Raw genomic sequence first — 139,625 nt, 5'->3', positions numbered from 1 at the left:
GCGGTTCGGTGGACTGTACATGTATTAAACAGGAGCCCTACTGTAGTGGTGAAAGATAAGACCCCAGAAGAGTGTTGGAGTGGAATTAAGCCAACCGTGGATTACTTCCGCGTTTTTGGTTGCATCGGCCATGTTCACATACCAGATAACAAGAGATCAAAGCTGGACAACAAGAGTTATAAATGTGTGCTTCTCGGGTACAGTGACGAGTCTAAAGCTTACAGGCTTTTCGATCCCATTGCCAAGAAAATTGTAACCAGCAGAGATGTGGTTTTCAAAGAAAATGAGAGCTGGAACTGGGGGAGGAGTGAAGAAGAGGTTAAGCTCGATGTACTTGATTGGGGAGATGGTGAGCATGAGTTCAGTGGCTTTGATGAGAACGAAGAAGGTACATAAGAAGAGGGTAACCAAGATGAATCACCTGCCCAGACCGACTCGAATGAAGGTAGCGGACAAAGTTCATCTGAAGATAGTTTTTCTAGTTCACCTGAAGAGAGAGAGCTAGAAAAACTCTCGTATGGATGCAAGATTACGTGAGCGGGGAAGGTCTCTCTGAAGAGGAAGATATGCAGAATCTTGCTTTGTTTGTTTCACAAGAAGATCCAACCTGCTATGAAGAGGCTGCAAAGAGTGAGAAGTGGAGGAATGCGATGGATTTGGAGATAGAAGCCATTATGAAAAATGAAACTTGGGAGTTGGTGAATCTGCCGGTTGGAGCAAAGAAGATTGGGGTTAAGTGGGTGTATAAAACTAAGCTAAATGAAAGTGGGGAGATCGATAAATGCAAAGCTTGCTTGGTAGCGAAAGGTTATGCTTAGAAACATGGGATAGACTATAACGAGGTGTTTGCTCCAGTGGCATGGTGGGATACGATTCGAATGGTCTTGGCTTTGGATGCTCAAAAGGGTTGGTTGGTGTTTCAGCTGGATGTTAAAAGTGCTTTCTTGCACGGGGAGTTAAAGGAAGTTGTGTTCATTGAACAACCACAAGGTTATGAGCAAAAAGGTGAAGAAGAGAAGGTGTACAAACTCAAGAAGGCTTTATATGGCCTAAAGCAGGCACCGAGGGCCTGGTGTGTTCTATGAAAGAGAAGGTGCAATTGAATTGGTTGCATATACGGACAACGATTATGCCGGTGATCGTGATGATAGCAAAAGCACCTCAGGCTATGTATTTGTGCTGAGTGGAGGCGTTGTGGCTTGGTCTTCAAAGAAGTAGCAGATTGTAACTCTTTCTACAACGGAGGTAGAATATGTTGCTGCAGCGGCATGTGCTTGTCAGAGTATTTGGATGAAGAGAGTGCTCAATCAGTTCAGTCCTTTTCAAAGTAAGTGTATTACTGTGTTTTGCGATAACTCATCTACTATTAAGTTGTCAAAAAATCCAGTTTTCCATGGGAGAAACAAACATATAGATGTGAGGTTTCACTTCCTACGTGATCTCACGAAGGATGGTGTTGTTGAATTGAAATATTGTGGTACGAGTGAGCAGCTTGCAGACATTATGACAAAACCTTTGAAGTTGGAGAGCTTTGTAAAACTTCTAAGGCTGCTAGGAATGAAGTTTTTGGATGAGGTAAACTGATTGCTTTTGGCAATTCCAGTTTAGGGGAGGAAATGTTGGAGACGTTTGAAAGTTTTGAATGTCTGGTTGTTAGAGTTTGTGGTTTGGTAGGTTTCTTCCATTCCAAGTCAGTCAATAATTCCTATTGTTTAGGAGCACATTTTGTTTCTGTTAGTACTTGACTATTTACTTAGCTAATTACCACGATCTTAGACCTTGTAAAAGACGTGAGCTGCATTTTCGTGTTTCTGTTATTTGTAATGGCTTTTTAAGCCAAGTCACTTTTGCTATTGAATAACAAGGGGATTTTGAGAAAGTTTGTGAAGCGCTTTTGCTTAGAGTCTAGTTGTTCTTACACAAACAGCCTGGGAAGAGGTCCACAATCTATGCACACGAACATCTTGAGTTTGCCCTTGGAATCATGCTCTTGTTGAAGTCCAATCACATGAGCAATCCGAACGTGAGCATCCAGACAGTTCACTTCGAACACATAGTTGCAATTTGGACACTTCTTCATCTGATCATGAAGAATTTGAATTAGTGCTACATGCATTTGAGTTAATTCTGTGATAAATTTCATCTTAGAATAGGCGAAGATCACATCATTGAATCAAAGATAAATTCAATTCAAAAAATAGCCGTACGGATTCCTTAATTATAAAATTATGAAGAAACGATTCGCAAAACCGAAGAAGTGATTCGAAGAACCGAATAACTAATTCGCACAGAGAGAGAGAGAACCGAAGAACTGATTCGGAGAGACAAAGAGAGGTGCTCTCACCTTGTCGGTGTTGCTCGGTGGTTTTCTCTTCTTCTTCGCCATTTGGATGAGAGCTCTTTTTCTGTGACTGGAAAAGGCTTAGAGAGAGAGAGAGTAGGTAGAGAGCTAGATTTTGAAAATTTTGAAATCAAGAGTGAGAGAGGGGCTCTCGTTTAAATAGTAAGGTCGGATCGCGGTGTTACTGTGGATGCCGGATTCCTGCGCCAAGGAAACGAAGAATGTAAAGTTTCAATTTTGTTACGCCACGTGGCATGGAGACTGTCGTTTTTTCCTTTTGCTCTTTTGGTTGGAAACTGCATGTCGTTTTAGTCTTCTTTTTCATATTCACACATACCAGGGCTCTCAGCCTCTCACTGTAAAAGGGGGTGATAGGAGAGAGAAAGACTTTGAAAGAGAGGGAGGGAGAGGAGAGGAGAGAGAAAGAGAGATAGAGAGAGAGAGAGAGAGACGGTGAGAGATGTTTGGTGTCTCATAATCGTTTGAGTGTTTAACTTCGATACATTTCATAACACTCGTCATTACGTTTTCATTTGCATTTCATTTCGTGTTATTCATCCTGAAAATTCTTTTGCTTAAATAGTAAAATCTAAGTGTAAGCGTGTCCGTGCACTGTAATATCAATTATGTAATATGAGCTAAATCTGCAAATACACACACACACACACACACACACACACACACACAATGTTTGAAAATCTTGAGCTTTTGTTTTGGATGAAAGTAAATAAAGACTTAGAGTAGTGAAAAAAAAAAATTAACATGATTTCAAACTTTATTCCTAGCCATTTTGTTGACTCCATGAGATTCTAACCAAGATTGATGGACGTTTCTTCCAGAGCTTGAGCTTTAGCAAGAGTGAAAATGATTCAAACATTGGTAACCAAAGATTTGAACATTATTCAAGAGAGTCCGAACAATATATACAATGTTTGAAAATCTTGAGCTTTTGTTTTGGATGAAAGTAAATAAAGACTTAGTAGTGAAAAAAAAACAATTAACATGATTTCAAACTTTATACCTAGCCATTTTGTTGACTCCATGAGATTCTAACCGAGATTGATGGGCGTTTCTTCCAAAGCTTGAGCTCTAGCATGAGTGAAAATGATTCAAACATTGATAACCGAATATTTGAACATTGTTCAAAAGAGTCCGAACAATTTACAATTGTTTATGTCCCAAACTTACATTAGCATTGTATGATTCACTAAATCAACCTAATTAACTCCATCTTCTAACTCAATTACCTCAATTAACCTAAAAAACTTCAATCAACCAAAACGGCACCGCTCCGCACCAAACAACTACCGCTTTCAAGTAAATTCAAGCTCCACGTAAACACAAAGCACTTACAAAAAGACAAATAAATCCCTGAGCCACTCTGCCGCGCTTTCTAACCACCAGGGGCACAGAAGTAATTCCACATTTCCTCGTAGAGATGACGCAAATTATAGTCTGTACATCACCACCTCCGGAGAGAACTCTGATCAGAGAGCGACTAGTCTCAGATCAGTTTTTAGGGTTTCTGAAATTCAAGCTCCTCCGGCGACCAATCTAGGGTCTCCGATTCCCTCATACTCCGATTCCGATCACCAAATCCACTCCGATCAACCTCGAAAAACTCAATTTCACCCAAATTGAAATCCCGGAATTGAAAAAATCCGAAGCTAATGGATGTAGACGGAGGCGGAAGCAAGCGGATCTTCACGAGATTGGGCGGGCCGCAATCCGACCCGAACAAGAATCAGAAGGTATGCTACCATTGGAGAGCGGGCAAGTGCAATCGCCACCCTTGCCCTTATCTCCACCGAGAGCTACCGGCGCCGCCTGGCGGGCTCAACGGAACGGCGTCGTCTAAGCGGCAACACGGCTTCGCAGCCGCCACCGACGGCCCGTCGTCGGGGCCACGTGGCCGGGGTCCGAATAACTTCAACGGCGGAGCTTCGAACACGTGGGGGCGGACCGGAGGGGGTAATAGGGTTTTCGTTAGGAAGATGGATAAGGTGTGTAATTATTGGGTTCAGGGGAACTGTAGCTATGGCGATAGGTGTAAGTTCTTGCATTCTTGGAGCATGGGGGACTGTGTTAGCTTGTTGACGACGCTTGAGGGGCATCAGAATGTGAGTTATGGACCCTTGGATTGTCATTGTTTCTGTGCATTTGTGAAAATTTGATGGTTGATGTTTTTGTTTTTTTTTTGTGAACAGGTTGTTAGTGGGATTGCATTGCCTTCTGGGTCTGATAAGCTTTATACTGGAAGTAAGGATGAGACTGTGAGAGTATGGGATTGCCAGTCTGGTCAGGTAACGGTTCGCTTTTGGTTTCGGTTAGTTTTTCCTTGTTATTTGATAGGTGAAAGTGTAGTGTTTAATTAGTGGATAAAAAGTTGAATTCGAAGCACGAGAATAGGGGTTTCGTATCGATTATAGTTATAAGGTCACTGCCTAATAGGAGGGTTTTTTTTTTTTTTAATGTCCTCAAATAATTCTGTCGAGAAACTTAAATGATCACAGTCTGTTGTAAGCTTAATATACTAAGTGGATGTGGTCTGTATAATGTAGTTTCCATTGAATTTTGACTGAATGTAGCTGCATGATCTTTTAATTATATAGTTAGACTGATGGAAGTTGTAATGAGAGAGTCTGTGAACTTATAAGTTGCAAAATTCGTGGAAAGGAAAATTGGCTTGTAATGTTGGTTGCATAAAGATCTGGAGGAGGGATTTTATCAGAGTTGTTGCCATGGGAGACTGGAGAGTTTCTAGAGAAATGTTCTCATATATTTCATTCTCGTGTCTTTTCATTTCACCATTCACAGGATCATGTTCTTAATCAAGATTGTTGGATAGTATTTTCCACTTGTACTTTTCAGTCCAGTGGATGAGACAAATAATCCATGTTCTTATATGTCTGTATTTTACAGTGCCTGGGAGTAATTAATCTTGGTGGTGAAGTGGGTTGTATGATCAGTGAAGGTCCTTGGGTTTTTGTTGGTATACCAAATGCTGTAAAGGTAGAACAAGAATCTCTTTTAACGTGAGCTCATTGCTGCAAAATTTTATATTATACCACCTCATTCATTCATGGATATGGTTTTCTAGGCGTGGAACACCCAAGCTAACTCCGAAATGAGTCTTAGTGGGCCTGTTGGACAAGTTTATGCCATGGTTGTGGGCAATGATTTGCTCTTTGCTGGTACGCAGGTAATTCCTGGACTACATTTATTGTTTAATTTTGTCTGGTCCCCATTCTTGTTAAGCTTTCTTGTTGGGGATTTCAGCAGTGAATATTGTTGTATGGACAGCTGCATCATCCAATTGTAAACTATATTCTGAGGGAGGACAGTTTACATCTCATTGACGGGACACCCTTGCATCTACTTCCTCCATCCCTCACTCTCCATTTTCTTCTGTGCATGCGTGTCATCAGCATATTCTTGTAATGTTGTGGAAAAAGTTATGTTTCGTCTGATGCAGGATGGTTCTATCTTGGCTTGGAAGTTTAATACAGTCACTAAGTGCTTCGAACCGGCTTATTCACTTAAAGGTCACACCCTTGCAGTTGTATCATTAGTAGTTGGAGCAAACAGGCTTTATTCTGGTTCAATGGATCATTCTATAAGGGTAAGTCCAGTTCAGTATAATATTAACCGTATATAAGCACCAACTCTTTCCTGTGGAAGTCATTTGAGGTCTTTAATTGCTCAAGAGTAGTTCAGACATTTGACTTGTTCCCTTCATCTCTTGCTATGTATTCTTTCAGGTCTGGAGCCTAGAGAACTTGCAATGTATACAAACACTAACAGAGCATACGTCAGTTGTGATGTCCGTTCTTTGCTGGGATCAGTTTCTCTTATCATCTTCTTTGGATCAAAAATTAAAGGTTCGTCTCACTTTCCTTAATTATAAATTATAAGGCTGTTTGTGGGTGTATGTGTTTATGGTAACTGATTCACTTTTTTGCATTAGGACTGTAAGCATATCTCGTTACAATTCTTTGTTTGTGCAGATCTGGGCTGCTACTCAAAGTGGAAACTTGGAAGTAACATATACTCACGAAGAAGACCATGTATGTTCATTTTTGAATGTCTTGATTCTAAAGTTATATCTCTGTTCCTGCATGGACTAAGAACAAGCTGGGTTATTTTTAGGATTTCACCAGAAAATGCTTGAGGCTGAAACTCCATAGCCTAATAATTTAGAAACTCTAATGCAAGTAATATCTGTCAGCATTCTAGGTTTACTTAGCTTGTTAAGCAAGTATAATTGCAACATCATAATGTAACCATAAATTTTGATTCCCATAATGACTGAATGGTACCTACTGATATGGCTTGTTTTAATTTCCGTGACCTGCTACTGTCATGTATCATCATTAAATTACTAGTTAAGATGTGATGTCAAGTCTGATTATGTTATGACCTTGCTGCAGCCTTTGCTTACGCTTTGCGGGATGCATGATTCAGAAGCCAAGCCAGTCTTACTCTGTGCATGCAATGACAACACTGTCCGCCTCTATGATTTGCCATCGTGAGCCTTTAAACAATAAACACTAGTCTTTACTCTCATTGTTTCCTGATCACTCTGCTGTAATTGCTCATTTCATTCTATTATAACAGGTTTTCCGAGAGGGGCAAAATTTTCTCAAAACAGGAGATACGAGCAATCCAGGTTGGCCCTGGTGGCCTGTTTTTCACTGGCGATGGAACTGGACAAGTGAGAGTATGGAAGTGGTTGGCCGAACCAGTTGCAACTGCCTGAGAGAGGATATTATTTATTTGGGCCGTATTGTATTTTAACATTTTATTCTGGGTTCTTCAGTAAGCGTAGTCTGAGGGAGAGACACCTAGTTTTTGTGTCCAGTCCGAGTGGAATTATGAGATATAGAGGTAGGATCCGGGAGCATCATCTTCGTCCGCTCCTTCGTACTGTGTGCCATGGACATAAAGAAGCTTCGTGGCCCATGCAAAGTTGTAACTGCAGAACAGATCTCCGTAAAGAGTGAGCGTTTACGTACATGCTGTTTGCAACAGAGTTGTGATTGTTGTTGGATCATATTGCTCTTTATGAGTGATCATTGGCAGCAGACCTGGGCAAGCGCATTAGAGTCGATCACTTGTCTGTTTTTAGAAAACAATAAAGGGTAACTGATTGAGAAATTTATTCCATTCTGGGTTTCAGGTTCTTAATAATTTTTGATTGAGAAATATCCCATGTACTATATTTTGTATATTATCACTCTGGACAATATACCATTTCAATGCAGCTCTGAAGTTAATGTCATGTTTTTCTTTCCTCTTCCCGTTGGAGTAGAAAGAATTTTGTGGCTTGGTGCTATGTTTCTTGGTAGCTTTGCCATAATCCTGAGTTTGTATTCTTTCTCATTTTTTTGAAGTTCATCATCCTTTCTTGAACCAAAGAACAATCAATATAAAATCTAAACCAAGAAAATATACTACAAATTCTCCAAACTTTAGTAACATAGCAAGTCTGTACTCATATTAGCTTGAAGTAGAGAGGTCATTTTGTAGCTGACCTTACAGATACAACTTGAACGAGAAGATATTTATTCACTCATACTGTTGGTAATCTTCTCTATTCTTTACAGCGTTAGATCTGATACATAAAGCCGCAGCTGCTTTTACAGATTAAACATGACCTTAATGGCATTGCCTCCACGAGCACTGGTTGCGAAGGCGTCTTCCACCTCCTTTTGAGAAAACCCAAACCGATGAGTTATGAGGGGCTTCACATCGATCTTACCACTTCTCAAAAACTCAAGGCATAGAGGCCATGTGTTCTTGTATCGGAAAATTCCAATCACATCTACCTCCCTAAGTCAAAGAGGAAACAACAATTGTCAAGTAAACCCATGTTTGCAAATTCACACCTGATCCACAATACTTAACAAAGTTGTAATCCTCACGTAGCTATTGTTCATTTTGCTTCACGTGATTTGTTCATTATTAGTGTGTGTAGCTAGCTGAATAACTGGAATCAGTGTATACCTGGCAGAAGCTGAAGTAAGTGGGAGAGTCATCGCATCGTGACCCATTCCCACAAGGCAAACTCTGCCACCAGGACGAGTAGCACGCAGACCTGTTGACATGGTTTTATCAAAGCCTACACAATCAAAGGTCACGTCCACTCCAGCTCCCATAGCTTTACCTATCTGAACCACTTCTTCAGCTACATCCTGTAAAACAGTTCCATAATCAATTCAAAGAAACCAAGGTCTAATAAGGGGAGCATAAGATATGGACTGAAAAAGAAGGGCTTGACATCTGTTGTCCTCCAAATTTCTTTTCTCTTTTGAAAGCAACGAGCTTAACTTGAAGGCCATATAATGGAGGTTGACAGATCCTTGGAAATGGCTTATTACAAAAGAATGAAAAGACAAGAAGGAAGAAGCACACCCACTCGTTAAAAAGTACACTTTTCGAAGCCAATTAGAGAACTTTCAGGATACCAGTGAACAATTACATTTTAAGATGAGTGAGACAATAGGAATCAGAAATATATAGGAATTCTTAGGCACGGTGAAATCAATATAACAAAGTGACAATCAAGATTGCAAACCAGTCAGGATGATGGTAGTGAATTTAGCACATATTAGATAGCAACCTGGATGTTTGTTGAAACTTTTACGATCTCATCTGCACCAAGAGTCTTTGCAACTGATAAACGGTGGTCATCCACGTCCACAATGACAATTCTGGGTGCCCCAAAAGCGCGAGCAGCTAGCAGTGTAACAAGCCCTATAGGTCCTGCTCCCATGACCAAAACATTTGTTTCTGGGCCAACATTAGCTCGTCGACAAGCATGAACACCAACACTCAAGGGCTCACACATTGCCCCTTCCTCCAAACTCACATTCTCTGGCAGTTTAAAACACAGGTCTGCAGGATGGACAACCTGTCAAAACAAAAAATTACCTTGAATTCAAATTGCCCCATCCAAAAACCCCTTGAACTATAGTATGCACAAATCAAGTCTGACATAAAGTCGGCATGACAACTTTGATAAGTTAACAATTGCCATATAGAATCTGAAATGCTGCAAGTATGTTTAGCTACCTGGTTTGCCAGTGAACCATGAACTGGTGGAGTGGCGAAAAACTTCATATCCGGGCATAGATTGTAGCGACCTCCTTTGCAGGACTCACATCGCCAGCAACTGATACCGGGCTCTAGTGCCACGCGGTCACCAGGTGCCAGATGCTTGACTTCAGCCCCAACTTCCTCTATGATCCCAGCACACTCATGCCCAATTACCATTGGCTCTTTAACTATAAAATCTGCACACCTCATGGCCTAGAAGTGACAAACAACAATCAAAACAGCGAGTAAAGAACATAAAACATAATTTGGAGATTCAACTATTTCTATCTGATTATATACTCTTTCAGCAATCAAACACTTGCACCTTAAATCATCATAAACTAAAGGAATTAAATTCATAAACCAAAACACATCAAACAAACTAGAACCTTGAGGTAGTGAACATCACTCCCACATATCCCAACAGCCTTCATCCGAATCCTAACATCATGAGGTCCTACAGTTTAAAGGGTCCCAAATGATTCAGTCAAGGAAAACAATCAAAGGTTTCATCTCAAAAACAGTGATCAAAAGCTTCAAGTGAAAGAAAGAAACTGATACCAAGATCAGGGAGCTTGAAAGGTTGAATCTTGAGGGTGTTGATACCAACAAGCCAAGCAGCCATGTTCTCCTCCATGTTCCCTCCCTTACCCATTTTTGCTATCAGTGTTTATCAGACACTGGATACTCTTGAGTGAACAGAGTGTGTTTATAATCTGGTCAAGCTCTGGTGTGGTGGTCACAGCAAAATGAGAACCCAATGTTGAGAATATATAAATCCATAGGAAGGGCCCATTTTTCCAATGTGAGATGTATATATTCTCAAAATAGGACCTTGACTATGGATGTATATATTCTCAACACCCAACATTCAGATAAATCCAACAATAGTGTAGTTCAGTGTCTGCTGGTGATTTGTTCTCATCTCATGAGTCACAAAGTTCTAAGCTAAAAAATTCAATCTCTATCCAGAGTTGGCTACACATCAGCTTTAGATCCCTCACCCATGGTTACATGGCCGCTCGCTGTTACCCGCCTTTGTTTTCTGCCACGCCTCAACAAAAGCGAGTTCTATACTTCTATGTCACAAAAATTGGATCATAAAATGATAAAAAAAGGTTATTGGACCGATTAGATTTTTTTTTTAATAGGGATTCGTTATTCTCATGAAAAATAACTGATGTGAAATTGGTCCACTAACCTATTTGTCCAATTTTTGTGACGTGAAAATTGATTACTAACTTGATCGAAAATTTTCTAATCTGTGAGCGACTCTTACGATCTAAGTTGAAATTGGAGGAAATGGAAGCCATTCTCTATTTTGTATGAGCATAATCAATTCGAAATTTAAAACCTAAACAAACTATTAGTCTCCCTCCAAATGATGCCACAGCTTCTGAAATTTTTTTCTATGTTCAATTTTTGGTATTCTTTCATGTATACATCTATCTCTGTATGTCACCAAGGTTTCTTCGACATCGCAGCTAAGCTACCCGACATCATAAAAGCTTCCTTCACCAATTCTAAAACCAGCCCATTTTTCATAACTGATAAGAACTTCAATCCATCACAACTTGTGCGGTCAAAGGCTCGAAAACTTTGCCGGCAGTTCCTCTTGTTACAAACGTCAGGGGTAAGATTGTATTTGGTCTCTGTTTCAAGACCAGCTCGCAGTCATTGTGATGTGATCAGGTTAAGATAAGAAATCCAACTGCAAATAACCATTCATCTATGTATGTTGATGAATCGTTAATGATCCTCTATGTATTAGATGAGTAATTTGATAATGCACCATTAATTTCAATGGAGCTACTACCAAATGGCTTCTGCACGTTGCTCTCGTCCATCAATCCTCTCATTTTTGCAACGCCATCCCATCTATGTGAAAGTGCATAGTTATTTGATGAGAGAATATAGTTCCCACTGTTAGAAGGGTCCAATTCAATAAGCTTGTTTGACACAATCTCAGCCAAGGCCAAATTTCCATGAACTTGACAAGCACCCAGCAAAATTCTCCATACTACAACATCTGGAACGATAGGCATATTCTTCATGAACTCATATGCCTCCTCCACTTTACCAGAACGGCTCAAAAGATCCACAATGCACCCGTAGTGTTTCATCTCTGGCATTATTCCATGAACCTTTTCCATGCTTTCGAAATATTCCAATCCCTCATCCACTAATCCAGCATGAGCGCAAGCTAATAGAATCCCAACAAAAGTTCCATGAGTTGGTTGAATACCTTCTCTCAACATCTGTGAGAAGAATCCACGAGCAGAATCTGCAAAACCATTTACCGCAAGGCCTGAAATTATTGAAGTCCATGACACCGAGTCTTTCTTATCCATCCCTTGAAACACTGCCAATGCCTTCTCAGCCACCCCACATTTGCAATACATATCTATCAAAGCGTTCCCTACATAAACATCTTTTTTCACTCCATGCTTCCTGATGTACTCGTGCACAGCCTCTCCCACATCAAGTGAACCCACATGCGCACAAGCAGAAAGCACACTAGCCACTGTCACTTTATCCGGCCTCACATTAGCTGCCATCATTTCGCGAAAAAGACTCACCGCCTCAGCATGTTGGTTAGCTTGAGAATAACCGGTGATCATGGACGTCCAAGATATCACATCCCTATTCGGCATCCTATCAAAAAGCTTTCTTGAATCCACCAAGTTCCCCACTTTTGCATATCCATTGATCATGGCATTCCATGATACTACATTCCTCTCACGCATCCGATCAAACAATTCCCGAGCCAAATGCGGCAAACCACGCCGTCCATACATATCTATCATCGTATTCCCCAAGTAAACATCAACACCAACACGATTTTCTTCCACATACTTCACCATACAATCCGCAATTTCCCATTCACCCAACTGAATACATGCCAAAACAACCTTCACCATCGTCACCGCATCAGCCCTCACATTCTCCTTTACTTTCATCGCCTCAAAAAGACCCAAAACCTCCTCATACCTATTGCACTGACTATACCCACATATCAAAGAATTCCACGAAACCAAATCTCTCTCACGCATTTCATCAAACACGTTCCGGGCGCAACCCAAATCACCACAACTCGAATACATATGAACCAAAGCATTAGAAACATAAAGATACGATTCGAACCCAAGTTTCACTACACAAGCTTGAGCCTTTTGGCCACATACAACATCCGAAACACGAGCACAGGCCTTGAAAATGAATATAAAGCTCAAATTATTCCCAACCAATCCTTCTCGCCTCATTCGGCTATACATATGAATTGCTTCGCTGGGTTTTTCACTCTGTGAAAGTCCGCGGATCATGAGGTTCCAAACCATCAATGTGGGTCTCTCGATTTGATTGAAGACGAAACGGGCTTTGTTCAAGTATGGTGGAGATAGTGCGTAGTATCTGAGAACGTCGGAGATTGAAGATGGGTCTTTGTGGAGGTGGGTTCTGATGAGGTGTGCGTGAAGCTCTTTGGCTGAGGCCAAGGTGGAGATCGGTGGTTTTGGCGGCGCCGCGGTGGTGCTCAGGTGGCGCGAAATGGGTTTTGCGCGGTTCATGAGTAACAGAAAAATTGTGGAGGCAAAAAATTTGAACTTGCCCTGGTGATTATGGGTTGGGTTTAGTTTATGAATGGTTCATTTGTACATGAACTTTTCAATTTTTTTTCTTTTCTTTTAACAAGTATGGAACATTCGCTGGATGACATTTCCTTATTTTTTAATTTAACAATTAAGAGAATGATTATAAATTTTATCGAGAAAAACTAACTATTTGTTTATGCCATAAACTTGAATTCTCCCGGCCTCTCCAGTTAATCAAAAAAAGAAAAATGAATGTGCGGTAGAGTAATAGCTACTTCGTTACTTGTCACATTAATCTCTTTGCTATTCACATGTACGTTGCTATCAACTTGAGATTCTGAACTACGTTTCCATCTATTACTATCTTCCAAGAACTTCATTTGGTAAACCCACCATTCAAAATGGGGAAAAACTTTTCAAGGGTGTAATTTTAATCAATTATCGAGTCACTCTTTAATTTCGTCATCCATAGAGATAGTAATTATTCCCTGATTGGAAATTTGTATTATATTGTCGGTTAGAATCTTGTAATTAACCGGCCATTATCAAAATGCATGTCACTTCAAAAAGTCTAAAGTGCTAAAATGTGGTGGAAATATGTTTCAAACTTTCAACATAATTGATATTGCGACTGTGGCCACTGGCCGCCAAATGAAGATAAGTGATAAAGTGAATATGAATACACCTTAAATGTGTTATATTTGCCTCCCATCATTTCATTGCAATACTATATAATATACCCATCACTCCGTTGCCATACTATGTTTTCATACATAATTAAGATATTATTATTGGTTAATGGTGGATGGTGATGCCAATTATGGGGAATATTGTGACACCAATCCATAACCATTCTTTGTATCAGAAATGTGCTAATCCTTTTGTGGCTAGCATCTAGTATACTTGGTCAGCACTAAACATAACCTTATCTGCACCACTAGTACTCCAACAATCCACATGTTGCCCTAATTAAAATCTGTACGTTCTTGATAAAACTAATTCCGACTTGCCCTTTATATATAGCTCTGACTTTAGCTCAAATCGCCATGGAATTAGGTTTGTTGTACTTGCTAAGTTCAGAGGGACTTGGTCTAAAGGTTTGGTGGGTGATAGATTTGGATGGCTAGCTAAACTCATAAATATGATATAAGTAGAAGGTTGGTGAGGGAGGAAATCGAGTGTGTGTGTAGTACTATACTTTTATGTTAAGAGGAATTCATAATTATGCATACCAAACCCTTGGAATGGTACTGCTCGACTCCTAGATTGCGCATCTATTAGCTGGAAAAATTAAGCTTATGAAAGAGGTTTATCGATATTAATTGAACGATGCTGATTGGTCATCGAATTTGATTAACTAGGAGGTAATGGGGCAATACCACTTTTAATTTGCCAAACTAACTATTGTTTAAGCATCTCATTACCAGACGCCTGGCTTTCCTAACTAGTTAATTTGCTAGGGTTTATAAATTTTGGTTCGGGAATTATATTCAAATTTTGCATGGATAATATGATGATTTTTACGACATTAATTTTATCTATAGATAAAGATTTTGTGTCTAATTTCATACACATGGATACAAGATAACCATCTTTATTTGTAACATCACAGTGATCGTCGGAAAAATCTTATCCCAACCTTTTTATTTTTATTTTTATCTAACATGATCATCAACGTATGATTGACAAAAACCCTAATGCAAAGTATTGTATTCTATCGATCGACAAAAACCCCAGTAGACTATTTCCTACATTTATGATCAACAAAACCCTAAAATGGACTTTTTCTAACATTGATGATCGACAGAACCCATCAAAAATGTCAAACCTGTCATCTAACTTAATTGCTACGCACATTGGTTGCAGATGGGGATATGGGAATGAATGATACGTACATAGCTTTGGTCCAACCCATAAAGAAAGGAACTAATTAGAGGACAATGAGAAAAAATTGAAAGCCTCACTCTTAGGAGTTAGGATGATGATCTAGCTTTCGGTCCCTGCAGTTGCCAATATGTATGACTTGGTCATCTATAGTCCAATACGCAGGTAATAAAGCTATTGCATCTTGTGCACGCCAGGAAGCAAAAATCCAAAACGTCCCAAAACCCCATTTGGTAAACAAGAATGTCAAAGGCTATTACATACTGTACGTGCTTTCTACTAGTTAATTTATGATCGAAGATTTTGATCTCTGCTGGCCGGTAGGGTTTGGTTAGTTGTTGCCTTAGGGTTCTTTATGCAGACCGATGATGACGCATAATATCTGATAGTTACAGGTTTCTTATAGGTGGTGAGTGAGTGGGGAAAGTCCACAATCTCCTCACGCAATTCGCCACTTTCTCCACGCTCAAATTGCCACCCCCACATTTTCTTCTCCCCACTACGTACCTATCTTCAATCTTTTCTATCCTCTCCAACTGCTATATAATTTTATAAATTATTTCTTAGTTCCATTGCCTTAAAAAATGGATTAGTTTTGGACTTTTATAGTGTCGTAAGCTGTAACCGTTCTACTTCTACTAGAAGAAGTCGAAGAAGGGTTATCTATCTATATATGTTAGACAAACTTATTTAGTGCAGGCATCTCTTGTCTATTAGACAAATCAACATGCTATTACTGAATGGAAAAGAGAGGATGGCGTGATCATTTTATTAGCAAACTGAGGGTTTTTGGATAAGAACGGAAGCAAAATACTAAAATGAAGGAAGGGTCGGATAAAAAATAAAATTAAAATGACTGAATCGTACCTTCATATAAATGAAATGATATAGTTATTTTTTTTCATAGATGTATTTATCGAACATAAATGATAAGGGAAAAACAAAATCCATTCCGAATCGCCTTTAATCCTAAAACCAAAAACCCTTTGATAATAGTATTGTCCTTTTCAGTAATTCAATCGGCAAAGCATCCAATAGGAAGGCCATTAAACGATTCACTTTCAAATTCGAGACCCCCAATGTCCACGTTGAACCCAACCTTCTCTCTACGCAAACGACCAAAAAGCCTTTCTCCCTCCCTCACATAAATTCCCCTTTCCCTCCATATCTCTATATATACCTCTTCACGCATACACATAAACTCAGACTTCTTCTGTTCATTCATTAAAACCAACACTTATATGGCTCTGAAAACCATAAAAGCTTCATCCATGGCGGACGCAGCTTCATGGTACTGCGCTACAATTCTACTAGCCCTAATCCTTCTGGCTTCTATAAGAGAGAGCTCGAATTCCACGACAGACGATGATTCCGTCCGAGGGAAACAGTTCTTGCGGACGAACCGTCCCTGCGACGAAATCTATGTCGTCGGAGAAGGTGAGACCCTCCACACCATCAGTGACAAGTGCGGTGACCCGTTCATCGTGGAGCGCAACCCGCATATCCATGACCCGGATGATGTTTTCCCCGGACTCGTCATCAAGATCACTCCTAGTTCCAAACACTCCAATTAGTTTCAAGCTTTTGTAAATTTGAATTAGTGGTATAATCGTAGTTTTGAGAGACTAGTCTAGCTGGTCATCTTCTCCATAGCCATAGCAAGCTTTTTAAGTTGTAAAATATACACAGAACTGAATCATGAACTTCTTTTCCTGCAGCTAGAAATCCAATTTTACCTTGCACTACTTTTTTTTTTTTTCCTCCTTATTTCAATATTTCTATAAGCTTTGATTATATCGTTCAAATATATGATGAGTCATGCACTCATGCATACTATATATGGCTACTGTTAAATGCAGACTGTGACTTTTCCATGGCCTTTTTCGGTTTTACTTTTAGTCCTCTACCAATACTTTTGACTCATTCAATTCGAAATAGGATCTTATTGCAAAACAAAAATAGTGAATTTAATTTATTAGGTAAAGGATAATTATTAATGACTTTTAATTTGTTTCCATCTTGTTCTCCTTTTCGGTTTCTCTTTCTCTTTGGCTATTTGTTCTTGGGAGGAGTTATGTTGACTGTGAGTTTTCTTTTCTGGAGAAGAACGTACACACCAAATTTATCAATAATTTTTGAAGTAAAAAAAAAAAAAAAAAATATATATATATATATATATATATATATTAATTCCTCGTTCAAACAGTTAAATTAAGAATTAGGTAGCCAAAAGGTATGGGCATGCGGCTGGAACTTGGAAATTAGAGAAAGCAGCCTCATCGATCAGCAGCCAACAACTAATTAAAGAATTCAACAGTTTTGACCGTTTGACGTTTTACCAAGTTCAACATTTTTACGTGTTTGCAGTTACATCATACATGTTTGTCGTACTGGGTATTTCATAAGCAGGCTTAAAATTTTACGCAGAAATCTATTTTGGTAAGTTCTATGTGCATGAAAGAAGAGACCGACCGCATGATAACTTATGGTACTTGACATGTCCGTTAAACTTGATTGGACCATTTTGTTTCTCTATTCAGATAGGGTTTGATTTTATTTTCTTACATCAAAATTTGATTTTTTTAATTCATATATTAAAATCTAATTCTAATTCAATTCTCATGTATTTGAATGAAGCTCGACTTGAACATTATTGACGATCTCTAGTATAATTAGCCTCACCCTGAAGTTATTGCAAAACTGCTAACATTTTGACACCAAGACCTTGATGGATCATCGAGAAATGGCCGGAGGGCTAGCATATAGGTATCACGATGTGATAAACGTGGAAGGATTATGGACGATACGTCGAATATTTCGTTGTTATTTGCGTGGACTGTAATCCGTTATCCACTTTAGGTTGGTGAACATGTTACATGTTACATGTTTCATGTTGATGCCTTCCTTCAGAAAACAACCAGAGACGTGTTATATGTTGCTTCAAGCTTCTACCTACACCACTATGCATGGATAAAGCCGACTCTCTCGCCCGAAAGGACAAAGTTGAGCCGTATCAGAAAAATGGAAAGCGTTGAGCTTTGGGTATTGGGCCCCTACAAAAGACTAATATTGGAGCCCAATATATAAAATTTCTTCCTTTCTAGCCTAATTAATAAATTGAGAAAGCCGAATTTTTTTTTTTTTTTGGGTGAATAAACCGAAATTGAAAAAACCCTAGAGTACTTAAGCGCTAGTATGATGGATACAGAGATATTGTGTTTTTGTAGGACTAGCAAGAGCTTTTAACACAAAGCCGGTCGTATTGAAGGAAATGTTAAAATTTACTTTCATTCAATTCTGTTCAATAATTAGAAAGACATTTACAACATACTTCAATCGCAACCCATTTTAATGTTCTAATGTACTCGTAATCGTTTGGTATGAATATTTGTTTGAGAACATAAAATCGTTACGGGTTGTGTCAAAGATTGTGTACTTGTGATCATAATATCAAATTACTCCGCATCTAAAATTCTGTAGACTGCAGTCAATGAGTTTAATTTGAATCATAAAAACTTGATTAAGACCATATAGTGGGGACGTTTATGACTCAATTATCCAATTAACCTTCTATCAATATTTATCCATTTCTTTCTTATCCCTCAGAGAGAGAGCTTCCTAGGAATTAAGGCAAAAGTTAATACATGTATCAGCAAAACAAGTGGTCGGTGCACTTGTAATTACGTTCTTCTCCAGTTTTCCTGATCGACAAGAATGAAGCTATTAATTAATAAGAGATGGCATGGATTGATTGGATTCCCTAGGTCAGCCTAAACCATACCATTATCATCATCATGACTAATTCTTAGGTGCGGCTACCCGCACCACGTGTACGGTGCGGCTGCCCAATCAAGTCTCAGAATTTTTTGTCTTTGTTTCGGAATTATCCCTGATTTTTAATGTGAAATATCCAAAATATCTCCCTGCTTAGGCACTGATTGGACAGCCGCATCAGTCGCACCACGTGGCGGTGCGGCTGTCCCACGCAAGAACCTCTCTATTACCATATATTATTTTGCTTAATAATCCTGAAAAAAAAACAATATTTAATGATTTTGTTCATCGTGGGAATGAACTAATTAATTAAGGTCTACATGATTGGTGTTACAGATGGTGCCAGTATTATTAATTATATTAATCAAAGACATTGTATCTTTACATGAGCAGGTAAAAATTAATGTTGTTCAACTAGAAAAGTGTGGGAAAAAGGCAAAAACGTCGGCTTTGCTTTGTGCACAAAGAACGTTCGGTCCCTATGCTTTAGGGTTTAGGTTATTTAAAGAAGAGACCAGTCTAGTTTTGAAGAGATTGCATTGTACGTACTAGCTAGCTAGCTCTGCAGAGATCCATATTGAGAAGAATGGATTTCAGATGGTGGAGAAGATCATTCGCTGGAGCTTTTGTTTCTTGGGTTTTCTTCTTTCTTCGTTTTTCTTGCTCAGACAAAGGTATGGATTTGTATGTATATTGTATAATACTATAATGTTAACCTGACCCAAGATCAAAGAAAACAAAATGCTTTTTCTTTACTTTATTTGTGTGTGCAGCTCCAGACTTCACATTTGTGAAAGAAGCAACGTCGGCTCCGCCAGTGATTTCCTACGACTACATAATTATCGGCGGCGGTACTGCTGGGTGTCCTTTAGCTGCTACTCTCTCTCACGGCGGCGCAACCGTCTTAGTCCTGGAACGTGGTGGCTCACCCTACACCAATCCTAACATCACCAACATTGACAACTTCGCTTCTGTTCTTCTGGACAGGTCTCCCACTTCTCCGGCACAGCCCTTCACCTCCGAGGATGGTGTCTACAATGCAAGGGCACGCATCCTCGGGGGCGGCTCGGCCATCAACGCCGGGTTTTACTCGCGTGCCAGCACGCACTACATCAAGGAAATGGGCTGGAACCAAAAAATTGTCGAACAGGCTTATGAATGGGTTGAGAAAGTTGTGGCATTTCAACCTCCCTTGATGGAGTGGCAGACTGCTCTCAGAGATGGTTTGCTTGAAGTCGGAGTGTTGCCGAATAACGGCTTTACCTACAACCATTTGTACGGTACTAAAGTCGGAGGTACCATTTTCGACAAAGAAGGTCATAGACACACCGCCGCGGATTTGCTTGAGTATGCAAACCCCAGCAGTATCACTGTCTATTTGCATGCCATTGTGCACAAGATCTTGTTTAGACACATTCCCGGTAAGGGTTTAGTACCGCTTTCACCAAATGATGTGACAGTAAACATGTCGGTTACGATCTTTATATTGACGTGGGTTTGATTTGTTTAATGCAGGAAGGGCAAGGCCGCAAGCTTATGGTGTGATTTATAAAGATGCAAATGGAGTGAGGCACCAAGCTTACCTAAAGAATAACTCCAAGAACGAGATTATATTAACAGCTGGAGCTATTGGGAGCCCTCAGCTTCTGATGCTGAGTGGCATTGGGCCGGGTTACCATCTTCGGACCCACGGTATTCAGGTGGTGGTGGATCAGCCCTTGGTGGGGCAGGGAATGGCTGATAACCCAATGAACGTCCTCCTCATTCCGTCACCTCTGCCGGTTGAGGTGTCTCTGGTTCAAGTTGTGGGCATAACCAAGTTTGATACCTACATTGAAGGAGCTAGCGGACTCAGCTTGGCTTATCCTTTGGCTCGAAGGCTTGCTAAAAGCTTTAGGCTCATCTTGAATCAGGTTAGTTCATAAACTTTTCTCGTTCTTTAGAAATTGGTGCCTAAAAATTACTAAAAGTTATTGGGTGACATTGAAATTGGGGGTGAAAAGATAATTTAAGGGTGTCTATAGAAATACTCTAGGAAAATATGATTCAAATGGGCTAGTCCCATAATACCGTTTTCCACCCCAATTATTTTGAAGTGCAACTTTTAGCATCTAGTGCCTAAAAGTCTGGTTGACTGGTTTGAATGATTGTTTTGTACTATAACATCGTGGTCTTTGGATTTATAAACCCTGATTATGATTGAAGTAAGCAAAAAATAAGTGAAGCAGAGCCCATTTCTATAAATAGAAACCTGACCGAGCATTTGCTTGATTGGGATTTGTAGGGTGATTATGAGCCTTTCAAAGTTCCACCAGAAGCCATGGCGATAGCTGTAGACACTGTAAACGCAGTTGTGAATCGGACCCTCAGAGCTGGAGTCATACTCGAAAAAATCACAGGTCCACTCTCCACAGGTCATCTAGAGCTCAGGAACCTAGACCCTGATGACACTCCGTCTGTCACATTTAACTACTTCAAAGAGCCAGAGGACTTGAGGAGGTGCATTGAGGGTATGATGACCATTATCAGTGTGGTCAATTCCAAATCCTTTTCGAAATTCCGTTATAAAAGCATGCCAATCGAAGCTCTCATTAACCTAATGCTGACTTTGCCGATAAACAATAGGCGAAGACATGCAAATGCTGCATTTTCCTTGGAACAATTTTGCATAGACACAGTGATGACCATATGGCATTATCATGGAGGTTGTCAAGTTGGTAGGGTTGTGGACAAAGAATACAGGGTGCTTGGTGTTGATTCACTTAGGGTTGTTGATGGATCGACATTTCATTCGACTCCAGGAACTAATCCCCAAGCTACTGTCATGATGCTTGGCAGGCAAGTATATACGATCAAGCATCTATCCATGTAACTGTATACTAATTAGTTGCTAATTAATTGATCAGTTTCTTTCCTGTGGTGTAGGTATGTGGGAGAAAGGATTGTTCATGAGAGATACCTATCCCGAAGATCAGAACAGAAGAATTGAGAGTAATAATGTCAATGGCTATTGATCAAGTGCATATCTCCAAGACATTTGAATATTCTGTAGATTTGAATTTATAGATCGAGTTAGATCTTATTTGAGTGTTCTACGACTGTGGGTGGATCATCCTAGTGAATAAAGCTGATGGTGTAGAAATATGAGCAATGCTAGATAGACCTCTTTTATTAAATTCAAGTAAGGGGCATGCCTCTTATTTGCTTCAGCTAAAAAAAAAAAAAAAGGTTCCCTTATTACGTTGTAAGCCATCTCTATTGATATTTAATTGCCAGTTTGCTCCTGTCGTGTTCATAAGTAAGGTAAGACACTAAAACTAAGACGTGTCTACCTTTCTTATTTTATTTTATAATTTTTTTTTTTACTTTATCAGTTAAAAGCCTGATTAATTACATCAAATAATGTAGTCGGGATGCGACGATGAACGTACAACTGAATTGAATCTCTAATGTTTCCCAACACTAATTCATACTTCCACTCTCCGTTGCCACTTGAACAACCTGAAGGACTTTTCTAAAATTGATCAATGGGCGTAGCTTTAATACATCACAAATTTCCTCTGCTAGCTAGGCTTTAATTTTCTTCAGTTGTGATCAGTTTGCTTACATGATCTGTAAAAGAAAGATTGAGAAATAATTAAATCTTGCAATTGCATAATCGATCATAGCATGGTTAGATAGAGTGGAGTAAAGTTAAAGATATTGACAGCAAAACTCAGTCGAACTCCAGCAAACTAAAGTGAAAATATAACTTGGAGAGTCATATAGTGATGTTTCATAATAGAGAAATTGAGTGATATCGCCTTCTTTTCTTAATTACCAAAGAAAATAAAAATCCCCCATTGAAAAAAAAAGAAGAGAAATCCTAAGAAGAGGATATGCTGTTTATAAGGCTATTCGATAAGTTCTTTATACTCTTTATAATAAGGGGAGGCATCTCCTTTCTTCTGCCTTTTTTCTCCTTAATTTCAACTTCAATGCATGGACAATAAGAGTGGAAGAATCTCTTATGCGAAGAAAGAGCGTTTTCAAGGCACTGAAAAATACAACTAGCGGCAGAATTTGAATGTCCCCGGCCCCAATAAAACCCCGAAAAGCAGTCATTGAAGAATGTTTACAGCATAATCCTTCGGATATCCTATTTTCTAGCAGTCACCTGGTTTATTCCATCTCCGGCCATCTCTTGGAGCCTCGACTCCAAATGGAGCGCTTATATATATAGCTTGCGCCAGACCACCATTGGAACCAGAGGAGTACTACTACAAGTCTACAAGCAACTAGCTTGAAGAAGAGAAGTTGTCAATTAATAAGCAAACCAGTCATAGGCCTCCTCTCTATTGGCAGGCACTAGTGATTGGTGTAACATATTGAGGTTTACAATCACTTTCATTCATAATCTGCCAAGGAAGAGTTGCCCTGCGATTGCTTTAGCTTAATAATAACCTTGCAACCACAATTCAGTCCAGCCCTGACTCCCACATCGACTAAAGAGATCTTGGTACTCCAATAAGCATAGATCAATAATGCTTTAGCTACTGAAGTTTCCTTATTTACTTGATATTGCACTTCTTTATGACTAAACTTGCAAACTAGCTTACCATGGGGTTTCAAACAAGGACATATGAAGAGAAATGGTGTCATGACCTGATATATAGGAAGAACAGATTCCTAGTTTTTAAGAGTTTGAGAGGATGCACTTGTTATCATGTCATATATGTGTTCGCTAATGCTAAGTTGCTAACCCCTTGTATTGTTTACAGAATTTCTTAATGAAATATAATTAGTGACTGATATCAGGTTTATTAACACGTACCACATTTGCGTCCCCTAGTGAAGATGAGCAATCAACCAGCAATTTGGATTTTGCTGTAAAATTAAAATTTCTTGTGTAAGTTTGGTCCTATAAATTATGTCTTTATCAGTTACTGATTAAATTCATAAGCTATTTGTTTTTTTTTTTCCTGAAATTGTTGATAACAGTCCTAAAATCAATCTTCTTTATTTTTCTCAAAGGTAAGAAAATAAGACAATAGATTATGTAATTGCGGACGTAATAGAGAGCCAAAGGACTTGCAGAAGTGAACTAAGTGTAGAGCTTAATGCTTTCCTGATCTGCTGAAGAAAAGTACATTATAATCTAGTTAACTATCTCTTTGATAAGTTTGGCTAGTTAGGTTAATCTTGTACCCTATAGGGTTAAGTTGTTGTTGTACGTAAAATCAAGTAACTAGTTACGAAAATATCAAGCTGAAACTAAGCCGTTTTTTCATCTGTTCTTCAAGCTTCATTGCTAATGCAATTCAATCTAAACAAATCAACTACTGCAATTCAATCTAAACAAATCAAGTTGTGTTTATGATTGTGGTGTGTTACCAATACATATCAGAAGCCCAAATTCTAACACCGAGGGCATCGAGAGTATGCTAGTTTTTCGGAAATGGTGAAAAATTGAGGAAAATGAAAAACAAGCTTATGAATAAATTCTGAAGCAAAACAAACTGATCTACTTTCTCTGTTTGTTATGTTTGGTAATTGTACAGCCTTCTGATTACCACAAATGAGGAAAATCCCCCTTTTATACTACTCACTATTAAGCTAAGACTAACTGATTTCACTAACTACTCCTATAACAAGTTAGCAACAGAAAGCGTGTCAACCATCCTGGAGAAGATGAGCTGTAGGATTAGCCTCAACTAGCTTCGTCTTCTTTATTCCTTGTCTCTGCGGTCAAATCTCACCTGTAAAATTGGATCTACAACTCACACTGCTACTGAAGTGAGCATACAATTCTTGATGGAAAAAGTTGCATCCGCAGAATTTGCACTGGACGAGTCGTTGCTCAGATCTGCAACACTCACTGATAGATAAGTGAGAATTCAAATTTTTTTTATTGCTAAAGCAGAACTGGCAACTTTTGCAGCGGAAGGGTTCCTGCTGCTGCTCCTCCTGCTCAACAAACATACATACTCATCAGGCAACCGGCGAATAAAACCAAAGGCAATAGCACTAAGGTTAGTCAAAGAGGCGCAATGCAAGCTGCATCTGATAGTGTTGATAACTGTATTGACCACCACAAAAGGGTACGTATTGCTTATTCCTAAGATAGAAGAGGCGGAACAAACCACAGAAAGAAACACAGAGTCATATTGAAATCTATAGACAATTTCAAAGAGAAAGGATTAGCTCACAGTAACAGAAGAAAGAAATGATGATTTATTACTATGTTTGAAACTTTAAATTGACATTTCTTCAATCCTAACCTCTGACTCCCCAGAGTGAAGCACACTCAACCCCCAACAAACATAGTTTATGCTGATTTATCTAACAACAAAGACCCCATACCTAGACTTCCTTCAATCAATATTCAGTGGCAGTTCAAAAAGCTTAACTTACTTGATTACCCAACATACCCAACCTATAAGCATAAAATGAAATAATGAAGAGAAACCACTTAAAATTGAACATTTAGATGCAATGAAATGATGCGCATGGTTTGATAGAGTTTCACTCTACATAGTTACTCATCAAGGACAGAACAATATATACCTAATGTAACACTTGATTAAGACATTAGGTACCTGAACAAAACGTAATACAAATGATCATGACACATGGAATGCGCATCATCAAGTAAACTAGAGAACTTACACGGTGACGGTGATGGAGTGGAAGCACAGCTAAACCGCACACTTCTGTAGATATGGGAGAAGCTTCCTCAGACCAGTAGTGGTATTCAAAGGGGCGCCAACCCAGTGTTTTGGCAGAAAAGGATCTACCATTCGAGTTGGAGGGGTAAAACACACGGAAATATGGATCATCACCACAACTGCTGGTATGAGTGTCAGGACTAGCAGCAGATTTCGAAAAGGAATATTCGAATGTGAAGAAAACCCCACGCATCTTATCAAAAATCCACCAATCCAAGAACACAAAGCATACTTTTTGACCTCCAAGATGGATGAAGCTGACTGAGCGCTCATCAAATTTAATATCCACCTCTATGGTTGCTATAAGCTCGAGAGCGAGATCATTGGACAGGTTCATGTGGAAGACTAGTATATCGTTCCCACAGGAGGAAAATAATATCTTATTATTTTCCTCCTCCAAGTCCAAAACCAAAACCCGCAGAAAGGGAAGGGCTCTGGGGTCAATATAATTGTACAGTTTATGGCGGTCATGACGAACCCAGAGTTCATTCCATGGTCGGGTAGGCTCCGCCACGTCAAAGCTGTAGACCGGAGTATCGCAGTCAGAGATCAAGAATTTGGTGCCCACAACTGCACAAGAGAGGGGACCACGACGTTGGATAATCGGGGGAGGATGATCCGGAAGAGCGGCCCATGATCCGGTTTGGGGGTCAAATACCTCAAAGGACGAGGAGCTGGGGAAGCCTTGAGGCCGTAAGTCGAGAGCGTACAGTTTACCCTCGATCTCCATCAGCTGGGGAAGACGTTTTGGTGATTGAAATTCCGGAATTCCATGATCACGAGCTTTGGGTTTGTTGGCTTTGCGTTTGACGAACTTGGGCTTATCTCGCAAGGTGTCCAACACGTAGACCTTGGAAGTCCGATGTCGTTGCGGAAGTTGAAGTCCGCCGGCCAAAACAATCTGAGATCCAAACACACCGAAACCCATGTCGTAGGGAACGTCGTTGCCTTGAAGAAAATCAACTTCTCGCAGGATATGGTCTTGGACTTTGGTTGGTGGAGATCCCATAGCTTTGGTTGGTGGAGATCTGGAGAAAGAGATGGTAATCGGAGTATCGGAAAAGGAGAGCAAGTCGGTCAAGTTGATGGCCTGGATACTGTAACACTGTGTAAACACTCTCTCGTCCCTATATCTCTCCATGCTACATATATACAGCGACTTGGTCGAGACCCAATCCGCCTCAGCCTCCATGGCTTTCCTTACCCTAAATCTGGATTTTCCCTGCATTTATAACCATGCAAACGTCTTGCATTGGGCCACCAGGTGTGGCCCAAACTTCACAATATCCTTATTAAAAAAGGCATTCTAATAGAAGCCTAAAACAGGCAAAAGAGGACAACAAGCTACTGTCATGATGCTTGGCAGGCATGTATATACGATCAAGCATCTATTCATGAAAATGTACGTATACTAATTAGTTGTTAACTGATCAATTTCTGTCCTGGTTGTAGGTATGTGGGAGAAAGGATTGTTCATGAGAGATAACTATCCCGAAGATCAGAACAAAAGAATTCATCGAGTACATAATGTCAGTGGCCACTACCACAAAAGTGGGCTTTGGACACCATTTCTTACCCACGTTTAGTGTAATGGTGATGGGACCCAAACTATATCTCGCCAATCTTTCTAATGGTGTCTCTATAATTGATTTTTATTTTTATTTAATCAATGAAAGCAAAAACTAAAACTGTTCAAGCCTCACCAATGCGTTTAAAGATATAAAATATTATTTTAGACTAAATCAGCAATTCTTTTATCTTCTTATAATTCTTATCTTTCTTTTTCTGCAGTGCAGAACAACATTCTCTCCTCTCTCTCTCTCTCAATGTCTGTGTGTGTGTGTGAAGAATGAAGAGAGCAGTAATCTTCCGATGACCACCTGTACCGTACAAAATCGGATTTAGTCTTTTATTTTGAGTGGTTTCTATGTGATCTACGTTTGAGCTCCATCAAAATGACGAGAAAAGCATACCCATACGGAGTCAAATCTCATATTCGCACCAAAGGTACAACAAATAGTTCTTTTGGAATTTTAGGATATTGGGTTTTTCTTTTCTTGTGCATGATTCTTTCTTGATTTTGATTTTAGGCTCTTGCATGAATTCTTTCTTGAACACAGAACTTGAATTTTTGGGGTTAATTTTTTTGGGTTGGAATGAAGCTTTTCGCACTGGTCAAAACAAAAGAAAAAGAATGGACCTTTTCATGATCTTTAGGATAATGAAAGGTGAAATAATTAGATTGATGAAAATTCTGTTTTGCTGAAATTTTATTGTTTTTGACTAGCTAAAGGTCGAGTCTTTTCATTAATTCAGTTTAGATATGTCATTCTTCATGGTGATGACATCATTTCTGAGATTGACTTGAGTTAATTTGTTCAGTTTTGATTTTTTTTTGTATTACCAATGGCTACAACATACCAACATCTATAAATTTCATGCATGTCTGATTGCTTATTGCCATTCTTCATTGTGTTGATTTTGATTTGTGAGATGTGTTTAAGTTCAAAATTCCTCTGAATTTGCTCAATTTTTGAACCTTTTTGAATTATCATTGGCTACACTATACCATATCTTGTATGGTGCAAGTCTTTTGGCATCTCCGAAATTATACTGTCCAGATTTGTGCTACTTTATTCCAATTTTCAACCAGGTTTATTTTTTGTTGTATGGAATAAGCATATTGAACTTATTTGTTTGAGATAATGTTTAATCTTTTGATGATGCAAATTTTTAACTTCGCTTTTTTTTTTTCTTGCAGAGCAATTGTTACTAAAGTCTTTAGCAGATACATTCCCAGTTTCATTCTTCTGTTATTTCTGAAAATGGTATCCTTTGTTATGTAATTCTTTTTATCCATTCAAGAATATATATCTCACAATGAAATAAAAGGAGTGCATCTTCAAAAGTACTTTGGTTCACAATGGTTGTCTTTTTTTGCTATTGTATTTACTGGATCATTTTTCTAAAACTTACATATTTTTTTATCGATACCAAGAATATTCCTGCAAAGCTTGATTTACTTTGACATTTGTCTACTTTTCATGAAATTGCAGAGTACAGAATCGACTCTGGTGTGGCTGGACTTTTGATTGTCCTTAAAAATCTAAGGTAAGTAAACCTTTTGTTCAAGTGACTGCTGTTTAGCACTGCTTATCTGGTGATTTTGTCCCTTTGTATACCCTCCTGGTAAGTTCATAATTTTGGAGAACTGTCAGACTTAATGGGGCTCTGGTGCATCTTGTAATGTCACCTTAATTTTATTCGATTGCAGCATTGGTTTCTCATAAATGCTTACTACTTTCAGCTTTTATTGAATTTACTTGTAGATCTGACATTTGTATCAGTCTTAAATGTGACTGTGTATATTCTTGCTGGGAAATTAATTTTATGAACTTATCAATCAAATGCAGTTCCTTTATAATTTTGTATTCTTTACACCAAATAGAGAATATTTTTCTAACTAGCCCATTCCAGCTTTTGAGGCCTGTTGTTAACTAACTTATATCACTGTACTAGGGATGAGGTCAATATGATTGTCAAAGTCAAAGGCTAAACTACTCCATGGGAAGCTCTTGGAAAGGAAATACAATCATGAGGATATCATCTTGTCCTTGATTCACCATCAATCTATTTGAACTTTTTAAGTAAGATTCTTAAATGACTGGTTATATGCAATTTCATTGCTAGTTTATATCTGGTTTGTAGATTTTTAAACTTAATGAGTTATGTGGCATAACAAGACTACTTTTAATGTATGTCCTATATGTTAAATTGACACGTAGCATTTATTATTTTGTAGGGGGTTGTAATATGAAATTGAAGCTGCAAGAGCTTATGAATGAGGAGACAAAAAATGTTGTTCACTCAATAAGGTACACCTAAAATCTATTCTTTTGTAAATGTGAATAATGATGTATAGTTCTAGTTCAAGAAAACATATTTATGGCCTAAGTAGTCCTTGAACATGGTTGATTTTGAAAGCATAGTCTAATAAGAATATGTTGTATTATCGACAACATGCAAGTTTAATTATGAAATAAAGGGGATAAGAATCTGTAATTAAGTATGCTCCTCCATAAAAGTGGGCTAATACCACCATTGATATATTATGGTTGTATAATTGCAAGTGCTTAAAAACTTGATGCATATATAGAATACTATTGTTCAATATAACCTACTTTTTGGCTTCAGATTTTTCCTTCTATGTGTCAACCATGCCAATAGCTGTTTAATTGGACCAGCTTTAATTTACTACATAGTCAATGTAAATGATAATTGTTCGTTTTAAGTTTGTTGCCCGAAAGAAATTTCATTGCAGGTGGATACTTTCTGGCTAACTTGTGTGTTTTCCTGCTTGCAGGAAAAGATATGGACTTGCAATGCATACATCAGAAGAGAGGAGAGCAATATCTGGTATTATGAAAGAAAGTATGTGATCCATAACATATAGGGAGCTTTTATATGAACTTATGTACCTGCCCAATTGCTGCTGCAGTTACCTGTCATCTGAGCTTCAGTCTTCGTTTGTAAATCTGTCTTATTGTTTTAGCTTTTATATTCTACCCTAGCTAGGATAGTTGTTTAGTTTATGAGCTTCAAGTTGATATTATTACATAGTCCATATTCATGATAATCGATTACATGAGCTTCAAGTTGATATTATTACATAGTCCATTTCCTTAAGCTTGTGTTTTCAGAATTTCAATTGTTCCACAACAAAAAAATTTAGTTGATATTTCATATTATGGCTTTGTAAGTGTTATATATTCTAAATATTCCTTTCATTTTATTTGATGTAGTCATCCATGGAGGAGAAGAGGAAATTGCAGATACCATGCCTAGAATTAAGGCTGCCAAGAATTGTTCTTTTCAGAGAATTGAATTTGTATATTAATTTTAATTTTTTTTTAATATGAAATCTTGCAGTCATCATTGCTAGATAGTGTTTTTCTGGTGATGGGGCCCACAGTTTGAAAGTCACTAAAAAAGTGATAGTGCCTTTTTGAGTCTTTGTCACGCCAGCAATGGCAACGGGCAACCCTTCAAATTTTGGTGTCTAAGATGGTGGCTATTGCCATTACACACCAATCATGGTTGTCTTTTACTTCAATCCACACCATTCACAATGGTGTTTATAGCTCAGTTTTGTTGTAGTGCATGGGCTATTGATCAAGTGCATGTCTCCAAGAGAGTAGAGACCAAGACATTTGAATATTCTGTAGATTTCAATATATAGAGTTAGATCTTATTTGAATGTTCTACGACTGTACGTGGATCATCCTTGTGAATCAAGCTGTTGGTGTAGAAATAAGAGCAATGCTAGAAAGACCTTTTTGTTTTCTGTTACACTTGCATTATGTGTGATTTAAGGTCCCCTTATTACATTGTAAGCCATCTTTATTGATAGTTAATTCCCAGCAGTTTGCTCCTGTCGTGTTCATGAGTAAAGTAAGACACTAAAACTAAGACGTGTCTGCCTTTCTTATTTTGTTTTATTTTTTATTTTGATAAAGTAAGGGCCTGATTAATTACATCAAATAATGTAGTCGGGTTGCGACGATGAACGTACAACTGAATTGAATCCTAATATTTCTCAACACTAATTCATACTTTCACTCTCCGCCGCCACTTGAACAAAGCTAAAGAATTTTTCTAAAATTGACCAATGGGCATGTTAAAGCTACATCACAAATTTCCTCTTGCACGAAGTACTATTAACCCTTAATTTCCTGATCCAACTAGGAAACTGCTGCAGAAGACTTTCTACATCCACTTGCATTACAGTTTTCTCCACCCAATTATCTAGATATTTTGTGTCTAAAGTACATTATAATCTAGTTAATTATCTCTTTGATTTTCGGCCACATGTTTGGCTAGCTAGTTAGGTTAATCTGGTACCCTATATAAGGGTTAAGTAGTTGTAAAATCAAGAAACTAGATATGAAAATATCAAGCTGAAACTGTTTTTTCAACTGTTCTCGTTCATGCTTCATTGCTACTGCAATTCAATCTAAACAAATCAAGCTGTGTTTATGATTGTGGTGTGTTACAACTTACAAATACATGTCAGAAGCCCAAATTCTAACAGCGAGGGCATCAAGAGTTTGCTAGATTTTCAGATATGGTGAAAAATTGAGGAGAATGAAAAACAAGCTATGAACAAATTGTGAAGCAAAACAAACTGATCTACTTTTCTCTGTTTGTTATCTTTGGTAATTGTACAGGCTTCTGATTACACAAATGTGGAAAATTGCCCCTTCTATACTACTCACTATTAAGCTAAGACTAACTGATTTCACTAACTACTCCTATAGCAATTTAGCAACTGAACGTGTCAGCCAACCTGTAGAAGATGAGCTATAGGATTAGCCTTAGCTAGCTTCATCTTCTATATATATTCCTTGTCTCTGCGGTCAAATATGACCTGTAAAATTGGATCTACAACTCACGCTGCTATTGAAGTGAGCATACAATTCTTGATGGGAAAAGTTGCATCCGCAGAATTTGCACTGGACGAGTCGTTGCTCAGATCTGCAACACTCACTGATAGATAAGTGAGAATTCAAATTTTTTTTAGCGCTAAAGCAGAATTGGCAACTTTTGCAGCGGAAGGGTCCCTGCTGCTCCTCCTCCTGCTCAACAAACATACTCATCATCAACCCACGAATAAAACCAAACACAACTAGAAAGGAATAACAGTAAGGTTAGTCAGAGAGCGCAATCTGCATCCGATAGTGTTAATAACTGTATTGACCACCACAAAAAGGGCATTGCTTTCCTAAAACAAGATAGTTTGTTTCTCTCCATAGTTTGATCATAAGCAGGAGCAGCAGCTAAATGGATAGAGAATTTCCTTTCCAATGATAAGGATCAATGAGGATAGATCAAGGTCGCTGATTCCATGGATGTCCATAATCTACCATTAAACTAGCCCAAATGCCAATACTAAATAGCAATTGGAAGAATAAATAAAGCCATCAGAGCTAGGAAGACACTTCCAACCATTTTTGCTAAAAACTGTATGCATATACGTACTTGTGTGTGTGTGTGTGTGTGAAAGTTAGCTTGATTGATTAGAATCATGTAAAATAGCTGTAGGATAGAGTTATGTCCATCTTTCCTTAGTGCTGATAGTTTTTGTAATGGGCAAATAGGCAAATGCAGAGTAGATAACAAATTCATATAATTAAAACTGTACAAGTCTTGAAAGGACTTCCTTACGCCGAGTGTTTCTTATTGCAAGGTACCCTATCTTATTTTTGCTTAATTGACTCTTGTTTTTAGGTATATTTTCATATTAATCCCATAATAACTTTTTACTCTCAACTATTACATTTCATCTAACAACAGACCCTAGACCTAGCCTTCCTTCAATCAATATTCAAAAAGCTTAACTTTGTTGATTAGCTAAAACACTCAAACTATAAGGTAATGAAATAATGAAGAGAACAACTTCTAATTGAACTTGGTTTGACAAAGTTTTACTCTGCATAGTTACCCCAGAAAAATATATACAAAGCACAGAACAATGTATACCTAATGTAACGCTTGATTAAGACATTACTTACCCTTGAACAGAAAGTAAGACAAATCATGACACATGGAATGCGCATCATCAAGTAAACCAGAGAACTTACACGGTGACCGTGATGGAGTGGGAGCACAGCTAAACCGCACACTTCTGTAAAGATGGGAGAAGCGTCCTCAGACCAGTAGTGGTATTCAAAGGTGCGCCAACCCAGGGTTTTGGCGGAGAAGGATCTACCATTCGAGTTGGAGGGGTAAAATACACGGAAATATGGATCATCACCACAACTGCTGGTACGAGTGTCAGCACTAGCAGCAGATTTCGAAAAAGAATATTCGAATGTGAAGAAAACCCACGCATCTTATCAAAAATCCACCAATGCAAGAACACAAAGCATACTTTTTGACCACCAAGATGGGTAAAACCGATTGAGGAGGGATCAAATTTAATATCCACCTCTATGGTTGCTACAAGCTCGAGAAAAAGATCATAGGACAGGCTCATGGGGAAGCCTTGTTGAGGCCGTAAGTCGAGAGCGTACAGTTTACCCTCGATCTCCATCAGCTGGGGAAAACGTTTTGGTGATTGAAATTCGGGAAAACCATGATCACGAGCTTTAGCTTTGGGTTTGTTGGCTTTGCGGTTGATGAACTTGGGCTTACCTGGCAAGGTGTCCAGCACATAGACCTTGGAAGTCCGATGTCGTTGCGGAAGTTGAAGTCCGCCGGCCAAAACAATCTGAGATCCAAACACACCGAAACCCATCTAGTGGGGAACGTCGTTGCCTTGAAGAAAATCAACTTCTCGCCGGATATGGTCTTGGACTTTGGTTGGTGGAGATCCCATAGCTTTGATTGGTGGAGATCTGGAAAAAGAGATGGTAATCGGAGTATCGGAAAAGGAGAGCAACTCGGTCAAGTTGATGGCCTGGACACTGTAACACTGTGTACGCACGCTCTTGTCCCTATATTTCTCCATGCTACATATATACAGCGACTTGGTCGAGACCCAATCCGCCTCAGCCTCCATGGCCTTCGAATTCCGACGCTCAGACCCTAAACCCCTTTCCTTACCCTGTATCGACATGCTAGTATTTATAACCATGCAAACGTTTTGTATTGGGCTGCCAGGTGTGGCCCAAACTTCACAATCATATAAAAAAAGGGATTCAAATAGAGGCCCAAAACAGGAAAAGGAGTACAACAAGGTTCAAGTATTCTCTTCCTCAACTTGGTCCTGGTCTTCACTGTAACTCTCTGCTTCTGGTTTCCAAGGCACAAGAAGTCTCCAAGTAAAACTTATATTTGCGTTTACTTATAGTAGATCTTTCAAGTTTCTACTAAGCTATTCTTCCGTATTACAATATCTTTTGTATTATTTATACGGACAATTATTAGGTTCACTCCTTGGGTGAATGAGCATATTCACCCTCTATTACGATTAACGCATAATAACTTTATAATTTTATAATCCAACCATTCATGTTGTATAACGTAATACAAAGATTAGCTCTGTAAATAATCAATCAAATTGAAGACATTTTAGTTATTCATTTCTATGAAATACATGAACGGTTTATTATAATAGTAGTAAGTGTTGTTAGAACCATCCATTTGTTTGATTCAATTGGATAACTAAACGATTTGCGATTCGGTTGATTTTTTTACAGAGATAATTTTTAAAGCCTAATTTAAGATATGGACCGTTGGATTATAAATTTATTAAGTAAAAGTATGTTAATCGACAATGGAGGTGAATATGCTCGATCACCCTAAGGGTGAACTTAAGAATTGTCCTTATTTATACCTCATCATGCTGCACTAAATTATTGGTTCGCGTTTGGTTTCCAAGAAAAAAAAAATTCCTCAAGCTGTTGTCCTGTTGCTCGGAAGGCAAGTACATATGAAAAAATATCTGTTCATGAAATCATATACTAATTAGTTGATAATCAATTTCTTTACTGTGGTCCAGGTATGTGGGGGAAAGGTATATCCTATCCCGAAGTTTTCGTGTTTTGATTTGAGAGAAAGTCTTGCGTAGGGCATGCGTAAATGACACGTGGTAGGGCTGCCCAATCAGGTTCTTAGCAGGGGGGTATTTTAGATATTTCACTTTAAAAAAACACGGGCTGTTTCGAAATACATATAAAGTTTGGTGGATTTTGATTGGACAGCCGCACGGCCACCGTACGTAAGAATTTTTCTTGATTTGAATGAGTACATGATGTCAATAGCTATTGATCAAGTGCATGTCTCTAGACATTAAAATATTCTGTAGATTTGAATTCATAGAGTTAGATCTTATTTGAATGTTCTATGACTTGTGAATCATCCTAGTGAATCAAGCTGTTGGTGTCCAAATATGAGCAATGCTAGGTAGACCTTATTCTTTTCTGTTATCGATCACATGGTATTATCTGTGATTTAAGGTCCCCTAATTACATATAAGCTTAGCTATGTTTATTGATATTTAGTAAACTAAGACACTTAAGTAAGAAGTTTCTGTCATTTAAAAAAAAAAAAAAACTTTTTCAGTTAAGAGCCTAATTAGTTGCATGCGTTGAATAGGCAAGTAGGGAGTTGAGGATGAAAGTACAACTGCAGGCATTTCTAGACCTTTTGTTAGACAGGAAATTAAGCCTCTAATCTCTTCTAATTAATACTATTTCATACTCTCCATCACCATTTGAACTAACCTCATGGATTTTTCTACAACTTGATCAATTGGCATCTAACTTTAGCATCACAAAATTCCGTGCTAGGCTTTATTTTTCTTTAGTTGTGATCATTTTTCTTACATGATCTGTAAAAGGAAGGTTGAGAAATAATTACTACTTTGAAAGAAAGCATATATATAGTACATAATCATGGCATGGTTGGAAAGAGAGGAGTAAAGTTAAAGATATTGACAGCAAAACTCAGTTGAACACATGTACAAGTACACCAGCAAATCAAAGTGAAAATATAACTTGAAGATTCATATAATGATGGTTCATAATAATAGTGAGATTTATGGCTTTTTCTTCTGAATTAAAAAAAAAAATTCCACATTGAAAGAAAAAGGAAGAGAAGGAACAAGATGAGGATATGCTGTTTATAAGGCTATTCAGCTCTTTATATAATAAGGAAAGGCATCTCCTTTCATCTGCTTTTTTTCTCCTTTCACCTTGAATGCATGGACAATAAGAGTGGAAGAATCTCTTATGCAAAGAAAGAGCGTTTTCAAGGATCAGAAAAGGAGCCGAAAAATTCATCTAGCAGCAGAATTGAATGTCCCTGGCCCCAATAAAAACCTGGAAAAGCAGCCGTTGAAGAATGTTCACAGCATAATCCTTCGGATATCCTATTTTCTAGTCACCTGGTTTATTCCATCTCCATCTCTTGAAGCCTTGACCCAAATGGAGCGCTTATATATACAGCTTGCGCCAGACCACCATTGAAACCAGAGGAGTACTATTACAAGCAAGTGAGCAACTGGCTTGAAAAATAGAAGTTGTCAATTAATAAGCAAACCAGTCATAGGGCTCCTCCCTATTGGCAGGCACTGGTGATTGGTGTAACATATAGAGGTTTACAATCACTTTCATTCATGACCTGCCAAAGGAGAGTTGCCCTGCGATTGCTTTAGCTTAATAACCTTGCAACCGCATTCAGTCCAGCACTCCTCGAGTCCTGAGTAATACCCTTCCCACATCGGTTATGTGCTAAGTAGATCCTGGTACTCCTATAAGCATAGATCAATAATGCTTTAGATATTGAAGTTTTCTTATTTTTTTTACTATTGCACTTATTTGTGATTAAAATGCAATGTAGCTTACCATGTGGTTTTGAACAATGCAGGACGTGACTAAAATGCAGTGTAGCTTACCATGTGGTTTTGAACAATGCAGGACATAAGAACAGAAATGGTGTCATGGTGTAATAGATCTAGGAAGAACAAATTCTTTTCTTCAAGAGTTTGAGTACAAGTGGATAAACTGTTATTATAAGTTATAATTGGCATTCCCTCTTATAACAAAACACTACTCATTAAGAAGCCCAGGTATGAAGCCCAACACCATGATTCTTTAATTGCAATCTTCTTCACTTTTGTGCTTGTCTTGCTGTCGAAAGTGGAAGATCAGTTTGTTGTCAGTTTCCCCATCTTAGCATGATAGTTTAATTGCAACTTGCTTCTTCTTCTCTTTGGGGGTCGCCTTGTCGTCGAAGACCAAGACCAAGTTTTGAAGATTAGTTCAATTGCAACTTGCTACCTCATCATAGCTTGCTGTCTTGCTTCCCCATCTGAACTTGCTGTCATGTCTAAACACCTTACTTGAAGATAGAAGAAGTCTCCTCTTCCTCATGGCTCAGGTAAGCTCATGCATTGCATCTCCTTCAAAAAGTCATGGGTTTTTCTTGGGTTCCCTTCTTGTGTCAGCCTTGATTAAGGAATTTAGGAGTTGGCTTCTAAAGGTTTTCCAAATTGAAATTTGGGGAATGGGTTTACATGTGCAATCTAAAATTAAGGGGATGGGGTTACCTACTCCAATTGAGCTTAAGGGGTCTTTGAGTGAACTGTCCTTCCTCTTCCTCCTATATATACATGGGTACTCTGTTCATTCTCGGCATTGAAAATACTTTTGTTTTTCAGTCCCTTTGTTTATCAAGAGTTTGTCTCTTTGGTTTTCTGCTTTTCAAAGTGTCTTGTTCCATGTTGAAAACAATTTGAAAAAGACAAAACCATTCATGCATATTCATCTCTTGCCTCCCATGAGGTCAATTGGGTATTGCAAACTTCAAAGGTAAAATCTTCAAGAAGGACTTGCTGCGTTCATAGCTTGTGTCTTAGTAAGATTTCTGAGTTGTTCACTTGTGTAAACAATTAGCAAGATTTGAGTACAAACAGTCTAGTGAGTGAGTCTAGAAAGGTTGCCGCGATCAGTGTAACCTCTGTGTTGTAATCTTGTGATTTGGTTTTGGTTTTGGTCTTTCAAGAGTAAATGTCACGCAGATGTTTTCCCTAGATAGGGTTTTACTGCGTCAACAAAACATGTGTTCTTTATTGCTTTAGTTGGTTTGGTTGATTGTTCAATACATTTTGTTCAATATCAGCACTCAGGATTGATCACCCAGTTGCAATCCATGAGAAAGTTTTTTGAACGAAAAAATTGGTTGTGAGCCTATTCACCCCCCTCTAGGCTCCTTCTAGGATCTACATAAACCTCATATGGTGTTTACAAAATTTCCTAATGACATGTAATTAGTGACTGATATCACTCTTTTTTTTTTTTTTGGACTGATATCACTTTTGTAAGATTGTCAAGTACATTTTTTGGCTTACACATTAAAAGTCATATAAGAGACCACATCATACCCTTTTTTTTTTTTTTGATGAACCTCAATAAAACGAGGATAATTAAGTATAACATTTTGATCATCTGCGGTTAGCTTCTTGACACCAAAGGCTCGAAGTCTTTGCGATAGCAATGAAGCCAATTTTTTGTTTTTCAAACTTTAAAGTATAGGGGGTATAAATCTTTGCCTCTAGTTCATAAAATTGGAACTATTTAATCAACGTGTCTTTTTAGTGAGTGATCTCTTTGTTTTGCCATTTTAAGGGATCGCTTATTAGACTAACTTTTCGATCACATATCATCATCTCGACCGTTCAATTTTTAGGTCTACATGAGTAGATCACTTCTGTAAATTTTCAGCCCAATTGATAATTGCTAAGGCATCCATAAGTTTGATTTACAATAATAAACATGAACGGCTCATATTAGACAGATTTAGTTTGTCATTTGATTTAATCTAATTCGATACCTTAATGGTCATCAATTTGGCTGAAAATTTACATAAATGATCAATTCATGGAATCCTAAGAATTGAACGGTCGAGATGCCCAGATGTGATCGAAAAATGGGTCTCATAAAGGATCCCTTATAATGACGAAAAACAAAAGATCCCTTAGTGAAAGAGCCCTTTTTAAGAAATTAAGAGAATAATTTCGACAAAATGAATGAGGTACATTATGTTGAAACGTATTTCCACCACATTTTAACATTGTAAACTTTCTAAAGTGACATGCATTCTGGTAATGACAGGTTAAATACAAGATTCTACACGACAGTATGTCACAAATTTCCAGTCAAAATATAATTACCATCTATGTGGACAACCTAATTAAAGAGTGATGTAGTTGATAAATGATTAGAATTACATCCCTTCAATTTTTTTTTGCCCATTTTGTATGGTGGCTCTTAGTCTACCCGATAAAATTCTTGGAAGATAGTAATAGATGGAAATTAAAGAATTACATAATCTTAAGGTGATACCAACCTATAGGTTAAGACTACAGATCGAGATTATATCATGACTTACGACAACGCGACAAGTAACAAAGTAACTAGTTATACTTTTCCTCACAATACTTTTTCTATTTTGATAAACAAGGGAGAATTACCCTTCTAGTTTATAGCATATTCGCATACACCTTAGCCTTAAATCCTTAATCAACAAACTTTAGTAGAATAATAGCAGGGCCCACACCCTATGTGTGTGGGGAGATATGAAGTAGTGAGAAGTGTTTTTCTCCATGGTAAAGTAGTGGGAAATTTTTTTTTTTTTTTCCTCCATGTATATAGCCATTTGATTTTTTTAGGGTGGTGCTATTCGCACACCCATTTTCTCTATTCACACACCCCTTCTATTTTTCCATTACTTTAATACAATTTTTTTTTATAAATTACCATAACTACCCTCTCTTGTAATTATGTTTTTTTTGTTTCTATTTGGCAAGTCAATCATGAATTAAACATCATTATACAATAAATTAATTTTTTCTCATGAATGTCATTGCTGATTTAGAAAAAAAAAAATGTTGGGCAAGACGAAGTGCAATCTGTCAAAAATTCTGCAATTAGTGCGGCAACATTTAGGGCTCAAATGAAAAATCACTATGTAACTGATTTTGGGGATTTAGGTATTGTCATGATTGCTATACAAAACTGAAGAAAACTATAAGCATATCACCCAAACTAAAGGAGATCCAAAATCTTTCACATCTGATTAAGCAATGTTGATTTAAGATTCCATTCCCAGTGACACAGCATTCTGCAAAGTGATGATATGACTAAAGTCAAAATGAAATCAAAGCGTCAACAATTTCAAAATTATCAATCAACTCAAGTCAAAACCATGATTAGCAAGCAAGTCATATCAAAATCAAACTAAGACGAACAGAACGCACACATTTGAAGCTCTTAATCCACCGAATCGCTAAGTAATTGATATTTTTAGCGGAGAGCGATGGATTGAAATACACCAAATAATTTTAGTAGAATCTTACCAGGAATGATGTATAGGGGCTCGAATGATCATTAAACTCATATTTTTCTTTCATGTCTCTATTACAAATTAGATGTAAAATTTTGTCCAAAGATGGGTCTAAAGTTGCTTGTTGTACCATAATTAAACTTCAAAGCATCACGTTAGAGAGATAGAATGACTATGCTAGAGAAGTTTTTGATAGAAAATAAAAGAGAAAATTGCAAAGAGCCTAGAAGTAATTTGTGTCTGGAAAATAAGGATTTAGGATTTGGGGATAATTGACTTGCCAAAAAGAAAAAAGAAAAAATAAATAAACAGAATTGCAAGGGATGGTAATTAGGGTACTTTGTAAAAAAAAATTAAATTAAAGTAATAGATAATAGAAGGGGTGTGTGAATAGAAAAAATGGGTGTGCGAATAGCAGCACCCTTTTTTTATTTATATTTATCTTCTATTTTATGTATTGATGCTATTGTCCTTGATAATTAATTTTATGTTAAATTTTATAAATATTTCAGGGCTATAATTGTAAAACAAAATTAGTTACGAAGATCAAGCTCTCTTATCTTAATAATAGTACTAGCATTATACTCGTTCGATGCCCGGAGTAATATAATATATGAACTTCTTGTTTTTTGTCTCAAAATTCAGCAGCTAAATAGAATAAAAGTTTGAAAACTGCTCTGAGCAATTTTTAGAGTGAAATATATTGCGTTTTTAACCCACATTTTTTTCTTTTCTAATTAACTTTTATTTGATTTTAGTATTTTACCATAATGACATTTTGGATCATTTTATATGTATTAAATTTATTTTATTTAAAGGGCATATATGATAATCTAAAATTTGCTGAAGCATTTGACACCAAAATTTGACTTCCATTTACAGTAGTAAAGATAAATGAAGTTCTAATCTTTTCTATTAGAATGAAAAAAGAAAAAATGCCATGTAGTGAATGAAACGCCCATATGTTTGTCACAGTGGTGGAGCCAAAATTTCATATTAAGCGGAACACTCAGAAGTTTTAGAAAAAAAAAATTTGAAATTTAAAATATATACCAACACTTTAATAAAAATAAAAAATAAGAATAAAATTGCTGTAAGATTAATATTTTTCTTAAAATTACGTATTTTATTAGTAAAATTTATAGCTTTAGATATTAGACAATTTTTATTATGTTGACATAATTTAATTTAACTTCTAAGGCTATAGAATGTTCTCAAAAAGAAAAAAGAAAAAAATTGAAAAACCAATCATCCCATCATGCTGATTCGAACCTGGAACGAGTTGAAAAATACTTGCATGCGTTGCCACTACGCAAAGTTGGCTGGCTATGAGATTGGCAAAGTCTAATAAACTTATTCGTTTTTTCATATACAGAAAATAAAAAAAAATATATAAAAGTGAGTGGGGCGACCCACTAGATCCCAGCCCGCCCAATAATCCCTTTCATACTAAACCGATGAAAAAAGCCCACATGAGGAAAAGCCCATAGAAATCACATATACCCAAGCCGAGACGGGAGTCTCTTCATTTTCTTCTTCGTCAAGATTTCTTTCAGTAGCAGAGAGTAGCTTCTAGAAGGAAAAAGACCCAGAGCTAATCTTAATTCTGAAAATGGCGGATGGGAAGAAGAAGAAGAAGAAGAAGAACAAGAAGGGCAAGAAGCTTCAGACCAAGCAACCCAAAGACTCACAGGTAATTTCAGTTCTTTTGCCCCTGTAAATTCCAATTGATATTCTTAGTTTTGTTCATCCATGGCATGACATGTGTATATCTGTTGTGAAATGTGGGTGGATCTTTGCTTTGAGTGGTCTGGGTTGACACATTTCTTTCCATCTTTAAGCATGTAAATGGCTTCAAGAGCTCTGCTACAGTGGGTTAATGGTGTGTAATTTTCATGTTTGGGTGAAATGCTAGAGTAAAATTTGAGTGTGCAGGAATTTCTTTCTATTTTTATACAAGCTGGATGGAGTATTAGTACATGTGGGTAATGGTGTGTAATTTAATGTGGGTCAATATAATAGCTCTGATACATGTGGGTTAATGGTGTGTAATTTAATGTCCTATACATGTTCGATGAATTGCTAGAGTAAAATTTGAGCATAATTTATTCATTCCTGTTAGTGAATATCTTGGTAACATAACTCTTGCTAGAGAGTAGAGCAATCTTGTAAAGTAGAGCGAGATTGACATAATAATGCTATGAACAAGAGCTCTGCTAGTGAATAAGATTGCTCTGATGGGTATTAGATAGTGACATGACTCTTGCAAAAGGTGATTAAGGTGAGCTTAATTGTCTCTTGTGTTCACATCCTTCATCCTTGTAAGTCATTGGGACATCGATCTATGCGTAAAAAAAAAAAAAAATCTTGAAGCTCCTCCATTTCATTTTCATGTGAGAGTTACTACTTGTTTGTTGGTAAGGAATGATTGCTAGCTATAGAAAGAGCAAATACTATGCCAAAACAGACTCTTGAACAATTACTAATGATGCTTTGGGCTCTTTGGTGCAACAGAATTGATAAGCTTCGATCTAATGTGTCTAAATCTTCACTGGAGATTGTGGCTCAAACAATGAGCTGGTATGATGAGTTTGTGAAAGCCAATGGGAAGGTTAAAATTCCATCTCTTTAGACAATGCGTCATTAAGTGGTAGGCCCTGCTGCCAGAAACACTTAAACTGAATGTGGATGGGGCTTTCTGTGTGCTGATACTCTAGGAGGGTCTGATGGCATTGTTCGGGATAATCTTGGTCAGTTTGTGGAGTGTTTTGCGAACATGTCACTCATGTCAACTCTGCTTCTCCAATGGAGCTTCTGGTGATTGATTGCTTAATGGCTGTACAAGTAGTACATGCTGACATAGTAGACAATTTAATAGCTCACCATGTCCTTGTGGATATTAGAACTAAGCTAGGTCAACTTCCTCAGGTCACCCTTTGCTAAGAACTAAGGCAATCTAACAAGGTTGCTCATTGTTTAGCTAGTGTGGCCTTTGAAGCCCCATTAAGCCAAGTTTGGCTTATGCTCCTGATTTCATTTAGGATGCCATAGCTTTTTATTGTAATCGCATTTGATCGAAATAAAATTCAGCTTTGTCTAGCTATTGTATTATATAAACTCTTATTGTGGATTATCCAAAAAAATATGAATTCTTATTGTGGATGTGGGAATTTGGTCCTTGTGTTCTGTAAGGGGAAGCCCTGTTCTTGCTTTTACTTGAGATTTATATGTTGATGAGGTATACTTTTTTGACAGGTTAACCAGATAGTTTGCAAGCATTGCAGACAAAGGTTCACAACAAGGGAAGAATATGACAATCATTTCGGAGAAGACAACACTTGCACGATGCTTAATGAAGCTGGGTACAACCAGTACAAGAAGAAAGCTAACATGTCACTCGAAAGGAAGATGAGGCTGGCGTCTAAGCAGTTTCAGAAGTCAAAGAAGCTTGAGAGGAACAACATCTAAGTTTGGTGATAGCAGAAATTGAAAAATGTAGTTCAGAGAAGAACATGTCTAGACTATGTTACTTTCTTCAAGGTTTCCAAAGATATGGGTGGATGACCAAGTGTATTAAGAATTTAGTCGCACTTGAGTCCCTGCTGAACTAATATGTTGATTGCATGGCTAAAGGAAATGAATGTTAATTAGGTAGTTCAGTAACAAATCTTACTTTTTTCTATTCATTGCAAAAGAGTGATTTGCTACCTTTATAAATATAGGCAGAGTGAGTATGGTAGGCAACTAAATAAGAGCTGAACAAAATGAATTTCTTTATAAACTCATACATGTCCTGCTTGATATTATCTTTTGTGTTATTACGAGAGGATGAACTGCAACTTGTTGTACATTAGCATGAAGATAGAACATGCTGATAGAAATGTAGTTAGAAATGTAAAGAAAGACATGAATGAATAGAGAGGTGACGCGCGACTCGCTGAACTAGCCCTTGGATTGGTGTTTGAGTGTTTCCTTTTCTTTGTTACAGGTAAGCAGACAGAGTTATGTCACCATCTAGTATGGCCTCTAAGGTCATAAGGAGGGGTGTTCAGTTCAAGATGAGTTGGGGAAGGAGGGACGTGAGAGTGGTGTTGGCGATGTTACTGAATTCAATTCTAGTGATCCATTTGCCCCTCAATTGTTGCAATAACCAAGGAGGAGGATGATCCTCACGGGGCTTGGATGGAGGAGCAGCCTAGAAGAAGTCCTAAGAAACAAGAGAGACTAGTTGGTGCCCCTGTGATAATTAATATGAAGCTTGATACATTAGTTTCAAGCACAAAAGATTAACGGCTTCAATTGCTCGATCAGTTTTGCTATGAATTTGTTATTGCCTGATTATTTATCCACTGTTCCATACATATTTGCCTTTTCTGACTTGTCAGTGGATCTTTAATTGCTGCAGATGAAGAAGATCGTATTATAGTTGTAGCTCATGCCACTCATGGGAACGTTGGGCGATAATTGCAAAGCTCAGAAAACATATAGGATGAAGATTGTTCACACAAGACAAGGCCGGTTGAAATACAAGAAAAATGAACCTAAATGAAGATAATCTATGACTGAGAAACCCGGTTTCCTAGTCTTTAACTATAAACAGAGGGGAAGAGGCACAAAAGATTAATTGCTTCAATTGCTCGATCAGTTTTGCTATCAGAAAACATATAGGATGAAGATTGTTCATACAAGACAAGGCCGGTTGAAATACAAGAAAAATGAACCTAAATCAAGATAATCTATGACTAAGAAACCCCGTTTAAAGACTACTATAAACAGAGGGGAGGAAGAGTCCTTGTAAATATAGGAATTGACAATCCTAGTATTTCCAGGAATATAAAGGGCCAATACAAGTCGTGAGAGGAATTGGACTGACAGCCCAAAACAAACTTAAAGCTTTTCCGAAGAAAAGAAGAAGAGTCACAAGATTAGGCCCAAATCGGAAAAGAAAGAGTCATAAAAGCTCTTTATATATAAATAGCTACATTGAGAATTTGAGATCTAAAAACCCCTGACTCCATCTGCCGGCCGTACTCAAGAGCAACCAAGACCTAGGGCAGAAACTGTTCAACTTTTCAGGTTTCAAATTATGGATCTACTTCCAGGTATGTTGTCTTAGAGACGCCTCAATATTATTTGTGAAATCCCAACTATTTCGCTTCCATGATCAAAATTATACATGTTCTTAATTCTGTGTGCCCTCCAGTAATGAAAGCTGCATCTTCTTCTTCTTGTTTTGAAGGGTAATGCCAAAAAAAATAAAATAAAGAAGGAGATTGCCACAGTGTCTAGTCAAACTAACACAATTGCTAGCTTTTTTTTCTTGTTTTTTGTTTTTTTTTTTTGTGAAATTACCATTTAACAAACAATAAACATAAGAGTCTACAAACGAGCCAAAAAAGAATATTATTGACCCAAACATGAAAGTTAGGAACCATAAGTGCATTCCTAACACAATTGCAAGTTGAATAACAGACTCTAGCTAAACCATTGTCTTTTCAGAATTCTACTTTTGTCTTTAGAATTTTTTTACTCTTTACCCCTTCTCGACTATATGATTTCTACTTACTTATGTACTTCCGATTGTTATCGGGAAGTTTACATTTATGGAGGCTATTGTGTTTTATTTTTATTCTTTGTTTTTGGCATGATATTTTGATTGTTTTCTGGTGAATTATATTCTTACACATTTAGAAGAAAAATCTGGGGATCTACCTGGTCCGTTCAAACTAGTGCTTCACCTATTCCATATATAGATAATACCCTGGTCAGTAATGTATTTAATTTTGTATGTTTTTTTTGTTTGTCTTGGCAGATTGGTCAGAGTTGCCTAATCAAATATTGGAATCAGTTTTAGAGAGACTAGATTTGCTAGCAGATTATGTGAGATTCAGTGTTGTTTGTAGATCATGGAATTTCATAGCTAAGGATAATCGAAACAAACGAGTTAAAATGCCATGTTGTCATCCCCCTCCAATGCTCTTGATTAACACCGACATTGGAGATATATGGAAGGTCTACAACGTCACGGCTGACAAGCTTCTTGATTTGCAAGTAAGAGTGCCCAATACCCGATTTTGTGGGTCTTCAAAAGGATGGTTGATATTTGTGGAGAATGATTTTACAGTAACTCTAATAAATCCGTTCTTTAGGGTTAGAGGGAGGGTAGAAAAAGAAAATTCTATCATTCATCTTCCTCCGTTGCGACTCATCAAAAACATAGATATGTCTAGAGTGGGACATGAGCGTTATGTTTACAAGGCTACCATTTCAGCAGACCCAGTATTAAATGCAAATGAGTGCATTGTTGTTGTCATCACTCAACCGGGCTTTCAGTTGGCTTTTATCAGACTTGGTAAAGATATAGCTTGGAGTTATATTGATGGAAGCTCACGTGGTCGTGGATTTGAGGAAGTCATTTTTCTGGGAGGTAAGTTTTATGGTGTTCGAAATAATGGCAGACTTTTATCTTTCGAAATTACTAGGTTCAATTTCAATCGAAAATTAGCTGCACGCTGCCTTCGACGAGATCACACCATAAAAAGTTATCTTGTGTATTCAAATAAGAAAGAATTGTTGATGGTTGAAAGATACATTAGCTTTGATAGGAAGAATGACATGCGTACAACATCAAAATTCATAATTTACAAATTGAATTTTGATGAGTGTAAGTGGACCAAGAAAAACAGTTTAGGTGGTGAAACACTCTTCCTAGGTGATAACTCTTCGTTTTCGGTGTTAGCTTCAAGTTTTCCAGGATGTCTACGGAATTGCATATACTTTAATCATGATTATGATTGTTTTAAAAGTAAATTTGGGCCTCGTGGTCCTAATGATTTTGGTGTGTATGATGTGGAAGATAAAAGCTTTCTACCGGTTGACTCCACAAATGCTTCGATGCTAGTGAAGATGAGCCTTCAACCATCAATCTGGATTTTGCCAACGTTTCAGCTGTGAACTATAAAATTTCTTTGTTTAATCCTATGCCCTTACTACTAATTTCTTTATCAACAATTGTAAACTTTTTCTTTTGAAATTGTTTATAACAGACTTTGCATTCGTTTTGTTCTTACTTATTTAGTGTTTACTACGAAAATTCAGTTCTTTTGTATATAAAGATACTAAGATATTTTGATCATATTCTTGACCCTCCGTGATAGAATTTCCCGATTACACCACTTGCTTGAAGTGGCTGCCTCACTTGGCACCCCTCAGAGGCGGTAACAACTAACAAGAGACCCCAACTCAATAAACAAAGGTAAGAGCCTCTTGAAAGAGGAAAAAAAAAAAATCCAACCCGCTTAGGAGGCAATCTACAACGATCTCTACTTTAACTGAGAGACCCCAACTCAATAGACGATAGATTTTCTAATCTTCAAAGGGCATAGAGGAGAGAAATGGTCTTATGGTCCTTTTTTTTTTTTTTTTTTTTTTTTGAGAATCTCAAAGCTTGAGCACCGAAAACACAATAGGCAAAGAGTCTGAAGACCAATTGCTATAAATAGACGGAGATGTTAGGGTATTTGCCTGACAGCCCAATATAAGACCAGGCCCAAATTAGGAAAAGAAACAGTGGCCCAACTGTGACAGTAACTGTTTTTCTATAAATAGCTAGTTGGGATCTAAATCTGACACCATCTGCCGGCGCTACTGAAAACTTGAGGAGCTAGGTAAGAGTTGCCTAATTATCTTTTTGATTCAGTTTTAGTCTGCCTAGCGTTACTGGGAGATTATTTGCGATTTAGTGTTGTCCGTGAACTATGGTATTGGGTAGCAAAGGATAATAAAAACAAACTCGCCAAGGCAGTGTTGTCATCCTCCTCCAATGCTCTTGATTAATACTGACAAAGAAGATACATGGAAGGTGTAAAACGTACGTCATGGATAATAAGCTTCTTGATTTGCAATTAAGTGTGCCAAATACTCGATTTTATGGATCTTCAAAAGGATGGTTGATATTTGTGGAGAATAACTATGCAGTAACCCTTGTAAATCCATTCTTTGATGCACAGAAGAAAATGGAGAGTGAGGGATGGAGGAAGTAGATGCAAGGGTGTTCCGTCAATGTCCCTCAGAATATAGTCTACAATTGGAAGATGCCGCTGTACATACAACAATATTCACTGCTGAGATCCCCAACAAGAAAGCTTAACAAGAATGGGGACCAGACAAAATTAAACCATAACAGTAGTCTAGCAAATGCCAGCAAAGAGCAAATCATTACCCACAACAAGGTCCAACAGGCCCACCAAGACTCATTTCGGAGTTCCACGTCTAGAAAACCATATCCAAGAATGAATGAGGCGGTATATATAGAATTTTGCAGCAATAAGCTGACGTTAAAAGAGATTCTTGTCCTACCTTTACAGCATTTGGTATACCAACAAAAACCAAGGACCTTCACTGATCATACAACCTACTCCACTTAATTACACCCAGTTTGAAATTTGAATGGTGGCTCGTTAGTTTTACCAAATGAACTTCTTGGAAGATAGTAACAGATGCAAACGTAGTTCAGAATCTTAAGTTGATGGCAAAAAGATTAATACTTACGAAGTAGTTATTATTCTACAAGTATTTATTTCTCCGCACATTAATTTTTTTCTTTTCTGGTTGACTGGAAAGGGAGAATTCAAGTTTACTACATATACAAATTGTTAATTGAGAGAAAGACCGCAGCCTTTAATCGACAAAGTTTATAATCATTCTCTTAATTCTTAAATTTAAAAAAATAAAGAAATATTACGCAGCAAATGAACAACTCGTTTATCATAAGACAAATTTGAGAAGTTCTTATAGAAATAAACCATTCATAGTTTAATACTAACCCATGTAAAGGGCCACGTATAGAAATATTATGTGTTCGAGCTGTGGTGATTTGGGTTGTGCCCGGAAGGTGTTTGATGAAATGCGTGTGAGAGATTTGGTTTCGTGGAACTCTTTGATATGTGGGTATAGTCAGTGCAGTAGGTATAAGGAGGTTTTGGGTCTTTTTAATTGTGGCGATGAAAGTAACGGAGAATGTGAGGGCTGATCCGGTGACGATGATGAAAGTTGTTTTGGCATGTATGAATGGGAAATTGCGGATTGTGTGGTGAAGTCTGTGGAAGAAAATCATTTCCGTGTTTGGTTGGATGCGTGAAAGGAATGTAGTATCATGGAATGCCATGATCAATGGATATGCAAAAGTTGGAAATTTTGTTGATGCAGGAAAGCGTTTTGATAGGATGCTGATCGAATAGGGATGTCATCTCTTGGACTTCCATGACCACCGGTTATTCTCAAGCTAACCAACATGCTGAGGTGGTGAGTCGTTTTTCGTGAAATAATGGCAGCTAATTAATGTGAAGCCGGATATGATGACGGTGTCCAGTGTGCTTTCTGATTGTGCCCATGTGGGTTCACTTGATGTGGGAGAGGCTGTGCACGAGTACATGAGGAAGCATGGAGTGAAAACAGATGTTTATATATGTAGGGAACGATTTGATATATATGCATTGCAAATATTTCGAGGTATGGGCTGCTTTAGATATGGAATTCGAATCCATTAGGAGAATTGGTAGCTCCATTAGGAAGACCGGAGAATTGGTAGCTCCATTAGGAAGTTATGTTCAAGCCTTTTGGTTTGACTCTTGTTATAAATTACCCATTAGTGGATCTTGTTTGTATCGTTCATACGGCTTGTAACATTTTCCGTATGAATGCATTCATTTTTTTTTTTGAAACGGGGTTTTGAACCCATTCTAACTGGAAGGCTCAGCCCCATGAATGCATTCATTTAATCAAAAAAAGATATGGAATTTGAGGGTGAATTTTGACTTTCTACTCCCATTATTATCACAAACCCATTTTACTTTACTTCGGGGTACTAATTTTTTGTTAGAATAAATGTGCATGGACTTTCAAAAATGTGGTTGTACTTGGGGTACTGAGAGTTTGTTCTTGGTACTCGAATATGTTTTTGTACTGTGTAAAATAGCTCTTTTTGATGACTCCTATAGGGTGGGTTATTTTTGGACTGCTTTGCTTTGCTTTGCTGAATTTCAATACAAGGTTAACCTCTTTCTTTAGCTCAGTGGTTAGAGCACCACTACCTAATGACGAAGTCATGGGTTCAAGTCACCATGGGGGTAGGAGTGATATCATTTGATCCTCTTTAAAAAAAAAGTAAAAAGAAAAAAAAAATGATATAAAAGGGGACCATAAAAGGGATGCAAATTCTAAATGTGCGATTTCTGTTGAGTCAACGAACACGATCAGTTACATGCCCATTCCTAGTGGTTACATGCATGTCTTTGGTTTGGTTAAAAATTAAAAATTGACGGGACATCATCAAATCAAATTAACTAGACAAATGTGACTTCAGAGTTCAGAAAGGGTAGTGGCATCTATCGTAATTATTGAAATGAGCAGAGGCAAGAGTAGAGTCCTATAAAAAGACGCTTCTCAGGTAGCGATTAAGGAATGTAGGGCTGGATTCGGTACTAAACCGATCCATTTTTCCCCAAACCGTTGCCGAACCGACCTCCGTCGGTATCAGAATTTTCAAACCGCCACCGATCTGACATAGTCGGTATACCGACTGTCGGCAAGCCGAATTTTCGGTTGGTATCGTTCGGTTTTGCTGCCGGAAATCAGAGGAGGCCCAATTGGTCGCGGGTGTCTGACTGACGGAGGTTGTTGCGGTAGAAGCACATCACATCAAAGCAGCCATCGAAGATTCAGATCTCATCTGGAGTTTCCCTTGGAGATGACTAGATGAGGACGAAGTGATGATACTGATAATGGAGAAAAGTAGGAGATGAAGGAAATAGAGGAAGAGGAAAATGAAAGAACTGGAAGAAAGCAAAAGCAATGGGACAAGAAACTGATGGAGATTCTGGAAAAAAAAAAACAAAAAAAACTGAAGGAGATGAAAGATGAGGATGAATAGGGAGAAGAAAGTGATGGAGATGATGAAAGATGAATGGTTTCTGATTTTTGGGATTGATGGACCCGATGAGGTCTTTTTGTTTTTTTCTTTTAATTGTATTTCAATTTCAGTTGTATCGTCCAGCTAATTGAATGTCCGAATCGAATTCCAAGTATTGATGTTATTTATTTATTTATTTTTGAGAAAAGGATTGCTAACATAGTAATGGGTTTGAATTCAATTTCAATGCCAACTTATTTGACCCTATTGGAGTGCAGATATTAGAGCTAGCAGTGTCCTACTAATCTCGTTTTTATTTCTTAACTATATTATGCATACTAAATAGATGGAGTTAGTGATAACATTATATTTTGATACTCTTCTTAACGTACATCATGTTACTTTAGCATACCAGACACGCTTTATAAGAATAAAAAAGTTTTGTCAACATTACTTTAGAATAACAGACATGTTTTTATTTCTTAACTGTGTCATGCATACTAAATAGATGGAGTTAGTTATAACATTAAATATTGATTTTCTTCTTAACATACACATACACCATGTTACTTTAGCATAACAGAGATGTATTTATTTCTTAACTGTGTCATGCATACTAAATGATGGAGACATGGAGTTAGTTATAACATTAAATATTGATTTTCTTCTTAACATACACCATGTTACTTTAGCATAACAGACACGTTTTATATAAATGAAAAGTTTAACGATGTTATAAAAGTAATGTTTTATTTAGAAATAATACAAAAATATATGAAACCTATAATGTAAATTAGTTGATAAAAGGGATGCAAATTTTAAATGTGCGATTTCTGTTGAGTAACGGACACGATCAGTTATACATAATACATGTGACTCGTGTCTTTGGTTTAGTTAAAATTGACGAGACATCATCAAACTAAACAAATCTGACTTTAGAAAGGGAAGTGACATCTATTGTAACTTGTAAGTATTGCTCACTTAAGAGTAGAGTCCTATAAAAAGACACTTTCGCAGGTAGGGATTAAGAATGTGAGGGAGGACAACAGCAAATCACATCTCGCGCGTTTGATTAAAACGACATTCAAACTGGGGGCTTTGGCTTTTCTATTACAACTTTATTAGCTCCATTAGAAAGCCACGTAACACCAGTTACAGCTAGTTGAAATTAAACACCGTGCACTTCTCAGTGGAAACCAAGAATCCCAAATATATGCCCATGCAAGCTCCCATTATATTCTTCCATTTGGTCTCATTCTTTCTACAACGTCGGCTAAGCGGCAATGTTTTTCTTTTTAAATGTAAATGTGAAAAAATGGGAACTCGATGTTGGGGTCTTGCATGCCATGGTGACACTGGTACTTATGCAGCAAGTGAGCCGTACATCATCGTAATCATACCAAACATTTTGGGAAGGGCAAACAACTAACCGTGCTGTGCGCAACAAAAAACACATACGTCGGTGAAGAAGCTAGCTATCGAATTCAAGAAAACTTGAAGCTGGACTTTTGAAACGCTACTGGACGATTTCGAAGACGACGAGGTCTTGGTGCAACTTTTCATGGGAAGCAAGTCCTGGAGTAATTAAGGATTCAAGATATGTTTGACGTATTTGATTAATCGTTTAAGGTTTAAACACTCGTGGTCATTTCCAAAAAATATTGGATGCATACGAGAATAATAGTGAGGATCGAGTAGACATATCTGTCATAATCAGAGCTCTATAACGTATACCTTCATGGCCATATTAATCTGATTTAGGAGAAGAGAAGACGGAGGAGGCCATAGTCATATAGAAATTCATACAGGATCGAGTAGATATATCTCTCTCCTAAATTAGTGTACGTATGTGACTTAAATTCACCTCGATCTATAACGTATACATTTGTTCTCAGTCTCAGGCTGATCTAGTTAAGTTGTAAATATTATTATTTTGGGGCAGCAATCCACAGATGCAGGCTAGGCTAGCTGGTTCTGCCAACAGCAGACTCTCTATATATGCATGGGGTCCAATTTCTTTACGTTTTGTTTAAAAGACGTACAAATAAATATATCCTCAGCTTTACAGGATATCATGGAAGGGTCGCTATTATTAATTCCATAACAAGTGAAGCAGAGAGTGTGAGGGAGTCGGCGCCCAGAAATTGCAGAGTTAATTTAGGAAACCATTTGAAAAGCACAAATTCAAAGACAGCAAAGCAATCTTTTCACTGTTACAAGATCAAAATGCCATAAATTAACTTTGTATTCTTGGTCTGGGGTTGCTAAACCCAGCATTAACTTTGTATACATATTATTGGTATCCAGCACTAAGAAGCTTTTGAGAGTTTGGTCGAGACTTTATTGGTCCAGCATTAAGAAACTCTGGTAAAAGCTATGTACCGGGCACAGACTGCTCTCTAATACCCAGCAACAAGGCTTAACTCTCAAAGTTGTTACCTTTGTAGCTTTTTGTTCTCTGTATCTCTTACCCAGCAACTAGAATGCTTTTCCTTTCTCAACTTTCTAGCTCTCTCTCTCTCTCGCGCTCTCGTCGGGTACCTCTTTGGCATCAGTCCTGTTCCTTTGTTTGTGACTATTCAAGACTCTCAAAGGTAAAAGATCTCATCTAATCCAGGGGCGGATCCATTCACAGACTAGGACGGGCTCCGAGATTTTGAAGCCAAAAAAAAAAATTAGATGTATGTTTTTTATTTTTATTTTTAATTGGGGTTTGTCCAGACCATTAAGCCCAGACCCCAGTCACTCTCGCGATCTCACCCTAGTCCCGACTCGGAGACGCAGTCACGCTCTCAGTCTCTCCCACTTCCTCAGTTCCTTCTCCTCTCGTCAGTCGCCGCCTGCCTCAGCCGGCTCTCCCGAGTCCCGACTCCATCTCCGATTACACCAGGTAATCAAACCGATTCGTTGCTGATTTGATTCAGTAAAATTGGGGATTTTGTTGAAATTAGGGCTCTGATTTATAGAGGAATGCTTCTTAGTTGCTTTTTAGCTCTGGCCTCTGGGCTGGGTTTAGTCTTATTTGATGATTCACCATTGTGATTTTCAGATTTTGTGGTTTCCTACTTTCCTTGCTGGACGCCTGGACCGTTTGGGTTGTGTTTATAGGATCCTTAGGCTTTTTCCTTCTTTTTAACATTTGAGTGTTGTTTTTTTCATGGGTCACATGCCCCTTGCAAATTGAAAATTGATTACATGTTTGTTGAATGGGGAATCTGGGATACTCTAGTATATAGATTAAAACTGATTTATTGTGATGATGTTCATTTATTGCTGCTCAGTATTGATAGCTTCAGGCCAGGGCTTAAAGTTTAAGCACCTATTAGTTGGTTCAGGATCTTCCCTGAAGCATTGCCACACATTAGGTTTTAAGCTTTTTCTTATTCGATGTACTTGAAGTTTTAACATTAGGGACTAACTAGTTAGCATGTAGATTAAACCAAGTTAAGAGATGGTCTTAAATTTTGCTTCAATGATTCAGTTCAGAAAAGTTCATTTATTGCTGCACACTATGGGCTCAGGTTTTTAAGTTTAAGCACCTCATTTGTTGGTTCAGGATCTTCTCCTGAAGCATTGCTTTAGGCTTCCTTGTGTTGACAATGAATCGGTGATCAAAGACTTTGAAGCTTGTGGAACTCGTAGAGTTAGATTTAGTTAGTTTAGGCTCTTGTATTGCATTGCACGTTTATTTTGTTGTTGATTTTGTTTTTTAGTTTTGTATAGATATGCATTTAAGGGGTAAGGCTCACTACATCCCCCCTGACTAGGTGTACCTTTTTTTAAAATTAATAAAATTCTCCCGCATCGTCGAGATTCTCCATAATATATATATATATATATAAAATTTTTGTTTTGTTTAAGAAATCCAGCCCGTCCAAGGTTCCAATCCTAGATCCGCCATTGATCTAATCCTTATGCTTGGATTGAGCTAATCTTGTTGGTCTGAATAGAAACTAAGAGGTAATCTGGTGTGAGAAACTGAGAAGCCTAGTATTTATCCTTATGCTTGGATTGAGCTAATCTTATTGGTCTGAATAGAAACTAAGCGCTAATCTGGTGTGAGAAACTAAAAGCTTGTCAGTTGGCTCTAAACCAAAGTGGAGTCACCACTTGAATCTCTTATTTTACTTTTAACACCAAAGAGGCTAGGGAAAATTCTTTGAAAATAACTAAATCCCCATATTAACACGCCACTGAGCATGGTTGGCTCTAACATAAGGAGTATCACCAGAAGGCACCTTGTGAATAACATGATAAAGCTCATCCTTCTTCCACTATTACCAACTGAAGAAATCAGTTTCATTCATATCTCTAATGTTGTGTGTTTGTTTTTCAGTTAAAAAACGTCGGGCAAGCAAAACAGCTTCGAGACTGAGAGACCCAACCGCGCTACACTCGATGCCCGAGTTTACTTGAGGTAAATTCTAATTAGAATTTACCTCAAGTAAATCTGTAAAGGGGGTGAAAGAATATGCACCGTTTGCTCCATTCGATGGTCAAAAAATATAAAATAGTAGTCTTTCAATTTCGAATAGGGAGTCCATAATATTATAGATATATAGTCTGTAAATCTTATTCTTAAGTACACTTTATATTGGTAGCTTCCTTTATAAACTAATTTTGTTTCGTTTTTTCCAGATCTCTCATTAATGTGGTTGTCAAGGAGTTGGAAATTAGAGGGAGTCTGACACAGAACTTTCAGCAATATCTCTTGCACGAGGCTAATCAGCGCTTGGACCAAGCATCAGACAAATACAATCGTATGGAGGCGAGACATTTTTTGGATATGTTGAGTAAAGAGCTACCCATGTAAGCTTCCAATCATTGTTCTTTATGAATATGTGCATGAATTCGATGAATGATATGAATACAATGCTTAGAACTACCAAATATACAATGAAGTCTAATATTTTGTATTGTATGTAATTCCTATTGTATTCCGATTGCTGCTGTGATTTGATAGTTGGATGTATGATGACTTCTTGCTTTTGTTTCGGTAATAGGAGATTCAATAGTCTAGGAATGTATTGTTACTTTGAGGATAGATAGTGTTGCACTGCTGTTGAAAATTGTGTTGCAGTAACACTTCATTTTCAGAGTACTTGAAGAGAATATGAGATGTGTATAGGATTGACACAAGCACTCTCTCCACTGCACTATGTTATTTGATGTAGAAACACATGGTGGGTATGGATCATGTCCTTTTAGGTATTCTCTACTTGCACCGTCAATATTTTGATATCCAAATTCACTTACATCACTGTGCAATAATCACAACCACTACTGCTGTTAGCATTGCCTTTGGTACATTTGTGCATTCAGGAATATATGCATCACTGCAGCTTACGGCTTCCATTTTCAAGTTAATTGTAAATTTTCAATAGACTCATCTAGATGAACTCTGATTAACCTGATGGGTCGTTGATCAAATTTTTAAGTCAATTGTGAATTCTTATTAGATTCTTCTAGATGAACTATGATTATGACTATAGCAAGGATCACTGCTAAAAGAAAAAAAGGAGAGGAAGTTTTCATATTAGGATCATTGCATACTTTATATTTCTGCACAAGTTAGTAATTGATTGTGAATGACAAAATTAATGTTTTTCTCTATTATGTAAAGACGTATTCTGAAAAATATGAGAAATCATCCTTGTTTACAATATGATCGGCAGAGGACATTTACAGTGTACAATTTCTGGCAATTTTCTCAACCTTAACAGAGTTGTCCCTTGAGATATTCACTTATTGCATCGAGAATGACATTGATATGGATGAGTTTTTTGAATATCCGAAAACTAGTAATGAGGTAGAGATGGAGAGGAGAATTCAGAGTGTATTAGGAATCGATGTCGAGATTGGAGGAAGTGGAGATATTAGAGGGAAGTTTGAAAGTAAAAACATGTTTGATCTGTTGCAAGAAGGGGATGAACAGAGTCAGGGAGGAGATGGGAGTAGTGGTGGTAATGGCAGCCACGAAGGGAGTGATATTTCTACTGCTGTTGAAGAAGTCAGTGACAAATTCCGCAGTAGAAAGATGTGGAAAGATCTTCCTTTCTACTGCGGAATTTGTCACTGACTTCTTCAACAGCAGTAGAAAGATCACTCCATTCGTGACTGCCATTACCACCACTACTCTCATCTCCTCCCTGACTCTGTCCATCCCCTTCTTGCAACAGATCAAACATGTTTTTGCTTTCAAACTTCCCTCTAATATCTCCACTTCCTCCAATCTCGACATCGATTCCTAATACACTCCGAATTCTCCTTTCCATCTCCACCTCATTACTAGTTTTCGGATATTTAAAAAACTCATCCATATCAATGTCATTCTCGATGCAATAAGTGAATATCTCAAGGGACAACTCTGTTAAGGTTGAGGAAATTGCCAAAAATTGTACACTGTAAATGTCCTCTGCCGATCATACTGTAAACAAGGATGGTTTCTCATATTTTTCAGAATACGTCTGCACATAATAGAGAAAAACATTAATTTTGTCATTCACAATCAATTACTAACTTGTGCAGAAATATAAAGTATGCAATGATCCTAATGTGAAAATTTCCTCTCCTTTTTTTCTTTTAGCAGTGATTCTTGCTATAGTCATAATCATAGTTCATCTAGAAGAATCTAATAAGAATTCACAATTGACTTAAAAATTTGATCAACGACCCATCAGGTTAATCAGAGTTCATCTAGATGAGTCTATTGAAAATTTACAATTGACTTGAAAATGGAAGCCGTAAGCTGCAGTAATGCATATATTCCTGAATGTACCAAAGGCAATGCTAACAGCGGTTGTGATTATTGCACAGTGATGGCAGTGAATTTGGATATCAAAATATTGACAGTGCAAGTAGAGAATACTTAAAAGGACATGATCCATACCCCCCACGTGTTTCTACATCAAATAACATAGTGCAGTTGAGAGAGTGCTTGTGTCAATCCTATACACATCTCATATTCTCTTCAAGTACTCTGAAAATGAAGTATTACTGCAACACAATTTTCAACAGCAGTGCAACACTATCTATCCTCAAGGTAACAATACATTCCTAGACTATTGAATCTCCTATTACCGAAACAAAAGCAAGAAGTCATCATACATCCAACTATCAAATCACAGCAGAAATCGGAATACAATAGGAATTACATACAATACAAAATATTAGACATCATTGTATATTTGGTAGTTCTAAGCATTGTATTCCTATCATTCATCGAATTCATGCACATATTCATAAAGAACAAGGATTTGAAGCTTACATGGGTAGCTCTTTACTCAACATATCCAAAAAATGTCTTGCTTCTATACGATTGTATTTGTCTGATGCTTGGTCCAAGCGCTGATTAGCCTCGTGCAAGAGATATTGCTGAAAGTTCTATGCCAGATTCCCTCTAATTTCCAACTCCTTGACAACCACATTAATGAGAAATCTGGAAAAAAACAAAACAAAATTAGTTTATAAAGGAAGCTACCAACATAAAGTGTACTTAAGGATAAGATTTACAGACCATATATTCATAATATTATGGACTCCCTATTCGAAATTGAAAGACTACTATTTTATATTTTTTAACCATCAAATGGAGCAAACGGTGCATATTGTATTTTGGTGAAAAACAGAGCATCTTGTCATATTATAACAGGTTATGTTGTCTCTCCTTCCCGATCAATTCATTTTCACAATGAATTTGGTTACAGGTCTTTTCAAATTATATAATTTTCCAAAAATTTTATAACCAAAACTCTCCTTCATTATTATTGTTTGAACTTTGAATATGATCTAAATTAAGATTAAAATTGGCTTCATGCTAAATTGACAGAAGTCATCAAACAACTTACCATTACTAGCATCATAAAAAAATAATGAGACTTTGATGAGGATCTTGAGCCTTTGATCCTAGGTACATACTGTATGTTTGTATCTTCATTTTTCAGAAAAAAAAAAAACAATTGTATATACGTAAATCAATGAAACTTGGTTAGTTAACGCATAGAGATATGTAATCAAGATCGGAGATTTGGATTTAAATTTCTTCTTCTATGAGAGGATGCGAAGTCTATTGAATCTCTTATATAAACTAGGTTTTATGCCTTTCTCTTGACAATATTAGATTGTTAACAACCCTATAGAGAGGATATAAAGTAAAAAAAAGGACTGAATGACTCGCTTTAAATTGAAAGCCCTGATTTCAAGTATTTTTTAGATTACAGTTATGAGTATTGCTATAATAGTAAAAACATTTTTTTTGGTCGAAGGGATGAAACAATTAAGAAGGCACATGGCCACAACAACAGTACAAGGGACACAGGCACACAGCCCAATACAGAGATCATGATTCACACAGTCAATTGCTATAATGGTATAATGAATCTAAGAATAAGGCAGAGCTATGAGCTATCAATAATCAAACACACGTTGATTGTCTAGTCTTGACAACCATGGCTCAACTACCGCCCTTCTTCTACACGATGCAGACAATTACGTTGTAATTGTTAATGTCGATAGCTAGCAACAACGGTTATTTTTTTCAATTTGAATTCTAGATTTGTGCGTTATTCTTCTTCTTTTTTTTTTTTTTTTTTTTTTTTTTTTAATGTCTTTAATTCAGAGTAATATATGGTGGCAAGAGCTTGTGATCCAATAAAAACCAACAAGTCAACAACCAACTATATTCATGAAATAGTCATAAAAATAAAATAAAATAAAAAACTATATTCATAAAAACAATCAAATGTCACACTCCTTTTCTAAGAGCAAGTCCACCCGTAGTAAAGAAAAGTCAAGGTGTCGACTAGTCAAGTAATTGTTCACTGCCACTGGACATGAGTTTCCACCCGTTTTTTTCTTGACCATTCAAGACTGTTCATTGAGTGTTTTAACAGTTCGTTTTTACTGTTCATTGAATTATTATTTTTTTACTTTTAAAATTAAAATATATTTGATGTAAATAGATTATAATAATGGAGATTTATGGATAATTAATTTCATAATTATGCAATTTACTATTAACATTACAAACATATATAATGCATGTTAATTGTTTGCCGTAGGATCGCCCATTTAATTGAAACGAATGGCTGAGAATAATGGACCGTTAGGCCCAGATTTCAAATAGGACCAACGGCTATCTTCCACATGACAAGGCCGACCCCCTCTTTGTCGCGTAAGCAACTGGGTTCAAGCTTTTATGCTTTGCGGCGCCACGCGTCGTCACGTTGTCGTCCACTTCCCTCCTTCGGCGTGTCGTCTTCTCCAGAGATGGTGCTCACGTCACCCACGTTCAGGGCTGGGCTGAGCTGGCAGACGGGCTTGGTCGGTCATGGACTTGACTATTTTCTTGGCTTCAGTCAAGAGGGGGTGGGTTTTGCCCGGTCAATAGCCCACCGTTTGGAGCTGGTTTTCTCCCACCATCGGTCACCACATCAGTTTTTCCTAGCTGGTGATCAGTCAAGTTTCTACCGGTGGAGTTGCTCTAATAAGCATAAAGAAATACTAGAGTGGTCAAAAGTCATAATACAGCACTCCCCGTTTTCTTTTTCCTTTTGCCTTGCCCTTTCTTTCTTGTCATATGTCGTTTATTGTACTAAACTGCTGTGCAAGGCTCTAGAGTTAGGCAGCTAGGTCGATCTTTATCTATATAAATCGCGATGATATTAAAGAGAAAATTATTTAATGTATCTAATACATATGTTCTTGAAGTTTAATCTTTAATATCATTAGAACCAACACAACTATACAAGGGAGGGCAATAGTTTTACAAATTTTCCTACCTAAATATTGCGATATAAGGTGATGCAATTCCAAATAGTGAGAACTGAGAAATCACTTCTATTCAGAAGCTGAGAGCTGCAGTGCTTGCCTGCAAAACACAAGGTAACTTAAAATGGAAATCCATCAAAAATTTCATAAAGATTTGGATTCATTACCAATCACCACAAGGCATCATTTCAAAGAGCACAGGGGGTGATTGGTGCTCCTCTTACTTCGCCATTGAGAGACCTCAGATTAAACCAAACAAAGATAAACAGTGCCTTTCATTCACTAATTGAAGCAATTTCAACACCAACATTCAGAAACTTGATGCTAATTTTCTTTACTAATCTTCCAAGCACACGTAGTCTGCTTTCAAGTCTGTAATGTCTACAGTCAATATATATACACACACACACACACACACACACACACATATATATATATATGTTAAAGGAAAAGCACATTATGTGTCTTCGTCAAAGTGACTGACGGAGAGGGCATCAAGGAATTAGCGATTACCATCAATCAGCAGGAATTACGGATCAAGCATTTAATGTCATCATTGTAATTGATATTTCCGTTGTAATTCTTTCCATATTTAAAGGGACTATGAAATGAAATGAGTAGACCAATTTCCAATTCTCAATTTACTTTTACAATATATATATATATATATATATATATATATATATATATATATACAGATTCTATCCAGAGCGGAGCTCCGCTTTGAAAATTAACGTGTGAAGTTCGAGTTTTGGGTCACTTTTCGGTCGCATATCCACATCTCGACCGTTCAGTTTTTAGGTACTAGTGTATAGATCGTCTCTGCAAATTTTCAGCTAAAATGATGATCGTTAAGGCATTGATAATTGCCTTAAAGCTAGTACGGTTCAGGTTGACAGATTCAGTCCGTCCATTGGTTTAAGTGAGTTAGATACCTTAACGATAATCAATTTGGCTGAAAATTTGCAGAGATGATCTATACACTAGTACCTAAAAACTGAATGGTCGAGATGTGGATATGCGACCGAAAAGTGGACCAAAACTCGAACTTCACACGTTAATTTCAAAGCGGAGCTCCGCTCTGGATTGGATCTGTATATATATATATATATATATATATATATATATAACAGATTTGCTCACCTAAGGGACAGTTTTAAGGGACTGTGAGGGACAAATGCATCTCAACCACATGTATTAAATATAAAAACAAAAATTTTAACAACTTAAAACTGTCCATTTATTTGCAGCCGTCAGATTCACTTGTCCCTCACAGTCCCTTAAAAACAGTTCTTTAGGTGAGCAGGTCTTTATATATATATATATATAGTGGTCTTCATAAAAAATATACATGGATTGAAAGATGGGCATGGAATAATTAGATTGTATTTACATGATTTGAAATACAAGATTGTAATCAGCTGTTATCCTTTTGCTTTTTTCCTCTTTTGCTTTTCTTCTCATTCCAACACATCAAGGACAGTCATGCTACTTTGTCTTTGTTGATGACTTCCTCTTTTTTCCTATAATTCTTTGTAAAAGATGCAATAAAATTCTTAAATATTCCAAATTGTAAAGAAATTAATGTATAGGTCTACTTTTTTCTACAATGATCTGTTAAAGAAGTATAACCTAAGTTCCTAATCAATGTTCACTTTCATGTCTCTAATCATTTCCTTGCTTGAAAATGAATAATGATGTTACCTAATTATTCCTAATGTTCACATTAAGCTTGTTGATCGCGTTAAACATACTTAATAGAGTAGATACTTCAATGTATATCTGTATTAAATCATTTCTGTACAGCAAGATTGATACAGAATGCACACATTGTTAAACAAAAAAGAAAAAGAAAAAAATAAAGGAAAACTGAAACCCTGCACACAATTTAGAAAAGAAAAGTAGTTGTTGCTATGAAATTATATGGGAGAATATGAATGTTGTATACTGAAGGCAAAGGCGTTTGGCATCATTAAGAAAAGAAAATTCGATTAATACAATCGGCATGCAAATTTCGATGATATCGGCGAAAATTATATATGTCTTAATAGAAATATTCAAACTTAAGGCTTAAGCAAGTTGGAAGCATTCCTAGAGATTACAGAAGCAATATTGGCCAGCACTGATAATGCCGGCCACAACATAAAGGCTCCCTTGTCTCCACTTTTGCCTGTTGCTTTCTCCATTCTCGCCTCTGCCTTTCAATAAAGCCATACATTACGATTATAGTGCTGAGCACTAAAGTTAAACACTAGAATTCCATTTTGGACAGCTCATTCTAATGTGTACATCATGATGATCTACATACTCCGAGAGATTGTATAATGTAACCCATACGCCGTTAACGTAGTAACCATTCCACTCAAATGTTGCTAAACTTGAGTTCATCATGATGTTTCCGATAGTCTCTGTAATTGATCTTTCAATGCACGCCTGGTTGACTGAATTACTGGTTCAGATCAACTGACCCTCCATGACAAGTGTCGGAAGTAAACCATGCTGCTTCATGAGAATGGGATTAACACTTTTTAACTTATAAGAAGGTTAGCTAGTAAAGTATGAAATGAATAATAGACAATGTCAACTTAGCCACCTGGTTTATTATAGCATTAGTGATCTCACTGATATGACCTGTTCCGACTAAGCATACGTACCATTCCCCACCAGGGCCCCAAAACACACAATACATGACAAAGAAAAGCGTCTACAATTTTCTAATCCTTATAAACCATGCGCTGCTAGATAATGATTGAACCAGAGCAAAGACACCCACACAAAATACTAAACAAGAATTGTTGAAAGACAAGAGAAGAGAGAAAATGCAGTCACCTTGCCTGAAAGAGGTCACAGAAGTATGCCTCAGCGGCTGCTGCTCCTCCCGCTCCTCCCCCTTATTCAAGTCCACAGACACCGCCTCAAAGTCTGGAAGCACTTCTGCAGCTTGCCGTCGTGACTTTGCAGCCAAAACTTCATCATCCATCTTCCCAAACACCCAGTTCACCAACCATGAGTCTATACCATCCTTGCAAAAGTCCTTCTCTGACTTCACCAAGGCTTATCCGAGATACTATGAGACAGCAGACGTGGACCAGATACGAGCTCAGGAGTACTACCATCTCACACAATCCAATCATACCTGCCTTGATTATATAGGCATCGGTCTCTTCTCGTCTTCCCAGCTGCACAAACAGGAATCATCAAAACAAATGGTACCATCTACATCCACTTCTCGACTGCCATCACCTCCCCGAAATTCAGATTACCCTTTCTTTAGTATATCCTACAAGACTGGGAATCTCAAGACGGAGCTTCTTCATGGCGGCCATGAATCAGAGCTGGAATCTGCAATGAGAAGAAGAATAATGAGATTTCTTAACATTTCAGAAAATGATTACAGCATGGTTTTCACCGCCAACAGAACATCAGCTTTCAAACTTGTAGCAGAATCTTACCCGTACAAAACTAGTAGAAAGCTTCTGTCAGTTTATGACTATGAGAGCGAGGCAGTGGAATCAATGATTAACAGCTCGGAAAAGAGAGGCGCCCAGGTCATGTCAGCAGAGTTTTCATGGCCAAGGCTGAGGATTCAGTCAGAAAAATTGAGGAAGATGATAGGGAGTAAGAAGAAGAAGAAAAAGAAAAGAGGGGTTTTTGTCTTCCCAGTACATTCCAGAGTTACAGGTTCTAGATATCCTTATATATGGATGACTATAGCACAGGAGAATGGGTGGCACGTCTTGGTTGATGCTTGTGCCTTAGGACCAAAGGATATGGATAGCTTCGGCCTCTCTCTTTTTCAGCCAGATTTCCTCATTTCTTCTTTCTACAAGGTTTATGGGGAAAACCCATCTGGCTTTGCATGCCTCTTTGTCAAGAAATCAGCTATTCCAGTGCTGGAAGCATCTACAAGTACAGGGATTGTAAACCTTGTCCCAGCACAGGAGTTTCTTCAAATAGGAGGGGACTCCTCTGACACGGAAGTTGAAGAGATATCTAGACTTCGTTTGCAAGAAGATATATTGGATATATCACGTTCTTTCTCTGGTCTGATATCAAATCACAGTCATCGGGGAACACCTACGAAAAGGTTAGAACAAGGAGAACTCTCTGACAGTGCAGAAGATGGTGCAAACTCAGAAGAACTGGAAATTTCAGGAGAATCTGAAAGGCTTGCCAAGAGCAGCAAAAATGGGAATCAAGAGGTTGCATGCAGGAGCTTGGATCAAGTGGATTCTCTGGGGTTAATACTGATCACTAACAGGGCAAGGTACCTGATAAATTGGTTGGTGAGTTCATTGAGAAAGCTTAAGCATCCTAACTCAGAGGGAGTTCCTTTGGTCAGAATCTACGGACCAAAGATCAAATATGACCGGGGACCAGCTCTAGCATTCAATGTATTTGATTGGAAGGGAGAAAAGGTTGAGCCTGTTCTTGTCCAGAAACTTGCCGATAGAAACAACATTTCTCTTAGCTATGGATTTTTACACCATGTCTGGTTCTCAGATAAGTATACTGAAGAGAGAGGAAGAGTCCTAGAGAGAAGAGATAGTGGAGCAAAGGGAATGGCTGCAAACAAGTTGAAGGCAAAATCTGGTCCAGGAATAAGTGTGGTTACAGCTGCACTCGGGTTCGTATCGAATTTTGAAGACATATACAGGCTTTGGGCTTTTGTTGCACAGTTCCTAGATGCAGATTTTGTGGAGAAGGAGAGATGGAGGTATACAGCTCTTAATCAGAAAACCATTGAAGTTTAAACTATATATGTTTATTCTAAATTGATCCACAGTATAGAAAACTAAACATTCTTGCACACGAGTTTTGAACATTTGGAATTTAAAGTCAAAGGAAAACAGATGTACCACCATTCATTATTTTCAAAGAAATAGATTTAGAACCTTTCAAACAGTTCATGATGTTGTTGTGAAGTCTTGTATTATGTTACTTAATTATCATTTTTGCACAAATTATGTTAATCACTTCTTTAAGATGGACTGAATTATCTTATCTTCGTATGCTCAAATAGAGGGGGGAAAACCAAGTGACAATAGGAGGAGGTTCACTTCATGCATCATACTTACAACATTTTTGTTAAAAAGAGTATTCTAAGTTGGAGTCATCCAACACCCACTCCCAATATATGACAATTGATAAAACAAAAAGGGACAAGAAAATAGAGTAGAAAAAAAACTAGATGAAACTCTAACAAAAAAATTGAAGTAGTAATAATCAAATATACTTCTTGTAAAAATGATTATTTGAATTATGAGACTACAGTTAGAATTACAATTAGAGTACTCATCCTAATCTAAAGATATTGAAAAATAAAAAATACAGGAAACGGCCTCAACTTTGAAAAGTGAAAAGTATATACTTATCTCATCAGGAATGAATGCAGAAAATCCCTTTAAGATTGGCTTGTATTAGCAAGGATGTCTAACACTACATGTATATCCTCATTCTGAGGGTGGCTAGTATCCCCAACCAAAAATTTGTGAGCCTTACCGTCCACCTCTATGACACTTGAGCCAGGGGCCTTCTGTATACCTCTCTTCTTCATCAACCTCCTTATCCTTGTCGCATCAGCCCATCTTTTATTAGCAGCAAAAATGTTTGATAGAAGCACATAAACCCCACTATCTTGCCACTCAAGTTGCAGGAGACGGTCTAATATTTCTTGAGAGAGCTCAGCATCATTTTTGGCCTTACAAGCACTTAGAAGAGCTCCCAATATCAGCACATCAGGTTGCATTGGCATAGTGTTTATCAATTTCTGAGCTTCATCGAGGAGTCCAGCCCGACAGAGCAGATCAACCATGCATCCATAGTGTTCTAATCTTGGAGAGAGATTATGAGGTGCACTTATCATCTGATGAAAGTATCCACGGCCTTCATCAATCAAACCAGAATGACAGCAAGCTGTCAAGACAGCTAGAAAAGTAACTGCATTTGGCCTGATGCCAGACCTAGTCATTTCTTCAAACTTTTTGAGTGCCTCGTGCCCCTGTCCATGCATGGCTAAACCACCTAGCAATGCATTCCAAGTAGAGACATTCCCGCAAGGCAATTCACTGAAAGTACGCAATGCCATGTTTATACAGCCACACTTGGCATACATGTCGATCATAGCTGTTCCAATATGTACATCCCATTTGATACCCTTACGATCAATATACTCATGGACCCATCTACCATAATCAAGAGCCCCAAGACTGGCACAAACTGAAAGCACACTGGAAAGTATAATCTTATCAGGCTCTATTCCCATAGTCTGCATGCTGCAAAACAAATCCAGCGACTCCCTCGGACGTTTACACTGCACGTATCCACTTATCAAGCTAGTCCAAGACACAATGTCCCTTTCGGGAAGCTCATCAAAAACCCGCTTCGCCTCACACAAACTCTCACACTTAACATACATATCCACAACAGCATTGCCCACCACCAAGTCCATCCCCAACGAATGCTTCAAAATCAATCCATGAACCCCCTTCCCCACATTCAAATACCCCATCCGCCCGCAAGCCACAACCACACTAACAAAAGTCGCCACATTCGGCTTCACATCCATCCTCAAAAACAAAGACACGGCCTCACCAAACAACCCTGCCTTCACATGCCCGGACACCAAACCAGTCCAAGACACCACATCTCTCACACGCATTTCATCAAACACCTTACTAGCACTACCACAATCACCACAAACACTATAGAAATGCACAAGCGAGTTCTGAACATACACATCCCACTGAAAACCCATCTTCACAACCACACCATGGACCTGTCTACCCTCTCCCATCCCCAAAAACTTAACACAAGATTTCAAAACCGCCGGAATAGTAAACATATCAGGCATAAACCCATCTCTAACTATCCTTCTATAAACCAAAACCGCCTCCCCTGCATTTTCACCATTAGCATAGCCAGAGATCAACATGTTAAACGGGAAAGAGTTCACACGCCAGTCAACTTGTTTCAGAAAATCACAAGCGTAATCGAAATGGGTAACAGATTTTCCCAAGAACTTAACAACATTGGTGGCAACCAAGTCATTGCAAGCCAGGCCTGAAGTTACAGTCTTTGCATGGATTTGCTTGAAGCAACTCAAGGTTTTGCATTTACCAATCAAATCCAAGAGAACCCATTTCAGAGAATGCATAGTACTGCTTGTATCGACTATAAAGATTTCATTTTGAGCGAGTTGAAGGGTTAGTGAAGCTGAGATTCTGAGAGAAACTTCAAAAGTGGACAGAAATGGTGAAATGGGAATTCCCAGAGGAACATACACATTGGTCCAATTTTGATTGAAGTTTCAAGTTCAGTTCGAAAGTAGAGAACTTTGATCAAACTCTGCTTACTCTGAATCAGCCAGTACAGCTTGGATCACTGCTTTGAATTTGAGCACCGAGTCTAAACGGCAAGTCGTATCTTTGGTTTCTTGTCTTCGGTGTTTTTGGTTGATTGAGGCCCTTTGGTTTGTGGAGTGAGGTGAAACGCAACTTCAAAAGGGTTAGGCTTTCTCGTTCTCTTCATTTTGAGGCATTGTTTCAATGTTTCCCATTTGAAATGTATAATTTTTCAAATCTTGCACTGATCGAATACAAATTGAAAAACCATACTCATTCCTAAACCTCTAATCTTTAAACAAACAAAATGGAAAATAAGTGTATCGAAAAGAGGTTTGACAAGCACAAGAGTCAAAATGCATAATGTTATGTCAAGTGTAGATACGTTACCGGCCAACAAATTGGGAGAGGATGTGAAACATCTATCGTACATTGTATTTTTCGCTTTTATCAAAATGTGCATTGTATTTGAATCTCATAATTCATAAGCATATTTAAAAAAAAAATTATTCACAAGCGTATTTAAGATTGAAAGTTTAGGATTTTCAGTACGTCGAGCTTTGAAGTTCATATACGTTTGAGCAGAGATTATACTTTGTTCATCAAATTTAAACTCGTATGATTAAGTTGTCATTGCCTGGTTTAGTAAGTTTTCTTTGAATGGGGCTGGGATCACCACGAGGCCAGCAACACCCGCATTCCCATGGCTTGGTGCTTGGTCCAACTTTCAAATGTTGACCCAATTTACACGTGCAACACAAGCTCACTCATTTGCCACTTGCTTTGCAAATCAGAAAGGTTTTTATCCAAAACTGCAAAGATGAACAAATTCAGAAGAAGCACAAACGAAGACTAAAGACAAAGTGGCCTTCCGCTTAGTACAAAACAGAACCAGTTTCTGTGCATCATTACAAAAAGGCCTAAAAGCCTACCACTAAAACCGTAGCTCATTGAGTCAAAACCTCAAGGCTTTGCATATAGCATTTGTGATCAAAACCTCAAGGCTTTGAATATAGCATTTGTGAATTTCCAGATCACCAAAACAGAGAACCCTGTGCAGCATTACAAAAAGGCCTAAAAGACTTAAACCCTACACCCTAAACCCTCCTTGACTCAAGGCTTTGAGTATTGAGCTTCTGAATTTCCACACAGACCACCCAAGAACTGAAGCTCCCTCTTGTCCAAAGTATCCAAAGAAAAGTCCCTCAGCAACTGAGTATGACTAATCGGAGCAGCTGTTGTAGCACTAGTGTCACTACTAGTAACCGCATTACTATTACTGGCTCCCAAACTAGTCGAACAGCTCCCACCACCACCACCACTACCACTCGAAATCGAACCAGAAGTGGCCTGCACATCAACATCACCACAAACTTGAACCCCAGATTGCAATGCTGTGACGGGGAAGTTCGATATAGGCCTTCCTTGCAAATCGAAAATGGTGTGGCCAGAAACTGAATCCGAAGGAATAGCCCAACCAGAGTTTGGGAACATGAAGAACGGAACATTCGCCCCAAATTGCCACATAGGCAACAAAGCTCCACCGCTACCGCCGCCGTAGCTCACCGGAGCTATCGGCGCCAAGCCACTCGAAATTGAGCTCAATTCCTCCACATCAACAAAATCACTATTGCAATGTAGCTTTCTCTTCTTTCTCGGAAGCTCAGAGACCTCTCCATTCGGGTTCGCCAGAGAACTCGTCGGAATCTTGAGCGTGCCGCCGACGGAGACGGCGATCGCCGGGACTGTGCCGGTACCGGTGGCTGCGATTATCGCCGGCTCGGCGTGCTCGAGGAGCCACCTGATGGTTTCGCCGTCGGACTTGTGGCCGAGTTCTCGGGTCAGCTGGAAAACCCGGGCCGCACAGGCGGCGGGCATTCGGACCCTCCGGCCGCGGCCCTCCACCTTTGTGTGGCGGTCCTTCGTCGACGACCGCTTCACCACCGGTATCGCCGGTGCCGGAACCGGGATAAGACCCATCGAGAGGGACCCATCTTCGAACACTTCTTTCTTCGCCACCGCCGGAAATTGTTGGCCGGAAACTGATGGGTTCGTGATCCCGTCGGTTTCCTCAAGACTCTGCCTTTGATTTGGTTCCATCAAAAATTCTGCTTTTTCTTAACGGAATTGAGAAATTTCAAGGAAGCCCAGATGGAATCGAACAAGACCAAGCTGAATAAACCAACAAATTTCACGAATTTAGAGAGCTTTGAATTTTGGGGAAAGCTGAAGAAATTGAGCAAGAATAAAGCTTGAAACTTTGGCTGAATTTTGGTCTGGGACTTTGTTCATGATTAGATTAGAGTACTCATTGAACAAATGGAGAGCAAGAATTCAAATCTATTGGGCAATTTAGAGTGAGCTATGAAACAGAGATGGGGATAGAAGAACAAACCCTAATAGAGAAGCAGAGGAGGCAGCCCCACTTATCCTCTTTCTATTTTGCGAACCCTACCAAGGGGGGACCCTCGGACGCTTTACTTATTTATTCAGAGGTAGGGAGTCTTATCGACGGTGGGAGACTGCCCTCGACAGTATGTGCCGTTGAGATGGTGCCACGTCATGTGGGATTTTTGTGGGGTAACATTCCAATTGAGGAAAAGGAGAGCTAACCTCCTACAGCTTAGTACATTTGAACGTATAGTACAAACGGTTGTACCAAAATAACAAAATCGAAAATAAGAACAAATTGACATTTTCAATCACAATCAAAGCAATAAATGGAAATTAAGCCTTAGTGTTTGATATAATCGATCCTGATCACCTGGTCAGCAACTGACCAGGGATCATTTGCTCAATCACCGTCCGATTGAAATCGGACGGTTCACAGCTAAGTGATGAGAGAGAATAAGAGAGTTGTGAACCGTCCGATTTCAATCAGTCGGTGATTGAGCAAATGATCCCTGGTCAGTTGCTGACCAGGTGATCAGGACTGTTGATATAATACCCCTCGAAGAGTTGTGTTTCAAGATTTGTCTACAAGATATTAATATATCGCATTAAGTATACAAGTTTAATATATAAGTAGATTGACTCTTTCTATTAATAAACTAACTTAACATAATCTCAAGCTAATCTATAACTATAAAGAACTAATTTACTATTATAGAAAATTAATCTACATTAATGTACCGATTTGTTAGTGTACGGTATAATTAAGATATAAAAATCCTAGCCAATGATCCCATATCTCATCCAACTGGCTAGATCTTATACGATAACTAACAAAAATGTTGTAAGTATGATGCATACCATTTCCTAATACCCCAATGGTTCTTGTCCATACTCCCTCCCACAAAATCTAAACTTCCTTAGAGGACAATCAATTAAGATTTGTTAAAATATTCTGAGTAATGCCAAGAAAAACTTACTTACAAAATGAAGTTTGTGATGAATACGTAGGAACACATGTTCAACTCCAACTTTCTTTGCATATATTATTCTCACCAGTCACCAACCGTACGCATAAACCAACCTGATAGACACAAGCCAACAGTTGTTTTAACATATTTTCACACTGTTTGCATATGAAGTTTGCTTTTCTTCGGAAAATTTCCATTTTAATCTACGCAACTAATTAAACTTTGATCCTACAAGAGTACAGGATATATAAGCTTAGGTGTATTACTTGGTTAATTTCAAAGCACACAGATCGACTAAAAGCAATTAGGTGTAGTACATACTTGGTCAAATTTTTAGTACAGATATATATACAGGTTGTTGTTCCTCCATTAAGTGACTTTGAAGTACATGAAATATGTGCTTACGTACGTATATATACTGCCCAATCGGAAGAGTCTCTCATCATTAACCTTGAGTTTGAATTTCATCTCTTTGTTTTGTGACTTCTGTCAATAGCTTCTCGATCTTTCATATCTTCTTCGTCCCGGCAAAAATGGCTGCATTTGCACCAAAAACCATCGTATTCTGCACATTTTTCCTTCTTTTAACCACGCTTTCACAATCAAGAGCAGCACTCGATGTTCACTATTATGATAAAACATGTCCACAAGTCGAGAAAATCATATTTCAGACGGTATACAATGCTTCCATGCATGACCCTAAAGTCCCAGCTCGTATCTTAAGGATGTTCTTCCACGATTGCTTTATAAGGGTATATTATTTATGCTCTACGCCTCTATATCTCATTTGCATTCTTAATCTTTGTAGAATTTGGTGCACATATGCATTAATGTTGTTCTTTGACCGTCCTCTTTCATATTATCTTGTTAATTAGGGTTGTGATGCGTCCTTGCTGCTCGACTCAACACCAGGGAACCAAGCAGAGAAAGATGGCCCTCCCAATATTTCAGTCCGATCATTCTACGTGATCGAGGAGGCCAAAGCTAAGCTAGAAGCCGCATGTCCACACACAGTTTCATGCGCCGATATAATAGGCATTGCTGCAAGAGATGTAGTAACCATGGTAGGTATTAGTATAGGTTGCGTTTTAATATCATACTATCACGGGTATCACCAATGCTAAAGTTACTAATTTAGTTGTTCGCTAAATGGTGTGTTAGTCTCGAGGCCCATATTGGAATGTGCTTAAAGGAAGAAAAGATGGAAGGGTGTCGAGGGCTAACGAGACCATCAACCTACCGGCTCCAACCTTCAATGTAAGCCAACTGATTCAAAGCTTTGCCAAGAGAGGTTTAGGAGTCACAGAATTGGTAGCTCTATCCGGTGGCCATACTCTAGGGTTTTCGCATTGTTCTTCCTTCCAAGCCCGTCTTCGCAATTTTAGTTCGGTCCACGATGTCGACCCGACTATGGACAGTGAGTTTGCTCTAAAGCTAAGAAAGCAATGCCCTAAACCAAACAGAGATCACAGTGCTGGGGAGTTGTTGGACTCGACATCCTTGTTGTAAATTATTATGGATATATCATGTAAATTATTGTATATTAGAAGATGCTTTCCTCTTTCCTAGTTTTAGGGGATCCATGTTTTAAGGAGGACTTTAAGGGTCCTTGTTTTATGGAGGATTTTAGGCTATATGTTCCTTGTCTTCCACTACATATGTAGTCCATTTCTCATACATGGAAGTAGATGAAAAACAGAAAATACTACACTTATTATCTGCATCTAAACTCTCTCTCTCTCAAGTTCTTAGAAGCAAAGCTCTCTCAATTTTCTGAAACACTTTCTATGTTCCTTTTACAACACGTTATCAGCACGACTAGCTCTAGGATTCGGATTGCCGATCGACAAGAGAAGAGGTGAATAACTCTTGGGTTGCAGAAAAGAAGAGGTTCATCATTCAATCAACATCAATCTACCAGCTCTACAACCAAGTATGTTTTTCCAAGCAAAAACAGATTTTACTGTTTCAGTTTACCTTCTGTCCTCTGTGTTCCCGTATTTATTTAAACTAGTAATTCAACTCCAAAATTCACCAAATTTTGTATGCTAGAGCCTCTGTGTGTTTACTGCATCTCTATAATTTTTCATATTTTTCTGGGTTGTTTTGGTTGGGATTTTGGTTTGTTTTTCGACTGCTATTTAGTAGAAGCTGCAATCACGATTTATGACTTTTATTGAAGCATCTAGTTTAACTTAATCATCTATGAGAGACACTTATTTCTCTTGCACTATAATTGGCATAATGGAATGAGTAAAAGGAAAATCAATAGCTTTTTAATTTAGCTATTAATTCATGTATATTGTGACAAATATCTATAAATACTTGTTTGGACTTTGTGATAATGATACATCTTTCCTTCATTATTTATTATGATAATGTTTTGTGGTGTTACCTGCTCATATTAAATTTAAATATTTTACCCGCTTAAATTCTTTGCATTAGAATATATATGTGCGGAATGCAGGTACTTAACGAACCGGAAGTTCACACACATAAACATTGAACCAAAATTTCATACATAAATATTGAACCAGAAGTTCACATATAGTATCGAACCTGTAGTTTTGACAACACTGAAATATTATGAATCTTTCTAAGTAGGCTCACCCAATTCGATGTGATGTCTAGGCAAGATACAATGAGGCTGTGTACTTAAGAGAGCCTCGCTCCACCCAAACCTCATACTCTTACCTGGTCGTATTTAATTGGAGTTACCAAAAGGGTTGAGTAATAACTTTTCATTCCTTGGCAGACCAGCTTGAGCCCAGCAGGCCCACTCTCCCTCTGCGGGACCTAGCAGCCTAGCAGGTCTCACACACCATTTGAATTACGCATGAAAGGTCGGGTCACAAGCCCGCAGACTAAGCCCGATAGGCTTCACTATGAAGCCCACTCCTTTGGTCCAGCAGAATCAAATAAAAGGAAAAATGATTTGATATTGTAAATAGATTCACCATATTTAATATGTGTAATTAATTGCCAGAAGCATTTATTCACATAATTGTGTGATAATTAATATGTTATTTTACTAGCATGCAATTAATATCTCAATTGATTTGTGATTTCCATTTATCCAATTTGTGAGATTATTTCAATTTGCTCAATTCAATATTATTGTGTTACTTGTCTAAATTTTCGCACTAGAATATATGTGTAGAAAATGCAGGTACCTAATGAACTAGAAGTTCTAAATGAACCAGTAGTTCATTCACATATCGAACCTGTAGTTTCGATAATGCCATTTAAGAAACTTGAAGTTTCCTTCATAAATTCACCACACATGATAAAACCAGTAGATTTTACATGTTTAATCCGATTTTCCATACCATGTTATAGAACCTGAAATTCCTATTAGTTGCTTATGGACGATACTACCCAAAGCACTAAGATTATTTGTTCTTTTCCTGTAAGAAATGCCAAATCTCAACAAACTTGACTTTGTTGCTTTGGAGGTTTCCAGAAGAAACTATCTAAAGTGAACTCAAGATGTGAAAATTCATCTGATTGCAAAGAAGATGAGATCAACAATCAATGCTAACAATGTCGTCATTGAGGCTTTTAATATGAGTGCCATAATCTTCAAAGGAAACATATGGAGAAAACACTCCAAGTTGAGTATCCGATGAAGAGGATACACAGATTCTTTGGGTCGCTCTAGAAGAGCACTTTCACCATCAAATGACCATTTTCTTGCTTGAAGCAAGACATGATTGGCAGAACGAAATTAGCCCATATGACCGTCTGCCACTTGGCCAAAGCCCAAGAGGCCATGTAATCAGGCTCCACGTGGCCAAGGCCCACGTGGTAGGAACCATGATGCCATAACTCAGCAAGCCCGAGTTGAAAGGAACACTGGTCCGGCCCGCTGCCACCAGAATCGATCAGCATGATCTTTGTTATCAATGTGGAGGAATTGACTGCTGGTCCCGCACCTGTTGTGCGATAGCCTAAGCAGTAGATGAGTATTACGCCAGTCGCAGAACTCGAAATACCAACTTTATTAAAGGGTCATTTTCTATCGATTCCACACTAGAGATCATGGATTTTCAGGCAGTTACTGAACATACCGAGGATTAGAACTCGAAGACATGGGTATAATTGGCCCCTTGTGCCATATCTATTTCATCTTAATGAATGAAACATCTTCGGATTTTGGTGATTTATGTTTTCAATTATTTTGGATTATAGAAATGTGGTTATGTTCGAATATATTTAATTCAATAAACTTATTCATACATGTGATCCATTGAATTAAATAAATGAATAGGCATATTCTGTGGGGAAGTTTGTTGTCCGGTTAAAAGTGCTATTACGCACACCATACTCCGAGATCGGAGATATGTTTCAAACTTATTGCCCATGCATACCTCTGTGACAACCATATCAGGCCAATCCAACCTGATAGAGGGCTATGGCAAAGCCCACTTTATGTTGTCCAATGGTACTGAATTTACCATTAATGAGGCCTTATATTCTCCACGTTCCAGAAGAACGTTATTGAGTATTAAGGATATTCGAACCAACATTTATCACGTTGAAACCCCTAAGAAAAATGAGTGTAATATCTTTGCATAACCTCTGAATGTGCGGCCAGAAGCGTATATTGGAGAAATTGAAATTTGTTAGCCAGAAGCTAACCAATTCGAGCAACTACTTGCTATGGCATGACCATTTGGGACACCCAGGTCAAAGTATGATGCACCGTATCCTCAACTTATCACACAGGCATCCCCTTCTGAATAAGGGTCCTGTGTTTAGTAACACATTACGCCAAACTTGCTCGTTAGGAATGTTAAACTCTAGACCATCATGTGCAAAGACTAGTATATACACACACCATTTTTCTGCACAGAATGCAAGGAAAATTTGTGGACCTTTCCAACCACCATGCGGACAATTTAAATATTTCATGGTTGTGGTTGATGTATCGACAAAGTGATCACATGTTACACTATTGTCCACAAGAAAATGCTGCTTTTGCTAAACTCTCGCCCAGATCATGAAATTGTGGATCACCACTCGGATTATCCCATAAAGTCCATAAGACCTGATAATGCCGGAGAGTTTACAGATTGTCACTTTGATGAGACAATCTTCCCGCCGTTAGGGGGAGATAAGAACGTTACCGTTCCTGATGAACGACGTGAATTGACGTGGAATGTCCCCACTATGTCTCATCTCGATCCCCGAACCGCACAATGCGATAGTGAAGTGCGGAGAATTCTAGATCTACAAAGTATAGCCCAAAATATGCCAGACGCTTTCTCTGATCTAGCTAAAGTGACCAGATCACATATACCTGCTGCAAATATGCCTGTAAGGATAGACGTCCCCGTATGACATGTCATCCCAGATGGACGAGGTACGACCATAGCGGCTAACCAGTCATATGTCCCTGCCCAGAAGTGAGGTAGACCATTAGGTTCAAAAGATTCTTATCCCCAGAAGAGGGTAAACTCGGCACAAATGAATCTTCTTGACATCGCAATCTCAAACTGATTCATCTCACGAGATAAATCCGGATTATGGGTCCGTCCTAGAAGAGACGACGTTGGGGGACGCTCCAACATTTGAACCCACTCCCGAGAATAGAGAAATCTCGGTAAACTTTGTGAGATTTGGAATTGGAATGAGATTATCATCGATGATGTGTTTGTATTTGCGGTGGCCACCGAAACTAAAACAAGAGATGAAATCGAACCTTGCTCCGTTGATGAATGTTAACGAAGAAATGACTGGCCAAAAAGGAAATAAGCAATCTAGGTCAAATTAGATTCCTTGACAAAGAGAAAGGTGTTTTGGACCTGTTGTTCCTACACCTCCCCATGTTAAACCTGTAGAATTTAAATGGGTATTTATAAGGAAGCGTAATGAGAAAAATGAGATTGTGATACACAAAGCTCGTCTAGTGGCGCAAGAATTTTCTCAACGCCCTGTGATTGATTACGAGGAGGCGTATTCTCCCGTAATGAACGTCATAACGTTCCACTACCTTATCAATTTGGTAGTTTCCGAAAAACTGAATATGCAGCTTATGAATGTGGTCATAACTTATCTCTAGGGGGATCATAATACAGAGATATACCTGAAAGTTCCTGAAGGACTTAAGGTACCCAATGCAAATAGTTCTAGACCACGGAACGTGTTCTCCATTAGTTTTGAGGTGTTCACTTTATGAATTAAAACAATCTAGACGGAAGTGGTATAACCGTCTAAGTGAATATTTGATCGGGATGGGATATGTGAATAATAAACTACGCCTATGCGTGTTTATTAAGGAAACAAATTCCGGGTTTGCAATTATGGCGGTCTATGTCAAAGACATGAATTTGATTGATATTCCTGAAGAGATCAAGGAAACTGCAAAGCACCTGAAGTCGGAATTTGAGATGAAAGCCCTTGGGAGAACAAATTATTGTCTCGACCTGGAGCCCAAGCAAAGTGCAGATGAAATTTTGGTCCATCAACCAAATTACATCCAGAAGATGTTAATATGCTTTAATCAGGATAAAAGCAAGCACACTCATGGTCGTCCGAAGTCTAGAGAGAACCGTATTGTTCTACTGGTGATAACGAAGAGATATTGGTGCCAGAAGTCCCATATCTAAGTGCAATAGGCCCATTATTGTACTTGGCTCAATGCCCTAGACAGGACATCCCATTCGATGTGAACTTGTTAGCTAGATATAGCTCTGCACCAACACGCCGCCACTGGAATGGTATAAAAGATATTTTTCGTTATCTTAGAGGTACGATTGATATGGGCTTATTTTATCCCTATGCATCAAGAAATGGATCAAACCCCCTTGATCCTCAGAATGATGCTCGCCTTGTTGGATATGCTGATGCAGGCTATCTATCAGACCCACACAAGGCGCGTTCCCAAACTGGTTATGTCTTTACCATTGGGAATACGGAAATTTCTTGGAGGTCTACAAAACAGACCCTTGTTGCTACCTCTTCGAATCATGCTGAGATTCTAGCTCTTCACGAAGCAGTACGTGAATGTATATGGTTGAGAGCCATCACAAAGCATGTTCAAAGCACATGTGGACTGCATTCCACCACTGATGAACCAACCACTATCCATGAGGATAATGCTGCTTGCATCGAGCAAATGAAGACAGGTTTCATTAAAGGAGACAACACCAAACATATTGCACCAAAGTTCTTCTTCAATCAGCAACAATAGGAGCATCAGAAAATTAAAGTCAAGCAGATTCGATCTGAAGACAATCGTGCAGACCTCTTCACTAAGTCACTACCAAAGTCTACATTCCAGAAGCATGTACAAGGTATTGGTCTACGTAAATTATCTGAATTACCTAACATGTAATTTTCAGGGGGAGTTGAAATCAGGGGGAGTATCCAGAAGCATACCCACTTGACCATCGTGTACTCTTTTTGTCCTTCGTCCAGGGTTATTTTGTCCCACTGGGTTTTGTTACCTGGCAAGGTTTTAACGAGGCACATCTTTAGCATGGTCGCTCCACTTATACTACATCCTGAAGATGTTTTGATTCAATATATATGCATTTGCTCATCTTTTCCCTTCGACCACGGGTTTTTCCCACTGGGTTTACCGGGCAAGGTTTTGGTGTAGCAAATCTAAATGCATCCCTCTCGTAGACATACTACCTACTTATGATGCTAATAAGAAGACTCCACTTATCTCCGAAGCTGTGATATTACTACTCCACACTCATGCGCGTTGTGCTCTTTTTCTCCTTCGACCAAGGTTGTTTTTTTCCCACAGGGTTTTTATTACTTGGCAAGGTTTTTGACGAGACAACTTAAAAGCGCACAGCCTAGGCAACACTATTGACATGAAATATCCAAGGGGGAGTGTTGTAAATTATTATGGATATATCATGTAAATTATTGTATATTAGAAGATGCTTTCCTCTTTCCTAGTTTTAGGGGATCCATGTTTTAAGGAGGACTTTAAGGGTCCTTGTTTTATGGAGGATTTTAGGCTATATGTTCCTTGTCTTCCACTACATATGTAGTCCATTTCTCATACATGGAAGTAGATGAAAAACAGAAAATACTACACTTATTATCTGCATCTAAACTCTCTCTCTCTCAAGTTCTTAGAAGCAAAGCTCTCTCAATTTTCTGAAACACTTTCTATGTTCCTTTTACAACAATCCTCGATTTTTGATAATGATTATTACAAGAGATTGATAGGAGGAAAGGGAGTGTTTGGATCGGACCAAGCATTGTTTGGTGATTACAGGACTAAATGGATTGTTGAATCGTATGCCAAAGATCAAAGTTTGTTCTTTAAAGAGTTTGCAGCTTCTATGGTGAAACTAGGTAATGTTGGGGTGATTGAGGATGGTGAAGTGAGACTGAATTGCAGAGTGGTAAACTGATCAGAGAAGAGAAAGTAATGATAACAACCCAGAGACTTTTTTTCTTACTATATATGTGTGAACTCATAATGCATGTAATTTTGATCTTGTTATGAGATTGAAAGTAAACTTGTTTTGTTTTGGTACATTCTTGCATAGTCCTAGCTTGTATGCTGTGGATAAATGTGGTCTCAACAACACATATTTTTTCGACTAGTCAACAATACATATATTACAAGCATGCATATGTAGGTAAAACATAGAAAAAGATAATAAACAATACAATCACCAATATTTGTCTTATACATCAAGCTCAAAATCAATTGACAAATAAATGTAAGGGATATAAGATTTTATTTTATTTTGCAATATTTGAATTTCCGGCTTGTTTTATTTGGCCTCCTTATGGCTGCACGTGCAAGCAATTCGTTCATTGAAAATTTGTTAGATCATACATGTGGAGATGTGATAATTGGTGATGGAATCAGCTGATCAGAACACGTACAAAAACTTGAAGCAATAATCATTTCAAGTGATCAGTTTATCAGTTCTTCAATCACAAATTCTAAAGGCTTTTCACGTACATTTCTAGGAATTGGCCAGAATCAGAAGCTTCGGTGATGAAGGATTTGGACATTCACAAAAAAATGGAAAGTTATATGTGATACTAACGGCAATTTCACATGTAACAACTGAGAAATAAACATTTTCCAGTTAACTTCTTACTTTTCATTGCATCCGACACTAAAGAAAATCTAAAATTTCGACAAACGTCAATGGTTCACGGTACTACAATAGCCAAAAAATTTACGATCATTCTGAGATCATATCTCCGAGGGACTCGGTGGGACATGGCACTCACACAGCCTCCATTGCAGCAGGAAGAGAAATTGCAGGAGCAAACATCTATGGATTGCCTGAAGGAGTTGCAAGGGGTGGAGTCCCCCATTCCAGGATGGCTGTATACAAAGTTTGCTGGGCAATGGGATGTAGTCTTGCGGATCTCCTAGCTGCTTTTGATATGCAATTGCTGAGTCTATCTGTTTCATTCGGAATGTCATCGTCTTTCGGCTTAACAGAGGATCCAGTGGCAATTGGAGCTTTTCATGCATTAAAGAAAGGGATATTGACCATAACTGCTGCCGCGAACGCATCGCTATCGACTGTGGTGGCCAGCAGTATTGACAGGAGTTTGTGTCGCAGTTGGCTCTTGGAAATGGAAAGGTCTTCATGGTAAGTTTCAAGATAAATAATCATCCAAGAATGTTTCATCTCTAAGACCTTTGTAATCTTATGCTAACAAGCTCCTGTTTCCTTCATGATACAAAGGGAAGTGCTATCAATAACATAGATGTCTACGGAGCCATGTTCCCATTGATTTGGGAAGGAGATGCTACAAATTATTGAGCTAATTCCAACGCACAAGCATCAAAATACTGCTATGCTGGAGACTAAAATAAACACAAAGTAAAGGGGAAAATTGTTCTCTGTGACTATCGATCAAATGGGCTGGGGCATTCTCGATGCAGACGGAGCGGGTATCATCATGCCTTTTCAATCTGTTGATGATCCTGCCTTCTCTTTTCCACTTCCAACAACGCTCATCAGTCCAGAACAATTGCGACAGTAATGAAACACATTAAAACCTCCAGGTGAATAAGCAACAAAATCGACCTTTTATAAAGTTTTAGCAACATGACATTGGTGCTCATTCTTAATTTGTACCACTGAAACATAGTAAACCCGAGGCAAGTATTCTAGTGACTGAAACGTGGAAGGATCTACACGCATCATATGTTCCCACTTTTTCATCCAGAGGACCTAACCTAATGGTGCCAGATATTCTATAGGTAAACAGCATTTGCTAGGACTGAAAATCATCACTTTGTTTCGCCATATACATTACTCCTTTCATATATGTTCTCACAAGTTTGGGTTCTCAAATAAAATTAACAGCCTGACCTCGTTCAACAGGTGTTGATATCCTTGCGGCTTGGTCACCTGTTGCAAAAGCTTCAGTTTACAATTAGGACACCAGGAGAGTCAAATACTAGTAGACTCTGGAACGTCAATGTCTTGCCCACACGTAACAGGAGCAGCAGCTATTGTGAAGGCTAAGCACCCACGCTGGTCTCCTGCAGCAATTATATCTGCACTCATGACCACTGGTATAGATTTCAAATGATTAATTTTCAGAACTTCTTTACATAGTCTAATGCTTTTTCAATACAGCATCTATCCTAGACCCAAAAAAGCATGACAAGCTTTCCTTGTTTATGGATGATCTTCTCAACCCAATGAAGGCACTTGATCCTGGCTAGTTTTTGATGCATCTGAGAAAGATTACGATGACTTTCTTTGCAAGCAAAGCTACAACACCACTACACTAAGGAGAATTATAGGTGACAAAAGTGTTTGCAGGAACACCAAGCCTGGCAGGGCATGGGACCTTAAATACCCCTCCTTCTCTCTACCTATAGAAGATGGTAATAAATAAAGGGAAATTTCCATAGGACTGTTACAAATGTTGGCGACCCCAACTCAACCTACTATGTCAGCATTGATGCACCTGCTTTTCTAGAGATTAAAGTGGAACCAAGTGCACTTTCATTCACTGAAGTTGGGGAGAAACAATCATTCAGTGTGAAGGTTAATGGACCATACATAACACAGGAGCCAATTACTTCAGGTGCTATCACATGGATACATAAAACAGATATGGTGAGATCCCCATTGGTAATATACACCGTGCTTCCATCTGTATTTCTAAACGATCCCTCTCATCGCACGCAGATCTCACCAAACCAACGCACACAGATGTCCTGAGATCAGGAAACTACTTTCTTAGGTTAGTAAAATGAATGTCACATAAACTGAGCCACTCTAGAGAGTTCCTATTATCAGATCTTAAGGCAGTACGGGACCAGTATTATGATTTTCCCTATTGTCAAGCATGTATTTAATTGTTCCTGTTTCTGGTTTATCAACCAGAAAACAAGTATTCAGATCAATATTATCATTTGTTTACTCTTTTCTGCTAGGTTGTGACCTTTATAAAGTGTTTATTTAAGTGAATTTCTTTGGAAGAATGTAACATCAGAAGAACAAAGAAAATTGAGATCAACAATGAATAGATGAATAACATTTCTGCTACTACATTCTTTTAGTTATCGAGCAACTCAGAAAACTCTCACACTACACAAGTTTATATCAGAGATCATCAAGCACTTACATCATGCAAATACAACATCTGAACGAAACACATACTTGATACCCTTAGTAACATTTCGAGCTTCATGCAGCATACATTTGTGCCCATGAATGTGCAGAAGAGCCATCCCTTCAACGGGAGCCACCTGCATAATTTTAATCAGGATCAACAAGCAATACCAAGAAACTCTACCTAACAACTTCACAAATGATAAGATTATACATCATACCAAAGTAGAACATAAAATAAAAAGGTATAAACATCAACATGGTATGACTAAAAGAGAGCCTACTACCTCAGCCACAACACTATTCCTTGAGCCATAAAAGACGGTCTCTCCTCCAACCAGAGGCTCTGAGGATGAATCCTGATGACTGCTCACATCATTTTTTGCTTTCGGTTTGAAACCGCCACTCAAATATATCAACAAAGTATAATGTGTGCGTTTTCCATCTTCAAGATCAACACTTTCATCAATATGCCTCCCAAATCGCTGACCAACCTTGTACCTAAAAATTCATTGCAACAAAAAGCAACAAACTTTATGAACCCAAAATGCAACAAAACTCAAACCATTCAAATCATATAAACAGAGAAGCAATTCTCAAAGCATTAATGTAATGAGGTCGAGCATGTTCAACCTGTAGAATCTGATATTTGGGTTTAAGCCAACAGCGACCTCCCTTCGAATTTTGATGTCAGAAAACAATTTGCTGAGCCCAGAATTCCATATAGAATCAGCAAGAACAGGATCGTTCACAGACATTCTATCATTGTCTCTAAAAGCTTCACCTTTTGTTGGGCCAAGACTTCCTTGGTGAACAAACCCAATAGATTCTGCAACCTTAACAAAAGCCTTTGATTCTGCAGATGTGAAGAAATTATGTACCTGCATACATTGAAAACAACAAGCTTAGTCAGTGAAAGATTGAATCTGGAACCCAGAATTTTGTAAAGGAAGAATAGATACAAGGATTTTGAGGATAATGGAATGGGATTCTTACGGTGAAAAGATCATTGTCTTTGAGACGGGTTATCTGAATGTTTTGTTTTGGTTTGATTGTTGGCCACTTTGGTGATGCTGTCCTGGAATTGGAATCAGCTTCTCTTCTCTCTCCCATCTTCCTCTTCCTTGTTTCTGTTTCAGCCATACGACTATTCTTTTCTCTCGTTCACCATCTTTTATGGGCTATTTGAGCTTGGGCTTATGGGCCGAGCAAGCATCTTACTTTTTTTTTTTTTGGTGAAATAGCATGCAATCATGCATCATACTTCACCATATTTTAGAGTATTAAATAAATTGATTCAATCATTTAGTGCTCTTATTGCACCACTATGGATTGTAAATGGATTCACCACTTTATTTGACTGATTTGTCTTCATCTTATTCCATTTAGCTACATCTTTAGATATATAGCCTCACTTTTGTGTAGTTCATGATTTTTAATTCAAGTATCAATGAGATAAATAAGGTAAAGGTGAGAAACTTTTTTGTATTTTTCTTCTTGGGGAATAAGGCCTTTGGTTAGGACCTCCTCTAGTTGTAAGTTCATCATTACACCAACTCTCAATGCAATATTTCACGGCATTTTCAAATGATCTAGAAAGGGAATAAAATTTTATTCGCTGTCAATCGATCGGATATATATAACTACTAATACTTCCATACTTTTTTTTTTTGACAAAAACTAATACTTCCATACTTGAAATTGATAAGAATCTATAAAAAAAAATTATGTGATCAATGGTGTATGTCACTTGAACTCCCGTCCACCATTGAATTGTTGAGAGTTCTGTCCAATTGTAGGTGACTGGTGATGATTGAAGAATTGAGGATAACAAAAGAACTAAGCATTTGGAAATATGGATGTATCTAGTTTTGAAATCTACGAAAATAATAATAATTTTTTACTCGAAATCACTAATTATGTACTAAAGCAAAGTATATATATAGTAGTTAAAGCATCTTTAGCAATGCTAGCCATTTTTGAGTCAAATTTTAGCCAAAATAGCTAAAAAGTTATTTTGGCTAGCCACTTTAGAAATTCGTCTGTATCAGTGCTCTCTATTTTAGCTAATTTTGAATTTATATTATTTTTTAAATGAAGATTAAATAGTTTATATGTATTTATAAATTACATAAAATAACTCAAAAGGAATGTTTTAAATTTTAGAGAGCCTCATCTCGCTCTCTATATTTAGGAGCGAGATAGCTAAAAATTATAATAGAGAGCCACTTAGAAGTCTGGTGCAGCTGCTAAAATAGATAAAAAGCTAAATATACTCTCTAAAATAGCTAAGGAGCCAAAATAGAGAGTCTGCTAAAGATGCTCTTATATGATAGATAAAAATAACCTAACAAATAAACATGCGAGTTTCTTCATTTCAATCTATCAATGAAAATAGGGTTTTTTACACCAACAGTGTCTGAACACTTGGAGGACTTTTAAAATGATACATGAACTCTCAATGTTATCAATGTGATACCTGAACTCATTTTTTCTTATCAACGTCGTACCTCTGTCCATTTTCCGTCACGAAGCCGTTAACCTAAACACGTGAGGCACCCAATGATGACAAAAAGACTGATTTGCCCCAAATGTAGGGCTATATCTGACATTTTACCTATTTTTAATCTATATATATAGACCTATTTACTTATTTCAAAAAAAAAAAAAATATATATATATATATATAGACCTATTTACTTTTCATTTTTTAATCATTTTCCCCCCTCTCCACCTCTCGTCTTCGTCCTCTACCCTCTCTGCCTCTCTTCTTCTCATTGATCTATTCATCCTTCTTTCTCATTATTCTGGGCATAACCAAATAAATGATTTTAATTGATCAAATGAATTTTCCCCAAAACTCTTGCGAAAATTCTAGTTGGATCCAAATAAGAAAGGAAAATTGAATCTTGCTGATCTTTTTGTTTGGTCATGAAATAATGAATTTCACAGAAAGATGGCCTTAACAAATCAGATAGCAAAAGCCATGATAGATGGGGAAGAGAGAAATTTTAAAAGAATCAAAGTCTGATAAATGAAGAAGAACGAAGAAGAAGATGAGGAGGCTCTCCTTTGCTGGATATTGAAAGGATATGGACAATTCCTTGTTTGATAAAGATGAAACAGATATGGAACTTTTTGATGGGGGAACTGTAGAATAAAATAATGGAAGTATGAGAACAGATCGAGAAGGATAGATTGCACCCTCTCTCTCATAGCAATTAAATGCAATTGCGCCCTCTCAATGGGGACGCTCTGCAATAATAAAGAGAGAGAGATAAAAACGCAATACGAGATCTTCCTCCCCAACAAACCCAGAAACATAGCGAATCCAGTTTTCATATATGATTTCCATTATTAATTTTGCAAACCAGGGATTGATTGAATACCAAAACGACCCAATTTCAATTGCAAGAGAGAAAAGCCATCTGAGAGAAAACAAATTCTCTAGTCGCTAGTTCCTTTGAGGGACCTTCACCACGACAAACTCATCATCTCCTCCACCACCATCTCCTTTGGCGAAAAGCTCCGACCTCGACACCGCCGACGACGTCCAAATAGAAATGTCTTTCAGCCTCACCAACCAAAAAAGTTCGTCCTCTTCGTCGTCTGGGTAGCCGGAGAAGGAGTTGGGGACGAGAGGCAAATGGTTTTATTAAATAATAATTATATTAATTAATTATATTTTACCTTTCAAAAAAAAAAAAATTAATTATATTTTATTAGTAAAACATCTTCTATTTAAAAAAAAAATTAAAATTGGTGTAAGAATACAATTTTACCCTTGAAAATCAAGTCACATGCGTAGCACATGTTTCATTTTAACGGCTTTGTGACAGAAAATTAATGGAGGTATGACATTGATAAAAAAAAATGAGTCCAGGTATCACATTGATAACATTGGGAGTTCAGGTATCATTTTAAAAGTCCTCCAAGTGTTCAGACACTGTTAGTGTAAAAAACCTATGAAAATAATATGAACATTTTACTCGAAACTACTAATTATATACTAAAATAAAGTACTTGTACGATATGAGTTTTATTGTAGGACTCTAAAAACAACCAACCAAGCGAGCATGTAAGTTTTTTTCATCTCAATATCCATCTATGAAAATAATACAAATCTTTTACTCGAAACCACTAATTATGCACTAAAACAAAGTAGTTGTATAATAGGAATTTTAGTATAACGCAGTCAAAACATCAAATAATTTATTCATCTCGATCGGTCTACCTGTTACTAATATAATATTTCGATTAAAAAGTAAAATTTACTCAAAAACATATTATAATTGCAACAAACACCACTGACCTTGCGAGACAGCCGATCTGAATATACTTTCATATATCTGTCTCCAACAAATGAAAATGGGTCTGGTTCTTCCTCGTATTCCCTTCCATGCTCTGCCGCCAAGAGCCCTTTCACAAATATTGTATTCTTTTTAAAATCATTGTCTATTGGGTCAATTTTTAAACTTTAAAGTCATTAGGTTCTGAGTGAATTTAAAAACACAAAAAAATAAAAAAAATATTAGAAAAAACTTGCCGTACAAGGCTAACCACGTGACAAGGTCGCTTCTGATTGGGTATTTTTCTTTCTGGTCTGAATTCTAATTGGGGGATATGAGGAGGACTGGGCACTGACACAGACAGCTAGCTGGCACGCTTCTATTGGTCCCTCACGCACGTCATTGTACGATGTAGATTATTAGATGTTTCATTGAACATTTAAATTTGGAAAAGCGAAAAAGAAAGATCTAAAAAAATCTTTCTTCACCCGCCTGTTGAGAGTTTCCGTTTTTTAAAAATCTTTGCCAAAACAAGATAAGCAATGAGAATGAAAGGTTCGAGCATCCTTGAAATTTTTATTTCTTTCTTTCTCAGTTTTTTTTTTTTTTGTTTGCTCACAATTATTTGTTGTTTTGTGGGGTAGGCACTTGCAAAGCAGAGAAAGACATGGTGAATAATGGAAGCTGGTATTGATGAATATGGAAATAAAGGTTTGTGTGGCCTCAGAATAAAGAGGTTGGTACAACATCGACACTTCTACTATCGGATAAAACGATAAAAAGTTGTTTCATCTTCACTGCACATCTATTTCTAGCCTCTAGGGTTTCTGATCTGCTTTTCCATATCTGTGTAAATTGAGCAGTCCTTGTTAGCTTACTGGGTCCTTGGTTTCTGTTTTTAGAAACCTAAAGTTGACAAGTTTTATGGGTTTTGCTTCTGGGTTTCATCTCTGAGATTTGTGTTTTGATTACGCCCAAGTTTGATACTTTCTTGGGGGACTGGGTCTTGACTATCCAGGTTCCAACTCGATCTTTCTTTTTTTCTAAATACTTTCTTTATCAATTTTTGGAAGAGTTCAGGGATCTGATGGTGATGTTGTGATGTGTGTATCGGAGATGGTGAGAGGGAAGATTCAGATGAAAAGAATCGAAAATGCGACAAGCAGGCAGGTAACCTTTTCGAAACGTCGAAACGGGTTGTTGAAGAAGGCTTATGAGCTTTCGGTTCTTTGCGATGCCGAAGTTGCAGTGATCATCTTTTCTCAGAGTGGCAGGCTCTACGAGTTTTCCAGCTCTGAGTACGTTTCATATTTAATTTATCTAAATTATTCTTGAAACTTAAACCCCCTTAGAAATTACTCTTTAATTTATCTAAATTATTCTCAGAAGAACACAAATTCAAATTGATATAGATATAAACTTTAGCGTGTACTAAGCACAAAAGTTATGGGCTTGTTGTACTCTGTATTGATATGAGGGTTGCAGCACTGTGATGATCAGTAGCTAGTGGACTTCTAGTAGATCAAGTACATCTGAGTAGATGCAATAGGATTGGTTTGAGTTTTAACAAATTTCTAGTTAAGTTGTAATTTTTTTATAAACTTTCTGGCCCCTTTTTCCTTCAATTCAGTTCATTTGGTGGTTGGAACTCTCTATGTTCCTCCTTTGATTTGCTATTCCATCGAAGTTAACAATTGTTTTTTTATGAGACTTTGACATCACCAGCTGCAAATTCAATTTCATTGATTTTCCCCAAAGTCATCCACTTGTAAAATGCATTTGTCAGTACTGATTTGCATATGGTAATATTGATTAATTAAGATCAAGTACTATATATATTAGATGAAAAGTAATTAATGAATTCATATAACACTTAGTTTATGAGATTTGAAGAAGTATTATGTCATGTCTGCTAAACTCAATTGTCTAGATTTTATGTAGTACCACTGAATTAGGTTTCATGCTTTCGACTCAGCATTTCTTAATAGAATACCAGTTCATGACCGGTATGATGTCTAAATTCGTTTTGATGTCTATGCGGTTAAGTTCTGATTATGTATGAACAAATCTTGTCCCAATAAAATCATATAAATCCATCATTTCATGGACTACTTTCTACACATGCAATCCTTATGCTGAAAGTTTTAGCTTGGGTCTTTCAGTTTCCATAGTCAATAATACCACCTTGTCCTTTTTGCCACAGATGCTATGTTTTGCATAAATCTTTATAACCAGTACTTTCTCATGAGTCATGACTAGCTAGTTCATCATCATCAAGTGTGGCTACTATAACCGATATAGGTTACTCACTAAAAGGAAACATGATAAAAATTGAGTTGCAGCTCTAAAGTTTCTATGCATTCATGTGTAAGATCATCCTTTTATATGAACGTTCTTGGCTTTCCATTTATTTAGAAGAAGAAAATCAACCCTTCAAAGGCCAAAGTTTGAACCCCTATGAGCAAGCTTTTGACACACATTGCTTCATCAAAAGATGCTAGAAGCTTATTTGGTATTTTTGTACTCGAGGTCTTTATATATTTTAACCTTCTTTTGCTTCTTAATCTTCATATTAGATTGATATAAGTCTACTTTGTTGTCTTTTTTCTTATTTGCTCAAATTTGCATGGTCTAGTTATTAACTAATATGGTAATTTTTATTAGATTTATATAATTGAAAGTCTTGTTTTTGGTAGAATGATTTTTGTATGCATGTTAGGATATGGATTTATAGTAACATTAATTGTTGTTTTCAAGGTAAATTTGTTATTATCAGGTAGAAAAGGAAATTATATTTTGTGTTGCAGTTGATTGATTTATCAACTTTATTTGATTTTGCCATTATGTGTTTTGGATGGATGGATCAGCATGCAAAAGACTATAAACCAATACCATAAACATGCAAAAGGTGTGCAAACCAACACTATTGAAGTGGAACAGTGTATGCAGGTTAGAACCTCTCCACATCTTTTTATGAGTTTGAACATCTATCAGAGGTCCTTTTACATTTAGTTAATTACTTACTTATATAAGACCTTTTTTATTTGATTAATTTAGTTTTTGGTAAATTGATAATCCAAGACAATTTTACAGCAGAGGATAGTATTACTTGTGAGTAAAAATTAGGGCTGCACACGGATTGGGTTGGATCGGTTTTGACTCCAAACCATCTCTATGCCAAAGTGAGCGGTTTAGGCATTTTGGAAACCGGTCATCAAAAAAAATAAGCTCAATCCGACCCAATCCAATCCAATTAAAGATGGTTTAGTTTGGTCGGTTAGACGGTTTTCACCTATATAATAATATAATATTAACATGATATTTATGAATTAAATTATCTAAATTTAAAATTCAATAATTAAAATCCAAAACATATAGTCCAAAACTAAAACCTAAATTAGATTCAAAGTGATTCACTTATTTAAAAACTCAGTCATCAATACTAGCTTAATATGATAGTATTAAAGGTCAAAGAATGAGAGATTGAGAGATCAGAGATGTGATATGAAAGGATCAAAAAAATTTTAGCGATTATATACTAAGGTTTTAGGCCTTTGAGCCTTGAATTCAGTATGATAGTATATCATTTGAGAATAAAGTTATAATTGGATATTTAAAACTTACTTAGAACAAACCGGACAAATGAATATATATTTATTATGTGTATATATATATAAAAAAAACTTTTTCTCTTATGTTTCAAACATACCGGTCGGTTCGGGTTCCGCGGTTTAAGTACAAGAGAAACCAAACCAACCCAGTTCATAAATGGTTTGGTTCGGTATTGAACCAATTTTCAATTTTTAAAATTAAAAAACCTTAACCAAACCATATTTATCGGTCGATTTTGGCCGGTTTGTACCATGTTTTGCACACCCCTAGTAAAAACTCCAAATGGTACCTGAAATATTGCGCCGTTACCAAATATAGTACATCCGTTAACTTTTCCGTTAAAATCGTCTACGTGGCATATACTTTTTTAGATAAAAACTCCAAATTGTTCCCAAACTATTGCAAAATGTATTTTTGGATATCTGTAAATTTTGACGGAAGTACTAAAAGGGTTAACGGAGAGATACTACAGGTACTACTAGACTCTCTGAAAATTTGTAGGTACCAAAAAGTGCATTTCGCAATTGTTTGGGTACCATTTGAGGATTTTACCCTAACGGAAAAGTTAACGGAGGTACTATATTTAGTAACGGTGCAATACTTCATGTACCATTTGGGGTAAAAAAAATTCGTATGTACGAAAAAATACCTTTCGCAATAGCTTAGGTACCATTTAGAGTTTTTACCCATTATTTTTTTATTTTTCTTTTTATTTTAAGGATAACTCCTTATACTTTAGATATAAAAACAAGGGAGCCATTCTAATGAGAACCACTGTAATGAGGACTAGTTGATGACTTTTTAATCAACCGTTAGATGTTTATGTATGCTTGAGTAGATCATTTCTAAAATTTTTCCTCCAAATTGATAATCTTTAAGGTACTAAATTAGATCAAATCAATGGACGAACCAAATCTATCAAGCATGAAGCGTTCATGTTGATAATTGATAAATCACAATTATGAATGTCTTAACGATTTTCAATTTGGTTGAAAATTTGCATAAATTATTAACACATAAATATCTAACGGTTGATTCGTAGAAATGTGATCGAAAAAAGAGTCTAACACAAAAGTCTTCAACTAGTACTCATTATAATAGTTCTCATTAGAAGGGCTCTCATGAAAACAGTTCAGTACTCGGCTTCTAAATTAAAAAAAAATAGTTCTTATTCTCTCAATATTACACCAATAGGTCTCTTCCATTAACTATCCGTCTAAATGTGTCGTTAAGTGGATGACGTGGCAATCCATCCACGCCAACTTAGCTTGACAAATGTCATATTAATGGTGAATTGTCCAATATAATTATGTGTTCTTTCTCTTTGTTTTTTTATTTTTAATCTCTTTTACTCCTTTTATTTTTCTTTTCTTCCTACCTTATTCTTCTTCACACCCAAAAACAGTTATTCCTCCATCACCACCACCAGCCACTAGACTCCACAAAAATTGAGCCACCACCTCCTCCTCGGCCGCCGCTTGAAACCCTCCCTCTGCCGCCACCACTTCTGCCCACTTTCACTCTCGGCCGACCGATCAATCAGACCCAAATCAACTCCGATCAATCAGTCCTTCAAATACAAGCTCAAGTCCAGCGACCCTCTCTTAATCTTTGCCTCTCGAAGTTAACGGCAACCCATTTTGCTCAATTTCAGCAGCCGGCGCTAAGATCCATTTGAAGCTTTGTGAAATTGATGATCAGGAAAATGTAATCTGCGAGTTGGGACCTCGACACAGCCATCAAGTTCATCGAACAAGAAGCAGAGTGCTTGAAATAGAGCCATCGCTGCTTTGCATTTGAGTCCTTCGTCAGCAAAACCATGCTCGAGGGCTTCAACAACCCAAATTTTGGACGCCCTAACGACTCATTCCCTCAAATCCATTCTTCCTCACCCAAAACCAAAACGCGTCGTTTTGCAAGTTCACCAGGGCCAAGTACCTCCAATTAGTCCACACCTCTGCCCATTTTCACTCCTAGCCCGCCGATTTGGTGTTGAATTTTAGGATTTTTTTGGGGTAATTGGTTTAGGGTTTGATTGAAAACAAAGGTAATAGAAGCAAGGGCATATTTGATAATTTATCATCCACTTGGCTTACGTGGTGCTGAGTTGATGTACAAATGTGTTCCACGTTAGCCAAATAACGGACCATTTAGACCGAGTGGATCTTTTATGTGAGAATTGAGAGAATAAAGACTATTCTGTTTAATTTAAAATGTGAGGCACCGAATTGTTTTTACATATAAAGTATAAGGAGTAACTAGTATTTAGTCTTTATTTTAATTAAGTCTGATATTGAGAGATACACACACATTAAGTTAGAGGACTTTATCCAAAACCCCTCAAAGCTAATTGAAAGGGGAGCCAAAAGCATATCCAATTAATAATACTTCATTGTATACAACAATTAGACATAGATTTACATGCCTGGTACACTAGTGTTTGTAAACTATTATTGTGAAGGTGTTAGGTTGATACTGTGTGTGATGCGTCAAATCCACATGGAGAGCTTAAAAGTCTGAAAACTTAATTAATGGAAGTCTAAAAATTTAAATGTAACTATAGCTTAAAAGTCTCCGAGATTTCAAGATTTTCAACCCTAAAATGATAGATATCTCTAACGCAAATTGACCAAGATGGGTTAGGATTTGTAATGACTGTAATCCAACTGTCCATATGCTTTTTCATTTGTTAGACAATTTATCTGTGTCACCTGTTTTAACCGAGTAAATATCCTGCAAATGTAGCAATCGAAGCATGAATCAGCTGACATGGCCAAGAAGATTGAGATCCTAGAAGCTTCTCAACGGTTTATGACTGAGTTTGATCTTCATTCTCATGTACATTTGCACACACATCTGACATTCCATTTAGATTATGTTTTCCTAAAGTCTAAAATTTATATCTCTCAGGAGGCTTTTGGGACATGACTTAGATTCTTGCTCTGCTCAAGAACTCAATCAGATCAGTAGCCAGCTCGAGCGAAGCTTGTGCATTGTACGAGAGAGAAAGGTAACCTGCGTCTTTCTTTTCCTGCCCATTATCTTCAACCAAATATACCTAACTTGGAAGTGTTAGCTTCCTTCAGGCTCAGCTATTCATGGAGCAGATAGAACGACTAAAAGAAAAGGTATACTCGATGCCACAAACTATAAGTTGATGCTTGTTTTAGTTTTGTGGTGCTTCAGTTCTGATACCATCTATCATAATTTGTGCCCTAAAACCAGGGGAGGCTCCTCTTAGAAGAGAATGTAAAACTACACACAGAGGTGAGTCAATTGCTTAACATACCGATAAACAGGACTGTGATTCATTCTTTGTCCGGACTAATTGATATGATATTCTTAATCAGTGTGGTGCAAGGCGTTGTCAGAAACCTTTAATTCAAAAAAAAGGAGTTGGGGCGGCAAGTTGTAACTGGATGAATAGTAGTCAAAGTAGCAGCAGTCAAACAATTAGTAATTCAGATCAGGTAGAGACTAGATTGTTCATCGGACAGCCAGTGATGCACTCTGAATAATATATAGCACAGTTTTCTGTTATCTTCTGAAAGCCAACACCAACATCTCAGCTGGTATTGGACATGAGCAAGGAAAGAAATAATAATGCTCTGTCTTCGAGCAAACCCTGTTTGATATATATGTATTTGACTGGTGCAGAGGACCAGAAGCCTTGCCAGTTGCATGTATCTGATTAATGCAAGTGTAATTAACTCAATTCATGTATTTGGACCGACTCAAATTCAAGATCAAACACTAATTGGGACTCATGTATTACCTTGATTGGGGATTTTCACTTTAGCTTCTTTTGTTTTTTGGATTGATTTGAATTTGCTTTGAATGAGTTCTATTATTGTGCTGTGCAGAACTGCAGACTGGAAACTGAACACTGAAGACAATCCTTTAATCATTTGTTCTGGTGTGAAGACTAGGATTTACCTAAAATTGTTGGCATCATTATTATCCTATAGGCCTAGGATCGACCTATACACCAAGGTAAAATACAAAGATGTTGGAACTTGGTTCCTTCTTATTTGCAGTCTGATATGCAAGGAGGAAAATTAATTTTGGGGGTTGAGTCTCTTTTCTTCTCTCTCAATAATGTGTTACAAGCAGCATGGTTTTGGCATGCAAAAAATTGATATAGGATGGGACCTGTCACTCTTTTTAAGTCTCTCTTACACTATCAATCTCTTCCTTTCCCATATTCAATAATGTAGCTGCTTATGTTTTTCACTGTATTACAAATCGTCTCAATATGTCCAGAGTCCAGACAACCCAGAAAAGTCGTCAGTGAAACTCTAAGCCCACCAGGCGCTCCTCTCTTTCACCCTTAATTCTATCTGGGCCAATTATCAATTTTCTTCTCTCGGGTTATAGAAAGTGATTTATTTATTTATTATTATTTTTTTTTAATCTGTGAAACTCGGTATCGACTCTATTTGTATCGATGTTTCTAAAATAATAGCATTATTTTCAAGTATTCATATCTTAGAAAGATAAATGATACATCTAGATTAGATAAATTCAAATATCGTATCTATCTAGACAAGACAAGAATGAGACCATTCTATCTTTTCATATGAATCGATCATTTGCTTCTTCTAATCAGGTGCTCGATCATCTAATGCGGCACTCTCCTCATTTTAGAAAAGCACGTATGCTAAAACACGATTATAGGATGAGCATGCATCAAACGTACATCCCTTTGCAACTCACATAAAATCCCAAAAGTTCAGGTTGACTAGGAGATAGTACTGTACTATCTTGATGGTGATGATAATACTGTACTATCTTGGTGAACGAACCCAATAGATTCTGCAAGCTTAACAAAAGCCTTTGATTCTGCAGATGTGAAGAAATTCTGTACCTGCATATATTGAAAACAACTAGCTACGCCAGTGAAACAACTAGGCACCACCCTAATAGAAGACGCCGACGAGCATCGCCGAGGAATAGAAGCGACTCCAGTGTCGGTGATAGCCGGAGACGTGATAATCAAAGGGCGAAGCCCGATCTAGGGTTTTAGGTTTTTGGAGCAGAGCGGCGTTTGCTTCCATCAGATTATGTCAATTAGTCCAAAACTTATCAGTAATTCAGTATTAATTAAGCCAATAAGGCTTAAGGGTAAATTTTAAAATCACAACAATTACCCCTCTTTGATCAAAATCGAAAAATAAGCAATTTAGTAGATGAAGGACATGATGATAATTAACAATACAAAAATTAAAAATATTAATCCAAAAGTGGGAGTAGTTATTCAAACTTCTCTTTTAACAGTAAGTCTGCGGTTGCAGATTTTTTTTTCTTTCTCTTTTTAATTGCAATTTAACAAAAATATAAAATAAAAGAAAAGGAAGAAAGTGTGTTAAGAGGTTAGTTGTAAATGATTGCACTTCTAAGAGCTAACACACTAGCAAGTGCAAAAAACAGCATTTTGTTCTTACTCAGGAATAAACATTGAGAATGAGACATTATAAGATATCAAATCTCTTTGTCCATTCTTATTCTAGTCTCCTAGTAACCGTCACACAAAAGCAGCCTGGGCAGATGCATGTCAGCAGCAATCTACACCAAAAATCCTCATTCAGAAAAACACGCCAAACACACCCTTCATTGTCTTGAGAGAAGATGCCTTGAAAGAAATCTGCAAGTCGAACAGACAAACATCAACTACACATTTAGCAATCAGGAGAGGAAACATGGGACCTGAAACACCATGAGGTAACTCAGACAAATTCTAGAACCACAAAGTGCCACCCTGAAATGAAATCACCCCGAAATCCATGTTCATTTGCTTTTGATACTAAATCAGAAATTGCATAAATGGTAGCAATGATTCCAAACTTCACAATATGATTAAAAACCTTCAAAGCAGTAGATAATAGACAAGCATTGCAGAAAACTGATCGAAAGAAACTAAACTATTTCAATAGCCGAAAAATGAACTGTATATGTTCTTACTCAATCAATCCAGGATGATAATCATACCAAAACACCATGCAGCATGCTCACATTCTGATTTCTATAGGAATCTGTTTCAAGTTCCAAACATAGCAAAACAGAAAAACAAGCTATTTATTGAAACATTGCAGCATATTCTTATAAGTTTTATGTGTTTATCTATTACTCATAGCTATATTATAACTTCCAATTGTACTCCTTGGATCTATTATTCTGTAGGTTTTTAAATCAAATACTTGAGAGCTATTGTTACACACTGAAGAAGTCATATAGACGTCCAAACCAACTGAAACAACTGATCTTACTTAGGTCAATTACAATCAAATTCAACAAAAGCTACTGAATTAAATGGATAAAATTGAATGAACAAAATAGGGAAATTAAGGTAAAACATCGGAACTTGAACTTCAATTCATGAAATCGCACAAGAGAGGGGATCGATCTGCAAACCAACAACAAGAAATCTGCGATTAAAGAGAGAGGGAGATTGAGACATGCAGAAATATGAAGACGAAGCTGAAACAAATAAAGACACAAATCTCGAGGTAGAAGACGATTGTGATCCGACTCATCCGAGAATGCGAGCCGAGAGCGACGCAGAAATCGAATATGATGGACAGCCAATCTGAATATATACTTTCATATATCTGTCTCCAGCAAATGGAAATGGATCTGGTTCTTCGAGGAATTCTCTTCCATGTTCGATCTGCTGCCAAGAGATCTTTCCTAAATATTGTATTCTTTTTGAAGTCATTTTTTGGGGTCAATTTTTAAAGGGGGTGCGGCTATTGTTATTCTATTATTTTACACTACTTACTTATTTCACCCTATATTTTAATGTCAATTATTAAATTTACTTATCTTATCAATTTCTCTTTTCACCCTATATGACATATCCAATTAAAAAATAAATATTCTTAATGAAATCTCTCAATTAAATCATAATCTGATTTATTTTCATTTTTTTACTTTTTCTTTCAATTTCAATGTTCTTTATTTCCCTTTATTTCAATCCATGTAAAAAAATTAGTAAATTTATGATAAGCAATGAAGAAGAGATTGATTTTTTTTTTTTAATTTTCACTTTTGGTATTCATAAAGGGTATTGCAAAGAGTTTGATAAAGTTAATACTAATAGTTTTGTGAAGTGAATAACGAATTAAGGATGAAGAGACAACAAAAAGAAAAAAAAATATTAGTAAATTCAAATTTGGGTGGAGAAGATAAAGATTAATGTTATCCAATGAGAAATTAAGTAATATTTCTGTTTAATTAATTACTTATGTATTTATTTTTTCTTACATATTTAGATTTTTAAAAATTAGTGTACTTATTAGTCATTTTACACTTGATAATGTGGTCTTTCAATAATTTAAATATTGTAGGATGAACTAAGAAAATGATAGAGTTGCAATAATCGCACTCTTTTTAAAGTCATTTGGTTTTTTTTTTTTTTTTTTGAAGCAGAAAGTCATTTGGTTATTTGTGAATTTAAAAACACGAAAACCTTGAGCGCCGCTGGCAAGGAAGTTATGTTGAAGGCAGTGGTGCAATCCATTCCGACCTATGTAATGAGCTGTTTTGAACTCCCCAAACATCTTTGTTCTGAGATGCACCGTCTTATGGCTAGGTTTTGGTGGGGAGACAAGATTGATGAGAAAAAAATCCACTGGTTGGCTTGGGAGAGATTGTGTGTTCCCAAAACAGAAGGCGGGCTAGGATTTCGAAACATGGTTCATTTCAACCAAGCTTTGCTCGCGAAGCAAGGTTGGAGGATTCTTCAGTCACCGGATTCTTTGATAGCTAAGTTATATAAAGCTCGCTATTTCCCACGATGTGACTTCCTGGATGCTGAAGTGACTAAAGGGGCCTCGTATGCATGGCGTAGTATCATGCATGGCAAAAATCTTTTGCGTAGAGGGGTGAGATATAGGGTTGGCACCGGAGCTCATATTTCTGCATGGCGGGATCCGTGGGTACCACTACCTATACATTTCAAACCATTTTCCTCTCCAGCGTTGGGCTATGAAGAATTGAGAGTATGTGACTTAATGGTGGAGAACGATTATGAGTGGAATATTCCACTTTTGGAAGCTTTATTTACACCAATGGAAGTTGGCATAATTGCAAGTATCCCTCTAAGCCTTAGAGGAGCAGATGACAGCTTTGTGTGGCACTATGACAAGAGAGGAAACTATGGAGTGAGAAGTGGATACCATGTGGCCCGCCTTGATGATGGTAGATCTGACCGGGCTTCTAGCTCAAATGGGTCTTATGGAATTAATGCCACTTACTGGAAGATAATTTGGGGGGCCAACATCCCACCCAAAGTGCGTGTGTTTATTTGGAGACTACTCAGAGGCATTTTACCTACAAGAAGAGCTCTCTCCCATAAGGTTAGTCTTCTTGATAGTAATTGTCTTTTCTGTAATCATGCATTAGAAGATGGATTACACCTGTTCAGAGATTGTGATGTTACTACATGCTTTTGGGTGTGTACCAAATTGGGCCTTTTGGCCAAGAATGTGGCTGCTTCATGTGTGGAGGATTGGGTGTTGAACGTCATTGAAAAATTGGATGGTAATCAACGTTGTGCTTTTTTCATGGCACTCTGGGTCATATGGTCTGAAAGAAATAATGTCTTGTGGAACGAGAGTTTCTTCTGTGCCTCTAATGCGGCACAGTGGGCTAGTAAATTTCTTGAGGAATATCAGCAATTTCATGTGCATGGAAATGCGAAAGGTAGAAGGGAAAAGACCAAATGGCAGAACCCTCCTAGTGGGCGTCTGAAAGTGAATGTGGATGGGAGTTACCGGGCTGATTACGGTGATGGTGGAGTGGGAGTTGTGATACGTGATGAAAATGGTATGTGCTTGGCAGCTCTGGCTCGGTATTTCCCACATGCTTCATCTGCTTTACATATGGAGGCTGAAGCATGTAGGGCTGGGCTCTTATTGGCGATCCATCAGGACATGACCGTTATTGATGTTGAGAGCGATTGCTCCCTTGTTGTTACTGCTCTACAGCGTGATGTGGAAGATAGATCTGAAATTGGGCGTATTATTGATGATTGTAAGTCATATTTGACATCTTTTCACTCAATTCAGGTTAGTCACATCTTCCGTGAAGCAAACGGTGTAGCCAACAGGTTAGCGCACCTTGCTAGTTTTAATTACATTTCTGATGTATGGTTAGATGAAACTCCTGTTATTATTCGGGATGTTCTCTATGAGGATGTTTGTAATCTTTCTAATGTAGCACGGGGTTCAGGTTTTATGTCCCCCCCGTTGCAAAGTATTACTTCAATAAATGGAATCGGGCGTGGGGCTGAGCCTCCCAGCTAGGCTGGGTTCCAAACCCCTTTCAAAAAAAAAAAACACGAAAGCCAAAAACACACGAAAGAAAAAAAAGCTAGAAAAAATAAGACGAGTGCCACAAAAGGCTAGCCACGTGACAAGGCCGCTTCTGATTAGGTGTTTTTCTTTTTGGTCTGAATTCTCATTGAGTGATATGAGGACTGGGTGCTGACAACAGACAACTAGCTGGCACGCTCCTATTGGCCCCTCACGCACGTCATTGTACGATGTAGATTATTAAACATTTAAATTTGCCAAAACAAATCTTTTCTTCAACTGACTGTTGAGAGTTTCTGTTTTTTTATTAAATCTTTGCCAAAACAAGATAAACAATGAGAATGAGAGAGGTTCGAGCATCCTTGAATTGTTTATTTCTTTCTTTCTCTTTTTTGCTTACAATTATATATTTGTTGTTTTGTGGAGTAGGCACTTGCGAAGCAGAGAAAGACATGGAGAATAATGGAAGGAAGGTATTGATGAATATGGAAATAAAGGTTTGTGTGGCCTCAGAATAAAGATGTTGGTACAACATCGACACTTCTACTATCGGATAAAACGATAAAAAGTTGTTTCATCTTTGGGTTCTCTGCACTGCTCATCTATTTCTAGGGTTTCTGATCTGTTTTTCCATATCTGTGTAAATTTAGCAGTCCTTGTTAGCTTACTGGGTTCTTGGTTTCTGTTTTTAGAAACCTAAAGTTGTCCAGTTTTAGGGGTTTTGCTTCTGGGTTTCATCTCTGAGATTTGTGTTTTGATTACACCAAAGTTTGATATTTTCTTGGGGGCTGATCAATTAAACCTTTCCTGGGTTTTGACTATCCGGCCAGGTTCTAACTCGATCTTCTTCTTTCTTTCTTTCCTTTTTTTTTTTCTAAATACTTTGTTTATCAATTTTTGGGAAAATTTTAGGGATCTGATGGTGATGTTGTGATGTGTGTATAGGAGATGGTGAGAGGGAAGATTGAGATGAAAAGAATCGAAAATGCGACAAGGAGGCAGGTAACCTTTTCGAAACGTCGAAACGGGCTGTTGAAGAAGGCTTATGAGCTTTCGGTTCTTTGCGATGCAGAAGTTGCAGTCATCGTCTTTTCTCAGAAAAACAGGCTCTACGAGTTTTCCAGCTCTAAGTACGTTTCATATTTAATTTATCTAAATTATTCTTGAAACTTAAACCCCCTAAGGAATTACTCTTTAATTTATCTAAATTATTCTCAGAAGAACACAAATTCAAATAGATATAGACATAAAAACTTTAGCGTGTACTAAGCACAAAAGTTATGGGCTTGTTGTACTTTGTATTGATATGAGGGTTGCAGCACTGTGATGATCAGTAGCTAGTGGACTTCTAGTAGATCAAGTACATCTGAGTAGATGCAATAGGATTGGTTTGAGTTTTAACTAATTTCTAGTTAAGTTGTAATTTTTTTATAAACTTTCTGGCCCCTTTTTCCTTCAATTCAGTTCATTTGGTGGTTGGAACTCTCTATGTTCCTCCTTTGATTTTCTATTCCATCGAGGTTAACAATTGTTTTTTTTATGAGAGTTTGACATCACCAGCTGCAAATTCAATTTCATTGATTTTCCCCAAAGTCATCCACTTGTAAAATGCATTTGTCAGTACTGATTTGCATATGGTTATCTTGATTAATTAAGATCAAGTACTATATATATTAGATGAAAAGTAATTAATGAATTCATATAACACTTAGTTTATGAGATTTGAAGAAGTATTATGTCATGTCTGCTAAACTCAATTGTCTAGATTTTATGTAGTACCACTGAATTAGGTTTCATGCTTTCGACTCAGCATTTCTTCATATAATACCAGTTCATGACCGGTATGATGTCTAAATTCGTTTTGATGTCTATGCGGTTAAGTTCTGATTATGTATGAACAAATCTTGTCCCAATAAAATCATATAAATCCATCATTTCATGGACAACTTCCTACACATGCAACCCTTATGCTGAAAGTTTTTGCTTGGGTCTTTGAGTTTCCATTGTCAATAAGACCACCTTATACTTTTGCCACATATGCTATGTTTTGCATAAATCTTTATAACCAGTACTTTCTCATGAGTCATGACTAGCTAGTTCATCATCATCAAGTGTGCATGGCTACTATAACCGATCGATATAGGTTACTCACTAAAAGGAAACATGATAAAAATTGAGCTGCAGTCTAAAGTTTCTATGCATTCATGTGTAAGATCATCCTTTTATATGCACATTCTTAGCTTCTATTTATTTAGAGGAAGAAAATCAACCCTTCAGGGCCAAATTTTGAACCCTATGAGCAAGCTTTTGACACACATTACTTCATCAAAAGATGCTAGAAGCTTATTTGGTATTTCTGTACTAGCTTGAGGTCTTTATATATTTTAACCTTCTTTTGTTTCTTAATCTTCATATTAGATTGATATGGCATAGCTAGAAATTTCATATAGGGGGGTCAAAATATAAACAAACTATTACATTGTAAAAAAATCGTTCAATAACATAATGCTCATGTAATAAAATCTTTACATAATTGCCTTATACCTTGATAAGTTATATGACGAATGATATTGATTTAAAAAAAAAAAAAACTAAAAGCTGAATGCATTAGATCAACATCCATGAATAAGTTACAGACTACAAACACTTAACAATAGAGATATTGGCGGGGGAACAACCAACTCCCTATTCAAGTACTGCAACTCATTACAGTCCAAGAAAGCTCGCTTAATACAGGCCTAGAATGATACTGATTTGTTTGGCAATTAGATTGATTTATTGGTGAATATTCATTGTGATTTCCTTTCCAAGTACCGCAGCTTATTAAAGGTAGAAAAGGAAATTATATTTTATGTTGCATATGACATATATACAGTTACCACTTTTATGACTTATTTACTCAAATGAGAACTTACTACAATTACCACTTTTAGGACTTATTTACTCAAATGAGAACTTATTTTACTCTAACGAGGACCTTATTTACCTTATTGGAGACTTTTTTCTAGTTACATACTTTTACTCTAACAAGAACCTTATTTACCTTGATGAGGACTTCTTTCCAATTACCACATGAGTCTTTAATGTGATAAATATTACATAAAAATAATACATGTATGAGAAATATTAACGTACCATGACTTTACCATATCAGCTTTATTTGATTTGCCATTATGTGTTTTGGATGGATGGATCAGCATGCAAAAGACTATAAAACAATACCATAAACATGCAAAAGGTGCGCTAACCAACACTACTGAAATGGAACAGTATATGCAGGTAAGAACCTCTCCACATCTTTTCTGAGTTTGAACATCTACCAAAGGTCCTTTTACATTTAGTTAATTACTTACTTATATAAGACCTTTTTGATTTGATTAATTTAGTCTTTGGTAGCTTGGTAATCCAAGACAATGTTACAACGGGGGGATCGTATTACCTTTTTCTTTTTCTTTTTATTTTAATTTGAGAGGTATAGTTACACACATTAAGTCATAAAACTTCATCTAAAACCCCTCAAAGCTAATTGAAAGGGGAGCCAAAAGCATAACCAATTAGTAATACTTCATTGTATACAACAATTAGACATAGATTTACATAGCTGGTACACTAGTGTTTGTAAACTATTATTGTGAAGGTGTTAGGTTTGATATTGTGTGTGATGCGTGGAGAGCTTAAAAGTCTGAAAACTTTAATAATGGAAGTCTAAAAATTTAAATGTAACTATAGCTTAAAAGTCTCCGAGATTTCAAGATTTTCAACCCTAAAATGATAGATATCTCTAACACAAATTGACCAAGACGGGTTAGGATTTGTAATGACTGTAATCCAACTGTCCATATGCTTTTCATTTGTTAGAAAATTTATTTGTGTCACCTGTTTTAACTGATAGTAATATCGTGCAAATGTAGCAATCGAAGCATGAATCAGCTGACATGACCAAGAAGATCGAGATCCTAGAAGCTTCTCAACGGTTTGTGACTTAGTTTAATCTCTTCATCTCATGTACATTTGCACTCACATCTGACATTCCATTAAGACTAGGATTTCCTAAAGTCTAAAATTTCTATCTTTCAGGAGGATTTTGGGACATGACTTGGATTCTTGCTCTGCTCAAGAACTCAATCAGATGAGTAGCCAGCTCGACCGAAGCTTGCGCATTGTACGAGAGAGAAAGGTACCTGCTTCTTTCTTTTCCTGCCCATTTCCTTCAAGATACCTAACTTGGAAGTGTTAGCTTCCTTCAGGCTCAGCTATTCATGGAGCCGATAGAACGAGTAAAAGCAAAGGTAAACTTGATACCACAAACTATAAGTTGATGCTTGTTTTAGTTTTGTGGTGCTTCCGTTCTGATACCATCTATCATAATTTGTGCCCTAAAACCAGGAGAGGCTTCTCTTAGGAGAGAATGCAAAACTACACACAAGGGTGAGTCAATTGCTTAACATACAGATAAACATGTCTGTGATTCATTCTTGTCTGCACTAATTGATATGATATTCTTAATCAGTGTGGTGCAAGGCCTTGTCAGAAACCTTTAGTTCAAGAAAAAGGAGTTGGGGCGGCAAGTTATAACTGGATGAATAGTAGTCCAAGTAGCCGCAGCCAAACAATTAGTAATTCAGATCAGGTAGAGACTAGATTGTTCATCGGACCTCCAGTGATGCGTTGTGAATAATATATAGCACAGTTTTGTGTTATCTTCTGAAAACCAACACCAACATCTCTGCTGATATTGGACATGAGCAAGGAACAAAATAATAATGCTCTGTCTTCGAGCAAACCCTATTTGATATATATGTATTCGACTGGTGTAGAAGACCAGAAGTATTCTAGTTACTGAAACATGGAAGGATCTACACGCATCATATGTTCCCACTTTTTCATCCAGAGGACCTAACCTAATGGTGCCAGATATTCTATAGGTAAACAGCATTTGCTAGGACTCAAATTCATCACTTTGTTTCACCATAAACATTACTCCTTTCATATATGTTCTCACAAGTTTGGGTACTTAAATAAAATTAACAGCCTGACCTCGTTCAACGGGTGTTGATATCCTTGCGGATTTGCTAGGATTGAAATTCATCACTTTGTTTCACCATAAACATTACTCCTTTCATATATGTTCTCACAAGTGTGGGTTCTCAAATAAAATTAACAGCCTGACCTCGTTCAACGGGTGTTGATATCCTTGCGGCTTGGTCACCTGTTGCAAAAGACCCTTATAAACCCATAGACAAGGTTCCATTTTTCCCATGTGGGATGTATATATTCTCAACAGCCCACACGTATATAACAGGAGCAGCAGCTATTGTGAAGGCTAAGCACCCACGCTGGTCACCTGCGGCAATTAAATCTGCACTCATGACATACTCTAATGCTTCTTTGCATAGGCTAAGCACCCACACTTGGTTCTACTTTAACCTCCTAGCTATATAGTTTTCAGAACTTCTTTACATACTCTAATGCTTTTTTTCTTACTATATATGTGTGATTCCCCATTCATAACTCTTATGTAATTTTGATCTTGTTATGAGATTAAAAGTAAACTTGTTTAGTTTTTGGTACATTCTTGCATAGTCCTTGTATGCTGCAATTGCAGGAACACCAAGCCTGGCAGGGCATGGGACCTTAACTACCCCTACTTATCTCTACGTATAGAAGATGGTAATAAATCAAGGGAAATTTCCATAGGAATGTTCCAAATGTTGGCGACCCCAACTCAACCTACTATGTCAGCATTGATGCACCTGCTTTTCTAGAGATTAAAGTGGAACCAAGTGCAATTTCATTCACTCAAGTTGGAAGAAACAATCATTCAGTTGCTGAGCCCAGAGTTCCATATAAAATCAGCAAGAACAGGATCGTTCACAGAGATTCTATCATTATCTCTGTAAGCTTCACCTTTCGTTGGGCCAAGACTTCCTTGGTGAACAAACCCAATAGACTCTGCAACCTTAACAAAAAGCCTTTCATTCTGCAGATGTGAAGAAATTCTGGACCTGATCATTGAAAAAAAAATCAAGCTAAGCCAGTGAAAGATGAATTTTGAACCCAGAATTTTGTAATGGAAGAATAGATATAAAGATTTTGAGGATAATGGAATGGGATTCTTACAGTGAAAAGATCATTGTCTTTGAGACGGGTTATCTGAATGTTTTGTTTTGGTTTGATTGTTGGCCACTTTGGTGTTGCTGTCCTGGAATGGAATCAGCTTCTCTTCTCTCTCCCATCTTCCTCTTCCTTGTTTCTGTTTCAGCCATACGACTATTCTTTTCTCTCGTTCACCATCTTTTATGGGCTATTTGAGCTTGGGCTTAATGGGCCGAGCAGGCATAATTTTTTTGGGTGAATAGCATGCAATCATGCATCATACTTCACCATCAATTAGAGTATTAAATAAATATATTTCACTATCTACTTATTCCATTCAAGCATTTTGTGTTATTGCACCACTATGGATTGTAAATGGATTCACCACTTTATTTGACTAAATCATTTGACTAAATTGTCTCATCTTATTCCCTTTAGCTGCATCTTTAGATATATAGCCTCACTTTTGTATAGTTCATGATTTTTAATTCTAGTATCAATGAGATAAATAAGGTTAAAGGTGAGAAATTTTTTTCTATTTTTGTTCTCGGGGAAGAGGGCCTTTGTTTAGGACCTCATCTACTATTGTAAGTCATCATTACACCAACTCTCAATGCATTATTTCACGGCATTTTAAAATGATATAGGGAATAAAATTTTATTCATTGTCCTAGGTTCGAGTCATCATGGGAGTAGGAGTGAAATCATTTGATCATCTTTAAAATATATATATATATATATATATATATATATAAGTACTTGTGTATAATAAAAATTTTAGGATAACACGATAAAAACAATATATAGTTTCTTTGTCTCGATCGGCCTACCTATCACTAATATATAATAATATAATATTTCGATTAAAAAGTAAAATTTCCTTAACAACATATTATAACTTGCAACAAACACCTTTGACCTTGCTAGACAGCCGATCTGAATATACTTTCATATATCTGTCTCCAGCAAATGGAAATGAATTTGGTTCTTCCTCGTATTCTCTTCCATGTTCTTGTGCCAAGAGCTCTTTCCTAAATATTGTGTTCTTTTTAAAGTCATTTTCTTTTGGGTCAATTTTTAAAGTCATTAGGTTCTGTGTTAATTTAAAAACACAACACAGAAAAAGTTAGAAAAAGAAGAACACAATTTGTACGCAAGCGGATTTTTTTTTTTTTTCTTTTGTCTTCATTCTCATTGATATGACGACTGGGCGCTGATCACAGACAGCAAGCTGGCACGCTCCTATTTTTTTCTCATTACGCACGCACGCACGTCATTGTACGATGTAAATTATTAGATGTTTCATTAATCCAATAGACAGCCAGCTGGGACGCTTCTATTGGTCCCTCAGCTGGGACGTTTCATATTGACCATTTAAATTTGGAAAAGCGAAAGAGAAAGATCTAAAAATATCTTTCTTCACCTGACCGTTGAGAGTTTGTGTGTGTGTTTTTTTTTTTTTTTTTTTAAATATTTGCCAATTTTTTTTTTAAATGAGAGGTTCGAGCATCCTTTTGAATTGTTTATTCCATTCTTTCTCTTTTTTGTGGGGTAGGCACTTGCAAAGCAGAGAAAGACATGGTAAATAATGGAAGGAGGTATTGAATGAATATGGAAATAAAGGTTTGTGTGGCCTCAGATTAAAGAGGTTGGTACAACATCGGCACTTCTACTATCGGATAAAACTATAAAACGTTGTTTCATCTTCACTGCTCATCTATTTCTAGGGTTTCTGATCTGTTTTTCCATATCTGTGAAAATTGAGCAGTCCTTTGTTAGCTTACTGGGTCCTTGGTTTCTGTTTTCAGAAACGTAAAGTTGACAAGGTTTAGGTTCTAACTCGATCTTCTTCTTTCTTTCTTTTTTTTCTAAGTACTTCCTTTATCAATTTTTGGAAGAGTTTAAGGATCTGATCAATGGTGATGTTGTGATGTGTGTATAGATGGTGAGAGGGAAGATTGAGGTGAAAAGAATCGAAAATGCGACAAGCAGGCAGGTAACCTTTTCGAAACGTCGAAACGGGCTGCTGAAGAAGGCTTTTGAGCTTTCGGTTCTTTGCGATGCCGAAGTTGCAGTCATCATCTTTTCTCCGAAGGGCAGGCTCTATGAGTTTTCTAGCTCTGAGTACGTTTCATATTTATTATATCTAAATTATTCTTGAAACTTAAAGCCCCTAGAAATTACTCTTAAATAATAAATTATTCTCAGAAGATCGAACAAAAACTTCAAATAGATATAGATATAAACTTTTGCGCGTACTAAGCACGAAAGTTATATATGGGCTTGTTCCAAGATCTAGCCCCCGGCCACTTCCACTTGTTATCTTCAGTAATTGTGTTGTACTTTGTATTTGAGGGTTGCAGTACTGTGATGTTCAGTAGCTAGTGCACTTCCAGTAGATCAAGTACATATGAGTAGATGCAATAGAACTGGTTAAGTTGTAATTTTTCTATATACTTTCTGGCCCCCTTTTCCTTTAATTCTGTTCTATGTACTCTCTATTTTCCCCCTTAATTTCACTTGCTATTCCAGCGGTTAACAGTTGTTTTTTTTTTTTTTTTTTTATGAGAATTTGACATCACCAGCTGTAAATTCAATTAATGCATTTGTTAGTACTGATTTTTTTTTTTCTTCTTCTTCTCTTTTTAAAACGAGGATCAAAGGATATCACTCCTACCCCCATGGTGACTCGAACCCATGACTTCGTCATTAGGTAGTAGGTGCTCTAACCACTGAGCTAACACCACTTCGTCAATTGTTAGTACTGATTTGCATGTGGTTATATTAATTAATTAAGATCAAGTACTATATAAGTATATATATAACTACCTCAAAAAAAAAAATATATATATATATATATCACATTAAAAGTAATTAAAGAATTCATATAGCACTTTGTTTACTAGCTACAGTGCATGGTATAATGAGATTTGAAGGAGCATTATGTCATGTCTGCTAAACTCAATTGTCTAGATTTTATGTAGTACTGCTAAACTAGGTTTCATGCTTTCAACTCGTCATTTCTTCATATAATACCAGTTCATGACCGGTATAAAGTCTTAATTCGTCTTGACGTCTAGCTATGTGGTTAAGCTCTGGTTATCTATGCACAAATCTTGTCCCAAAAAAATTATATAAATTCATCATTTCACGGACCACTTTCTACACGTGCAGCCCTTATGCTGAAAGTTTTAGCTTGGGTCTTTGAGTTTCCGTAGTCAATAATACCACCTTGTACTTTTGCCACATATGCTATGTTTTGCATAAATCTTTATAACCAATAACCAGTACTTTCTCATGAGTCATGACTAGCTAGTTCATCATCATCCCTATAACCGATATAGGTTACTCACTAAAAGGAAACATGATAAAAATTGAGCTGCAGCTCTAAAGTTTATATGCATTCATGTGTAAGAACATCCTTTTATATGCACATTTTTAGCTAGCTTTCTATTTATTTAGAAGAAGAAAATCAACCCTTCAGGGCCAAATTTTGACCCCCTATGAGCAACTTTTGACCCTTTTGACACATTACTTCATCAAAAGATGCTAGATGCTTATTTGGTATTTCTGTACTCGAGTCTTTATATATTTTAACCTTCTTTTGTTTCTTAATCTTCATATTAGATTGATATACGTCTACTACGTTGTCTTATTTCTTATTAGCTTATTAGTTATTAACTAATATAGTAATTTTTAGTAGATGTATAATTGAAAGTCTTGTTTTTGGTAGAATGATTTTTGTATGCATGTTAGGATATGGATTTATAGTAATACTAATTGTTGTTTTCTGGGTATATTTGTTATTATCATGTAGCAAAGGAAATTATATTTTTTGTTGCAGTTGATTGATTTATCAGCTTTATTTGATTTTTCCATTTTGTGTTTTGGATGGATGGATCAGCATACAAAAGACTATAAAAAAATACCATAAACATGCAAAAGGTGCGCTAACCAACACTACTGAAGTGGAACAGTATATGCAGGTAAGAACCTCTCCACATCTTTTCTGAGTTTGAACATCTACCAAAGGTCATTTTACATTTAGTTAATTACTTACTTATATAAGACCTTTTTTATATGATTAATTTAGTCTTTGGTAACTTGGTAATCCAAGACAATGTCCAAGACCATGTTACAACGGGAGGATAGTATTACCTTTTTCTTTTAATTTGAGTGGTATATTTACACACATCAAGTCATAAAACTTTATCTAAAACCCCTCAAAGCTAATTGAAAGGGGAGCCAGAAGCATAACCAATTAGTAATGCTTCATTGTATACAGAAATTAGACATAGATTTACATAGCGGGTAAATTAGTATTTGTAAACTATTATTTGTGAAGGTGTTTGGTTGATACTGTATGTGATGCTTCAAATCCACATGGAGAGCTATAGGGTACTTTATTAATGTGACTCTAAAAATTTTAATGTAACTTCAGCTTAAAAGTCTCCAAGATTACAACATTTTTGTTGGATATCAGCGAAAGCGTGAATATTGATAACTAATCTTCGAGAGGGAGATATGGTGCATAAATGACACACAATATGGGAGATGTACATCGCAAAGGCATTTACAGAGTTCTTAGAGAGAGATATGAAGGAGATTCTCAAAATACCTAGTAGTAAAGTTATTATGATAATACTTCTATAAAATACTCTACACAATTTACTCAACTAGACTAGTCTACTTTTATAGGCCTACACTAGACAATGTCATAAATATGACAATTACAACGGACATAAGTATTAGACCGTTACAATAACCTTAAACATTTCTAACTCGCATAACCTATGAAGCCACTAGTTGTCACCATTTTTTTCACCGTAACTCTCAACATTATTCTAAATTAATTTTATTTTTCAACAATTTTCAATCCTAAAATGATAGATATCTCTAACACAAATTGACCGAGATGGATTAGGATTTGTAATGACTGTATCCAACTGTCCATATGCTTTTTCATTTTGTTAGACAAATTATTTGTGTCACCTGTTTTCAACTGATAGTAAATATCGTGCAAATATAGCAATTGAAGGATGAATCAGCTGACATGGCCAAGAAGATCGAGACCCTAGAAGCTTCTCAACGGTTTATGACTTACTTTGATCTTCATCTCATGTACATTTGCACTCACATCTAACATTCCATTAAGAGTAGGTTTTCCTAAAGTCTAAAATTTATATCTCTCAGGAGGCTTTTGGGACATGACTTGGATCCTTGCTCTTCTGAAGAAGTCAATCAGATGAGTAGCCAGCTCGAGCGAAGCTTGCGCATTGTACGAGAGAGAAAGGTAACCTGCGTCTTTCTTTTCCTGCCCATTTTCTTCAACCAGAGATACCTAACTTGGAAGTGTTAGCTTCCTTCAGGATCAGCTATTCACGGAGCAGATACTAAAAGCAAAGGTATACTCAATGCCACAAACTATAAGTTGATGCTTGTTTTAGTTTTGTGGTGCTTCAGTTCTGATACCATCTATCATAATTTGTGCCCTAAAACCAGGAGAGGCTCCTCTTAGAAGAGAATGCAAAACTACACACAGAGGTGAGTCAATTGCTTAACATACAGATAAACATGACTCTGATTCATTCTTGTCTGCACTAATTGATATGATATTCTTAATCAGTGTGGTGCAAGGCCTTGTCAGAAACCTTTAGTTCAAGAAAAAGGAGTTGGGGCAGCAAGTTATAACTGGATGGATAGTAGTCAAAGTAGCAGCAGCCAAACAATTAATAATTCAGATCAGGTAGAGACTAGATTGTTCATCGGACCGCCAGTGATGCGCTGTGAATAATATATAGCACAGTTGTGTTACGTACGTTCTGAAAGCCAACACCACCATCTCGGCTGATATTGGACATGTGCAAGGAAATAAATAATATTGCTCTGTCTTCGAGCAAATCCTATTTGATATATATGTATTTGACTGATGTAGAAGACCAGAAGTCCTGCCAGTTGCATGTATCTGATTAATGTTAGTGTATATCCAAGACTTTTACATTTCAAAACTATTCTGAAATCTAAATGCAATATTGATGAAGGTTTAGTCAAGTTTGCATCTTGTTTAAGTTTTCTTCACACTGGCACCTAAAGTTAGGCCTGGCATTTGAACCCGTTACCCGTAAACCCGCACGAAACCCGCACGCTAAAAGCCCGCACGAACCCGTCCAATTATTAATCCGTGCTGAAAAAAACCCGCACGCCAAAAACCCATAAATTAACGGGCCGGGCCGTGCCAAACCCGCTAAGCCCATTGGAACCCGTTAAATCATTTCTCAAAATTGAAACTCTTTCTACTCTGCTCTCTTTCAGCAATCCGAGGTATCCAACAATGACTTCGAGATAGCCGACTAGCCTCCGCCCTACGTCTCTCTTCTTCATCCACAATTTTAGAGCAAGAGAGATCTGAGCTGGGATTGGAATTTGGAAACAAGTTCTGAAACAAGGTACCTTCATCAGTTCATGTTCGTCTTCTGCGAAAGAAATCTGAGCTGAGATATTCTGTCTTTATTGCTTTGATAATTTGATTAATCCGCTTCTGGGTTTTATTTGTTAAGGTTGCTTTGATTAATCCGCTTCTGGCTTCATTCGTGATCTGGGTTTTATTTCTGCAATCTCATTTGCATTGTATTCAATTTGGGTCTGTTTATTGATTGAAGATTACTGAGGTGATTAGCTAATTGACATTCTGCATACCATGTTGGGTTTTCAATAGTGGGTATGTCACGTTTTTGCTTCAATTGCTTTGGTTGGAATGGTTTTGGTGTTATGGGACTTTGATCAATTGCTTTGATCACATTGGGTTTTAATTTGTGTTTCTGAGTGTGCCTTGCTTGATGGGTATGTGCTGCTACAGAGTGTTTTGAGTTGTATAAAGTTTTTGTTTCTCTTGTTCTGGTTGTTTTGGCATAGTTAGCTAAAGAGTATTATGGGTTTCGGGTTTGGGTTCGGTATGTTCAGAATGAATGAATGATAGTATAACCTGGCAACCTGCATACCATGTTGGATATTAACCAAAACGATGGTTTTGCTTTGTTTTTAGGGAGAGAAGTTCGGAGAAGGAAGTAAAGGAAGAAGAAAGAAGCAGGGAAGATCCATGATTATGATGAGAGAGAGGTTACTGGGCACAATAGAAGAAACAGCAGAGGGTCTATTAATTGAGTTTGAAAAAAAAGTAACAATAAAAAAAAATTAAAAAAAACTGCTTTTGGGCTTACGGGTTTGCGGGTTTCAATGGGTTTGAAAGGAAAAAAAAAAAATTTATTCACGGGTCTTAACGGGTTCCAACGGATAACCCGCAAACCCGTCGAGTTTAGCCCGTAAAACCCGTTAAGCTAACGGGTTCTTACCGGGTCGGCCCGTTAAGAACCCGACCCGTTAATAACCCGCACGGTACCCGCACTATACCCGCACGTTGCCAGGCCTACCTAAAGTCTTGAAATAATGAAGAGTAACATGCCAGTTGAATTGTAAAATCGATCTGAGACCTACTTTAGATCTTACATGTCAATCTCCAGAACTCGTTTTAATTCTTTAATGTTTAGATAAAAAGAGGTGATAGTTACCCCATGAAAAGTGCAAAGCGCTGTATAGTTATGGTGCAAGTGTAATTAACTCAATTCATGTATTTGGACTGACTCAAATTCAAGCTCAAACACTAATTGGGCTTCATGTATTACTTCAATTGGGGATTTTCACTTTAGCGTCTTTTGGTTTTTGGATTGATTTGAATTTGCTTTGAATGAGTTCTATTATTGTTCTGTGCAGAACTGCAGACTGGAAACTGAAGACTGACGACAATCCTTTATTCATTTGTTCTGGTGTGAAGACTATGATTCACCTAAAATTGTTGACATCAATATTATCCTATAGGGATAGGATATTAGGATCGACCTGTACACTAAGGTAAATACAAAGATGTTGGAACTTGGTTTTTCTCATTTGCAGTCTGATACGTATAATTTGGTAATTGAAAGTAGCTTGTGCATGGAGGAAAATAAATTTTGGGGAGTGAGTCTCTTTTCTTCTCTCTCTCTCAATAATGTGTTACAAACAGCATGGTTTTGGCATGCAAAAAATTGAAATAGGATGGGACCTGTCATTCTTTTTAAGTCTCTAGCACATTATCAATCTCTTCCTTTCCCATATTCAATAATGTAGCTGCTTATGTTTGTCCCTGTATTTCAAATCGTCTCAATATGTCCAGACAACCCAGAAAAGTCCCTACTCCACCCTTTTGATCAGTGCAACTCTAAGCCCACCAGACGCTCCTCTCTTCACCCTTATTTCCCATTTGGGCCAATTATCTTGAAATGACTTTTCACAAACCCAGAACAAACTTACCGATTTTTATTTTTTATTTTTTTATTTTTACAATTTTACCTTTTCACTTTTCTGATCTTAGTCGACCTCTTGTCCACCGGAAACACCTCCGAGATAGCCTCCAGAACAAACTTCCCGGATCCACACGCACACTCCGTCAAAGCCAAAGAGATTTGCGCCCTCAGAGCCTCCAACTTCTTCTTCCTCCCAGTCACAAACCTCCAGAACCTCCCCAAATCCACCTTCAAGTACAGTATCCGCACCACGGCGCGTAGAACTCAACTAGCACGAACCTGTTCTTCTTGATCGTCTCGCTGAAGTTCGCCCCCTTTCAAAAGAAATTAAAGACGACGTCCTTCTCGTCAACCTTCGGCTTCTTGTATGCCTCCTGATCGCCCTCCTCGAAATCGGAGAAGTCGTCGGCATCGTCGTAGTTCTCGCCATTGAATTGGTCTGAATCTGGATAGTGCTGCCGTCATGGCCCTGCTCAGTCGGCTCTTCGAGGAAGCTGAGATCCTCCTCGTCGTCCTTGCAGCGGGGTTGAGTGGCATCGTGTAATTTTTTATTTTTCGGAGCTCAGTATCGTCTTTTTACGGTTAAATGGGTTGAGTGGGAATAGTGGGGTAAGTGAGAGCACTTGGGCTGAAGTATGGTTTTTTGTTGTTGTTGGTACACATGGGGCAATCAGCCCGAACAGAAAACCAAGAACCAGCCAGCACTTCTGGCCTTAAACCCTCTAGCTCTAGGAGCTGAAGTTTTGGGTATTGAGGTCAGTGTCCCTAATTAATATCTGAATTGAATACTCTATATTTGAACATACCCAAATTACACATTATATGAATGACGAAATTGTTTTACATGTTGCTCACACGAAAGCATCTAAATGTACGACGAGAACACAATAACACATGTGGTTTGCTAGAATATATGGGAGCAATCCGTACATTCGAGACGACGAGATCTTATGTTCAAATCCGTAATTTTTTCTTTAATATCTCTAATTATCGAGAAAATAATATAATTCAAATTGCAGTATTACAATGCAGAAAACCCAAGTGTCATGTCAAGGAAAGAACAGGAGCATTTGAGGTTTAATTCAACCCACATACTTGTGGTCCCCTAATACATATACATGTTACACACCACCCCATCGATGTGATCTGCGCTGGAAGGTTAAGCAAAACTCAGGCTCCGAAAAATCTCAGTCCAAGTGGGATCCTCATCTCTCATCTCTTTCACTGTACTACTGCATGAATTAGTTTCGGGGTCCATAGCATATGCAATTATGTATGTATATATGCATGGTTTAATTTGTCCAGCTGTCCTCTAATGCATTTCCATGTCGGAAGAGAGATTTGTCACGCAGTGGCCGGCCAGCCAGACGATCATGGATGCGTTTAGCTAGCTGCTAAAGGTCCTATGGGTCCGTTGTTTCCATCACTGAATGATTTCTGAAAGCAACTTCTGAGCTAGCTAGCTAATTGGAATTGCTGTCTTTTTTAGCTTAGCTTCTTTAATACCATCTGGATATATCTGTAACCAACTTAGCATAGGAATGTATATAAAAGGTAAACATTAGGGTAAAGAGAGGTTCCCATAGATGATAATTATACTTGGATGCTAGCTAGCTATAGCATTACTATTGAAGCGAGTATAATTAGATTTGAATAAGAGGGTATCTCACAGTTAATTATATAAATCTCAATGCATGTGAGGTAAATGTTATAAAACTGGGATGAGTAGTTAATAGATTATCTGTGTAAAATGCCGACAGTGAATTCAGTGCTATATTCATTAGTATTTAAACTTGTCAGTAATTCTGTTGATGCATAACTGCATAAGGTGGTTTAAATAGTGTTCTTGACTACTCGTGATAGTTTTTAATGTTTGACACATAACAGGTCAATAGTCCTTAGATAATCCTATACATTGTAACCTGATAGAAGAGCATATATATATGCTACACCAAAAAATTCAAAATTTGGATTTGGTTGCCAGGATGAGGAATATATGAACTGAGGTATGATAGCCATTCAATTATTGAATGGAATATATGAACTGAGGTATGATAGCCATTCAATTATTGAATCGAATTACATAGGTACATTCGATTTGAGCTTGACCCATTATAGTACTCTCCTTGGTGGCTTTGGTTGTGTTAGCTAGCTATATCCTATATATACGGCTATACCACCCCAAGTTAGAGGGGAAGAGTAATGAGGTTAACCATGGTTAAAGAGCATCAAATCAAAGTAGCTGCAGGTTAGTAACTGAAACTGAAATTGTAAGAGGTTAGATAGAATATTAAAACCAAAAGGGTCAAGTCGCAGATCCCCAATACACCTCGTATATCAAGACCCATAAATGGTGTGGTGTGTGAATCACTTTGACACTACTGTGATTCGAGCTCACTTACACCCACCTGGATATAAGATAGGTTAGGGTTGGATTAGAGAGAGAGAATGTCTCTCTTGCTGTATAATATAAGAGAGAGGTGCGTGGTCATATCGTCATCTTTTCCATTTCTTTACAGTTCTCCCTTCCCAATGTGAGATAGAGAAAAGAAAGAAAGAAAAGCAGAGGCTGATTCTTGGTTTTGAGTCTGGTAAAAGCTTGGGAGTGAGTGTCAAAAAACAACAAAAGATAAAAGGAGATAAAATTGAGTGTCTGTGAATGTGAATGTGAATGAAAGAGAGAGAGAAGATATAGTGATATACCCCAAGAGGGCCAAGACCTTCACTCACTCTTTTGCTTGCTGATGATATCTACTTGATTCCCTTGCTCAAAATAATTCCCTTGCTCAAAATCAAATGCTAGCTCTTATTTATGCTTCATGGATCCGCTTTTCTCGCTTCTTCACATCACATCAGCACAGCTAGCCCTTTCTCTCAAACATATGCAAAGTCAAGTCATAGTCTTTAATTATCTCTTTAAGACTGGCCCTTCTGTCATTTTCACTCTCATATATTGTTAGAGAAGATTTAGCCTTTACTCTAGGAACATCTTCCTTGTTCAAAAGGAGTGGTTTGCATAGCTTAGCGTTTGTTATGGGTTGGGGTGGAAGAGCCTCGAAGAGAGGTGGTGGAGATGGTGGAGGAGGGGAGAGAGACACCACCACTTCTGGTTGCATGTGTGCTCTTTTTCAGCTCTTCGATTTCCATCAACTTCAGTTCCCTAATTTACACCACCAACAACACTCTCTACGCCCAGAAGATCTCTCTCTCCCCAAAGGTAGGTCATCTTTCTTGCTCTTCTACTCTAAATATAGTATTCTTAAGGAAAGAAGGGGAGAAATTTTGATTGATATATGATTCAGGTGTTGAAGCACCAAGGAATAGCTTGGATTCATCTGAGGAAGGGACTTCATTGTCATCTATCACAAAAGAAGAAGAAAGTTTAAACAGTCCTGTAAGTTGTTGTAGCATAACATCATCATACTTTAGTTTGTTTCCCTTTTTTTGGATTTCTCACCCTTTTCTCTAACATTACAGAAAAGCAAGTGGTAATGATGAAGATAATGATATACGCAGGACTTAACCCAGGACCACTTTGTTTATATGCAGATTCTGAAAATCCAACAAATCAAAACAAGTGGAGGCACAGTATCAGATAGCAGCAGCTGCTCACCAGGAACAAAGACTCCAAGTCTAGTAGCAAGATTAATGGGTCTTGACCTTCTTCCTGAATCTCACTCACCCTCTTCTACTTCATCATTAACACCAAATCCTCGTTCCATTTCAAAGCCACATTTGAATCTACACCCTCTTCGGCCTTCTCGCCAACCCCTCCAAAACACCAAAGACTTCAAAGCAGCAAGTACTCGCTCGTTACCGGAGACTCCTAGAATATCATCTGCCAGAAGATCGGACGTTGATCACCACCACCGCCTTTCGCTTCAGATCAACAAAGAGAACATAGCCGTTGGCGAGGAGTTGGAGTTTTCTAGGCTGTCGTCTTTTAAAAGGAAGGAGCTGCTCAAGAGTATTATTGGAGACCATGAGAGTGGTAGGAGCCCGAGTCACTATGCTAGGCAAATCGTCAAACAGGTCAAGGAGACTGTGAGCAGGAAAATGGGATTGGTCGACGTCACAAATACCACAAGAAATGATCGAGACCTCCTCAATCACCAGCTCAAATTGAAAAAAGCTACGCAAGACGCAAATCCCGGAAAACCATCAACACCTTCTTCTTGCTCCCCAAGGCTCAGATTGTCGGAGGCCAAGACCATCAAACCACGCACCACCAATACTATAGCAACAACAACATCAACAACTTGCAAGGACCAAATTCAAGTTCTACCTCCAAAACCAAACAATGTCAAGGTTCAAGCCAAGCCAAAGCCTCAACCACTGCAAGAACAGAAGCCGCCTCAGGCCATATCAATTCAGAAGCGCCGAAGAATTGCTGACGATGGGTTTAGTCCTGCGAAATTGAAGAAGCAAGAAGAAGCCTTCGTTCGTCCATCAACGGCTCCCACAAGAGCTCAGCAGCAATGCAAGAAGACCCAACTCATCTCGAACAATCTTCTCAATCTCAACAATGTGCCTACTCTTCTTCCGATCAAGAAAGACCCTTCACCGCCGGCGACTAAACTCCCACAAAAACAGGTGACTTATTATATGCTTGTCAATTTACATATTGCTCGGTTTTTTATTCTAAATTATCTTTGCAAATTCCTAGTACTTATTATATGTTTCTGTGCGGGTTATCACAGTTATCTAGTTCCACGAGCCAGCAGCTGCAGAGTCAGTACAAACAAGATCAAGCCTCCTCCTCGAGCCTTGTGCTCGCTGCCCGAGGCAAAAACGACGACGTAGTACCAAACGGTCTCGCCGCCACCAGAACCACCGGTGGCGCTGGTGTTGTTGTTGGAATATCAGCAGATGTGCGCCAGTACGTCACGAGAATATTATGCCGTACTGGCATAGATAAAGACACACAAGTTTCGTTCACCAACTGGTTCTCTCCGTCCCACCCACTTGACCCCTCCATTTTTTACCACCTCGAAAACTCTTTCACCGCTTTTACCACAACTCACCCTAGCCAACTCGGCCTTAGGTGCAACCGGAAGCTAGTGTTCCATGTGGTGGACGATATTCTTGTCGAAATTTTGAGACCCTATCTCAACCTCAAGCCATGGGTTAGCTCAACTAGTGTTACAAAATTTGGTTACAAGGGATCGAAGTTGATCGACATTGTGTGCTACAAAATCCAGAGCTTTCCGGGCGCCGATTGCCGTGTTCTAGAGGACATCGACGCGTTGATCGACGAGGACTTGCCGGAGTCGAAGGTGCAAAGTGTAATGGCTTTGTCTTTTGAAGAAGAAGGAGAGGGGGTGGTGAGGGAGATAGAGGAGGACATATTGGACACTCTAGTGCACGAAGCGGCTATGTGCCTATGGTTTTGAATTCCCTGAAACGACGGCGTAACGGTGCATGGGAGCGCATCATTAGAGACCAGAGCTAGACCAGGGTGCATGGGGTGCAGGGGGGGGTCACATGGGTGGTTCACGTGATGAGATGCTATTCGTCCGGGGGTGCTCGGTGGTGGTGGGGCCCGCGTGCAGATTGGGACCTGTAAAGTGGGCGAGAGGGCGACACGTCTGGTCTCGGAGGACCGACAGGGGTGGCAGAGAGCCGCAGAGGAATCCATTCCCTTCTTCTCGATCTCTAGCCTTTTGTAATTTGTAAATTGCTGCTTAGCTTTCGAAATTATATATGTATTCTTTGGGTTATCAAAGTACGTACATCTCATTAGTAAGTGCGTACATCTCATATGTAATATACTTGGTATAAATATATATGTGTGGTATAGTACGGACTCACTGTTGTATTAGTGGTGGAAGGGGGGGTGTGTCGAACTCGCATGTATTCAAATTTCTAAATGATGACATTGATATATCATTTCCTAGCATGTCTAAGTACGAAATTAGAATTATTATGATTTGTAAGTTCATTCGTATTTAATATTACAGAAAACAGTATATATGTGTCTCACTTTAAGAAAATAATGAGTTTCTAAATTCATTTATGAATTAGATAAAAAAGATTGATTTTATTTTTACCAAGCTAAGTAAACACGTGAAGCACTCTTTTTAAACTTGCAAATTATACAACACCAAAAACATGAAGCAACAAAAAAATTGTATTATGACTTTGATTTTTAATAATATCAATTCATATTCAAAAAAAAAAAACTTACAAATTATTTTTGTAATTAGAATTTTTGTTTTATGAATTAGCATTCAAAGAAGAATACTGCTTAGCAGGTTATATGCATGAATGATCTTTCTATAGAGTGATCTTGACAACAAATGGTAAATTTTTGCTGAGTTTTACACTATAAATTGACAAATAATTAAATAGTGAAAGAAGAAGATTGCGAACAGCCTATTTCATCCATACAATGATGCAAACGTTGATCCATTAGTTTCTACACCATCTGACCATCCCATACAAAATATGGATGACATAACACTTGATGGATAAGTTTCATTTTCGAGGAAAAATAAAATAAGATAAATGCGTTTTTATTAGTTTAAATCTTCTGGGTTTCAGCACCAACCAGTAACCACTAACTAATATGTACCACTATATATATTTGGGATTGTAAAGGGTATATGCCATGAGAATCCTACAGGATTTGGTTGTTACACTGCATCTCATGGGAGTCTGAGCTTGAAAACTTATTAAAATCCTAACCAAACAACCTAATCCTGTTCTCCAAATTAGATGGTCATTTTGCGCAAAACCAGAACATATATGAATCTGGTGTGAATTCAGAAGCCAAATTGGATAGGAATAACTAATATACACCTAATCTCCTGGTTTTTACCAATGCCTAATTAACTGTTCTGTGTTTTAGCTTAGTGTGCTTAACATAGTTGTTCTCAGCATTAACAAGTTCATCCATGGAATAAACTGCAGGGAGTAGTGATCGATGATGTTAAAAAGCCTAATTCAACAAATTGTATCTGTGTAATTTTCCAAAGAAAAGTATAGCTAGTCATGCATGCAATCAAACTCTTTATGCATACTGACACTGCATACCAAAAACGTGTAAACAAGCAGAGATCGAGCAGTATGAACTCTCTCTCTCTATCTATTAATAATGAAACATTATTCTGTGTATGTTATATCATTACACGACATTGTCTACCAGAATCACATACATTGCCGTAACTGCATGTCAGGATGGCATGGCCTGAAAAGTCAGGCCTAAAAGATCGAGTATGGCCTTAAAAGTAAAGTGGAATGCTATAGCTAGCTAGCTTGTTAATTGGGAGCTGAAGAAGAAGAAGAAGAAGAAGAAGGGAGCTAGTCATACTGCAAAGCTAATAACAAGCACTACTCTCTGCATGCTTTCTTAGCTGTATATTATATCCAGCCGATCTCACATAACAGTTTAGAGGGACAGTGAGGCCAAATAGCATGGAGGGAATGAAAAGGACAATAATCTAGATTATAGGGACCTAATTGCAAAGATTCCCACGCGAAATTTAAATATTAGTTATTATAATATGGATGAGTTATTAATAATTAATAGGGTTTTTTGCACCAACAGTGTATGGACACTTGGGTGACTGACAATATGATACCCGAACTTACAAAGTTATCAAAGTAATACCCAGACTCAATTTTTCGTATCAACGTGGTACCTACATCAATTTTCCGTCACGCCTCCGTCAATTAGACCACGTGCGAAGCACGTGACTCATTAAATGAGGCTAAAAAGACTAATTTGCCCTCAATTCATTAAATTTTCTCTCTTATTCATCGTCTTCTTCTTCTTCTCCATTTAGGCTTGGGACACCCAAGTCCTGGTCCTGATGATTAGAACGGCAAGACTGCAAAGGCGATGATGACGTGGCAGTGGGGGGAGGAGGAAGAGGGAAAAGGATGGAGGAAATGTTGGTGGGATGAACTGGTGGAGTTTCCCGACCGTTGATGTTCTTGAAATCTCACCCAGATTCAACAAATCTCGGCCATCCATTTCGGCTCCGTTGGCCCCATCTTTTTCCGGGAAGAAGAAGAAGAAGATGGAGAAACTAGCGGTGGTGGAGTCGAAGCTGGTGGAATTTCCGCCAAAGGAGGAGGATTCGGGGTGTGGGCTGATGCTGAAGTTGGACTACGACGACGTTTTGAGTGCTTGGTCCAACAAAGTGTCGCCGTTTTCGGAGGAGTTGTACGTAGGGCGGCGCCGATGGAAACGATGTCTCTGTATGTTTCTCATCTCTGGAGGGATTGGAGCGAGGCGGCAATGGTGGTGGAGGTGAGGGAGGAGTCAGGGAAGATGGCGTAGAAAACGGGGTTGTCTGGAACGCGGGAGTTTTTGTGGGAGAAGATGGAGGAGGAGGATGCATTCTTTGGGGTTTCGGTTTCATGAAGATGCTGGTTGGTCAATTCTTGGTCTTTGCTTTCCTCTTGCGTGGTAATGCTGCTATTTCTCTGCTCTAGCTACTGTGATTTAGTTCAGTCCTTGGTTTCATTGCTATGATGATGCTTAGCTCAGTCTTTGGTAACCTTCAAATTGAGGAGAATTGAAGTGTTGGGGCTTTGATTTTCACTCTGGGTTGTTGCAATTTGATTTCTGTAGAGATTAATTGGTAATTGTTTGTCTCTGTAAGTAGGGTTATTTTGTAGAAGAGATCATATTCTTGGTGGAATCGCTTCCGCTGTGGTTTTCTACAGCTGCAAAACACATGTCATCCAATCTAAATCAAAATTGGGGAGGGAGGAAGTGATGTGGGTTTGATGGAGGGAAAGAATGGTTTATTATTACCAGGTGGTGTTGAGGAGGAGAGGAACAGGGTGATTGGGTTGGAGAAGAGGAGAGGAAGAGTGAAAAAGTCCTTTTTACCCTTATTTTGCGACTCACGTGCTTCGCACGTGGTCTAATTGACGGAGGGGTGACGGAAAATTGATGTAGGTACCACGTTGATACTAAAAATTAAGTCTGGTTATTACTTTGATAACTTTGTAAGTTCGGGTATCATATTGTCAGTCACCCAAGTGTCCAGACACTGTTGGTGCAAAAAACCCTAATTAATAACTAGGCCTCTTGAGTTGAAAATGAAGCAATGAGAGAGATGAATAAGTTGGTCTCTGTTTTTGTCAAATGGATATATAGGGAATCAGGTAGCGGATTCTTTAGCTAATTTTGGGGCACATCATGTTGGTGTTCATTGGTGGGACTCTTGCCCTCCTTGTGCACTTGCGGCATATTCCCGAGATTTGGCAGGCCTTCCTAATTTCATGTTTGCATAATAGATGTTGGTTGGATATTTCAGTCAAGTTGTAATGTTTCTTTGTATTGTGAGAGGTTTTGGTTTATGTCCCCCTCTTTCATCTTGTATTTTGTTTTTTATTATTCTAATAAAATAAAATAGAGGGACGGGGGGTGGGTTCCCGGGTGTAGTGGTCCCCTCTATATTATGGGGAGGGTAGGCGCTTGGCGCAATGACTGTTAACGAGGAGCTAATATCGCCTAATCCTCTATTTTAGTTTTTTTTTTTGTTTTAACAAAAAAAGAAAGAAAAGGATATATAGGGGCTCAATGGCATGTCACATCCTACCAAACCCTCAATGATACATAGCTTCTGGAGAGGGTAGGATTTATTTTCAGCAATTACTAATCTTACACATATTTAGAACTCTTAAATGATTAGTATTGGCAGTGAGCTAAAACTATGCTAGAGATATATCTAGAAACTGAGCGGGAATTTCAAATGAAATGTAATGCAATACAAAATGACATATTGACATGCATGTGGCCTGGGGTTTAAATTATGAGACATTTCCATCATGTTGCAGAAATCTGAGAGTTGACTGCATCCCAATTAATGATGTTTGAACAGATTGAAGACATTAAAGTCTTGCAGCTTATGGATCTGTATTTTTCTAAGTCTCCACTAGAGGTATGTGATATGGATTTGTGAAAATTGTGTAGACTCTGCTAATTAACTTCAAAGGTTAGGGATGTGTTTATAGTATCCGGAGTAACGGAACTTCATAAACGTTAATAGTTAGATTAGTTCAATATATACAACAAAGTGCAAGTAATGACTATCTAACATTGCTCACATTTCTGGAATATTAAAACTCCGGAATACTATAGAACTTTCTACATAATTAAGGTTGATGGAATTGATGATGAAGCTGCTCAATTTAATGGGTTTCTTTGGATTGATGGGAGTGAATGGGACAATATATGCAATAATGCCATTAGAAGAACATTACTGCATGTAATTGTTACAAGAAAATTAGATAGTGATAGAGTAAATAGACTTGACAAAACGTACTTCACCATTACAACAAAGGTACGTTTCTGTGCAAGTACTTACTTTTACACCAATAATACTGAGATAGATGAATTTGACGTGACAATTATAAGCAGAGAGCGGTGGCCAGTGAAAATGATGGTAAGGTCGAGTTTTTGCAGGCTCAAAATTTAAAGATCGGCCTAACTTTGCAGAAACATGTTAATGCAAAAATAAATGAACAACTTGAAGACCTACAGACTTGACCAATTATAGCCACTGCAACTGAGCAATCTTCATCATCATCATCCTCGCCCTAGCTAGCTCGGCTAGTCTTTCAGTGTTATGATTGTAACTATACAGGGTTGGGCTACCCCTGGCTTTGGTGTCCGATGCATTCAGGGCACTGAGTCTAGTCTGTGCACAACAATAAGGTAGTAGCCGAGGGGGCTATGGGAACTATAACACATAAAGAGCCAACCAATCCTTCCATTCCAGACTTCTAGTTTTGTAAATAATCATATTGTTCTAGCTTGGGTTAAGTGAGAAAATATGATTTTAGTCACAATCACCAAAATTACTTGGGCTATATATAACCCACAGTTTTTGGTAAAAACGGACATATGGCCAAAATTTCCAAAAACACCTTTTGTTCAATCAAATTGTTTATTCCTTCATTTGGATTATGGACAAAATACAATGAAAAAAAAAAAGAAGATTGTTTTTCTTGATAGAAATGATGTGATTTTATTTATTTATTTTGCTCTGAATGATGAGGTTCGAAAGCAGGTTTTTAAAGTTGGCTCTCAGCTGTCATTATAGTAAGCAATTTTTAAAAACGTTGCTCCGGACAATTCCAAACTTAAGGAGGATCAGCCAAACTTCAAGACTGAACTCGCAATTTGAAATTCAGAAAGAGGGGGAACTTTTTCTGCTGCTAATAATTAAAATAGGTAGACATTGGAGAATCTGATGGTTGTGCACCTATCTTACTTTAATTATATCAGATACGGTTTCTGCATGGAAACAATTACCAGAAACAATAAATTTCTAGTCCATTAATGTTTTGAACCCAGAACTTCATCTTATTATTTATAAAGTTTCAGTTGTACCGTTTCGATTCTCCTTAATAGATGTCAGTGTATAATTCTGGTCCTCAGGTTTCCTTGCCTGGTTAGATTGATAAAAGAAAAAATTTAGTTTACCTTTCTGACATCTGAGTGCCCAGAATTTATGGCTTAATACATACGCATGTCCTTTGGGATTCAATCATTTGTTATTATGTACTAAATTAAATAGGGAAATGATTTCAATTGTATCAACCCCAGTTACCCCACTAATCAATTAACTGCTTGCTTGTTGATACCCAGAACAGGGAGACGACACATAACTTGACCATTAAGAAAATGGTTCTTCGTATATAAGTTTTTCATGTTGCAGATTTGATAACAAGGGCATATGTTCTCGATTCATGCTTACGGAGATGATATTGGTTAGTCTGGTTAGATACACTGGTGTGAGGACGAATGAGAAGTCAGAAAGCTTGGATTGCACTTCCCATATGAAAATGTTAATGACAGTTTAAAGAATACAAGGGAAGGAGAACAGAGCCGAGGAAAAAAAAAGATGAACTAAAAAATATATCTGGTGAGTGATTGAGCAAAGGCTTTTCCAATGGCTTCCGCAATGAGGGAATCTGATATAATGCTTCTAATTTCTACCATCCACATCAAACCCAGACCCCGTCCAACCAGGCACAGGAGGTCCTCTGCCCTTGGGCACGGCTCCAAGTCCCTTCCCTCTTCCATGGAACTGGTTTTTCTTCTTTCCTCTTCCTTCACCCTCAACAGGAAGCTGCTGATTGTTCCCATTCATTACCAGAACGTTTCCAGCATTTCCTTGATTAGGTATGTTACCAGTGACTCCACCAGGAACTTGAGAGGAATCTGGAGTGGTGACACTTTGAGCAAGTCCCATTGAGTTCCCATCCTAAACATAATATCAAATGGAAGCTATTAGTATTTCTATACTACCTGCTTAGATATGAACATCTTAATGCTCCAAGTCAGTGGCTATTCAAATATACATGAGGAATGTTGCCTAGGCATGTAAGAGGTTAGGAAAAGGAAAAGTTTGATTTGGCTGCACTCTTTTCCCCTCTCCCTGCTACAACCTATTGGTCAGGCTCATCTAGGTAGGTATACTTGGTGCAAATGCTACTGTAGCCAACAAATTACTTCTGTAAGGCTAGCCTGATCTTAAAACACATCAACAAATTCACCAGAGAATTATGACTTCTCAATGGGAAGAATTAAGAGCTAACCACTGAAATGGAGAGGGCAGACACCTGCCATGCATTGAACATTTATAACTGGTTTGAATTGACCTCTAGATCATTATTCAAAATACTATTGCAATATCTAAGTGGTACACCAGCAGTTGTCAAGATAATCCTGCACTTCATAGTGCATACAGACATTGCAATATCTGTGATCACTTGAAGGAACAAGGAAAACGTTTTTTTTTAGGCTAATGGAAGAAAAAAGAAAGCTTCTGAATCCTCAAAGCCAAAAGAAACTGAACATTTCTTTGTTTAGTCAACACACCTGATGCATGAAGGCTAGTGCCTATAACTAACACACACGGGCAGATGAGAATTAGTTAAACTGCATGCATGAAAATATTGCCATGTTTAGACATCATAAAATCTATTTCACTTGATAACTACAATGCAATGCCATCCATCCCATCCACAATTTTATAAATATAATATCCTCATATATGAAAAGAGAACTTACAAGAGAAACCGAGGCCGATGACCTGGTTGGGTTCAAAGCTTCAAGTCGTCTTTTTAACTCCTCCAGTCTTGAAAACTGAGTATTGCTGCTTTCTTGTACCTGTTGAAAGTTAAAACACACTGTCAACAACATTTGTTGAGACTTAAGATTAAACTCAAGGCCGCACTAAAATAAGATGATGTACCAGACTATTTAAGTCTTCACATAGCTTCTGCTTGATGGCTTCCTCATCCTTAACGACCTTTGCTGCTGCTTCCCATGCCTGATATACATCAAAACAAATACCCATAAGATGCAATCAGTAATGTCTCTCTTAAATCTTAATTAAAATGATTTGGAGAACCATCCGAATTACTATACAAGCATCAAATCTCTATGCATTAATAATTAATTGTAGCTAGAGTTCTTCAATGAATCTGCACTCAGGTATGATCCCACCAGGTCAAACAATTCAATTCAGCTTACTTCTAAATAGACAATACCAGACCAAGTTTATTTGAAAAATTTGATCTTTAAAAGCCGTAGTTCAGTTTGCTCAAGTATTCAAGTTGAAATGTTGAATAGGGGCAAGCCTTTTCTATAATTAAAAGGGACAGACCTTTTTTGCTTGATCTTCCTTCAGCTTCGCAGCGTGAATTCTCTCTGTTGCCATCTCTATTTTCTTCCTCAAGTGTTCAAGAGCTTAAGAACACATACACAAAAACAAAATGGAAAAACGTTTTCAAATACTAATAAAAGAAAAACATAATTCCAAAAAACTGCAACATGATAGCAACTAGCAATGATATTGTAGCAACCTGATTTTTTCGGCCCAGCTGTGAGTTTCATTTCCATTGAAAGACTTGCAAACTCTCGCTCGACATCGCGGATTTTAGAGTAATTTTCTTCTATATATCTGAAAAGGTTTAGCATTTTCACACATAAATCAGCGGATCCTATTGAACAAAGTCAATTACAATAGCTACATTTTTGATAAAAACAATCAGCAAAACAGTTTAAGATTAAAAGATACAAGAATACAGAACCTAAGATCTGTCCCTGTTCTAAACTCCCACGCTACTGCATTTGTGACTTGAGCACACAAGAATGCCGACGATCAAAACATGCAAAGATACTTCCCATTTTTCTCGACTTCCTATAGCCTTGATACTTGCTTCCCATTACTGAACAAAGCTAATCTTTAAAGTTAAACCTAAGCTTCTTATTTACTTGGATCCCTCAAAATTATTGAGAAACTAATACATTCAATCTTGTCAAACAATTCTCCTTTCTGAGTAGTCAAACATACCATCGCAAACCGCTAAATTCAAAATTCACTATCCGATTATATCATCTATTACAGCAACTATAATTCACTACATTTCTGCTCCAACATTCAACTCTAGCAACTTTTTTTTTTTTTTTTTTTTGAGAAAAAAGAAATTGCATTAGCAACTTGAATTCCATAAACTGATACATACAGCTTATAAAACAGATACAAAACCCTAACAGATCTCCATAGAGAACCAAATGAAAATGTGAGATTGAATAAAAAAATAAAAATAAAAATAAAAACCTACTTACTTCCTTAATTGATGCTGTTCTTCCTCGATCACCTGCCACAAAACCATCACACACTTCAAAAATCCACGAAAGAAACTAGAAATTGAGAAATTGATAGAGTTAGAGAGAGAGAGAGAGAGAGGTACTTTCTCAGTGTAGGTAATGACGGAGGCCTCGCGAGCAAGGCCGTCTGGTCCGATCTCCGGCAGCAGAGACTGATTCGTTTTCGAAGCCATTGCCGAATTCTCGCCGGAATTTGAATCAGAGTGGCGACGACGACGACGACGACTTCTGATTCAAACTCCCAAACCTGTAGAGACCCTCCCCCATTTCTCCTTTATACGTCGTCGTTTTTCTTCTTCCTTTCTCTCTCGTTTCGCTTTCCGTTAAAACGAAACGTGGATTTTCTCGTTAATAATCATTTTCTGATTATCTGTAATAAAAAAATAAAAAAATAGCGAGATTATTTGTAATGACGAAACTACCCCTGGTAAATGGCTCCAACACTTGACGCGACGTCACTCGCCGAACGTCAAACAACGCGGTAAAACGTCGAAAACGCCGCAGCAAGCAACGGTTTCTGTTTCGTTTGTGTAAAAAAACATTAAAAAATCAGAGACTTTGTTCAGCTAATAAGCCAAAAACTGAAGCAAAGGGATCAGCAATTGATATACCATTGAGGTGAAATCGTCAAGACGGTAGTTTGAGCATTGGATTTGTCCGACGGCCCAATTGTAGTGTTTGAAGTATCAAAAATATTTTTGATATTTCATATATCATAAGGTGCACGAACCTGTCATGTGACAAGATATTCTCATACAAGAATATGAATCAGCCTGAGGTGTGAATATGGATTAAATTGCATCACAAAAAAAAAAAAAAAAATCATTCACAAAGGTGACTAGACAATTATTGGCAGTGTATATCCACCATTGTACATTGGAAGGGAGATTGAGGAGGATTCGTGGAGCGGAAAGCTCGATGATATCTCAACAGGGAAAATCAAATTATACAAGCCTTAGCTTGATACATGAATTAGGAATAGTGGTGTGTGGTCTCTACTTTTGATCAGTGACCTGAGCTAAAACCCGGAGGACAGCTTCTTTTGTCGGCATTGCAGGAATGGCTCCTCGTTCTGTTACTGTGATTGCGCCACAGGCATTCGCGAAAAGTAGAGCTTCTCGTAACCCCTTCTCATCCTGCCAGATGAAATATTGCTCAGTGCTAGAGGAAGTGATAATAAGGGTCAAAAGATATTCAGCATATCTTCATATTAAATTATATCTTGTCATTTGAAACTACTTTCAAGAAACAAAAACTAATACAACAGATTTTCTAGCAGAATTCACTCTTCAGCACATAAGCATGAGGAGTAGGTACCTGAAAAAGACTCAAGTCAGAAGCTATGTTGTAGAGTATCCCACCGACAAATGCATCACCAGCACCAGTTGTATCTACGGCTTTTACTTTAATACCAGCAACACGACCCCTGAAATTCTGAGAGAATTTTGGATCATGTCAACATGATTGTAAACAACTAACTAGAAATAGAGTAGGCGGAAGACGGGCAATCTAGTTAACATTGTTCCACAAATTAGTGAGTTCTTTTTCCAAGAGAGACACCAGATACTGAAAATAGAATAAAAAAGAAACTTGACGGACGTACTTGAGTGTAATATCTGCAACCCTCTGATCCTTCAGTTACTATCAAAAGCTTAAGATTAGGATGAAAAAGCTTTGTCAACACCATATTATCATCACAAGGATCATCACCACCAGTCAGGAAAGTTATTTCATCCTCGCTTATCTGCAAGTTTGTAATAAGACAAAACCTGATGAAAACTAAGAATAAATATACAGATAGTATTTCTGCACCTATCCAAGAGCTATTGAATGTTAACTTCCACACATGAATTTTGTATTTTTGAACATCTTACCTTGATAATATCAGCTTGATCCCATATGCTCATTATTTCTTCCCGTGCAAACTCTGCTGATGGCCACAATGCCAATCGCAAATTTGGATCATAAGAAAGGATGCAACCAGACTTCTTGGCTATGCTCATCGCAGCTAGATGGGTTGACCTGCATGGTTCATCAATCAAACTAATTGAACCATAATGGAAAATTTTTGCCTGCAAAGAATATTCTCTGGATCAGTTTCAGTCAAATGAGTAGGCTTGTTATATTGATGGACTGTTTCTCAAATAAAGATGAAAAAGATAGCACACCTGTTGAAGAAGACTTATCTCAAGTTCTGACTCATGTAAAAGCATATCAGCACTTGGATTACGGAAAAATAAGAATTCGCGCTCACCATCAGCTCTGAGTGTTACAAATGCCAAGGCAGTTCTTGCATTGTGGTCAAATCGCACGCCAGAGGTGTCAACATTGTTTTCTTTCAGAATATTAGCCAACATCTTGCCAAATTCATCGTCACCTACCTGTATTGCAGGTACTTTGTAAATTGAGACAAGGAACCACTAACATCAAAATATGAGTTTCATATAGAAAATTAAGTTAGTTGTAAGATCATGCAAAGGCTGGAGCCACCAAAAGCCTCTAGGTTCCAAAAGAAGCCAAAGGTTCTTACTCTATTAGATTGGAGAAACCATCAGTCGGAAGATATTTGTAGATGAAAGAGAAGGGAATCACAGTCCAAAGTGATAAGATCTTAGAGGGGTTTCCCATAACCGAGAAGGTGAGGATTCATTGTTTGACTCACATTTCTGGTTATTACGAAATCGGGCACACAAGAAAAAGCAGGAAAAAGATGCATTTTTGGACCATATAATTTTCAATTTGTTGTAATTCTTAGATGCATCATACGTGCAAGAAAAGGTTTGCTATAAATATCCTTCTCAATTATAGACTCCAGAAAGAAAATCAAAACCAAAGGAAAAGAAGTAGAAATCTTCACACTGAAGAGGGCAGAAAAATACTGAAATGCACCTTGCCTATAAAAGCTGCTGAACCACCGAGTCTTGTGATACCAACAGCCACATTAGCAGGAGCGCCCCCGGGAGCTTTTTGGAAAGCAGGTGCTTCAGCAAGTGAAACTCCGGCAACAGTTGGCACAAAGTCAATCAGCATTTCCCCAAAGCAAACAACCAGCGATTTGTTATTCTCTAACCTATCTGATGAAGGATTTTTTGAATCTTTAGCCAAATCCGATTTTTTGAGATCATCAAGAACTGCAGTCATATGCACTAACCAGTATTATTCAAACAGCACAACATCACAAAGTTTATCTTTCAACAGAGCTATATTTCTAGTCCACCTTGTTTCATATTTAGAGTACCACCATATATGTTCTAAGCTAATTATGACCAATTAACCATAAATTTCTTAGACAAGATTAAGAAGACATATTCCAGCAAAAAAGTTGGCAGCTATAAGATAAAGCGATAAACCATAAGCAGCCATTTCAAAAAAACAAAATCAAAATCATCACCCAGATTCTCCAAGTGGGGTCTGTGTTAGAATCAATACCCTTTCTTCTTTTCCTCTTTATCCCTGATAGCCCACAACTCGGTAAAGCAACTTAGTGATTTACTGATCCCATAATTCCCAAGTGTTAAGAACAATGTTCAATCTTTACAAACATTCCTTACCAACTAATCTCTCTAGTTTTCTTCTGGAATTTTCAAACACTTCACAGATCAACCATCAAACTGATGTGCTTAATAAAGCTAGTGAGCCCATATGGAGCAACTGATCAAGTTCTTAACTTTTGAATATAGTAAGATTCTAGATCACTACTTTTACTCAAAAGAATTGAATCTCTTAGTAAACTTCTAAGAGATATTCAATCAAAAACGCAGAGAAAGATTCATCACTGCAAAACAGGATTCAACAAAAAGAACCCAAATAGAAAAAGAACACCAAGACAAAAAACAAAAGCTCAGAATTTTTACAAAACAAACAATTTTCAGCTCAAAAATACTATTTGGAACCGATCCCAGATTTGCAAAACTCGCCAATAAGATACTAAATGAAATCAAAGACCCAACTTTAGGACATATGTGATCAAAAAGCAGTATAATTTATATGAACAAGCAGCAAGAGAAGTGGAAACAAACCTGAGTTTGGAGTAGTAGCCATTAGAGCAATGGAATTGAACAAGAGAAAGCAGTGTGTGCAACAAGAAATAGAGAGGGGGAAAAAGGTTTGGCGGCTTGGGATAGTAGTTGTTAATAAAGAGAAGGAAGAAGACAAAGGAAGTGGTAAAGCTTTAAAGAAGGTAAATACTAAGTTTGCGATTCAATGAATCAAAAAGGGGACGACCGTCTGAGAGCGCTGTATAGGAAAAAACCAAGACCTCACATGGTAATCTCGCAATTTTATAACCCAAAATCCATATCTTTAGCCTAATACTATTCTTTCCTGTCTTTTCTCTATTGGTTTATAGAAAAAATGAAAGAGAAAAAAAAAATCTTATATTTGTTAATGTTGTAACAATTTATGGTAATGGTAACTCATTCACTACGTAAGTTGTTCAGTTGTGATCTTGAACATGATTAGTTATGTAGGATCGATGTAGAGTCATAGATGGGCCAAAAGAGAAATTAAGTACATTGGATCATTGGATGTAGTACCTAGGTTAGTTCTATATAAAGATTTTAACTTGTCCGCAAGTTTGCGATCATTTAACATAAATATAATTTATGTAAGTAAAAATTTTGAATTCAACTAAAAAAAAATCTAGTGTAGAATAAAGAAATAAAAATTTGAGGATAAATTCAAAATTTTTGTATTTAGTGACAAAATTCGTCATTTGTATGAGTAAAAAAAAATTTGAATTAGAGTAGTCTCAAACACGTAGAGTAATTTGCGGAACAAAATAAGTAAATATTGAATAACTTGCAGAACAATAACAGGTCAAAAAAATTTCAATTGAAGATATGTCCAGTGGCGGAACCAAGATTTGAAACTTGGGGGGGGGGTCCAGACTTGAATATAAGTTTTTGACAAGACAATTTTAACTCTTTATTTTTGATAAGATAGTATTATTATTTAGAAAATAGAGAAAATATGTATCAAAAACAATATCTCCATGCACAAATCATTAATTTTTTTTAGTAACCTAGCTTACAAAAAGAAAGAGATCAAATATATGTAACCGAAAGAAAGGAAAAAATTAATATATACACTCACAAGATAATGAAGAAAGTAATTAATTCCTTGACTTCATTATTTCTCAAAAAACAAAACTGTTTGCTGTTCTATTATGTTATTTATTTACTATAGCCAAGTTAAAGTTGTTTAATATGATTGGGTTGAGAATTGGGAGGGGGGGGGGGGGTCCAACAGTTGAATTAAACACTTTCATACAATTGTACACTCTTTAGCTGCAAAACATGGCATCTACAACAATCAAAGGGGGGGTCCGGACCCCTTCAAACCGTAACATCGGTCCGCCCCTGGATATGTCTGTCTCTTTTGATCGAGGTAAGTAGGAATAACTGATTTTTACCAAACTACTAGGCATTGTTTGTTTCCCTTAAACTTTTTATTTGTTCAAATGGAGATATGCAAGTTTTTTTTTTTTTTTTTTGGTCTGGAGATATGAAAGTTGAAAAGTGAAAATATTTTATTTGAGTATGAATTTGTCCCACTCTTGTCTTGAAGGGACCGAGTGGAAGACGATGGAACTGCTTTTTTCCTAGAAAGACTTTGAAGCTTTTAGGTATAAACGACTAGGCTGCCGAAGGCATGTGGTCGGTTGTCCATATATACATGAAATTACTCAATCATCTTTATTTGACTAATTTGAGAAGAAAAAAAACAATTGAACCACATGTGCCCACCTGTGGATTTTCGGCCTGCACCTCGTATAAGAATTCTAAATGAATTTTTCTTTGTAATTTTGTGGTTAGGCTGATGCTCATTTTGTATGTTTCGAAGGCATGAAGAATAACATTTGATAATGATCATTTACACAATTTGAGCTTAAAAATTGTCCACTTACTTCATTAAGAGTTTTTTACTCTCATTTACCCAATCTAACATCTATTGACAGTATTGCCCTCATTTTAATTAATAAATTACACTCCTCTCTCTCTCTCTCTCTCTCTCTCTCTCTCTCTCTCTCTCTCTCTCTCTCTCTCTCCTCTTCGATCTATTCTCTCTCTCCTCCCCCCTCACCGATTTCTTCTCTCACCAGAGACCGAATCCGGCAACGTCATCGCCCTCTGACTCCTCTCAGACTCTCTCTCTCTCTCCCCTCCCCTCTTCGATCTCTTCTCTCTCTCCTCCCCCCTCACTGATTTCTTCTCTCACCAGAGACCGAAACCGGCAACGTCTGCGGGCTTCGTTATCATATGCGGCTTCGTCGCCGGATTTGTATCGGACTGTCGGAGAAATTTGACCGGACTGAGTCGGCGAGGTTGGGTCTGACTGAATCGGCGATGAATCGGAGCTCCTCAAGCTTCATGTCGACGGTTCCGATACAGAAAACTCGACGAGGCTGACGTTTGCCGGAATTGTGAGATCGGAGAGTTGACGGTCAACCTCGACTGCATCTCCGATTGCGAACACCGCTGCCACGAGAAGAAAACCTCCGTTGCTCCGCCACCACGCCAGGGTCGTCATCAGACCTCCGAAGCTCCACGCGCTAGCCGGAGTTCGGGTCCGGGCTTTGCTCCGGGTCGGGGCTCTGACGTTGTCGTTCAGGCTTCTCTTCTTCTTCTTCTTTCTTTCTTCTTGTCCCCCCCCCCTCTTTCTGGTAAAATGCGTAGGAGGCCTCCAACGTCGTCCATGTTGTTGCGGTGGTTTGTTTCTCCAAAAAATTGGCCGATTTCAATATGGGATGTTTCTAGTAGTGATTGTTTTTATGATTCGGTTGGGCAATAATAAGATTATTGGGGGGCAAAAAAATGATTATTGGAAGGCAATAATAAGATTATTGGGGGGCAAAAAAAACGATTATTGGAAGACAATAATAAGATTATTGGGGACCAATAAAAAAAGATTATTGCGGGGTAATAATAAAATTATTGGGGGGCAATAAAGTTGGACGCCGGATTCCAATCATCGGATTCCGTTGACCTGTCCGATCACCAGAGTCAGGCGACCGGTCACCGGAATCCGGCGGTCAGTCAACAGAATTAGGCGGCCGGTCACCGGAATCCCGCGACAGCCTACCGGAGTCCAGCAAAGTCTCTCTCTAAGTGACAAAGGAAGAGAGGGTAAAATTGTCCTAAAAATAAACAAAAAAGAATAAAAAATAACTTAATTGGGTATTAGGGCAAAATATATATAATATTGTGTAAATGGACAATCTCTTAGAGTGTTTGGGTAAGTGGGGTTAATTAACTCCAAAATTGTGTAAATGGTCATTATCCCTATAAAATACCCTTATTAAGGGGGTCTTATTTCTCAACAAATCTAGCGATCGAAGTTGAAAATTAGGAACAACATTAATTGTAATGGCTAAAAGGTATCTGTTCGTTTGACCACCGGCTTAGATATATATAGTTGCATACTTGGGTTTATTTCAGACAATTTTTGCATTCATATTCATTTTAGAAATTAGTCAATGTAGTCTATTCCGTCAAAATAATTAATTGATTATTATCCATATTTCGATTGAGAATCGACTTGACGATAAGATTTTACCAAAGTAAAATTCATGTCACATCTTACCATACTAGTTACGGTTAACTTATATTCTGAACAAATCGGATAAACAATTAACCTCCATCGTTCTGTTTACATGCATGAAGGCAAGGGCCACAATTACAAGAAACAAAGAGAGAAGAATATTGTTTGAACCCAAAATGAGCATTTTGGCCTGACAATGCATGTCTTGGAGAAATTGAGCAGCTATATATTGTCGACAAGTTCGAAATATATTATTTAGAGGCTAAATAAAGCCTACCTGCAGAATTATGGAAGATTATGCGAGCTGCAAAAAAAGGAAATGATGGAAGCATGGAAATGAAAAGTCAACTTTAGCACATTTTCCTACTTCGGCTAGGAGAAACCGAGCTAAACAAGGAAGGAGGGGCGGCAGACTAACCAAACGAAATCCAAATGAGCTAAAACTTTTCAGATTCATTCTAGACATCCCAATGATCATTTCTTATGAATAGTGAAAGAGCTATTTTGGAGTGGAAAACCTTCAAACAATCAGTCCAATTTTCTGAAAGACAAAACTGGAAAATCGGACCTGTAAGGAGTCCAGCAGCGTTTCCGGCCCAACCACATGGAGTTAAGCTCTGAAATTTTACCAGAATGATATACACTCATGGTGGATCATTTGATATGAAGAAGTTGAAAGCCCATTCTGAATTCATGGTGGACATATAATTGAAGGAATAAAGGAGCAGAAAGTGACTCAAAACCACTCCAAAACTCATCATTTTCAATTCCATTAGTGCTTAAGTGTCTAACCCACCATAATTCCATTTAGTGCCCTATAATTCCATTAAGTGCTCCATGATTCCATTAGTGCTTAATAGGAAAATCTATCATGATTCCATTAGTGCTTAAATGGAAAACCCATCATGATTTGTTTAAGGCCAACCACTATGGCTTGGTAGCCTATATATAGAGGCTACAACAAGTAACACAACACACACAATTCATCAATTAATCTCTACGATTATCCAAGCCTCCCCGGAGCAACCTCTCTTTCTCTTACCGGTGATCACACTCCAGTCCTAGTCTTCTCAGGAGCCGACTGTCAGTGCCACCAAACCCTCTGTGCAAAGTGCTTCGGTCCTAGTCTCCTCGGGAGCCGACTGTAGTACCGCTACCACAACAGTTATGGAACCAGCCAAGCAAGGGTAACGCCCTCGCAAACCAACCAAGATAAAGTCACGCTTTAGCGAGTTCTCCCCACTTCCCGGTGATTTTCGCTCTGCTCGATCTACAACGTCGAGTATCGATTGTGTGATTTCGAAGAAGCTAAGCAAAAGTCCTCACCACGAGGCACAAAGAATCCCGCGACGAGGTTGGTGCTCTCCTCGTCCACAATCGCTCGAAAGAAGTCAGGTCAAGGGACACCCCCGATGACCGCACCCGAACGGTGCTGGCACGCCCGCGCAGAAAAGAGACTGTTGACCAGCTCAAGAAAAACTGGAGCCAAACATTTTGGCACGCCCGGTGGGATCTACTGCATAGCGTTTCTTCGCGATCGTAGCCATTGGGAAGTCAAGCGCAAACCCTTATACAAAAGGTTTACGTTAACTGCCCGAAACATAAGACCTCCAGTTACAGACCGCACTCGCGTGCAAACTGTCGTGGTGTTTCTGAAGAACTGGTAATCCAGAGATTTTCCCTCAATCCGCCATCGACCGAGATGACAACCGAGCAAGGAGGAAATCGATAGCCTACTACTGAAGGCGAGAAAGTTCCCGCCGCCCTGCCTAATGAGGCTGGCGATGCGTCTAGCATCACCCAGGTAGCTGCGAGCGCGGTTACAACTATTAACTTTGTGCCTATTTCCGTTCCAGAGAATGCGACCATAGAAGAGCGGCTTAATATCCTTCAACAAAATTCTGCCGCATACCATGAGAAAATGGAAAAAGCCCTTGCGGAGGACCGCCGACGGCTTGATGAGTTCACGATCTCGGTTAAGAGGCTTGAGCTAGGGGCACAACAAACACAAGGGCAATTGGATGGCATGAACCAAAAAATGCAGAAGAACCACGAAGAGCTGTTGGCCGCAAGCAAACACATCGCCACAGACATCTCGGCTATAAAAAATGAGGGATCCAATCTTGCGACCCAGGTTGCCATGCAGAGAGCTGACTTAGGCCAAGCTAAAGAGGTTCTGAATAAAGCTCTGGGAGATCCTAATGCCATCCTTGGTTCGCTTGGCAAACCCACAGGGTCAGGCAAGTATGTACCGCCAAATGCTCGAGACAAAGTCATCGGTAGCGGCGCGACAACCCACATTCCGGCTACAACCACCACGTCGGCCAGGAGTAAGGCAAATTCTCTGACGATCGGTGAAAAAGTCGATAAGGCACCAACGGTCACGCAGAAAAGCGGGACTTTAAATGGCGCCAGGGGAATCGACCTTGATCCTGTCATAGCTGCCCAATACGACAGCGATGGATGCGAGTGCGTATTCGAAGAATCTCTAGGGGTTGACTAGGCTGGAAGTTCAGCGAAGGTCACCGCGACCGCGAAGAGTCAAAAGGCAGCAGGACTTACGTTGCAGATGTCAGCCCAACCCAAG

At 37.8% G+C, this 139,625-nt stretch overlaps 18 protein-coding genes and 2 long non-coding RNA genes across 48 annotated transcripts; 12 read left to right on the top strand and 8 right to left on the bottom strand.

The window, feature by feature from the left end:
• Positions 1-3,802: 3,802 nt before the first annotated feature.
• LOC133718007 (zinc finger CCCH domain-containing protein 48) lies at positions 3,803-7,622 on the top strand. The gene is made up of 9 exons (XM_062144792.1): positions 3,803-4,461; positions 4,549-4,644; positions 5,264-5,353; positions 5,442-5,543; positions 5,817-5,963; positions 6,103-6,222; positions 6,349-6,408; positions 6,772-6,869; positions 6,959-7,622. Exons 1-9 carry the CDS (start codon positions 4,012-4,014, stop codon positions 7,098-7,100), a joined length of 1,305 nt encoding a protein of 434 aa, XP_062000776.1. The 5' UTR covers positions 3,803-4,011; the 3' UTR covers positions 7,101-7,622.
• A 148-nt stretch (positions 7,623-7,770) lies between these two features.
• LOC133718008 (sorbitol dehydrogenase) lies at positions 7,771-10,221 on the bottom strand. The gene is made up of 6 exons (XM_062144793.1): positions 10,001-10,221; positions 9,829-9,896; positions 9,416-9,652; positions 8,964-9,254; positions 8,348-8,535; positions 7,771-8,173 (listed from the first exon to the last, which is right to left on the bottom strand). The coding sequence occupies exons 1-6, from the start codon at positions 10,092-10,094 to the stop codon at positions 7,981-7,983; spliced, it is 1,071 nt and encodes a 356-aa protein (XP_062000777.1). The 5' UTR covers positions 10,095-10,221; the 3' UTR covers positions 7,771-7,980.
• Positions 10,222-10,373: 152 nt separating this feature from the next.
• Positions 10,374-13,233, bottom strand: LOC133718006 (pentatricopeptide repeat-containing protein At2g22410, mitochondrial-like). Its single transcript, XM_062144791.1, has one exon. The coding sequence runs from the start codon at positions 13,003-13,005 to the stop codon at positions 11,200-11,202; it is 1,806 nt and encodes a 601-aa protein (XP_062000775.1). The 5' UTR covers positions 13,006-13,233; the 3' UTR covers positions 10,374-11,199.
• A 6,014-nt stretch (positions 13,234-19,247) lies between these two features.
• Positions 19,248-21,837, top strand: LOC133718336 (protein HOTHEAD-like). Its single transcript, XM_062145159.1, has 5 exons — positions 19,248-19,361; positions 19,461-20,108; positions 20,203-20,600; positions 20,972-21,525; positions 21,613-21,837. Exons 1-5 carry the CDS (start codon positions 19,274-19,276, stop codon positions 21,674-21,676), a joined length of 1,752 nt encoding a protein of 583 aa, XP_062001143.1. The 5' UTR covers positions 19,248-19,273; the 3' UTR covers positions 21,677-21,837.
• Positions 21,838-24,135: 2,298 nt separating this feature from the next.
• On the bottom strand, positions 24,136-26,609 carry LOC133714915 (uncharacterized). Of its 2 annotated transcripts, none has more exons than XM_062141197.1 (2): positions 25,336-26,608; positions 24,136-24,633 (listed from the first exon to the last, which is right to left on the bottom strand). In XM_062141197.1, the coding sequence occupies exons 1-2, from the start codon at positions 26,584-26,586 to the stop codon at positions 24,415-24,417; spliced, it is 1,470 nt and encodes a 489-aa protein (XP_061997181.1). In that variant the 5' UTR covers positions 26,587-26,608; the 3' UTR covers positions 24,136-24,414. The 2 variants fall into 2 exon arrangements, with proteins under 2 accessions (XP_061997181.1, XP_061997182.1); XM_062141198.1 differs by lacking the exon at positions 24,136-24,633 and adding an exon at positions 24,663-24,784 and having other exon boundaries at positions 25,336-26,609.
• Positions 26,610-26,972: 363 nt separating this feature from the next.
• Positions 26,973-30,745, top strand: LOC133715299 (uncharacterized). 2 transcript variants are annotated; one of them, XR_009849020.1, is made up of 8 exons: positions 26,973-26,987; positions 27,186-27,401; positions 28,156-28,222; positions 28,451-28,505; positions 28,914-29,041; positions 29,197-29,269; positions 29,758-29,825; positions 30,197-30,745. It is a non-coding gene; the product is annotated as an uncharacterized LOC133715299 (long non-coding RNA). The 2 variants fall into 2 exon arrangements; XR_009849019.1 differs by lacking the exon at positions 26,973-26,987 and having other exon boundaries at positions 27,084-27,401.
• A 14,513-nt stretch (positions 30,746-45,258) lies between these two features.
• Positions 45,259-47,222, top strand: LOC133713589 (F-box protein SKIP23-like). Its single transcript, XM_062139624.1, has 2 exons — positions 45,259-45,343; positions 46,054-47,222. The coding sequence occupies exons 1-2, from the start codon at positions 45,328-45,330 to the stop codon at positions 47,193-47,195; spliced, it is 1,158 nt and encodes a 385-aa protein (XP_061995608.1). The 5' UTR covers positions 45,259-45,327; the 3' UTR covers positions 47,196-47,222.
• Positions 47,223-53,247: 6,025 nt separating this feature from the next.
• On the top strand, positions 53,248-57,169 carry LOC133717427 (uncharacterized). Of its 3 annotated transcripts, none has more exons than XM_062144136.1 (3): positions 53,256-53,744; positions 53,872-54,040; positions 54,707-54,963. In XM_062144136.1, exons 1-3 carry the CDS (start codon positions 53,634-53,636, stop codon positions 54,730-54,732), a joined length of 306 nt encoding a protein of 101 aa, XP_062000120.1. In that variant the 5' UTR covers positions 53,256-53,633; the 3' UTR covers positions 54,733-54,963. The 3 variants fall into 3 exon arrangements, 1 of the variants encoding a protein (XP_062000120.1); XR_009849619.1 differs by lacking the exon at positions 54,707-54,963 and adding exons at positions 55,487-55,567; positions 55,789-57,169 and having other exon boundaries at positions 53,268-54,040; XR_009849618.1 differs by lacking the exon at positions 54,707-54,963 and adding an exon at positions 55,487-57,169 and having other exon boundaries at positions 53,248-54,040.
• A 6,273-nt stretch (positions 57,170-63,442) lies between these two features.
• LOC133717516 (molybdenum cofactor sulfurase) lies at positions 63,443-65,826 on the top strand. Its single transcript, XM_062144233.1, has one exon. The coding sequence runs from the start codon at positions 63,738-63,740 to the stop codon at positions 65,670-65,672; it is 1,935 nt and encodes a 644-aa protein (XP_062000217.1). The 5' UTR covers positions 63,443-63,737; the 3' UTR covers positions 65,673-65,826.
• Positions 65,827-66,054: 228 nt separating this feature from the next.
• On the bottom strand, positions 66,055-68,408 carry LOC133717365 (pentatricopeptide repeat-containing protein At4g38010). Its single transcript, XM_062144069.1, has one exon. The coding sequence runs from the start codon at positions 68,072-68,074 to the stop codon at positions 66,323-66,325; it is 1,752 nt and encodes a 583-aa protein (XP_062000053.1). The 5' UTR covers positions 68,075-68,408; the 3' UTR covers positions 66,055-66,322.
• Positions 68,409-69,114: 706 nt separating this feature from the next.
• LOC133715602 (transcription factor TCP19) lies at positions 69,115-70,706 on the bottom strand. Its single transcript, XM_062142146.1, has 2 exons — positions 70,657-70,706; positions 69,115-70,433 (listed from the first exon to the last, which is right to left on the bottom strand). Exon 2 carries the CDS (start codon positions 70,359-70,361, stop codon positions 69,375-69,377), a length of 987 nt encoding a protein of 328 aa, XP_061998130.1. The 5' UTR covers positions 70,362-70,433; positions 70,657-70,706; the 3' UTR covers positions 69,115-69,374.
• Positions 70,707-72,090: 1,384 nt separating this feature from the next.
• LOC133716968 (peroxidase 66) lies at positions 72,091-73,132 on the top strand. Its single transcript, XM_062143595.1, has 3 exons — positions 72,091-72,375; positions 72,499-72,687; positions 72,785-73,132. The coding sequence occupies exons 1-3, from the start codon at positions 72,157-72,159 to the stop codon at positions 73,130-73,132; spliced, it is 756 nt and encodes a 251-aa protein (XP_061999579.1). The 5' UTR covers positions 72,091-72,156.
• A 279-nt stretch (positions 73,133-73,411) lies between these two features.
• Positions 73,412-74,703, top strand: LOC133714023 (uncharacterized). The gene is made up of 2 exons (XR_009848400.1): positions 73,412-73,556; positions 74,255-74,703. It is a non-coding gene; the product is annotated as an uncharacterized LOC133714023 (long non-coding RNA).
• A 6,085-nt stretch (positions 74,704-80,788) lies between these two features.
• On the bottom strand, positions 80,789-84,363 carry LOC133718624 (uncharacterized). 7 transcript variants are annotated; one of them, XM_062145492.1, is made up of 5 exons: positions 84,199-84,363; positions 83,836-84,083; positions 83,490-83,703; positions 83,251-83,339; positions 80,789-82,148 (listed from the first exon to the last, which is right to left on the bottom strand). In XM_062145492.1, the coding sequence occupies exons 1-5, from the start codon at positions 84,343-84,345 to the stop codon at positions 82,052-82,054; spliced, it is 795 nt and encodes a 264-aa protein (XP_062001476.1). In that variant the 5' UTR covers positions 84,346-84,363; the 3' UTR covers positions 80,789-82,051. The 7 variants fall into 7 exon arrangements, with proteins under 7 accessions (XP_062001476.1, XP_062001477.1, XP_062001475.1 ...); XM_062145493.1 differs by having other exon boundaries at positions 80,790-82,118; XM_062145491.1 differs by lacking the exon at positions 80,789-82,148 and adding an exon at positions 82,170-82,805.
• Positions 84,364-87,934: 3,571 nt separating this feature from the next.
• On the top strand, positions 87,935-105,303 carry LOC133714729 (MADS-box protein AGL42-like). 18 transcript variants are annotated; one of them, XM_062140972.1, is made up of 10 exons: positions 100,699-100,767; positions 100,847-100,914; positions 101,110-101,247; positions 101,363-101,547; positions 103,615-103,696; positions 104,329-104,390; positions 104,495-104,594; positions 104,665-104,706; positions 104,804-104,845; positions 104,928-105,303. In XM_062140972.1, the coding sequence occupies exons 4-10, from the start codon at positions 101,366-101,368 to the stop codon at positions 105,093-105,095; spliced, it is 678 nt and encodes a 225-aa protein (XP_061996956.1). In that variant the 5' UTR covers positions 100,699-100,767; positions 100,847-100,914; positions 101,110-101,247; positions 101,363-101,365; the 3' UTR covers positions 105,096-105,303. The 18 variants fall into 18 exon arrangements, with proteins under 18 accessions (XP_061996949.1, XP_061996952.1, XP_061996944.1 ...); XM_062140965.1 differs by lacking the exons at positions 100,699-100,767; positions 100,847-100,914; positions 101,110-101,247; ... (5 more) ...; positions 104,804-104,845; positions 104,928-105,303 and adding exons at positions 87,935-88,046; positions 88,136-88,227; positions 88,565-88,789; ... (4 more) ...; positions 94,329-94,370; positions 94,454-94,924; XM_062140968.1 differs by lacking the exons at positions 100,699-100,767; positions 100,847-100,914; positions 101,110-101,247; ... (5 more) ...; positions 104,804-104,845; positions 104,928-105,303 and adding exons at positions 87,937-88,046; positions 88,136-88,227; positions 88,565-88,789; ... (4 more) ...; positions 94,329-94,370; positions 94,454-94,924.
• Positions 98,795-100,263, top strand: LOC133716967 (uncharacterized). The gene is made up of 2 exons (XM_062143594.1): positions 98,795-100,212; positions 100,260-100,263. Exons 1-2 carry the CDS (start codon positions 98,795-98,797, stop codon positions 100,261-100,263), a joined length of 1,422 nt encoding a protein of 473 aa, XP_061999578.1.
• Positions 105,304-108,034: 2,731 nt separating the features above from the next.
• Positions 108,035-112,564, top strand: LOC133714730 (MADS-box protein AGL42-like). 2 transcript variants are annotated; one of them, XM_062140977.1, is made up of 9 exons: positions 108,035-108,161; positions 108,282-108,339; positions 108,456-108,637; positions 110,418-110,499; positions 111,543-111,634; positions 111,707-111,806; positions 111,883-111,918; positions 112,016-112,057; positions 112,140-112,564. In XM_062140977.1, exons 3-9 carry the CDS (start codon positions 108,456-108,458, stop codon positions 112,305-112,307), a joined length of 702 nt encoding a protein of 233 aa, XP_061996961.1. In that variant the 5' UTR covers positions 108,035-108,161; positions 108,282-108,339; the 3' UTR covers positions 112,308-112,564. The 2 variants fall into 2 exon arrangements, with proteins under 2 accessions (XP_061996961.1, XP_061996962.1); XM_062140978.1 differs by lacking the exon at positions 108,035-108,161 and having other exon boundaries at positions 108,168-108,339; positions 111,543-111,604.
• A 5,045-nt stretch (positions 112,565-117,609) lies between these two features.
• On the top strand, positions 117,610-120,771 carry LOC133718309 (uncharacterized). The gene is made up of 4 exons (XM_062145118.1): positions 117,610-118,066; positions 118,152-118,243; positions 118,399-119,442; positions 119,550-120,771. The coding sequence occupies exons 1-4, from the start codon at positions 117,883-117,885 to the stop codon at positions 120,240-120,242; spliced, it is 2,013 nt and encodes a 670-aa protein (XP_062001102.1). The 5' UTR covers positions 117,610-117,882; the 3' UTR covers positions 120,243-120,771.
• A 5,839-nt stretch (positions 120,772-126,610) lies between these two features.
• On the bottom strand, positions 126,611-129,824 carry LOC133714948 (uncharacterized). The gene is made up of 7 exons (XM_062141234.1): positions 129,580-129,824; positions 129,455-129,486; positions 128,689-128,786; positions 128,490-128,572; positions 128,076-128,153; positions 127,892-127,990; positions 126,611-127,082 (listed from the first exon to the last, which is right to left on the bottom strand). The coding sequence occupies exons 1-7, from the start codon at positions 129,667-129,669 to the stop codon at positions 126,804-126,806; spliced, it is 759 nt and encodes a 252-aa protein (XP_061997218.1). The 5' UTR covers positions 129,670-129,824; the 3' UTR covers positions 126,611-126,803.
• Positions 129,825-130,318: 494 nt separating this feature from the next.
• On the bottom strand, positions 130,319-133,673 carry LOC133714947 (probable fructokinase-7). Its single transcript, XM_062141233.1, has 7 exons — positions 133,516-133,673; positions 132,386-132,627; positions 131,665-131,877; positions 131,371-131,568; positions 131,100-131,240; positions 130,814-130,930; positions 130,319-130,632 (listed from the first exon to the last, which is right to left on the bottom strand). Exons 1-7 carry the CDS (start codon positions 133,535-133,537, stop codon positions 130,492-130,494), a joined length of 1,074 nt encoding a protein of 357 aa, XP_061997217.1. The 5' UTR covers positions 133,538-133,673; the 3' UTR covers positions 130,319-130,491.
• Positions 133,674-139,625: the final 5,952 nt, after the last annotated feature.

Source organism: Rosa rugosa, chromosome 6, assembly GCF_958449725.1.
Source record: "Rosa rugosa chromosome 6, drRosRugo1.1, whole genome shotgun sequence".
Taxonomy (NCBI): Eukaryota; Viridiplantae; Streptophyta; class Magnoliopsida; order Rosales; family Rosaceae; genus Rosa; species Rosa rugosa.
This window is presented reverse-complemented; position numbering and strand designations above follow the sequence as displayed.

Coding starts and splice junctions, on each gene's coding strand:
- LOC133714729 (XM_062140958.1), top strand. CDS start 100,753: ATGAGAATGAGAGAGGTTCGAGCATCCTTGAATTGTTTATTTCTTTCT. Junction 104,595..104,664: donor GCATTGTACGAGAGAGAAAG/GTACCTGCTTCT, acceptor AGCTTCCTTCAG/GCTCAGCTATTCATGGAGCC. Junction 104,707..104,803: donor TAGAACGAGTAAAAGCAAAG/GTAAACTTGATA, acceptor CCCTAAAACCAG/GAGAGGCTTCTCTTAGGAGA.
- LOC133718309 (XM_062145118.1), top strand. CDS start 117,883: ATGGGTTGGGGTGGAAGAGCCTCGAAGAGAGGTGGTGGAGATGGTGGA. Junction 118,067..118,151: donor AGATCTCTCTCTCCCCAAAG/GTAGGTCATCTT, acceptor TATATGATTCAG/GTGTTGAAGCACCAAGGAAT. Junction 119,443..119,549: donor CTAAACTCCCACAAAAACAG/GTGACTTATTAT, acceptor GGGTTATCACAG/TTATCTAGTTCCACGAGCCA.
- LOC133714947 (XM_062141233.1), bottom strand. CDS start 133,537: ATGGCTACTACTCCAAACTCAG. Junction 132,628..133,515: donor GGCTACTACTCCAAACTCAG/GTTTGTTTCCAC, acceptor ATATGACTGCAG/TTCTTGATGATCTCAAAAAA. Junction 131,569..131,664: donor AGATAAGTCTTCTTCAACAG/GTGTGCTATCTT, acceptor TATTCTTTGCAG/GCAAAAATTTTCCATTATGG.
- LOC133714915 (XM_062141197.1), bottom strand. CDS start 26,586: ATGGAGGCTGAGGCGGATTGGGTCTCGACCAAGTCGCTGTATATATGT. Junction 24,634..25,335: donor CACTCCATCACCGTCACCGT/GTAAGTTCTCTA, acceptor TTTGTTGAGCAG/GAGGAGCAGCAGCAGGAACC.
- LOC133717365 (XM_062144069.1), bottom strand. CDS start 68,074: ATGCATTCTCTGAAATGGGTTCTCTTGGATTTGATTGGTAAATGCAAA.
- LOC133718006 (XM_062144791.1), bottom strand. CDS start 13,005: ATGAACCGCGCAAAACCCATTTCGCGCCACCTGAGCACCACCGCGGCG.
- LOC133715602 (XM_062142146.1), bottom strand. CDS start 70,361: ATGGAACCAAATCAAAGGCAGAGTCTTGAGGAAACCGACGGGATCACG.
- LOC133718336 (XM_062145159.1), top strand. CDS start 19,274: ATGGATTTCAGATGGTGGAGAAGATCATTCGCTGGAGCTTTTGTTTCT. Junction 19,362..19,460: donor TTTTTCTTGCTCAGACAAAG/GTATGGATTTGT, acceptor TTGTGTGTGCAG/CTCCAGACTTCACATTTGTG. Junction 20,601..20,971: donor TTAGGCTCATCTTGAATCAG/GTTAGTTCATAA, acceptor TGGGATTTGTAG/GGTGATTATGAGCCTTTCAA.
- LOC133717516 (XM_062144233.1), top strand. CDS start 63,738: ATGCAGTCACCTTGCCTGAAAGAGGTCACAGAAGTATGCCTCAGCGGC.
- LOC133718624 (XM_062145491.1), bottom strand. CDS start 84,345: ATGGCTGAAACAGAAACAAGGAAGAGGAAGATGGGAGAGAGAAGAGAA. Junction 83,704..83,835: donor CCAAATATCAGATTCTACAG/GTTGAACATGCT, acceptor ATGAATTTTTAG/GTACAAGGTTGGTCAGCGAT. Junction 83,340..83,489: donor GGAATAGTGTTGTGGCTGAG/GTAGTAGGCTCT, acceptor AAAATTATGCAG/GTGGCTCCCGTTGAAGGGAT.
- LOC133716968 (XM_062143595.1), top strand. CDS start 72,157: ATGGCTGCATTTGCACCAAAAACCATCGTATTCTGCACATTTTTCCTT. Junction 72,376..72,498: donor TCCACGATTGCTTTATAAGG/GTATATTATTTA, acceptor CTTGTTAATTAG/GGTTGTGATGCGTCCTTGCT. Junction 72,688..72,784: donor CAAGAGATGTAGTAACCATG/GTAGGTATTAGT, acceptor ATGGTGTGTTAG/TCTCGAGGCCCATATTGGAA.
- LOC133714948 (XM_062141234.1), bottom strand. CDS start 129,669: ATGGCTTCGAAAACGAATCAGTCTCTGCTGCCGGAGATCGGACCAGAC. Junction 129,487..129,579: donor TCATTACCTACACTGAGAAA/GTACCTCTCTCT, acceptor GTTTTGTGGCAG/GTGATCGAGGAAGAACAGCA. Junction 128,154..128,489: donor AGGAAGATCAAGCAAAAAAG/GTCTGTCCCTTT, acceptor GATGTATATCAG/GCATGGGAAGCAGCAGCAAA.
- LOC133717427 (XM_062144136.1), top strand. CDS start 53,634: ATGCTTTTCCTTTCTCAACTTTCTAGCTCTCTCTCTCTCTCGCGCTCT. Junction 53,745..53,871: donor ACTATTCAAGACTCTCAAAG/GTAAAAGATCTC, acceptor GGGTTTGTCCAG/ACCATTAAGCCCAGACCCCA. Junction 54,041..54,706: donor TCCATCTCCGATTACACCAG/GTAATCAAACCG, acceptor TTGTTGGTTCAG/GATCTTCTCCTGAAGCATTG.
- LOC133718008 (XM_062144793.1), bottom strand. CDS start 10,094: ATGGGTAAGGGAGGGAACATGGAGGAGAACATGGCTGCTTGGCTTGTT. Junction 9,897..10,000: donor TTTCAAGCTCCCTGATCTTG/GTATCAGTTTCT, acceptor TTTAAACTGTAG/GACCTCATGATGTTAGGATT. Junction 8,174..8,347: donor CTTACTTCAGCTTCTGCCAG/GTATACACTGAT, acceptor TCTTTGACTTAG/GGAGGTAGATGTGATTGGAA.
- LOC133718007 (XM_062144792.1), top strand. CDS start 4,012: ATGGATGTAGACGGAGGCGGAAGCAAGCGGATCTTCACGAGATTGGGC. Junction 4,462..4,548: donor CGCTTGAGGGGCATCAGAAT/GTGAGTTATGGA, acceptor TTTTGTGAACAG/GTTGTTAGTGGGATTGCATT. Junction 6,409..6,771: donor ATACTCACGAAGAAGACCAT/GTATGTTCATTT, acceptor ACCTTGCTGCAG/CCTTTGCTTACGCTTTGCGG.
- LOC133716967 (XM_062143594.1), top strand. CDS start 98,795: ATGGTTCATTTCAACCAAGCTTTGCTCGCGAAGCAAGGTTGGAGGATT.
- LOC133714730 (XM_062140977.1), top strand. CDS start 108,456: ATGGTGAGAGGGAAGATTGAGGTGAAAAGAATCGAAAATGCGACAAGC. Junction 111,635..111,706: donor TACTTTGATCTTCATCTCAT/GTACATTTGCAC, acceptor TATATCTCTCAG/GAGGCTTTTGGGACATGACT. Junction 111,919..112,015: donor AGCAGATACTAAAAGCAAAG/GTATACTCAATG, acceptor CCCTAAAACCAG/GAGAGGCTCCTCTTAGAAGA.